Source organism: Melanotaenia boesemani, chromosome 20 (genome assembly GCF_017639745.1).
Source record: "Melanotaenia boesemani isolate fMelBoe1 chromosome 20, fMelBoe1.pri, whole genome shotgun sequence".
NCBI classification, from domain to species: domain Eukaryota; kingdom Metazoa; phylum Chordata; class Actinopteri; order Atheriniformes; family Melanotaeniidae; genus Melanotaenia; species Melanotaenia boesemani.
This window is the reverse complement of record NC_055701.1, coordinates 27,409,122-27,542,184: the sequence shown is the minus strand read 5'-3', so window position 1 is coordinate 27,542,184 and position 133,063 is coordinate 27,409,122. Positions and strand designations below refer to the sequence as shown.

Sequence of the window (133,063 nt, the reverse complement as noted above, 5' to 3'; positions counted from 1 at the left end):
GGCTGAGGTAGATGCTGTGATTGGTTCATCCAGACAGGTGTGTGTGTCTGACAGAGAAAACATGCCCTACACTGATGACGTCATTCATGAGATACAGAGAATGGGTGAAATCCTCCCTCTAAATGTAGCTCACATGACAAACAAGGACACCACACTGGACAAGTACACTATCCCAAAGGTAAATAATTCTGTATTCTTCAATTAATTCCAATTAATAAATAAATAGCTGGTAATAGTTGGTTAATGACGTCTCTTGATCATACTCTTCATGTTATTCATACTGACTCATGTTTCAGCTGATAGAAATGTTTAACGGTGGCTTCATTCTGACTAGGAACTCAGTATGATGAATTACTAATTACATCATAGTTAAAATAAATGCCTGGATTTAAATAAGTAAAAAAGTAAGAACCTCCTAGTAGAAAAATGCTGCAGATTCATATGTGTCAACTAGAAATAACTTATTTAACCCTGCTCAAGGCAACTTTTCATTCTTTAAACTGTGATCATGGAAATGATGTGATTCATTCACAATGGATCTGCATCAAGTAGACAAATAACTTAAGAGATTTCTGAAAGTCTCAAAACTTTCCAGTGTATTATTAAAACGTGGAAGGAGAACCATCATCTTCAAGGATGAATTTTGGTCTGAAGAACATCTTGAACGATTGTAATGATGAGATTTTTGGTGAAAACAATCTGAAAAAAAACAACAGAAGAACTTGTGGCAGTATTTCATAGTGATGACGCCAGGCCAGCCGCATTGAGGAGCTGTAGCCTCTGTATATGAGGCGGCTGCTTAACCAGTGGAGCTAAATGCATTATACATTTTTTATTGTAATTGTACAGTCTTTGAAGGAATTTCAGGTGATACAAGTCATGATAAAAAACTAAACTTATTTTTTTTTTATTTCTTTTCTTTAACAAATATATAATAGCTAAGATAAATGACAACATTTATTTTTCTCTTGTAATTGTGTGTTTTCTTCAGGGCACTATGATTATACCAACACTTCACTCGGTCCTACATCAATCAATCAATCAATCAAAACTTTATTTATAAAGCGCCTTTCGTACAAGATTGTGGCTCAAAGCGCCTTACATTTAAAAACATTCCCGTCCAATCACCCTCACCCCCCACCCCCCATACACGCACAAACACTCCTTCAAATTCAAAGTACATGATGCCAGATGCAGATGGACAAATGAGGAAACCACATCAGAAGGGGATCCATCTGCACCAAGGGTGGGACAGTATTCTGCCAAGTTTCTGCAACTGCAGGGACACAGGAGCACGGCGGCCCGGGGAGACCTGGCTGAAACACCAGCCCCCACCGCCAAGACGTACGTCCCACCGCATCGATCAGCCACAGCCGGACACCACCCCCAGTACAGACGGACCCCCGTAGAGGAAACATACAAACGTACATGATAAACAGATGTGGGAGACTCCATATACCTTCAACCCTCAACATTTTCTGGACCAGGACGGTAAATTTAGGGAGAGGGAAGCCTTCATTTCTTTCTCTGCAGGTTAGTCAGACACTACAATCCTCCTACTGTCAGTTTTTTTCTTTTAAAAAAAGTGCTTTAAGAAGATTAAATAAAAAGATGAACATGCAGGTGCAGTGCAGGTTAGTCCTCCATCAAGACAAATTTCAAACAGCTAACCAGAAGAGATTTCTCTTTTTTTATTATCATCATTGTAGGAGCCATTTGTTGTTTTTTAGTGTCACTTGTGTTTTTTGGTTTGTATTATCATACTGGGTGGCAGTAAAGAGGAGCACCAGGTGTATTAAATTGCAGCCACAGGTGATGTGGGGTTTTTTAATTAGTTTGAATGCGGAAGAATGACACAATTTTTACCGCTATCACATTTTTGCTATTTGCACCTTTTATTTTCATCATAAATGTGACCCGTCATCAGCGCATACTATAAGATAAAATGGAAAATAAACGGGAACTTCACCCAACTTGTTCAGTGAGTTTTGAATTGCTTATTGAAGCATGTTATAGACGAGGCAAGGAAAGGGCAAAGCAGTTTGTTTGTATGTCAAAGTGCTTTACATAAAACAAAAGCATTACAGATATTAAGAAATAGTAAAAGGCAGCAACACACAGCAAGAATCACAATAAAATAATAAATTACATTAAAATAATTAAAAGCAAGACGTGTTAAAAAGTTACCGTGCAGATAAACAGATTTCTCCCTCCACCCAGCTGAGTGGCTAAAAGCCGTAGGCACTAGAATCATTATTATCCTACACACAGCCTGTAGGCTACATTTTAATGCTAATGACTTCATGTGTTATTAGTGACATGCATGTGCCATGAGAGGACCATGAAGTTGTATCTCTGAGCTCTGATGTTAACAGGTTTCCCACTGGAAGTAAGAAATTCATCATATTGTTCAATAGGTGTTCCTGTGTTTAAAAACCCATTTTAACCCTTTACTACTGCTGGAAAAACTGTAACACTGTACATATGGAACATACAAATATCTCTGGTTTGTAGAATTTAGAAATAGTAAAAATGACATTTTCTGGAGACTGTGCTGGAAAATTCAGTCAGATTTCTCATGAAATTTTCCAAAAATATTTGTAAGGCCAAGTATGAGAAATTGTGCACTTATCAGACGATTAGCTGCCACTGTTGGGATGTTATATGTAGTTATGTTATTTCTGGCATACGTGTATGTTCTGGCTGGCAAACTGAACCTTTAACCGTAACAACAAGGGGGGGTAATCAAATTCATTGTCTGTGATACTGTTTATTTCAGCAAACAAATAGTATTTCTATAAACAATCTTCCATGAATATATTATGAATATAATGAAGAAAACTCTTGTGTTGTCAGGTCAGCGTGTCTGCCTCGGAGAACAGCTGGCCAGGATGGAGTTACTCCTCTTTTTCACCTCCCTCCTGCAGAGATTTTCATTCTGTGAACCTGCAGGGCAGCAGCCCAGTTTAGAGATCATATTGGGAGGCACTCGCAGTCCCAAACCTCACCTCGTCTGTGCAAAACCACCTTAAACGTCCAGTCATCCCAAATTAAGAATCTTAAGAGGACCACTAGATTTATTTTGCTATGAATAAAACCAAAAATACCTGCTTAAGAAATAGTGATGTTAACAATGTTCTTACTTTAATTTAAGTGTAAGTTAAATGACTGAATATGAGTCCTGCTGTTAAAGTGAAAGCTTCAGTCCCTAAAATGAAAATCCATGTTCACTGATCCTGTGATAGAAGATGAAAGCAGGTAAATGAAACCTGTAGCTTGAGACTCTCTTTTTAAATAAAGCCAGATGCAGCTAAACTGGTTGGATGAACCTTCACACCACAAGTAATCATATAAATACTACAAAGTCAGCCCAGCAGTTTTGGAAGGTAAAGAAAGTAGAATTTAATGGAATGACCAAGTTACCTGAGCTCAATCTAATCCAGCTAAGTTTCACCTGCTCAGTACAAAGCTGGAAAGGTTCAGAAGGAAAAGAACAGGGAATAAAGTTGTAGTAAACACCTGGCAAAGCATCCCAATGGAAGAAAGATAGTCTGGAGTCATGTCTGTTTTAGATTCTCGTTTCCTAAACTGGATTTTTATGCAAGAAAAACAAATATTCCTTCTGTAATTCCTCCTCCAATTTTAATGTAAATACTCTCTAAATAAAACGGACACTCTGCCATAGATCAGCATTAATTATTTATCTGTGATCTGCATATTTTTAATAAACAATAAATGAATCAAAACTTTATCTGCATGTAAATTTCCAAACTACAAATACAGAAATGATGTTTTGTAGAATCAGTGTCAAACGGACCTAATAAAAGGTCTTTGAGGCCGTCTGCTGCCAGTATGCTGTGTGTGGAAGGATTTATGTGGCTTGTGCAGCAACTTTAACTCAAGCAGTTTTACAGGCTTTAGAGATTCCATAAAGATCAAATACAAAGGAGACTGTAAAGAAATTTAATTGCACAGTAAAAATAACTGTAATAAACGCTCTGTATGTTTTCAAGTTTTGATCCAGCGATATGATAATAAAATGTGTTGTCCTCAGAATTTATGTGCTAATTTTTTAACCCGTGGCAAAGACAGAGCCCTAAAATCTGACCTAGATGTAGCACTAGATTCAAAATAATGTGGGGAAACCATGTCATATTTAGTGAGTGTATTCAGGGACTACACATCAACTTAGCGAATCAAGATTTTCACATTGGAGCTTAAAAAATAAACTATAAAGATGCTCCAAGTACCTCAGTATCAAAGTTACTTTGCACTGACTAAAGTAGCCGGAGCTACATGATGCAGTATCATTTTAAAAGAAGACTAGAAAGGCCTCCAGCTGATTTTAAAGTAAGGTACAGCATGAAAATGTGGGGAAATGAATGCTGTAACCAGTCTTATTTTAAATAGAAAGATAGAAGAATGAAGAGAAAGGGAGATATTTCTCACTTTTTTCAAAGAGGAAGGACACAGTGCAGGGCCCTTTGTCAGCAGCCCCAACATCTACCAACATGTAGCCACACAAGTCCTTGTGGTCAGACACAAGGATCCAGACTATCACCACCAGACAGTAAGCCAGAACTGAGGAGCAGCTGATCCTCCTACAAGTGTCACAAACAACCAACCTATGTTTCTATGGACCTTTTTAAACGTGTTGCAAATTTTTCCACATGATGATTCAGATTATTAATATAAATATGTTTAATTTCTCATGTTTCTCTATTGTGGCCACAGTAAAGAGGAACACAATAATGTCCTTTGTTAGTATATGATCCTCACTCTCTCTCTCTCTCTCTCTCTCTCTCTCTCTCTCTCTCTCTCTCTCTATATATATATATATATATATATATATATATATATATATATTAATCCTTTAAAGCAATATTTCAGAGTGGCTACAGAGTTAGTTTGGACATGATCCTTAAGGGAAAAAATCATTAACCAAATTGCAGGAGGGTGGACGAGATAGACTTTGGTTTATTTTCTCTCTATTAGAGGAAAAGGCCATTTGAGCCTAGAACTCTTTGTCTGAGATGTTAACTGGTTTACACCAGCCCTTCACATTGGTCCTACTGATCGCTTTAATACCATTTTACTCATTTGCACCACTCCTGCACCTGGGGTGGGTGACTGTCTGGCGGTAGCTTTTAAATTATATCCACGCTAGTAATAACGAGACTACTACCTGGCCCAACCCCCACTCAGGTTATTTTCCTGGGGTTGTTTTCGCACTTTAACCCACTGTCTACCATTGTTGAAGTCGTGGCTAAGTGGTAAAATAAATTTTCCGGCAGCATATTTTGCTAGTTTAGTTCATCAATGAACTAAATGTTATATAATGTTATATAATGTTACAAACAGACGTATGTATATTTTTTGGATGGACACGGTCACTATTACTACAGTAGCTTAGCGGGCTTACATTAGCTCTGTTAATTTGACAACTAACCTAAACTTATATATTACCCTTATTTTGTAGATGGATGTATATTATTTTTTCATTCATTCATTCATTCATTCATTCATTGCTCTGTTATTTTCCCTTCACAGGGCAAATATATATAGATAGTTCAGCACTTATTGATTTGAGGTTTGCAGCTAAACCTTTTAACAAGTTGCCCTTTCTAAGTTAACTGTAGTAGAAATAACACTTTAATTGTAAGTCATTGTCTATATGTAGTGTCTGCAAATGTTTATTTGTAATACATAATAATTTGCTCATCTATTACAACTAAGCAGCAGAGTTGCTGAAATGGTCTTTTACTGATTTATTTCTTTATTTTCTTTGAACACATGGAACCCCACTTTTTTAAACGTGCTGATGGAAGCCTGAAATTATCTGACTCCATTGAGGCAATGGAGATTACAAAGGTTAACCAAGGAAAGCCATGGATGCGACCCTTGTCACCAGAAACTGTCATGGATAAGGCTCGGTGTGCCCTGCTGCAGCAAAAAGGAGATCCATCCAACTGAAAACATTTGCTGGGTTTCTTTGAACTCCAGTTTGGTGTTTTCTTCCGCGAACAGACCTTTAAGTGGGTTCTGGAGAATGCTCTCGGGTATGCTGCTTACCTCGTGGTCTCAATGAAGAGGGATCCCGCAGGCAGCAGCAAAGACTCAAGAGAACATGCACAGTATAAACTGTTTCAGGGAGTATGTGGAGCTCTTTCCTTCAGGCAGAATTGCCATTGCCATGAAGGAACAGCAGTATGTTGGGAAAGCGTCCCAGCAGACAGCCACCATGCAGCAGGGTTCTGCTCAGAGATCTCCATCACAGCCTTCTCCTCTCAAACACTGCTCTACTGCTTCCCTGTCCTCTCTCTTGGTCAAGAAGATGCCAAGTGAGCAAAACCTGACAAAGATGGTGAAAAGGCTAGTGTCTCCCTGTAAAGTCAAACCATGTAAGGAAACATGTAATTGTATGGATTACATTTTATTATTACACTGCCATTCAGTAGTTGTGATGTTTTATGTTTGTTTGTTTCTGTTTTTTTGTTTTCTTTTTGTGTAGCTTTGACGCAGTCACATACCCAGCCCTCATCCACCGTCAGTCACCCTCCTGCATCCACTCTTCCAGCCCCAGGACCCTCCCCTGCCTTTGTGGGGGATACTCCATCCACGTCTGCAGTCCCAGGACCCTCCTCTGCCCCCACCCATGTGGCTCCAGGTGTGGAGAGCACCAAAAGGTGAGTTAAACTAAGAAAACACAATATTAGGATAATGTAAAAAGTCAAAGATATTGTAAGTCACACATCATTCTAATACTTTTTTTGCACATATAATTTTTTACTACAGGAGTTTCATTGGGATCAAAGTCCTGCACAGCGGCCCGACTGCAACAGAGTGGTTGAGGTTGTTTTTCTGAAGCTCTTTATATACCCAAGCACTGTCCGCTGTGAGGGACTCAAGATACACTGTGGTGGTACGCTCTTACAAAAACATCAGGGACTGCGTCATCACAAATGCCAGGCTGATGAGTGAGACCACAATCCAGCTGCCTGAAGTAAATGCTGCTACAGTTTCACAGCGGTGAGTTTGATTTATATAAATGTACATATTTACGCTTTGCATAGAACTGATTTTGTTGACCACTAATTATGAGACTTTCTTTATGAGACGTGATTACATATTCCAGTCTGGGGCCTCAGGAAAATATATGTGAATCACATCAAAAGAAATATCTCATATTTTATACTATGTGAAAAGTTTGGTTTTCATATACATTATTTTGTGTTTTCATAGGTACTGCAGGCGGTGCAAGGCACAGGAGCGAGACATTCTTAAACAGGGTTTTCCAGCTCAACAAGCACCCATGGCAGCCCCGGCAAAACTTCCGGCTGCCCTGCAGAAAGGACAAACTGTTGCTTTTGGCACGTTGGCTCAGCCTCACCTTTTTGTTCTGCCACCGAACACTGCTGGGCAGGCCCAGCTGAAAGGGAGGCCACAACATCAGGCACCTCCACAGCAATTTGTGTTTATTCAGCCTGCTCCTCTGCCTATTATGGTACCCCGGCTTCCAGCAATGCCTAAACTGTCAAATATTGCAATATTGCATCATCTCCCACACAGTCAACACCGCAAGCTGTTCCTTACACCACTCAGCAGCACAGAAGCAGAAAAATGGAGGCAGAGCAGACAGGCATTTCAAAAAGAAAATACTCAAAAAAGACGGACATAATAGTTTGCAGCAAGTGCCAAAAGGACAGGAAGCCACCGACACATCGGTAGTATTTCGGTAACTGGTACTGTGAAGAGACTGAGACTCAGTCCTATGAGGAGTGGAGGGCTTTACTGGAGAAACGTGAGTATGGCAAAAGAAAAAAAAAAATAAAGCAGAAAATGAGGAACACTTAGTACTGCAGTTTCAGTACACAGTACGCTGCAAATCTGCTTTTTGTTTAGTTAATTTGCAGTGCAGTTTAATTTAATTTATTATTGTCATGTGGCAAAGACTTTTATTTATTTAATCCTATTTTAGACCTATTTTAAAGATTGATGTTTTTTATTCTATTTAATGCTTGTTTTAATGGGTACTATTGTTATTGTGATTTCTATTTGTATTGTTTCTGCTCCATTTGTAAATAGTTTTTTTCTGTATATTAAAGATATTTATTTTCTTTTAAATTCTTTCTTTATTCTCTTTCTTTAAAATGTTATATATATATATATATATAAATATATATACACACACACACACAGAACAGTGCACTAATGCAATAGGACTAATGAACATGTTTGTAGAAATAAAAAAAATGTAGGTCACAAGAATGTGGCATTGCTATTCTTTTTAAATTAATGCAGTAGAGGTTATCTATTTATTTATTTATTTTTATTTAATTACAAGATCATTACATTAGAAACAAACATTAGAAACACTACAAAGCCATGGTGAAGGGACAAATATTACAAAGTAATATGTTGTGTAAGTACGTGGACAAGTATGTACACAAATACGTTTTTACATGTGTGTGTATATATGTGTATTTTTCTGGCAGCCTCTGGTCATTTTCGCTTATTTGCGGGTTTGCTGAATGCGGTACGCGAACTCCCGATCTCAGGTTTCGTTCCTGCATTCATGATAGTTCTACCTCGACTAACAGGCTATGTCATGCAGAGCAAAGATTGTTGGACTATTCTGTCGTTTTAAAAGTTTTTTTTTGGACAAATCTACGATTTTAATACACCTTTTATCATTTGGAGGGTCTGTGACTGTTCACCGTCCAAAGACATGCATGTTAGGTTAATTGGACACTCTAAATTCTCCCTAGGAGTGAGTGTGTGTGTGCATGGTTGTTTGTCTCTATCTGTGTTGGCCCTGCGACAGACTGGTGACCTGTCCAGGGTGTACCTGCCTCTCACCTGTTAAAATGCTGGGATAGGCTCCAGCTCACCCGCGACCCGAAATGGAATAAGCGGTCAAGATAATGGATGGATGAATGTGACTGTTCAATTGAAAGTTTGCACGGTAAGCTTCAAATTTCCTTTTTTTACCTAAACCAAGTGAAAATGCTGCTGATAGCACGTGGTGTAAGCTAGTAGCGGCTGATGTTTAAGAGTACATCAATGTGTGATAACTTAGTTCAGCTGAAAAGCACAGACAAACACCTCAAGTCCTAAAAATGATCACCTGCGTCTTCTGCAAAACGAAATTGGACACATTGAGCTAACTGTTCATGAACATTTGGAAGAAAACACTTAAGCTTAAGCTAGATTTCTTATATGTAGTGCCATTTCACGTGAGTTAATGGATCAACGTTGTTTATCATGCTGACATTACTAAATAAACAAGTATGGGAAGATTAAAAGTTCTTATTGAGTTTGTTCATCTACCGGCTATTAGCAAACAAAAAAGTACGAATACAATAAGCATGTTTTATGCTAGCTGCTGTTAAGCTAACTGTTCATGTACATTTGAAAGAAACCACTTAAACATGAGGAGGATATCTCACATGTGGTGCCATCTCAAGTGAGTTAATGGATTATGCATGTTTAGTTAATCTAACATAAAAACAAGCATGGGGAAAAAAAAATATTAAATGTGCATGTTTCATGCTAGCTGCTGTTTAACACTTGCTAACGTTAATGCACATTAGTTGCAGAGCCAAAGAAAGGGCGTCTTGACGTTGAGCAGATGTGAGTGAATGTGAGGATTAGACGTACATCGTCCTTTTTCACCCTGAGTCCATCCACCAGACATTTTTTTGTGCCTCCACCTGTACCAATGCAGTCTACCGAGTCCCCCCAGCTCCTTCTGGATGAAGTCAATGACCTCACCAATGTCCACATACTACTTACGTTTCAATTTATGCACCTTCAACATCTAAATTACAGTAAGTATCTCTTACGGTGTTTAATTACAAGAGTTCGCAGGATATCATTGTAGTTCATTCCAAGGTTGAAATTAAATCAAATCAAAATTCTCCATGTTTCATGCATGTTAAGTAGCCTGTCATTCTGGTGAAGTATTTCAGGTAATGTATTTTTGAATTCTTTTCTCATAATGCCATTTAGAAAATTCCATATACCTATTATTATTTTTTTAGTTATTTAATTTGTTTTTACATTTAAATATATGTTTTTCATTCATGTCAGCAATTACAACCTTTTTGTTACACAAGGACCCCTTGGAGACAGAAGACGGTGGTGGGCATGCCTGTTTCCCTGGCAACTGGATATTCACCTGCAGGGGCGTTACTAGGCATAAAGCTCTACTGGGGCACAGGCCCCCTACCGCATATCCCCCATCTCCCACACACACACACACACACTGTCCCGTGCCACTGCCACATTCCTACCAAAAATACTAATAATGAGAGTAAGAACATATTTATTTTAACAAACTAGAACACTTTCAAAAGGCAGCAAAAGCATAAAAGCCATAACAAACGACGGCAGGTCAGAACTCTTCATACACATTCCACAGTAATGGTTAGTACCTGGTTTTCAGGGTGATAGTTCAACTCATTCTGAACAGTTTGTTTCATTTTTGAGCATTAAAGCTTACTGCCTATTTTCAATTCTACAAAGTAGTCAATCATTTGACTGTGATATAGTTTTAAGAAAATCATGGAGAGTTGTGTGTTGTTTGGATGTTCATCTGCTTCAAATCAGCTTTGGTTTGAATTGCAATGCTGTGACCAAAAAAAGACAAAAGAAGTAAAATTAATAATGTATAAGAATCTTCATTAATAAAAGCCTTGTTATATGGTTTTGTACATGATATAGAGCATTAATTTATTCAGTAAGTTGTGGTGTGTGTATGATTAATAGATATTATCCATATTTCAAATATACCATCTTGTCATAGATCAAACTAAATAACTTAGTGATATTCTACACCAACAAGGAAACCATTTCCTTTTTTTCATCTATCAGTCACATATTCTTGAAGAATACCTGATCTCTACATACCATCTGACATCTGACGTCTTATCTGCAATATCTATTCAGATAACTGGAAGTTATACACTTTACCTTTAAGTTTAGTTTTTCCAGTTAAATAAAAACAAGTCTTTTTTACATTAGATTTTTTTTTTATTTGGCTATAGCTAAAATTAACATGTTTTTTCTTGTTGTCCCACAGCTATTCAAAAAATGGGTGAGAATTGGAGAGGAGGCCCTTGCCCAAGAGGACCTTGCATATTTAAAAGGAGTTAATGTGAACTTTGGCAGTGACGAGGAAAGCAATGATAAAACACAAGCTATAATTTCACCCACCAAAGTGGCGTTCTACCCGGCTCACCGGGGTCATGAGCACATGCCAAAAGGCCTGGATGAGAACAGGACGAAGGGAAACGGACCGAGGTCAACATGTGCAAGACACTGTGCTGGCTTCACAAACCACCTCCTGGGAAAAGTTGCTATATGGCAGAAGAAGACTGTAAAGTAGACTCTTAGAGGAGACTTACTGGGTTGCATTTTGTCTTCTGTTTGGGTGAATAAATTATTTTGAATTAAATTATTTGCTTTGAACAGGTACAATGTTTATTTATTAATTGTTTCCTGTGAATGCATGTTTTTTATTAAAATGTTTATGGAGTGAAATAGTTGGTCATTTTTCGTTTCATGTTTTTAAATACTTTTACAATCAAAACTGGTGATGGCCTGATATTTTTTTTCATTATAACAGATTATTCAGCACCCTGCATGGATAAATACCAGTGCACTCATGAACAATATCTTGAAATTTTCGGACAACAGATATCACTTGTGTTCGGACTGCAGATATGGCTGCAGGCCACATGTACAGAATCCTGACTCCAGATATGACTGATATACTGGCATCAGAAATCACCAGATTTGACTTTAGTAGAATCTTGACATATCCTGTCAGGATATTTGTAGTGTGGTGATACTCTCCGGATATGGGCCTTGGCTAGTATCCGATATCCGGGGCAAATCTGAACTACAGATTCTATCAGTGTCAAAGTGGTCCCATGTCCGGAGTTGATGTGCTCTGGACATGAAATCTGAAATTGTCATGGCCGGAGAGTATCCACGACAGATATCACCATGCATGAGGCATGTCTGGGGGTATCTGGGCAAAGATTTCTCTGGATTCTGGGGGTTTTGCAGTGTTGTCTGTCAGAAAAAGCAGAAGATCAGCTACAGGCATTAAATCACATCAGCAGAATGCTCACACACACACACACACACACACAGACAGACAGACAAACTCCATCCCTATTCCATAGGTAGTACAGATGAAGCAAGTGATATGTCCATGTTTCTTGTAACAGTGAAATAAACTCTTTCCCTGTTTTCCATCCAAATTAGACACAGAAACTCATTTTCTCGTGATGCAGTGGTTCATGAAAGAACACAAAAATATGTGTCCAAAAATGCACAAGGCAACATTTATTAGTATTTTAGCCACTTGCAGACCGTTCAAACACATAAAAGTCCTTTTGAGGAATATTTATTACATTATTTGCCAAAACAATAGTCTTTCTGCAAAAGCGCAAAAGCTCATTATTACAATTAAAATTTTAAAAGTTCTTCAGAAAAGGCTTATTTTTCGAAGGTTTATTGAGTTACCTCTAAAAAGCCTCCCCACTGAAATACACACGCATTTCAATAAGAGTTCATTAAATTCTTACTTACTAGAAAACCCTTCGAAAAGAATTTAGCATTAAAAACATTATAGAAACACAAACAGGCATTCAAATCTTTATTTTACTCAGAGCACACACACCAGCTGGTTTCACACACACACACACAGTGGATTCCAGCACACACACACAGAGACGCAGGTCTCAGCCAGCACCTTAACTGCAGTCACTAATTCTCTTTTTTCTTTATCTTTTTTCTGCCTCCTAACTTTTTGTGTTCTTCTCACATTTATCTACTTAATTCCTTAAAAATCCTACATTTTGTCTATCAAATTCTTACCTCAGGCCTAAGATTCTTCCACTCTTGCTTTTTAATTTATTGCCACTAATTACTCTAAATTCACTATTTCTGAGACTTAAACATCTCTTCTTCTTATTACATATAAAAATGTCAACACAACCTTATCACTTCTTATCTACGTCTTATTTAGAAAATGTCAATTACTGTGGGTACCCCAGTCATCCTTAAATTTTCTCCACTAATTCTCTACATGAAAGCTAATTTTCACTAGTGTGTCCCCTTTTTTCTACCTTAAAGTTTTCTCTACTTCAGGTTATGAACTCTTTTTCTGTTTTCTTCTTCTTTCTACCTTTATTTTCACTAAATTCCCTAAAATTTCTGTAACTAATTCTCTCATTCCCCCCTAGTTTATGTGTCTCCAACACATAAACTTCTTAAATTAGGCAGAGCTATTACCTCTCAGTATTCTATCACACACTGCTGCACACACACTGCTCCACACATCCCACACACAGAGGAATCTTGACAGAAGTGCACAGACATCTCACAGCCTCTCCAGACAGATCCACACTGAGTCATACTCACCCTCTCTGGACCTGCTGGTGCTGAGAACTGAAGAGAAGCTGGACACTGGATCTGCCTAGTTCGTTGACGCCATTATGTTGTGGAGAACTTTCTGACTCTTGATGCCATGGTGGGGTTTATTTTGTGGAAGCAGGTGTTGAAGAGAAATAGTCTGTGGTGGCATTTTGTAGTTTATTGTCCTTAATAACATTTTATAGTTTTGTGAAACCATCATCTGGTTGATAATTTCTCCTCTCTCGATGCCGTACTGTTGTTTCCCCTTTAGTGTCTTTGGTGTCTTCATAGCCATTTCTGTGATTTGATGCTATGTTTAGATGCTCCTAGAAGCCTACAAGCCTGTCCATACATGGATTCTAAAGCCAAGAGCAGTCTGCTTACAGCTGCAATGAAGTATAGTCCTAATCTATGTATTTTAAGTCATTCTAATTATGAAATGTTGAGAATGTGATATTTCACTATGGAAAGAAGATGGAGCTGATTTGAGTCCAACTTCTTCAGGTGAGCCACTTCCGTGGAGCACGTTAGCCCGAGAAAAGCTACACGTCTACACAGCTACGGCTGCAACCGAGGCACCGACCCACAGGTGAGCTACAGGTGAGCTACAGGTGAGCTACAGGTGAGCTACAGGTGAGCTACAGGTGGGCCACAGGTGAGCTACAGGTGAGCCACAGGTAAGCTACAGGTGAGCTATAGGTGAGCTACAGATGAGCCACAGGTGGGCCACAGGTGAGCTACATGTGAGCTACAGGTGAGCTATAGGTGAGCTACAGATGAGTCACAGGTGAGCCACAGGTGAGCTACAGGTGAGCTATAGGTGAGCTATAGGTGAGCTACAGGTGAGCCACAGGTGAGCTACAGGTGAGCTACAGGTGAGCTACAGGTGAGTTACAGGTGACCCACAGGTGAGCCACAGGTGAGCTACAGGTGAGCTATAGGTGAGCTACAGATGAGCCACAGGTGAGCCACAGGTGAGCTACAGATGAGCCACAGGTGAGCCACAGGTGAGCTATAGGTGAGCTACAGGTGAGCCACAGGTAAGCTACAGGTGAGCTATAGGTGAGCTATAGGTGAGCTACAGATGAGCCACAGGTGAGCCACAGGTGAACTACAGGTGAGCTATAGGTGAGCTATAGGTGAGCTACAGGTGAGCCACAGGTGAGCTACAGGTGAGCTACAGGTGAGCTACAGGTGAGCTACAGGTGACCCACAGGTGAGCCACAGGTGAGCCACAGGTGAGCCTGGGAGTGTTTAGTGTTGAATATCTTCCAGAGACAGGAAAAATGTTTGCAATTTTATTTAATAAATTAAATGTTTGGATTTAATAAAAAAAAATAGATTTTTTTTATTGTTATGACTGGACATCGAGATTTCCTTCTTTTCCAGTTCATTTTTAATAAATGACCCAACAATCTGATAAAGTCAAATACAAGAATCCGAGAAAAACAAGATTTAACCCTCTATGGTACCATGTTGCCATGGCAACAAACCCATTTTTGCCCTGTGGTATCTCCACACTGCATCCCTTTAAATCATGTAATACTTTAAAACAGAGGTAAGACCACAGGGACAAAAGATTGTCAAAACGTTATTTCCTGTTTCTGCCTGGAAAAAATAACTTAACACTAATAGATGAGTAAATATTAGGTTTTGATATTTTCATGAAACTTATTTACTAATACTGGAAACTTGTTAAAATGCAGCTGTTGTCCTGAGGCAACAACGTCCCATCCTGGAATCACTATAGCAGCATTTTGGTAGAGCAGGGTGTTTGGTGGTGTGTGTTTAAGGATGTCATGTTCAAAAGATACTATTTATAATAATTTAGTTTGGATCTTTATATTACATTAGGTTATATTACTATATAAGCTTATAGTATCTGGAGTGGAAAAAGTGCAGGAACATCCTTCTAGTCGGTAGCCTCCCAAAAGCCACAGAAGTGACTCCCATAGAATTCTTCAGGGATGATCTATTAACCCACCGCTCCATTGAAAACATGCTGTCCAGCGTGATGCACACAAGCCGCTGGATGCTACCTGCCATGAAATGACAGTGGAGGCTCGGGAGAAACCTCTGAGGATGGATGGACTTCCTGCTGAGATCTACATGTTCCTGTGAGGTGTTACTGAGACTCCGGTGTTTTACATTCAGACGAATATTTTCCTGTAAATTTTCAGAGAAGGACCATCTTCTCATAGATAACTGTGACACTGTTTACTGTAGACTGATCAGTACTGTCAGAGATCTTTGTACAAAACATAAAGAAAACAGTTAATAATCAAACCAAAGATCAGTCCTCCACTGGTGTTGAACCATGGGAAAACATTTATTTCTGGAGTTTAATTAATTATATTTTACAAGTGACATCATCAAAGATTGAAAAAAATCTTTAAAATGATTATTTGTGTAAAAATTCTTGTCAGAAAACAGATGAATGTAGACTTTAGAGGATCTCTGTTATCTTTTCTAGATTTTTTATCCTACTGCTGTAAATATTGAAAAAAAAGTTAAGAAATACACATTACAGTAAAATTCCAACATTATTATAGGCAGAACATCTCTTCGTACTTTAACTTAATGTGTAATTTTTTTTTTTTCGAACACTGCTTTAAATCAAATGGCTTTTTTTCAAAAAGTTCTTAGAAAGTCTGGGTTTCTACATTTTCTGTAGGATCATTTTAAAGTGTAGCTTACCATTTATTTAACACATTTTCTTTTTATGTAAATTATTATTCATAATTATACAGTTTTCATATAGAGTAGATTCTATGATTAAGTTATTGATTTGACGACCCAGTTCTATGCCCATTATCACCAAGGTGTGTCTCACTTTTAGGCTCAACCAATCACAGCTTTTGAAATGATGAGTCATACCGAGCTGCTGGGGTCAACCACACCTCCTCACTAAGACAGGAGTTTCTGTCCATTCCTTGCTCAGAGTTCTCTGAGAACGTTCTGGAATCACTCCTAAGCTAAGACTCCTTGCTAGGGATTTGTAGGCTAAGTTAGGGGCTTTCTGAGAGGATTCTCAGATTCTTTAGGAATACGGGCCCTGATCTACAGTCCAATGTCTTTTGAATATTTTGAAGTCCAACTGGGTCTTTAGGTGAGAATATGTGAAAGGAGACCTGTGTACTTTGAGTCATTATGGAGGTGGTTTAAAGTAAATGTCTGGAAAAAAACTGAGTATTTTTAGTAGTTTAATTAATGTGAAAAAGCTGAAAGGCAGCAAACATCTCCTGAATAAGCTGAATATTTTGGCTTTTCAATGGTTTTAATATGTTGAATGATACTGATGTGATTACACAACATGATCATAACTGGGATGCAACAAAGTACAAACTTGGAAGTTATTTTCATATTTTAAAACAACAAAGTTACTGAAGTTACGCTTTTATTGAAAAATGAAAAATGACTACAGAAAACTAAAGGCCTGATGGTTACAAATACAGGATGTGACAGGAATGAAATAAAAAGAGAGAAAGTGGCACCAGGTATTTCTTTTGTTAGCAAAACATGACGTGCAATCTCTACTGACAGCTGGGATAGAAGTAATGATGATGACATATAAACAATATAATACATAGGTCTTCTAGAGTTAATTTATTCAACAGTTTGTTACAGCATCATCTTTATGGTGACTGAGGGAGCTGCTGCCCCCTGGTGGACAGGAATGAAACCATGCACTGCGCCTCCCCAGCCCAGCACTCTTCCCCTCATCTTCAAGCCTTTTAAGATTTCTTGTACTCGATTCTCTCCACCTTGACGTCATCACCGATCAGCTGATAAACGTATGTCACCACTGTAGAAGCCTGGATGTCCATTAATACAAAAGAAGGGATGATGTTTCTGTCAGGAGAAAACAAAGATGTGCTTTAGGACAAAGCTTTTCCCAAATCTAGTCAGTCTGCCTCTACGGTCATAAATGATTCCTTCAATAGAAAGTTTCTCCTTTAAAAAAGGAGCAAAGTTTAGGATGAACACTAAATGTGAAAAAGCTGCGTAAAAGCTCTTATAAACCAAACTGATGTGTAAAACACACTAAACAGTTGTCCATCTGCAACTGGCTCACTCAGGAAATAAATTCATCCCCCGCTTCATCAGCTCCACTGGTTCAACTTGTTACCACAAATATCTGCCAATCGTATGGAAGTAAATCAATACATTAGTCATGTAGACGTGGTGAAGACGACGACTTTCAAACTGAAGTTCAAACTGAGCATCAGAATGAGGAAGAAAGAGAATTTAAGTGACGTTGAATGTGGCATGGTTGTTGGTCTTTCTGGGATTTTCACACACAACCATCTCTAGGATTTACAGAGAATGGTCTGAAGAAGAGAAAATATCCAGCGAGCAGCAGTTTTCTGGACCAGAACATCTTGTTGATGTCAGAGGAGAATGGGCAGACTGGTTGGAGATGATAGAAAGGCAGGGCGAGGAAAGGCAAGTTTATGTGTGCAGCACAATTTAACAACAGGGTGATTCAAAGTGCTTTACAGAAAACAGGAAGCATAATTTAACATTACAAACAAAAGAGAAAAGAAAAAAAAGAACATTAGATAAAAATTAGCATTAAAACACGATCAAGTTTAAAAATTAAAGCTTAAAGAGGCAACAGGAGCTAGTCGCTCCAGGATTTTAGTGTTTTTTTGCGGCTGATGCAACTTGAAATGTCTGGTTTTATGACAGCTTCTGTGAGAAGATGAAAAGTCCACCTCCAGGTAAGTGTAGAGATTTGTAATCTGTCTTTCATTTTGTTGACCATGACATGTATTTGAAATACAGTGACTATCTTAAAGTCTTAATCATGAATCTTGAGATCTTGTGAAAGCGAAGTAGCCTTGGAGGCAGTAGTGTATTGTGTGTATAACATAAAAACTTGCTAGCACTGTTATCTAAAACATGAACAGTCTTTAGACTGGGTTAGGTTTAGAAAAAAGTATGACATTCTCATGGATATGTTATAAGAACAGAGTTCTCTGAATTACAATGAATTCAATTACACTTCCTGTAATTCAAATCCATTCAATGAATTTAATTAAATTCTTGAATCCTGAATTTTGTACAAGCCTGGAAACAACATGAAAGCATGGATCCATCCTGCCTTGGATCAATGCTGCTGGTGTTATCTTCTGATGCTACTTCCAGCAGGATAATGCACCATGTCACAAAGCTCAGATCGTCTCCACCTGCTTTCTAGAACATGACGATGAGTTCACTGGACTCCAACGGCCTCCACAGCCACCAGATCTCAGTCCAGTAGAGCAGCTTTGGGATGTGGTGGAACGAGAGATTCTCATCATGGATGCAGCCGACAAACCTCCAGCAACTGTGTGATGCTGTCATGTTAATATGGAGAAAACCTCTGAGGAAGGTTTCCTCCACCTGCTTCATCTATCACACCGGGAATAAAGAGCCTTGAAGCTAAAAAATGGTCCAAACAGGCGCTTGTAAGGTGGGCCTGATAAAGTAGCCGCCAAGTGTATAATACCAAATGTGGCCATCCCCTTTGTCTGAAAAAGACTTTGTGGGTAGTGTTGCGTATGTGGTTTACACTAAACACTCACCGTTCCAGTGCGTTGTAGGCTCCAGTGGCCGAGCCAGGGTTGATGTAGAACTTGTTTTCATTCTCAAAGGCCTCAAACTTGTGTGTGTGCCCGGAGATGAGGATGTCAACATCCAGTTGTCTCTGGAGTAACGCCAGGCTGGCCATGTCACCCCAGGGGATCACCTGGTGGCCGTGGATGAGGCCGATCTTGAACTGGCCTACTGTGACCACCTTCTGCTCCGGATAGTTCAAGTTCTGAGAGGGAGGAGGAAAAAACTAAATTTGTTATTATTTAGATTGCACTGTGTGGCTCTGATACTTAGTAATTAATCTAAATGTTTAATTGGAGCTACATAGGCCATCTACAAACACACACACAGACCTCATCAAAGTCTCCTCGGACTATGTGGACGTCCCCAGCAAGAGTTTTCAGGTAGTCATAGCTCTCCTTGGTGCAAAGGTTGCCTGTGCAGAGAATGTGCTGGATTTTCCCCGGGACCAACAGCTTCTTAAACTTGGCTGGCAGTGTGTTGCACCGGTGGGGGATGTGCAGATCACCTAACACCAGGACCAACTAATAGCATTGCACAGATACACACAAAAAAAGTTTAGTTCCTTCCATCTGCTGTAAGGACCAAACACTGAAAACTCAAGTGGGTTGAGGAAGGACTCCTGCAGAACGCCGCCGCTCAAACCTGCAGCAGAAAATGATGCACACAGACTCCACCACAACCCCCTGTACACCTCAGTTAGTTCACGCTGAATCACAATGTCATTTTAAAAATAATCTCCAGTGTTACGTTGCTGCAATGAAACACCAAAAGAGTCCAGATTAATTTAGTACAGTGGATAAACAGACTTCACTCATGGCACTCAAACTAACCAGTAATAAGCATTTGTAAGTAAAACAAACAAACAAACAAACAAAAAAAACAGAGACAGAAACATCTGACTGCATCAAGTGTCTGAATTCAAACAGGCTTGTGAATATTAATTTTTATATAAATTAAAAAAATTGAAGGTAAAAATCATTAACTGAATTTGTGCAGCTGGATTTTAGACACTTCATGACAGATGAGAAAGTTTATGATGTTTTTCACACACCAGAAGAAAGACACTGTAGTAAAAATAAACTCACAAAATACACTGCAACTTCACCAGCCAGCAAACAGCTGCTGTGGGTACTTTTAACATTTTAACCACATTTTTATGTTTTTTTTAGGCCCAAACTGTTTTGCTGGTGAATTGTAAGACAAACCAACAACTCTGATGGACAAACTGATGAACTACTACAGTACTGAGCAAAATTCTTGAGCCATCCCCTATTTCGAAAACAAGAAATAGCTTTAGCAATTTATGTAACTATGCAAACATACATGGAAATACAGCACATATAAGAGCAGTTTGTACAATTTTAATAAGCTAAAAAAGTCAATATCTGGTATGAGCAGCTTTATTCTTCAACACAGCCCAATTTTAACAAGTCTTTAGGAATGGCTGTCCAAACTTCTTAAAGGACTTTTCAAAAAGCTCTTCTTTGGACATTTCTACCTTTTTACTATGTTCTCTTTCTAGACGACCCCACGCTGCTTCAGCAATGTTGAGGCCCATGTTCTGAGAAGGATTCATCCCTCCATCAGACCTGTTACCACTGATCTTCAGTCCAGTTCTTGTGTTATGTGGTATACCTTCTCCCTTCCATGGAAACTATTTCTGATTAGGCTGATCACTGAACAAACGTTGAAAGGTCAACGTTTGAGCAAAATTTAAATAAATAAATAAAAGGGTAGCTAAAACCTTTTGCACAGTGCTGCATGTTTTTTTAATCCCCTCTAGACATTTAAAAATAACAATCTGAATTTGAAACATGTTAGGGACAGAGACCTGCCTGATGTGATGCTTAAATAGGAGCTTTAGGTTTCTCTGTTGAATTTCAAAATAACTTTGACTCTATAAATAAAAGTTTGATTTTTATATCTGGGAAAAGAGCTGAGAGCCAGCATCGTATAGCATCAGATAACTGCACTGCAGTGTTGAAACAGCAGAAGCTAGTTGTGCTGAGAGATGCAGAAACAGCAAATACCATTCTCGTGTTAGAGCGCCAGGCAGAACAGAGATCAGGAAAAAAGAAATCCAGCACAGAGCGAGAACACTTACCCGGTGACCAGCCTGGTTGGTTGAAGACGTAAAGGAGATGAAAGTGGGAAGTGTGTGGGGAGTGGGTGAGATAGGGAAGAAGGTAGGATGTGCATGTGAGGAACGACACATGGTGTGATCAAAGATTGGGGTAAAAAAAAAAAAGACAAAGGAAAACTGAAATTAGAAATTAAAATGATAAATGGATTAACAAACAAGAAAAATTAAATGACAATGTGCTCAAATCAACTGTTAATGGTTAGTGATAATGATAAGTGTAAGCAAATGCATAAATCATGTGCTTAAACAAATAATAAGTACTAGTGATTTAATGCTCAGTGATAATTTGAACAGCCCCATAAACTTGTTATAAAAACTTAACTAATCTTTAAATAACAATCTTAAAATTACAGAGACAGTGAGTTGGGAAGTCCAAAAGATGAAAAATAAATACATAAATAAATACTGAGAAACTGGAGAGATAATAATTGGGTGTCAAACCCTCATTTTTGCAGCACAGTTAAGCGCCTCACAAAATGAAATTACTTTTAGCTTGTTAGCCCTTCAAGCTAACCGGATGGCAACATGGGAAATTTGTACAAACCACGACAATAAACAAACAATCAAAAAAATAAATAGTTGCAGAACAAACGTGAAGAACCTAAGAGACCACCGAACTCGGTTTAAAAAAGTAATCTGAAGTGACAGTGGCCTGCAACAGTGAATTTTTAGAGACTAAACTCATCAGCTGTCATGTGATCGTTGAGCCATTTCGGAATCGAACCTCCTCATTAAGACTGAAACCGTAGACACCTTGGAGACACGACGTCGACTTCCTTGCGTCTACTGTTGGTCTAATGTAACTTCAAGGGCACAACAGCGCGCTATAAATTAAGCAAATGGTCGCCCTTTCGCCATTTCATACTCACCATCTTTTTTGTTGCTGTTTTCTGCGAGCCAAGTTCAGGAAGCGCCTTCATACGTCTAGCGTCATGACGTCAACCAATCGCAGATGGAATGCGTCAAGTTACACAAGCTACTTCCTAAAATTCTTTCGTAATAAAACCGATTAGCCTTTTAATTCTTACTGCAATGGGGTAGTATTTAATAAACAGTTGCATACTGGTTTTAAAGCAATGATAAATCATTAAGATTCTTTTATAGATAATAAATAGCCAAATAACCCCATAAATTCAGATGTTAAAAGAAGTAAATATCAAATACACGTGACATAAACCCCAACAGACTTTTATTTTAAGTAAATTGGTGCCACAGGAAGTTGCTCAGTGTTGCATCTGTTAAATCAACAGTCGTTGGTAAAAACGAAGCGAGTAGCTGCCTTTCGCAGAACATTCGAGAGGTAGGTGTTCACTGACTTCGATACGTTTTCTTCGATTTACCCCAGTTTAGATACTATGTCGATGGGTGTAAATACACAAAAAAATATAGCTAGCTAACCATTATAAGAGATTACCTCCTATTTATTTCCATCTTTACGAGACCTCGTCGACTGCACTGCTAACTGTGTTAGCTTAAGCTGCGCAATGTCAATGGCCTCGCATTGGTATCTGGGTTATGGCCGTCTTTCAGTACGCTTTTATTATTTTAATTCTTTATCTTAAATTACACGAATGGGTTATCTATAGACGTGCCGCTTTGTAGGTAGATATTCTTTTACCGCCACCCCAATTGCGGTAATCTGTGAGGGGGAAAAGCCTTGAAACACGTGTTAACGTGTTTCGCCAGTTAGCAGGTGACGCTACGATTTTGATAGAGTCGTGTTAATACCGTTTGATATGTAAAAATGTTTATTGATTATTTTAAATAGGACCCATCTTAATTGGAGTGTTGTACGTGGCAACTGAGCAACAGCTAATGAGCGCCAATGACTATCACACCTACTGATGCTCACGTTTGTATTTAACGACCATTTCTTGTCCTTAAGGTTTTCAAAACCCCGAGGATTGTTCCAGACCACCTTTTACCGTCTCGGAGCCTGGGATCTGCACTGTTCGGACGCTTCGGAGTATTTAACCGTGGACCTTTTGAGAGCCATACCATTTAGAGACCCTGCTGCAATCGATACAGCACCAGCTATCGACCACCGTTCACTGCGGCAATAGGACGATCAGCGTTGTGTTTATGTCTTTGTTTTGCGAAAACGGTAAGTAATTGCTTCAGTTCAGTGAATTTTAATTTTATTTGTTTTACACTGCTCGGTTCTAGATTTTCATATGAATAAGATATGACGTTATTTAGCTCTATCGAGTAATATGCTATGTTTTCTGTGGCACTATCAAAATGGCGTCTTCCAGTCCCGTCACTCGTTTGCAGTGACTGTATGACGCACTCTGCACCAGTCAGCTAAGCTAGTTAGCTAACCCTACTTGTAGTAGTCTTGACCTTGCTTCTATGAAATTATTCAACTAAGGATACTATACTGAGACTAAAAATATGTGTACGTGTGTGTGTATAGATAAATTACATTTATGACTCATTTTATGTCGAGTGACGCTGACATGTTTGAGGCAAAAACCTGCGGCAGACTGGGAAGTTAGTAGAGGAAGAGCTATTTGGCAGCTTCCAGGCCTCGTGTTTGTGACCTATTAAAAAGAGGAGGCCTTATATGACCAAAGCCACAGGTCCTCACATAAGACAATAGCCTTTTATAAATCCATTTTGTGTGCAGGTGGCCACAAAAGGAGGTTAAAGCATCCCATTCTGAGGCCTCGTTTTATTTTTCTTCATTGTACATGGCTGGCATGCTTGCTAACTGCTGGATCATGGACATGTTTTTGTTTATTTATTTTGGTAGATTTTATTGTTTTTGCATTAGCTTGAGTTGTTTTGTGCATATAAGGAGGTATAGTAGTTTCTAGTAAACTTAACAAATAACTCATTTAAAGGCTTTTCTGGAAACTGTACCTCCCTTTTATGAAGGTCTTCTGTCACAGAACAAACAACCTACGTACATCTGGCCTTTGTCTTCAGTACCAAAGGATATGAAGGTCCTTATTTTTGCCCCCTTTTCCGGTGCTATCATGACAACAGGCCATTTCTGTGATACTTTGTTGGCCTTAAATATAATCTGCCCTCATTGCCGCAGAAATCAAGTAGTTGTTTTAAAGAAATAAATCTAATGTTAATAGTCTAATATTTTCTACTGTTTACTAGATTTACTTCCTAGCACATTTTGATTTGTTTGCCCTAAATTAGGCTGTTTTGTTGACATGACTTCTAGACTGGGATCTATGCCACAACCCTTTTTGTTCCCTTTAAATAATAGCAGTCACTCAAGAATAGCCACACACTGCAGGAATCTTTTCCATTATATTTCAGTGGATAGAGGATTACTAAAAAGCACAGGCAAAATAAATTGTCATGTCTTCATTTAATTTTCACTCCATTGTTCATTGGCTAAGAAAGTGGTTGGCTTTACATACACTTTGCATTTTTGTTCAGCCACTATTTCTAATCTCTGTTCAGTCATGTTAGTAAGAGCACATGTGCTGGCAGCTTTGTTTTATAAATGATTAATGTTTGTCCCTATCCTCTTTCAGAGCTGTTGCGCAGCCGTTGGAACCTGTGTGGTGGAAATCTAGCCTTCAAGCAAGGAGCTTGCAGCCATAGCGGCACAGCGTTTTTCATGTCAGAGACCGAGCACGCTTGCAGTCGTTTATGTCATCCCCTCTTTTCCAGACAGAAGATCCCAAAAAATCCCCAACCAAGATCTTTTTATCTTGCTGATAGTACTAACATCCAGCCAAAATGTCTGTCAACGTCAACCGCAGCGTGTCAGACCAGTTCTATCGCTACAAGATGCCCCGTCTGATTGCCAAGGTAACTGCACGCTGTCATGTTTCTGCAAATTAGTTTGTAAGGGGTATTGATAATCCTTGTTTTTTTTTTTTTCTTTCTTTCTTCAGGTTGAAGGCAAAGGAAATGGAATCAAGACGGTCATTGTCAACATGGTTGATGTTGCAAAGGCTCTGAACAGGCCTCCAACATGTGAGTACAACACATGTCGTATTCCCACCATTTATTGTTTTTAATTGGTCTCTGGTTGAGGATGAGGCAAGGTGATGGGAGTGGCTGAGTGTTGGGAAGCTGGACACATTCAGCAATCAAAATGAATAACTGGTCAGATGATACAGTGACGTGTATAATTAAGTGGAACCCTTTCTAAATGGTGGGAGGATCAGAGGATGGTGTTTATAAATGTATGCAAATTGATTTTATGGGCTGTCATTTTGAGAAGGTAAAAAGATTTTAGCTTGATCTCAACTGTAAACATTTTATTAAAGAGTATAGCTACAGTGTCTTGGAAGTGTCTTTGTCATCGTGAACGTTTGTTGGTTCTGCTCTCTCCTGCAGATCCAACCAAGTTTTTTGGTTGTGAACTCGGCGCTCAGACCCAGTTTGATACCAAAAACGATCGTTACATCGTCAATGGATCCCACGAGGCGAACAAGTTGCAGGATATGCTTGATGGGTTCATCAGAAAATTTGTGCTGTGTACCGAGTGTGACAACCCTGAAACTGACCTGGTAGATGTCTTACTGCTTTTATCCAACTGTCCTCAAAGAACCTTATACAGCCCCCCCAAACAAAAGACATGACATCATTGATTTGCTTCATTCTTCTTTTTACAGCATGTCAATCCCAAGAAACAAACCATTGGCACTTCCTGTAAGGCCTGTGGATACCGTGGCATGCTAGACACCAGACACAAACTCTGCACGTTCATCCTCAAAAACCCACCAGGTTGGTCATATCCTCTGACCATAAGAGAAACTTGCTCTCATCCAGTCGTACATCCAAACAGGTGTGATATAATGGCTGCTTTGCATTTTTCAAAAACAGAGAGCAATGATAGTGGGTCTGCATCTGCAAAGAAAGAGAAGGAGAAAAAGAACCGCAAGAAGGACAAGGAGAACGGCTCTGGCAGCAGCGAGGCTGGAAACCGTGACGACATTGATGCTCCTGAGGCTGTGGTGTGTTTGGTGTCCTTGACTTGTCATAAACCCCGTAACTTTATTTAGCCTGATCTCTGAATTTCTCTTGCCCTTCTGACATTAAGGATGGAGATGACGACGATGGGGACTGGGCAGAGGACACTACAGAGGAAGCACAGAGGCGACGAATGGAAGAGATTAGTGACCACGCCAAGAACCTCACACTCAGCGAGGATCTAGAGAAGCCCCTGGAGGAGAGGGTCAACCTTTTCTACAGCTATGTGAAAGTAAGGCTATTATTGGTTAGACTTCATTTATTCTATTTTATGCATGTAAACAGTTTCAGATCAGAGCTCTTAAAGGGAAAAACTGCAAATCCTTTAGTTAAATAACACATTTCGCCTCAGATGAAATTAGTTGGTTATGAATATTAACATTTTAAGTAGTATCAATTTTTGAAAATAGTATTTGAGCATTAAACACAATATTCATAATGTATTCCCCCACCCCCACACATCTCATTTAGCAAAAGAAGGAGAGTGGAGTCATTGATGGGGCTGATAAGGAGATCTTGGCTGAAGCAGAGCGTCTGGATGTGAAGGCCATGGGCCCCCTCATCCTCAGTGAGCTGCTCTTCAATGAGAACATCCGTGAGCAGATCAAGAAGTACAAGCGCCACTTCCTGCGGGTATGTTTGTCTAATCTCCCTCAAAGAAAATGCTAACAGCAGAAGGATGATGTAGACGTTGAGCTTACAAGCTTGAGATGGGGAAACTAAAATCACTCAAAGCTGCTGCATAGAAAAATCAAACTGATAACAAGCTTCATCATTTTGCTACATTATAGTTTAAGTTCTACCTCATTTCACACGATTAAAAGGTTGGAAGTGGAGGCCTTATAAAACAAACTCCTGGTCTGTGCACCCATAACTGTTGCTTGATGCGCCTGTGACTGGGGCAAAGAGTTGATTTAAGTTGCTGCTGATGAACCTCGTAGATAAGCAGGAGTCGTCGGAGATGAAATAGACCTCTTATCAGGAAGGGCAGGCATATTGGACCGTACCACTTTAACAAGCGATGCTGCTGTTGACTTGGGGTGTGTGTGTGTACACACGTTTGTGTTGCTGAGCCGCTTTGGTTTGGTCTGTGCAAACTGCCAAAGGGGAACAGCGAAGTTAAATCACAAGGATGTAAGTTTTGCAGCAGTATGGTGCAACCGCTGTCAGATTTTCTAAATGCCAAGAAAAAGAAGTTTGTTTCCTTTAGCAGAGGATATGTTATATAAGAGATCTTGATCATTGGATTTGTGCAGATACTGCAGCAGGGTGCAAAAATTTAGGTTGAGAAATTTTTTACTGTGGATTTTTTATTTTTAATAATAAATACATGGAGGCAGAAGATGTTATCAGAAATACACATATTCTGTTCTACTCAGTGGAGACGAACCACGACTTGTCCCTCCAAGCTAGTGGTGGGTGGATATATCCAAATATCTAGAATATTGATACCAATGTTTATATCGATCGAAATGGTGTGAAAGCACCGTTACTTTAATGTAAGGCTTAAATAATATCTGAATCTTCATCTATGAGGATGAGGTGGATTTTGTGGTTTTGGTTCCCTGCTGAGACCAAAATCAGCTTCTCTGCTGAGATGATGCCATATTTGGACTTTTAAAATGACACCCGTAATAACTTTGTTTCTGGACAACCTTTAACAGAACTTCTAAATGTAGGACTTAAAAACGATCACAGGCGTCATTAATAAGGAGGATATGTTGTTTTTGGTGCAGTCAGTTCACCACTGTGACAGGGCACCTAAATGCCCGTTTATATTGTTAATGGGGAAAAGCATATCTGTACTTGGACCAAAAAACCTCCAGAAACACGAGAGTACCTGCTGGTGATAAGCACAAACTAGAGCTGAAAGACCTGAAAATGTACAGATAATTATGTGAAGTTTCTGTTCTTACCGACACTTTTGCTAAGATGAAAAAACTTAATAGTGTGATGTAAGGTTACAAAGCACAGCCATTCAGCTGTTTGATGGTCCTAGAGTCCAGCTTTCTATCCAGTGGGAGACCCCTGCATTAGATAATATTTTATGAAAGGATGAGTGATAATGATGTCGACTGCATCATTGAAAGCTAGTTGGATTTCATACAGACCTTATGATGATTTGGACTCGTGTATGAGGCCAAGAGGGTGATCATGACAACATATTTCACTTGGGTGGGTTTATTTTTAGCTTCTCCAGTTTTAAATCCTCAATTTGTATTTTTAAATCACCAGCTTGAACCAGCATGGTAAGAATGCACAGAAGGAAGTAAATAACACTTTGTCATCTAACATTGGAACACTTGTAGTTGAAGTAAAACTCATATCTCAGCCCATGAGACCTTAAACAGCAGCCACCACCGTTTCAGGCTGAGTGGTTGAGTGTGACATGATGATGCTCTAACGTGGCGATAAGAGGCAGTGGGGAAACGCCATGGTAACTGCATATGCTGCTGGGAAACTATGCATTTCCATTTACAAACAAAACAACTCCAGCATCTTATTGTGACAATCAGAAGTCAGGGAAGCTGTGGACATGAATCATGGAGACTGAAAATGTAGCTGTTGTCATGAACAGGTCAAAGCAAACTTTACTTTCTGGCTTCTGACGTTGGTGGGGTAAGTGGGGGGGGACTAACAAACCTCATGCAGCACCAGTCTTGCTGCAAACCGCAAATATGCCGTCTTGTGAAAGCCACACAGCAGCATGAAAACAGTCTTTTTTTTTTTTTTTCTTGAACCTCAAAGCCACCTCTCTTCTCACTATGAAGTAGTTCTGCATACTTGTTAGTTTTTTGTTGTTTTCTTTCTCATGACTCTTATGTGGTCAAACGTTTCCTCAGTTCTGCCACAACAACAAAAAAGCCCAGAAGTATCTGCTGGGAGGCTTCGAGTGTGTTGTGAAGCTGCATCAGGTCCAGCTGCTGCCGCGCGTTGCCATCATCCTCAAAGATCTGTACGACGCCGACCTGCTGGAAGAGGACGTCATATTCGCCTGGGCAGAGAAGGTCGGCGCCCCCGTTTACTTTTTATCTTAATCTCCTGCTTCTCTGTTGCTTTTGCTGTTTTGTTCTTAATTTAATCCAAACTTTTTTTCCTTCTATCTTCCTTCGGCAGGTTTCTAAGAAATATGTCTCCAAGGAACTTGCCAAAGAGATCCATGCCAAGGCTGCTCCTTTTGTCAAATGGCTGAAGGAGGCTGAGGAGGAGAGTGAGGGGAGTGAAGAAGAAGATGAGGAAGATGAGAATGTGGAGGTACAGTACTTCTGAAGTATCTGGAAGCTCGATATTCTTTGGTAAACTTAAACCTGTGGCTGTTCTTCAGAGCACGTGTGACGTTTTCTGTCTTCAGGTGGTGTACTCGTCCTCTGCCCACAAGCTGAAAGTGGAGACCGTGAAACCAGAAACACCTGAGAAAGAAGAGGATGACATCGACATTGACGCGATCTGAGAGATTCAGATGATGATGCTTGTGTTGTGGCTTTGATTCACAATGTATGACCTAAATGCCTGGCCTTTTCATCCTTGACCACCTTCCCTCCTCACCCACCCCTCTGCTAGCCCTCTGCTTTATGGCATGACTTAATATAGCGCTTTACTTGCTGCTCAGTATCTGTAATTTTGAGATGTATTTGGTCGAATTAAATGAAGTCGCTTTGGGGATTTTAAACGTGGGTGTTTTGGGATCAGTTTGACTGCACCTTTTCTTTTTTTTCCTGTTTTTGGGGGGGCAGTTCCTTGTATTTTTCCAGTAAATAAAGAATGTTTTGCTATCCACCACATTTGAACGTGTATTTACTGGTAATATTTTCTGTGTAGAAATTATGATTTAGACAGATTAATGTACTAGAAAACGTATTTGGTTTGTTTTAAACTGAAAAGTTAATTGAACCATGCCTGTTAATTTTATGATCTATTTCTTTTGGGCACAAAAAGGTGATTGTAGTTGCAACCCTGAGAAGGAATTTAAAGACCAGAAAATATTTGGCCATGGCGTTGTAGCCCAAGTCATATTTTGGTTAAATTGTCATATTAACTATACTAATATTGCTGATCCGTTTCCATTTCTTTTAAGGTGACCTTCAAAACTTTGTTAGTCTGCTTCGTTGAGATAGATGGAGAATTGATTTTAAACATGTTCTGACATTTACAATATTTATACCTTGATATTTCTGTCTCACAGGTCTGAAAAAGAGTAGATAGAAATATACTTAAATGTCTCATTCCCATCACAATAACACTTGATTTGTCCACAAGACCAAAGAGCACCACAATACTTCTGGTTTTAAACACTCCTCATCGTCCTGGATGACACTGCTGTTCCTCAAGCTTATATTTGTTTAAAATGGGTATTTTAAACAGATACATGTTTTTACTTTGCTTAAAAAAATTAAAATCTGTTTTTACTGTTCCCCAATGATGTTGAAACACATATATTTTTAAGTCGTCCTGAAACGCTGCCTTTTTTTAATTTAATTTCCCCTTCAAATTCTACTACCTGATCTCTATATCCTGCATTATTTATCAGTCTGATGGCTCTTTTCAGGATTTTATTTATTGCTTGTTACTTTTGCATGTTTCCTCACACCTCTACCCACTTATCCAAGTATGGTTAAAGTTAATGTACAATATACGAACTTGTGACTGGAAAGAAAAAGAAAATCAAATTTTTCCTTTAAGCAATCACAGTTCAGTTTCCTCCTGAACGATGACAGTCCTCCCTGTACTTTGTGGTCCAATGGGACTGGGGTCAGTCAGTTTCCTCACTTCCTCCACCCGTTCAACTGGACACACTCGTGCTGCATTCATGTGCTGTCAGAAACATTACGGATCCATTTAATTAGGTTACATCCAGCCTCACTACGTTTGGAACTGGGGTGGATGTTAATGGTGTTTAAGGGGAGGGAAAGAAAATGGGAAATCCTGTGAGAGAAACATTGAGACTTCATCAAGCTTAAAAAAAAATTAATTAAAAAATTAAACTGGAAACCTATTCAACACAAAACAAATGACACATTCTTATGCATGGCTTTATCAGTTTAACATGTTCACTATGTGGATTGTACATTTATATCAAAAGTATACACTATCCATTTAATATGATCAAGCCAATATTAATATTATTTATTTAATATAATTTATTAAGCCAATTTGCCTAAAGAAAGAAAGAAAGAAATGTTCCACTTGGTATGAAAATTGGCTAATTTCTAAGCATGCGAGGGGTCCGTGAAGGCATCATAATCCAGCCCAGCCGCTGAGTAGCCATTTTGGTCCCACCTAAAGCAGACAGACCCGCTTTACTTTAGGTTACCGGAGATGGAAGGAACCGAGCCGACGGAGAGTGTTTTAGCCACCTGGATCCTTTGAATCCCTCCTTAAAATAACCAGCAGTGACACTCGATGCCACGTTTTTCTTCTAAACGGAATTCTTAGGTGGAGGGGAAAAAAAGAAAAGAAAGCCTGTGGCGAATTTTTGGAAGTAACGACCGACAGCGCGTTCACGTCAGTTTAGTTGGCTTGACTGAGTCAAACCCAAACGGACACTAGTTTTGTTTGCCTATCGAGTCAAACACAGGCCATGAACGGTATTCATACGCCATGTAAATACAGAAAACTAGCATATTCTACTCTTTAGTGAGTTTTTTCCGCTCCTTAACAGCTCAGGTGCTCGGCTCTAACACGTCCGGTCTGGTCTGAAAATTGTCACGATCCATGCCGAGACTGTTTCTCTGGAGAGAGCTGAAAAGCAAAGCAATAATTTCTTTTCTCGGTGGTCGGGCTGAAGATTGTGGATTTTGGACACCAGACGACGACTGTTTAAGGAAGGCTGTATAAAAGATGTCAACAAAAACCCCTTTACCGACGGTCAATGAGAAGGTGACGGAAAGTGTAAGTATAAAGGGTTGTTTATCTGGTCATGATTGTCGGATTTATTTATGTTAGATATCACTGGATTGCAATTAAAACAAAGAAAATGTGTGTATTGCGCTTTGTTGCTTACAGGATTGGATGATGGCTAATTGTTTTACACAGGGGCTTGCACTTTATTATAAATCGTAAACAAGCATAATCTCTACGTCAAAAACGCCCCGCATTGTTAATCGATGATATTATGGCATGTATAGACAATGAACATTAAATATTTATTGTCAGTAGATAATTGGCTTTGTTCTGAGAGTCTGTAATTAGGATGCTCTCAGGATATTTAGGCCTAGCCACGAACAAAACTACAGTACTTTGCCTGCTGGTTCTGGCAGGCAACAGTAGTTTCTGTCCTGACCGCTGATTGGCTCTTGCAGCTGTCAATCAAACGTGCTGTCCACTCTGCTTCCAAAAACGAGCTCCTATTAAGACCGCCCCCTCGTGACAAACGGACTCTCATGTTTTAAAGAAGGTGGTCAAGCTCATTGAGGTGGAAGCGTTTGAGCTTCCGGTATTGATTTTAAAATGTTTTCATATTTCTACAATCGGCTAAAATCCTAATTTAGTCATAATTTACATGGATAAAGTGTATAGAGTGGCCTCACCAGTACTGTCACAATCTTCTTTGTAATAATAAATGCCAGACATAATTGCAAATATTCCTTAAGAGAGTCATTTTTCTTTTATTAACAATACCATAAGTTTATGTCACTTTTTCATCTATATAAATGCTGGTGCTCTGATGACACTGACCCAGCAGCATCTATCCATGATCCATCAGGCTATCATGGATAGATGGATGGAACAAAGAACACTAATAATACTCTGTTTTGACTTTTGAGTTTTATATGTGTTACTTAGGCACAGGCTTAATAAACAGGATGCAAATCTCAACAACCTTAGTACATGTATTCATGAACTCTGTCTCTGTAACAGGTAACCTACCCATTACACTGTGAATATGACAAGTCTGGAAATGATAGAATAATTTAAACATCATCTGACAGCTACACTCAGCTGTGAAATCACATTGCATTTCCAAACGTCATTGCAGAACAGTTTTCCATAAATGACCTAAATGCTGTTCTTGGAAAAAACACTCTGGACAATAAAATGTTAATAAGATGATTAAACAAAACAAACCACAACTTTATCAATGTCCTGATGAAGACCGTCTCATTCAGCAGAGTCTCTCTAAATATTCAGATCTCAGATAATATGTTAATGCTACTAAAACCCATTTTAAGTTGTAATCCAGGCCAGAAATGACTACAGCGATGGTGGATTCAGCTGTACAGATAAACATCAGACCGTTTTAGTTCTTAATAACAGAACACAGTAATCACTTGTTCTAGAGTGAAAGGGAACCTCAAATGACTTACGTTGTGACCTGGCAATGTATGTAAAACCAGGTCAAAATAAATCAACGTGACTCTGAGCAACTCTTTTTATTTATGTCAGATGTCTTGTTAGACATTTAGCTAAAATATGGCCAGGACTTGGGAAGTTTAAGCTACATTTTCTTGCTAAATATATCATTTCGTCGTACAGATCTAAGTTATCCCTTAAATTTACTTGTAGATGGTTAAGGCTTTATTGGATGTACGTCCAATTAGCAGTCCAAAATCCAGCTAAAACTACACTTAACACACACAAATTAAGAAATTGCAAAACATCAAAGGAAAATAAAAATATGATTTTAGTTATTATTCACAAAGGATTTGAGCACTTATTGCAACAGAAAATTAGACCGACCTCCTAAATTCACCTCCTTAAAGTTTCTTAATGTTGTTTTGCTGTGCGTACTTTCTGAATCCAGCAAATTCTGTACTTTGTGCCATACATTCCTTTTGTCCCCATATCTCTGTGTCTGTGTTACTGCAAACACAAAACCTCTACATGTGATATAATCAGTCTCATGACTCATCACGGTAGCAGCAGAGAATCGGATGGAGATAAGATGAAAACTGCTTGAAGAGCGCGCGGAGGACGATAAGATGTGGTGAAATTAAATTGATTTGTGAAGGAATTTGGACCATTTCTGGCTCCACGACTTCGAATCAGCAAAGGCAACAATGAAGGATTTTAAACTATTGCTATGATCACATTATTTGGCTAAATTGGCTTTTCAACAGACAAAAATGAGCTTGTTTTAATCTAATAAAAACAAAATGCAAAGAATTAAATGTATATGTTCACGTATTTTGCAGATAATTGGGTAAAAAGAAACGTAGGACTCCGTGTTCCTGCACTGTGGAAGCAAACTAAGTAAAATCCTTTTTATTTTGAAAAGAAAACGCCCCATTTCCGGGTTGGGCTTGTCTGCTTGTGGCAGACTTGTCTGGGATCAGTGCTCCCTTATCTCCCTCTCTGGTAGTCCTGCTGTGAGTAGAGGAAAACTGGTGTGGTGGGAATCTCTATGGGCATCATCTGCAGGGCAGAGCTTCTTCCTGCTGAAACATGACGGGCTCGCAGGGAGCCAGGAGACACCGCAGCTTTGTGAGTAACACCGAAAAGGAAACTGACATTTGTCTGGAAGCTGTCCTCCAGAAAATGGAAATTGTCTTTATCTCTTTTAGTTTTGTTTTTAAAATACGTGCTGTATAATTCTTCTTGTGGATGCAAACAGAGCTACAACCTAATGTTCCCAGAGGCTTCTTTTTTTTCTTTCCTGCCCGCTGTATTCAATAGTGACCTTATCCTAGTTGATGGTATTTTTACCTCCACTGCGATCACTGTGGGAAACCTAAAATATTCCTGTAGTGACTTAAAGTGTCTGTGCTGCTTAGTAGAGAGTTAAAGTGACCTTATTGGGGTTGATGGGGTGTCAGAGTGTCTGATTTCTTAAAACTATTCAGTTTATTTTAGTCATTTATTTGTTTATTTGGTCTTATCCTGCAGTGGTATTTGGGTCATATTTTGTCCGTATCTTGTTGGATTATGCGCCACTTTGAGCTCTTCCAGTTTAAGTTTCGGAACATTTTATGTTAAATGACTAGTTTGCGCTGAAGGTTCTACCTCTGTTATTTTATGAGCATCTCTGTCCTTGTCTGCAGGGAGAATGGGGTCAGTTAGGTTGGTGGGGGTGGGAGAGGAGGAGATGGGTAGAGCCGGGCGGGGTGAGAGCACCAGAGCTGTTAATGAGGCATTAGTTGGTCAGTCGATACCGAGGTCACAGAGTATCTATCGGGGAGTTTTTTCCTCTGTTGTTGGAACACATGGGTGCTTTTTGAGCACAGCACCCCAAAAAAATCAATCTCTCCATCGGCCATCCTGTCGGCTTGACGTCACAACAGCGAATCTGTGGTTGCATGATGAAGATGCAGAGCGAGTCATCCCTGAAGTCTCCTGAAGAGTTTGGGCTCACCATGATTAGAGGAACGATAACCAGAATATATCTGAAAATGGTCGTGGTAGTTTGTTTCTGTCACCACAAGTAATGTGGGTGCAGATTTTATAGATTGTGTCTAACTTTATGGGACATTTTTGAAGCAGAAGTTGACATTTTTTGGGGGGGGGGGGTTGTTTTTGTTTTAGGACCATTAAAGCTCAGCGGGAACAGTATTTTATATGAAGTGAAATGACGTATTTGGACAGGGTTTAAGGACGAAAGGGCAGCTAGGGATGTCAGGATTGTAGATTTTCTTAGATTATTGTCATAGAAATGATCTTGATTGAGAACATGAACAGTCCTTTTAAAGGTCTAAGTTTAATTTTATTTTATCTTTTTAATGCCATACCAAAATATAGCAAGTAAGTAAAGTAAACTAAAAGTCTCATTCCAACTAAATCCCCTCTGCTCTGTAAACATAAATCCTACATATTAACTCTGGATTTCTGTCAGATGAAAAGAACCTCGACCTGGACTGGAGGCTTCTTCTTTTATAAAATGGTTTTGAACATTTCCTTTGAAGCAGAGCAGAGAATTTAGAAACTTCCAATTTTAGCAGAATAGCTGCTCCTTTACACAAATAAAACTGGAAAATTAACGAAACACGACCATACATCTGAAATAAAAAGGTTTCATCTACAGAACGTTGCACACTGACACAAAAAAGAGGCATCAAGCTCACAAGAGCCAAACTGTCCGAAAATATATATATATATTTTTTTAAATATCTCTATAATTTAATATTACAAAAAGGAAATGCTGCTTAGCTTTTCATACACAATTAGAAAAATGCAAATGAGACATTAACATTTAATTTCAGTGTTATGGAAGGTAAACAGTCATTTAACCCATAAGTGTACAAAGCTGCTGGTTATCCTGCAGGAGGTGAAACAGGCTGAATGATTTTCCTCTTTATGTCATGCGTTATAGGAACGTGAGCCAATGACTGTTCACTCATTTTATTTATTTATTTTTAGTATAATAACAAGAATGACTTAATTCATTTGTGAATTGCTCTGATCTGCCAATGTTGTTTGGACATATCTTTTATGAAAGGTGACAGTATTGAGGACTCTTTACGATTAATCAGTGGTGGCGATTTAATCACGACAGCCCGAGGTAGAGTATAAGCAAGCCAATATGTTGTCCTCTACCTCAGCACAGATTTTTGTTTCTCCACTTTAGTTGTTGGAGACTCACTGGATTGTGAGCTTGGTTAACATGTTAGGGGGGAACTAGTTTGGAGGCGAGTCTATCTAGGTCATTCTGGGTGGGGGACTTGTTAAAGGGACTTGTATGAGCAGCAGAATTAATCTGTCTTTGATTCCTGAAAGCCAAAATTAATTTAATGATGGCAAGAAAAAGGATTTGTGAAGCTTTTGGAAGAAAAACTGGATGCAGGACTATAAATATCTGCAGTGTGTGGAGTGGGTCAACATGAGTCACAGCTGATCCATGTAGATGTTCCTCAGCAGCACTCGTCTAACAACATGTCCTCTCCACAGCACACGTCTCACACCAACGGGCGGACGGAGCTCAGCACTCGCTCCAGCCGGACCGGCGTGCGATCCCGCAGCTCCGATGAACCGCAGCAGCCCCACGTCGGCAACTACCGGCTGCTCAAAACCATCGGCAAGGGCAACTTCGCCAAAGTTAAACTGGCTCGGCACATCCCCACCGGCAGAGAGGTGAGAAAGCACTATTTTATAAAGATAAAATGATGTAGTCCCTGTCATTAAGTCACTAAATCTGTTTAGCTTTAACCCTTAAAACTCTGCGACATCACCGGCACCTCGAGCACTATCTCTTTTATTATGGAGTTTCTCAGAAATGGCGGTGTGTAACTGTGTGGGGTAAATTGTGATGGATAGCTTACCTGTTTATTCAGAGACTATCAGGGATCCTGCAGGTTTTAGAAGTTTCCCTGCTGTAACGTACCCGATTCAAACCTGTTTCAAACAGAGCTTGGCATCAAGCTTTGCACAGGTCTGAATCCTGGGGGTAATGAGTCTGCTAATTACCCTTTGATTTAAGTCAGGTGAGTTGTAGCGGGGAAAATCTAAAACCTGCCTTGAGGATAAGGATTGAGCATCACTGCTTTGTATGATAAATCCAGAGTGAGTGATCCATGGCAACACCATTATTAATCACATTTTCATAACAAGAAAAGATAACTTATCACTACTATGTTGCTAGGAGACCTCTATTTCATCTTAAGAATTATGATGAATCCACTTCCTCCAAGTGGAGGAGTTCACGTATCTCGGGGTCTTGTTCACGAGTGAGGGAAGGATGGAGAAGGAGATCGACAGGCGGATCGGTGCGGCGTCTGCAATGATGCAGACTCTGCATCGGTCTGTCGTGGTGAAGAGGGAGCTGAGCCAAAAGGCAAAGCTCTCGATTTACCGGTCGATCTATGTTCCTATCCTCACCTATGGTCATGAGCTGTGGGTAGTGACCGAAAGAACAAGATCGCGAATACAAGCGGCAGAAATGAGTTTTCTCCGCAGGGTGGCTGGGCTCTCCCTTAGAGATAGGGTGAGAAGCTCAGTGATCCGGGAGGGGCTCAGAGTAGAGCTGCTGCTCCTCCACATTGAGAGGAGCCAGATGAGGTGGCTCAGGTATTTGGTCAGGATGCTTCTTGGATTCCCTGGTGATGCCTGGGAATGCTCGGGATCCCCCCAGACAAGCTGGCAGACGTGGCTTCAGGAGAGGGAAGTCTGGGCTTCCCTGCTTAGGCAGCTCCCCACAAATCTGACCCCGGATAAGTGGTAGAAAATGGATGGATGGCACTTCCTGTCAAACTCTTGACCAATTAGCTTAAACTGACAGTAATGTCCAATCAGGAGCAGTTTCAGATCAACCAGAGAGCAGAAAGTTCTGTGTGTGTGTCTGAAAAGAAGAAAAATAATGCTCCTCTGTGGCTGGAATTAAGCCAAGAAGACGTTTTTGGCACCAAAAACGAACTGAGGGGAAGTTGGTTTTGTGAGGATAGTAAGTAAATGGCAGCATAAATGAATATAAATGGGAAAAAACTGTGTAAATAGTTTCTGTTGTGTGTTTGTTTCAATGCCATTGTTTTTTCCTGAAAGCCAAGACTTCAGAGAATGACGTGCCGATGAGAAAAGGCTTGGTCACTGTTGATCTGTGTGCTAGTACTGTTAGATGTAAATTCAGTTTTGCTTTGGTTGGCCTTTGTGCTGCCATATCTATTGATACATTCATTTTAATCTCATAATCTCACAACTGGGCTGCCCTGAAAAACTGAATGTTGACCATGATTAAGAAGGTTCTGCATGCATTTTTACACAAAAAAAGAAATCCAGACGGACCAAAAACAGTGAAAACTGAACTCAGAGTTTTAAGGGTTAATAAATGTAAGACATGGAGGGCAACAAAGCATGTTTAGAGACTCCAGCATTGCTAGGACATGGTCTCTGTCTGCTTAAGTTAAAGCGTCTGTAGGGAAACCTGAGCTCATTACATAAGAAGCACTAAAAGTCTTCTTCCAAACACATGCATCAGCGTTCAGAGCTCTTCAAACAGCTAATGAGATGATCCAAGTGTGGAGTGGATGATATTCTTTGGCTCATATGTGATGGTCAGGCTTACAGCGGAGGTTGTCGAGCTCATTAACCGGTGTCGGACACAAGACTGACTCTCTGAAAGCGTCGAGGGCCAAACGCTGACATTTAATGTTTAGTCAGCTGTGTAATCTTGTTTACCTGCTCTTTGATTAGATGGTTCCTGCTTTAAGTCAAGGTTCTGCCAATTTTAGACCATTTTACGAGGCAATGTTCTTCTCAGCTTGATTGTGTTTGGACAGTTTACAACCTTTAAAAGAAAATAAAGAAAAGAAGTGTGCTGTGTTAAATCAGAGGTTTCGTTGCTGCTGGCTCCATGTGCTGCAAAAGGTTTGACTTGGTCAGAAGTGATAAAGTCACTTTTGGTATCTTCCAAATCGTCTTTATCACACTTCTCTGCTCTTTCGTCCCATTTGGCTGAGTTTTGATTTATTTTATTTTATTTTTTCTCTCCACAGGTGGCAATTAAGATAATAGACAAGACGCAGCTGAACCCAAACAGCCTTCAGAAGGTAATTTACCTCCCAGTTTTCATCTCTTCTGTGGTAGAATTCATTTACTGATTCAGTGAACGTGAAAGGATTTTTATTTATGTTTTTTTGCTTTTTGTTTTTGCAGTAGAGATGATTCAGCTCCATTTGTCTTGAAATATGAGATTGTCATTATACACATTTAAAATTCCTAAACGAGCTATTATTACAGAGTTTGTTAGTTGTCTGATGTCCTGTCTGGCCTTTTAACGAGGCTGCTCCTTGGGGATAAATAAAGTGTTGAGTTGATTTCCAAACTTTCTTTTTTTTTTGAGATTTTTCTGACTTTTACTGGATTGCTTTGACCTTCATTTTTCTGTTTCCTCCTCATGGTGCCCCACTGTCATACAGCTGGGAGTGACAGTTTTGTTTCCCTTATTAAATCAACCACCTCAGGAAGTGGGTCCGCTTTTAAAATGCAAATTACTCAGCCCGGGTGAAAGCTTCTTTTACTAATCGGTGAATGGGAGTTTCACTTAGCAGCGAGTTGAAAATGAGCTGCCCATAACAGTTTCTCTCTCCTTTTTTTTGGTGTGCGCTCATTAGAAAGGGAGATGTGAGCAGAGTTGTTTTTGATCTGCTCCGCTGTGCGTTGTGGCCCTGCCTCCCAGGCCTGGAAGTGGTTTTCGTGGAAGTCGGGGTGGTATTGACTCCTGCTGCTGCAGATCTGGCGGTTTTTTTTTAGCTCGTCAGAAGGTTGAGGGAGGCTGAGGCGGAGAGCGGCAGCCATTGCTGGTGATCCACTCTCCCTCGTCCCTCTCAGCGAGCGGCCGGTTAGTGGTTTTCCATCGGTTTTTCCAAAGCTGCATTGATTGTGGCTTTTGTATGTGGGAGGCCTGGTTGCTGATTGTGACACTGCGTCGACAGAAAAACACTGAGTCATGACAGCGCCGTTCACAGAAACAAAGCACCGAGCTCTCATTGTCGCTCCCTCGTTGTTTTTCTGCTCCTGCCTTATCACAGTCAAGTTCAATAAAACTCTTAGCTGTTTTTTTTTTTCTGCTGATCCATATTAAGTTTGACTTCTCTTAATGTTTATTTATGGAAGTAGAGCATGATGGGGAGATAAATAGACCACAGTGACATGCTTTATAGCACTGTTTCATAAATGACACCCAACCTGTCACTTTTCCATTTATAGAAAAACATGTTTGTTCCTGTTCTGGTTGACTTGAAGGAAATCCTGACAGGATTGGATGAGGAACTTATGAAGCCAGGCCCTAATCCTGCTGCATTCGAAGCTACGAGTGTTGCCCATGTTTAGTGGTCTGCGATGGCAGACTCCCTCTGGCTCCCGGCTTAAAGCTAGGCCTGTGATTTTAGCTTAAACCTTAACAGGAAAATATATTCATACACGCACAAGAGTGTTATAAATCCTATTATCTCATTCTTAACAAACTCCTTCTATAATTAGCCACAAATTGTTGCCAAGTGTAACTGTTTCAGGCATAAAAAGCCAAATAATACACATTTAGGTGAATAACTTTTCTCTAACATATTGAGAACTTCCCCCTACTTGTGGGATTTATTGAAGATTATGCTGCTGTTAAAAGTTCCAGAGCCATTTTTTATTGCCACTATACACCTGAGAGTTGTTTTAAAAAGAGACCAGTAGGCTTGAAGATGATGGATAATACAGAGATTTAGGATTTGTGACAATAACATAAGAAAAATAGAAAAGTACCGGCTTAATCCTCCAAAGCAGCTGACTGAACGTCATCGGCTACCTTTTTGAATCGCGCTGCTGTGTCCTGAATCCTTATGTAAGTGAATTGGTTTGAGGCGTGTGTGTGTGTGTGAGTGTGAGTGTGAGAGAGAGAGTAGGGGGTACTGTCTCTAAAGCCTAAATGTTTATTTTCAGCCTTTAGCTGAGCTGAGTCGACGTCCACATCTGTCGCTGGCATCTGCAGAGCTCTTGTTGTCATCGTGGTCAAAGATCGTGGAGGGAGCGTGACTCTTGGAAGTCTTGATTAAATGTAAACAGAAGCAGCCTAAAGCTTAGTCTGTGATCACAGCCTCCTTGTATTTATTTATTTGGCCATTAATTGCTTCCTGTTAAAGCTTTAACGTCACTTATAGCAGATTTTTTTCAGCCTAGAAGAGAAAACTGGGCAGAAGATTGGGGGAAAAAAATAATCAAACTCTGAACGTTGTTTAATTTTGGGGGAAAAAAAGCATTGTGGATACAAATGATTAAAAAAAAAAAACAAACAAGCAAAATCTTCTTGAGCTGAAGTCTGTGAGCTGACCCAGTAATGTCTGATGCCCCAGTATCTACTAATATGAAGTAACACGAGCCCCTCTTAGCAGAGTAAAGAAGAGTAAAGCCCCTCAAAGTATTAAGCAGATCAAACCTGCTTTTTATGACTTAAAAACTTTATCTTACCTGGTAGATGTAGCACTGCTGTACTGTTTTTTTTTTTTTTTTGTTGTTTTTTTCAAAATGCATTTTTTATTTTATTTTCTAATTTTATTTAGAACTATTACTGAATTTAGTTCAGTTTCAACGAATAAAATATGACATTAATTTTTTCATTTATTATCTACCTCTTAGTCCATTAAGGGTCGCGGGTAAGCTGGAGCCTACCCCAGCATCTTAACAGGTGAGAGGCAGGTACACCTGGACAGGTCACCAGTCCATCGCAGGGCTGACACACTCCTCGGGAGAATTTAGAGACCAGTTAACCTAACATGCACATTAAATATCAGAAAACTAAAATGTCTGTTTAAATATCTAAAAGTTTAGATTATTTTTTAGTTGTTTAAAACAGCGAAACAAGTCTGTTATATTAAAAGCTTCAGTTTTCTTCAGGAACACAGCAGGAACTATAACGTCAGGGCAGGAAGTAAAACGTCAGGGCAGGAAGTAAAACGTCAGGGCAGGAACTATAACGTCAGGGCAGGAACTATAACGTCAGGGCAGGAACTAAAACGTCAGGGCAGGAAGTAAAACGTCAGGGCAGGAAGTAAAACGTCAGGGCAGGAAGTAAAACGTCAGGGCAGGAAGTAAAACGTCAGGGCAGGAACTATAACGTCAGGGCAGGAACTGAAACGTCAGGGCAGGAACTAAAACGTCAGGGCAGGAACTAAAACGTCAGGGCAGGAACTGAAACGTCAGGGCAGGAACTGAAACGTCAGGGCAGGAACTAAAACGTCACGGCAGGAACTAAAACGTCACGGCAGGAACTAAAACGTCACGGCAGGAACTACAGCGGTTTACAGTAGCTCAGACACTGTTCATACAAAAAACAAGCGCACTTTAAAGGAAGTTAAATTTAGGAGTTTTCTCTTTAAAACCATTTCATGTAAATTTCTACGTGGTGTATTTAAAGGAAATAAAAGAATAAACATGCTGCGTTATGTGGGAGCTGCTGATGTTGTCATGACTGTAATGTTATGGAGATAAGTTCAGGACCTATTGAACTTTACATCTTTAAATCAGATGTAGGCATTTTGTAAACGTATTGTTATACACTAGTAGTTTCCTTTTAAGTAGTTAATCAGTAATACTGTTATCCACTTGTATTTTTAAAAGAGATAATGTGGTATTTTTTGCTTTTTGTTTTTTTGCTCCCCGCAGTGTCTGAAGGGAATTATCTCAAAGTTTTTACTCAACCGAATCATCTTCCCACATCACACAGACTAAACTTTTGGTAGGCGCTGCACTCCTGGCAGCATCTGTAGCCTTGAAAAGTGGTCTGGGCTCAAGAAAACTCATGGACCAGGTGCAAAGTTTGATTGTCAGAGGATTTCTCTGAGTTTGTGGGCTGAAAAACCCAAAAGAAATGTCTTAAACCTAATGACAAAGGGGTTGTTAGTTTAGGTTGGTCCAGATGAGAGCGCTAATCTTGATTCCAGGTCATTCACATTAAAGCATGCAGAACCAGCTGAGCGTCCAGGGGCTGTGATCCAAGCAGTTGTGACTCATCACCAAATACCAACCTGCTGGGAGGGAAGTTCATTAAAAAAAAAAAGAAAGAAAGAAATTCCAGGAAATGACTTCATGGTTGGTCCACGGGATTTTGTTTACAAGTCTTGAATCACTTGTGCTTCAGGCGGTTTTACTCAACAGGAACACGTTTTTCCACAAAGATTTTGAGTTTGCCACATTTACTGTTGTTTTCCATCCATCTCGAGCGGCGTGTAATTTGGCCTAAAGGTGCTCCGTATCAATCACAAGACGGATTGCGTAACCGGGACAGCTGTGCATCATTGCTGTGGTGTGACTGGATCAGCAGCGGCTTTGCGTCCTTGACCTGATGTTCGTATAATGTGATGAATTTGCCCTCCCCCTGACTAATTCTGTTTACTGCATTATATCTCTGTGTGGTCCTCCCAACCAAACGCCTTCAAGCCTTCGGGTGGGCTAATCCAAGTGTGACGGTACAAGATTGTCAAAACCTTTTGAACAAATAAAAACTGGCTGTCGGGACTAACGGATTTGTTTAGTGGCTGCTGCTCATGAAGCTGTGGTGAAAGATGAAGTTTGTCTCTGAGCAGCGGTGGGGAGGTTTCCACTGCTGCTCACATTTCATTCCCCTCTACTCAGAGCATTTCATTATAATGATGGGCAGAAAGTGTAATGACCGTGAGACCTCAATCTCCTCCTCTTCCTCTCCCCTGCTGGCAGCCGTAGTCATCCTGGTTCAGTTTATCGACTAGGCTTCCAAACCTTTTGGCTCCTCAACCTTTGGTTGTCCTCAGACCAGGAATGAAATCCTGCAGCCACTGTTTACTGAAAGATGCCTTGTTTTAATTTGTGTCAAGTCATGGTTAGAAAATAAAATGAATTGTTTTTAGTTAGTATATAGATGTCACTTCTGCAGTAGGGGAAAAGAAAAAATCTCAGTTTTGTTGTTTTTTAGATTTTTAAATATTTAGAATAAAAATCTTTGTTTCCCTTATTCATCTGTTAATTTTTTTATTACTATTCATAATAATTAATGATGACTTATAATACAAAATGATATAATAAAAAACATTTTTTTATGAGATGATAGTAAAATAAAAAAGAATTTTGACCCTTTTGGCATTTCGGTTGGTCACAGGCAGGATTCTTTGGGTGTTCCTGCAAGATAGCAGGTATGCCAGGGCTTAAACATAATTTACAAAATTAATATTTTTAATATCTGAGATAAAAATTTGATAAAAAAAAAAAGAAATGTTAAAAATCATCACAACAGATCAGTCTTCTCAGGAGTGTGATAATCAGATCACCGACATATTTAAAGGTATTATTTTCAGGACTTTTCTGTTTAGTTAATTTTATAAAACTGAATTGTTCTCTGTGAACCTGATATCAGCCAATCAAAAGCCTCGATCAAGTCTCCTGTGTGATTTTTTTTATTTTTATTTTTAAGATAAGATCAGGACATCCTTAATATTAACTCTGGCTCTTCAGTTCATTTAATAATTTTACTTTGTGCCCTCGGAGCTGCTGCAGCTCAGGAGCCGGAGCGTGACCATAAACAGCCATCAGACTAGTTTTTACCTGCCGCAACTTCTGACTCATCCTGTTGGATCATTTTCTACCACATGAGCTGTAAATGTTTATTTCCAAATGTTGTAACTTTGCATGGCAGCCTCAGAGCCTCTTAAGCCTTCAGTCTCATGGATTTTTACTCAGACTGGACTTTCCTGATAACATTTTATTGGTTAACTGATATGTGAAACAACACATGCAGTTCCTTGAGTTTCTTTAGACCTTCCATTGATTGGAAACATCTGCACTGCAGCACAGGTCTGATGGAGAGTTCAGGAGGCTCATTATGAAACGCCGTTTCTCCACGGCTGCAGAGGCGTGTGGATGCGTGTGGATCCGTGTGTTTCGGCAGCCTGACGTGCAGAGCTTTGCTGAAAACACCCGCTGGTCGGCTCCATCTGCTCGCCTCTCAGGCCGACACCAGCAGTGCAGGCGCCCCGGTCGGGTTGCGAGTTTGAATCCGTCAATGGGTTTTAGTCGCTTGGACTCTACTCGCTGTACTGCCATCATTTGATTCTTCTTTTCATTGTAAATTTATTTTTGTTCATTTTTAGTATTTTTTCTTAGGACATACATTGATCATAAATCATCATAGAAAAATAATATTTTATTAATCAAAGAGTCGTAAAGCACAAAGATCTCAACCAGATGTTCACACTGAAATCTTAGTGACCCATTAGAAAAATATTGACACTATTAATTAAACATTTCTTTGTTCTAAATGATTTAAAAATGAAATTGTGTGCAGTTTAAATAAACATTTTTTAACACATTTGGCTGCTGCTGGAACATCCTGCAAGATCATTTGGGAAAGAGAGAAAGATTTTAGTAATTAATGTTTGAAACAAGTAAAATATTAAGCTTATTTTCAAGTGGCGAGTTTCCCCTTTTTTCAGCCCTGATAATCTGAAGATGGCGGAACGGCGTTTTCAGCCACATCAGTGTGTTTGGTTAAAGGCGTTTCTGGGCCTCGGTGTGTTTTCTTGCAGCTTGGTGCCATGATTTGCTCGTCAAAGCCTGACGGGTACACTGACTGCTAACGTCTCATGAAAGATTGATGCCTTTTTTATATCATTTCTTTATGGAGGGGAAGGCAGCATGTTGTAGTTAACTGCTGATCAATAATGGATAGCTCAGTGTTGTTTAGGACTCGTACAGCGAGCAGCAAGTTACACATGATGGGGATGGAGGCACTAAAACCTGCTTCTTTAAAGGATGTACAATCAGGACATAAACCCACATATTTGTTTATGCACTTTTTTTAAACTATATTTGTTTGTTTTTTTTATTTATATATTGTTTATTTAACATATTTAAACATGTTACATGTCTGTATTATTGGTTTAACTGTAGATTTAAAACGCAGCTTCTTGTCTCAACCACCTGTTATTTCTGACACTTTTTCTTGATAAAGTATTTATTCTCAGAATTAGATTTGAGTGTATGTGTACACAAACATGGAATTTGCCTTTATTTTGCTGTTATTGCATAAAGAACGTACAGTATGTGTAAGCAGAGTTAAATAGAAATGTTCTTAAATGAATGTCTCTGTGCAGGTAGGTTGAACACTCCCAAGTGAAACATTAACAATAGCATTTACAAAATGAGTCGGACTTTTCTACAGCGAGTGTTTGTTAAAGCAGGTGGTGATGTCATAGTCTGGTTGTAAAAAGCTGCTCTTGTATCTGGATGTTTTGGCTTTCTGAATCGTCTATCAGAGGGCAGAACTTGATGGGTCTGTAGGGTTTTTCTCTGCCCATGTCCTTGATCTGGACATGTTTTGGCTCAGAGTAGAGGACCAGTTGTCTCTGCTCATTCTGTTCTTGTCTGTATGTGGCCTCTCTAACCCAGACAGGGATGTGTGTGGTTAAAACAGGCTGAGTTTTAGCTACGTAGAAGTGGATCAGCACATCATGAGATGGCTTTTGGCCGGAGCTGCTTCCTGTACTGGACCACCTGGACGGATCGTGTCACGTTATTTGAAACTGTAGAAATCGAGGCAGCATCATAAAGAAGTGCAGTTATTGGTGCACATAAGGAAATGCTTCTTAGAAGGTAATTTACTTTACCTCGTTCATGCTGCTGCTAAATCAGTTTAACTAAAAATGGAGTTTTTTCAGTTTAGAAGGGGGTAAATCCACATCACGCAACAGAGAAGTCTCACTGAGGGCCTGAGTGCAAGCTGCTTTTTTTCTCACAAAATATTCAAATAATGAAGAAACGAAGCTCCTGCTTTGATCCTCATGGAGGAGCAGATCATACGGTGGTTTTAATTGCTTGATTTACATCTTGTATTGGGAAGTGTGCCCCCTCCTGATGTTTGATGTGTTACCTGAAACGTTGGCGCTGACTCCAGGTTTGTCGTTTTTCAGCTCTTCAGAGAGGTCAGAATAATGAAGATCTTGAATCATCCCAACATAGGTAAGTGGATGTTGGAGAATGCATGTGAAACAGAAATAAACTGTCCCATAAGTCTTTACTGCTTTGTCTGTGGGCAGCTGTGCTAATTCAGAGAGTTGATGCCTTGACCATTTAGTGAACTTTGCACTAAGAATGACATCATTCACCTGAACGCATCCATGTAGCTCTGCTTAAGTTTTTCAGCACGTCCGTTCACACACACACATTTAGTGTGAGGGGTTTTGTAACTTTGTCCAGGATGTGATGTGCAGACTGGATAGCCAGCGATTGTCCAAGCAGTAGACGATACGCTCCGTCCGTCTTTAACCTGCTCAACTCAACACGGCATGCTGCAGAAACGATAGCAAACATCTCTGTCAAGCAGCTTTCTGCAAGAGGAAATACTAACAAACACCAAACCACTGCAGCAACAAGAACTCAGCATCACAGAAACCACCAATGTAGAATTTTAACATGGACCAGCAGAAAAGAGGTGACAATTTCTGAGATGGGAAATGATTGATTACGATAACTTCTTCTTCTACTCAGTAATTTCCAGAAGAAAAGCTCCAAAAAAAGGAAAAAAAATATTTCTATTGTTTAAATGATTCTTTGTTCAGCCAACTGTAATCAAAATAGTGATGTCTTGAAGGATTTTATTTAAAAAAAAAAAACGTTTTCATTTTAAATGTCTTTTAAAACTATATTTAAATATTTGTGATTTATTTTTACATTATATTTAAAAATGAACATTTTATATATTGATTTTAAATATGAAATTATTTTATTTAAATAACAAAATTATTGAATTTTATTGAAATATTAAACTGTTATCAATATTAAATATTATTTTATTATCTAAATAAAATGTAATTCATTTAAATATTAAAATTTTATTTTAAAAAATTCAGGTCTTAAAAACATTTTTTTTTAATTTAATAAAACTAGTGGCAGTCATGTTAGTTTTCACATGCGACTAAAACTTTAATGTTTTTTTTTTTGCTTATTGGATCCACATGCATGTTCCAGAAAACATCAGACCAGCTTGCTGCATTAGGTTTTGGGGCCTGGGATTCCCTGATGATGAATTTTTTATTTTCTTTCCCCTCACTCGATGATTTTCCCTCTGCAGTAATGTGATTAGAATAACCAGGCTGATAGTAGGCGCTCACCAGTCTGTACTCTATTTATCTCGTTCTCCTCCCTCTCTCTTTGTCTTCCATCCCACCTTTTCTATATTTAGCAGAATAGCTCTCAGCTGCTCATCAGTCTTTTATATCACCAAGCTGCTGCAGTTAGAGGAAAAAAAATAAAAATCTTTTGGACTGTACCGCTGTGCTTACATGGTCACGACGTACACTGATCCATGTGATTTCACTTTTTTTGTTTTTTCTCTTTTAAACTCCTTGTTTGGAGGCAGATTTTGTTGTTTGTGTCCATGAATTAATTTCTAGCTTCTGCCAGAATTTCCCCCGTTTTTCAACATAATTAAATGTTGTTTTTTCTGTGTCGTTTCCCTCCTGCAGTAAAACTCTTTGAGGTAATTGAGACGGAGAGGACGCTCTACCTGGTGATGGAGTACGCTAGCGGAGGTGAGATAAAGCAGTTGTGACTACAACTAACAGCAGGACCATCAGTCACCATTATGAAACCAGGCCGAACATGAGCACCAAACCCACAGCTGCTTCTGTTTTGTCTTGTAAAGAGATGGACTGTAAATGAAACAAGTTGAAAGAAGTTGGGAAAAGTGATGCTGCACAGAAGACCAAATTTAATCTGCCGAAATCTGAGCATGATGTTCTGCCCCCAAGGTCCCAAGTATAATTTATGAACACCGAATATGATAAATGTGCATGTTAATAATTTATAGTTGGGGGCAGTGTGAAGTCTGCAGGCTCTGCTTGTACCTGAAAGGAAAAATGTGGACGAAAATTGTTCCGCGCTGGGAGTTTAACAATAGTTTTATTACATAACCCCCCCTGCATGAATCTGACGCAGAATCCTTCAGAACAAACACAAGGATTTCACTTGGATTGTTTCACTGATTTCTTGACAAATTTGGTACATTATTTTTTTTTTTTTTTTTATAAATCTTTTTATTAACATTTTGGGGTATACAGGATAGGGCATAAATCTGACATAATACAGGAGGAGTACTTGTGTCAGCCCCATTAGACAAGTAGAGAGAGAAGACGGGATAAGTAACTGGATAAACAAATATATACAGACTTACAGATTTATGCACGTAAAACAGAAATTGAAGATCATTATGAAACCCAACAACAACACCCGCGCCCACCCACCCTCGTACAAATGTACAACAACAACAAAAAAAAAAAAAAAAAAAAAAAAAAAAAAAAAAGGGGGGGGGGGTTTAATATTTGTGCACTCAGTCCTGTGTGAGTAACTGCTAAGTCAGATCCAAATTAGTTCTCATCGCACTTCAATATCCTTAATCTGTCATAGTACGCCAGGAAGGGGGTCCATATTCTGTGAAACTTCCTCAGGGAGCCCGCCAGTGTAAACCTAATCTTCTCCAATTTGATATACAATAATATGTCCTTAATCCATCTGCTATGTGAGGGTGGGGATGATTGTTTCCACTTGAGAAGAATCAATCTTCTCGCAAGCAGAGTCGTGAATGCCATAAAATCCTGCATGCTGTGGTTAAAGGTGGAACCGTCTGGTTGAACCCCGAATATGGCAGTGAGTGGGTTTGGGTCTATGGAGAAATCGAAAATCTCGCTAAATGACTTAAAAATTTCTTTCCAAAATGTTTCTAAAGCTGGGCAAGTCCAGAACATGTGAGTAAGAGTGCATGGGGAGAGGCTACATCTATTACAGGCCGGGTCTAGATTTGGAAATATCCTGGCCAGACTAGAATTCGTAATATGAAGCCGGTGTAGGGCTTTAAACTGAATCAGCCCGTGTCTAGCGCAAGGCGACGAGGAGTGAATCCGATCAATCATCTTAGTCCATTCAGTCTCTGAGATGCATAAGTTTAGATCCTGCTCCCAAGCTCTTCTCAGGTGGTCCAGCATCTGGGGATTTATAGAACTAATCATCGAATAAATAACAGATATCAGGCCTTTAGCAGTGGGGTCCAAATCGAGAAGCCTGTCGACTGGTGATAATGGGGGCGGATTTGGGAATGAACAGATCTTATTCTGTATAAAATGTCGAACTTGTAGGTATCGGAAGAAGTGGGTTTTAGGGAGATTAAACCTTTGGCTGAGTTGTTCAAAAGAGAGGAAAGTATTATTAGAGAATAAATCTCTCAGACGTCGTATTCCATTCCTATGCCACAACCGAAAAGCTGCATCAGTATTAGAGGGAAGGAAGGATACGTTAGACACGACGGGGGCTACGAGTGATGCCTCCTGCAGACCGAAGTGCTTCCTAAACTGAGACCAAATTTTTATTGAATGAAAGACGACAGGGTTGGAGCCGACTGCCTTAGCAGGCAGCGGAAGGGATGAGGAGGCGATAGAGATGAGGGAGTATGGGCTGCAGGATTCCTCATCCTGCACCCAGACTGGGGAACTGGCCTCTGCGGGGAGGCCAGTCCAGAAAAGTAGTTTCTGGATATTACTCGCCCAGTAATAAAAAAGGAAGTTTGGAAGGGCCGTTCCTCCTAATTTTTTCAGCCTTTGTAGAAAGGCCTTCCTAATCCGATGGGTCTTGTTGCCCCAAATAAAAGAAAGGATTATCTTGTCCAGGTTATTGAAAAAGGATTTCTTGATAAAGATGGGAATATTAAGAAATAGATAGAGAAAACGGGGTAAGATGCTCATTTTAACCAGGTTAATCCTGCCCTCCAAAGACAGGGGCAAGGCTGACCACTTAGTCAGCTCCTCCCTACAGCGCTCCATCAGGCGGCCAAAATTGTGCTTGAAGAGCGCATTAAAGGAACGTGTGACCGTTATGCCTAAATATCTAAACTCAGTTTGTGCTTCTTTAAATGGAATTGCAGGAGTTGGGGGATTAGCATGTGACCCTATAGTAAAATATTCACTCTTAGAGAAGTTGAGTTTGTATCCGGAGATTTCACCAAAGGCCTTTAAAATAGACAGGATAGGCGGAACGGATGCCGAAGGGTTGGAGATATAGAGAAGCAAATCATCGGCATACAAAGAGACTTTATGTTCGATGTTATTACGGGAAATGCCGGTGAATTGTGGAGATTGACGTAGAGCCATGGCCAGTGGCTCTATAGCGATCACAAATAGAAGGGGTGAGAGCGGGCAGCCCTGTCGCGTGCCCCTATGCAACTGAAAGTAAGGAGAGTGAACGTTGTTGGTGGAAATGGAGGCCGTAGGAGAGGAGTAGAGCAATCTCACCCAGGACAGAAAGCTAGGGGAAAAACCGAATCGCTGCATTGTTGCGAAAAGATAGGGCCATTCGACCCGATCGAGCGCCTTCTCAGCGTCCAGGGAAACTATCGCCTCCTGAGCATCCGACCGGGGCGACGTGTACATAACATCTAATAGGCGTCGTATATTATGATAGGAGTTACGTTTCTGGATAAAGCCGGATTGGTCGGGTGAGATTATAGATGGAAGCACAGTTTCTAATCAATGGGCAAGAGCTTTGGCAAGAATCTTGAAGTCTACGTTAAGGAGAGAGATAGGCCTGTAGGACTCGCAAAGAGTTGGGTCTTTATCTTTTTTGGCAAGTAGAGAGATCGAGGCTTGAGTTAATGACGTTGGGAGAAGGCCCTGGTTAAAAGATTCCGTGAACATGGCAAGAAGTAATGGGGATAATAATGCTGAGAACTTTTTATAAAATTCGATACAGAATCCATCTGGGCCGGGGGATTTCCCGCTTTGTATGGCCGCAATAGCCCCGGTAATTTCAGACAAAGTTATGAGGTTACTGAGCTTGGAGTTAGCTTGTTGATCGACAGTAGACAGGTTCAAACCGTCAAAAAAAGAATCAAGTAAAGTTGTACTGTTAGGACAGTCCGACGAATACAGGGCTTTATAAAAAGTTGAGAAGCAATTGTTGATATCTATAGGGTTCGTCAGGGTGGCACCGGAGGGAGATTTAATTTGGTACATTATTTTTAAATCAAGGTAAATATTTAGTAATTAAAATTGATGTTTTATACTGATTCAAACTTTCTAGACTTAGTTTGTTGATCAGTAATTAAGCTTCAAAAGTATCTAGTTTAATATGACTTATATGACAGACGTTGAAGAAAATCCTTCCATTTTTCCGTTACAGTGGTCGACTGGAACAGTCCTGGTTTTAGGATCCTTTGAAGAAAAATAAGTTTGTTTTCTCCCTGATGGCACTACAAGGAATGGCCAAAGAGAAGTCCAGACTTTAGTCTCTCTATTCAGAGTCTTTGGGATGTTCTGGAAAGTTTCCCAACTCTCCCACCAATCGGTGAGGCAGAGTTTACATGACCATGAGAATCAGATATCTGGGAGTTGAGATGATGTGTCTACATGCACTTTTAAATGCGACAACTCAAAAAATTCTGCGTTTGCATTTTTCAGGCCATTATCAGATTTATTTTGGAGTACGTAGTATTTGGAGTCTGTTGAGCATAATGGTGTCTGCTAAGAAGCTGCTAAAAAGTTGACATCAGTGGTTCCCAGACTTTTTCTGCAGAGCCCCTTTTTCATCCACAATGTCAGCAACCCTCCCCCATCCCACTACTTCATGCACCAAATGCCGGAATATACAATAAATGTTTAAAATAGTGTTGTTTGGCAGAGATGTAGTCTTTGGTTCATTAATCATACCACATTAAAAATCCAAATTTGGCATTAATACAGTGAGCGATGATTTTAGGCAGATAGAACATAATCCACCAAAAACACTTTATCCTCTGCATTTAGGAAGTTTCTTTTAATTTTCCAGAATTACATTTAGATTGTTTTCATCATCAGTTGCCCAGAAACAAAGTTTTTACGTGTCATTTTGGGCCAGAGAACCTGATTCAGGACGAAAGCGACAAATCTCTTTACACATGCACAGATCAGAGACGCGTATCTACATGCATGAAGAAGTCTGGGTAATGGGGAGAATCTACGTGTGTTTAAATGAGTTCTCCAAATCCGATTGTGGCCGTTATCTGATAAAGGAAATCAGATTTAGCCGTCTGCATGACCACTTGATTTATCTGAAAACTCCAGAAACCTGCTGCTGATCATATTATTGGTGTGGATGTAAACAGGCTCACTGTTATTTTCACAGCAAATTTGGATTCAGTTTGTCATGATTTAATCATCTGAATGATGAGTTTTAGTCAACAAGATAAAAGTCTTCATTAAACTTAGTTTTTTGTAATAAGGTGGAAGCATAATGCCTTATTTTAAAAGGTTTCTCTAAAAATCTGAAGTCATTATTCACACCAAAGCGAACTGACTTCTATCTTAAAGGTGCAACAATAACAACAAAATCAAAGTTCCATGACAAAAAAAAATTATGATGTATTATTTAAAACTATTAATTACTTTTCTAAAATCATTGTTTTTATTTCCTTAGAACGAGCCATTTATACCTATTTAGCCCTGGCTCCTGACTCACTTTACCATTAAATCTAGAAGCTTTATTTATTCTTGGACTTCCACTCAGCCTGAATCTGAGTGGTGAAAACAACATTCAAGGTATCACTGGAGATGTACGTTAAGATGATCTAATCAGAGTTTGTCGGGTCAGAGCAGGTAAAGGTCTGATATCTGCGTAGCAGCTGACTTTCTACATTACCACAGAAGCTAAGATGCAAACCAGTAAGTCGCAGGCCGTGACTTTGAGGACAGGTTCTGTCTGGTTTGTGCAGACTTTTGCGACTGCTGGGTTCAAGTTCAGATGGTTAGTTTATGATGAGTTGTTGATCAGTGTTAAGTGTTGTTTTTGAAGTTTACAGCGCTGAGAGCAGCATTCATTCAGCAAACTGTTACCAGCTGTGACTGGGGTTTCTGTGGGGATCAGTCAGTAGCAATCCCATCAACCAAAGTGCAACATGCAATACCCACAAGATCTTTCCTGGATCCTGGTAGTTGTTTTTGCCCCTTCTTCCTTATGAAAAATGTCCAATGGCCCAAAAAAAAGGAAATCCTTCATTATTGAACTATAAGAGCTCCAGTTTTTGTCCCCCAGTGACTTTACTGTCAGTGGTAAAAGTTTTCCTAATTTCATAATAGTCTGTTTTGCTCGTACGCAGTCGGCTCAACAGCTACTTCTTGGCATCATTTTCTTGGAAAGGTCGTACTCTTGCACACCGCAGTGACAAATTCTGAGGACCTGCTTGTCAGGGTCACATTACCACTGAGATGAGGGACTCTGATCACAAGCACATTACATTACAATCTAATGGCTAGAATCTAATATAGGTCATTAGTTTACGGAGAAATCATGCAGAGTCTCAGGATGCTTCCACTGCTCGCTCTTCTGCACAACAGATTCACAAAGATCTTTCCAAGAACTTGGACGTGCTGTTCAGAGACCATATTATTCTGGAAGACCAATTATAGTTTATGACGTTACAAAAGGAAAAGACCCTGATAAGAAATAGTCTCCACATTCAGGTTTTTCTTCAGACTTTATTTGAAGTTACTGTAGAAACTTCTGTATGAGGTTGCAGCTTGTAAACTTGAACACAGACAGGTGGAGCTTTACGACTGCTGTACAACCTGTTCTACCAACCGAGCTACAAGATTTTTAACATCACTGCTGCATGCTGGATTTTTCTCCAGATGACTTCATGGTGCAGTGCGAGGTGGAAAGTTTGACACAGGCAAATGAAAACGAATACGATGGACTGATTTATTTTTCCTCGTTGAGAACTGCTTTGTGCCTCACCTGCCTGCAGGGCTGAAAGTATTGTGTCGGATCTTCGGTGTTTGGGGATTTTGCAGCGAGGAAACTACTGCTAGAAAAAAAGTCTTTTGATGTTAAAATCTGGACTGAATTATTATATTTTTGAAAATACCAAAATTACTCTTTATCTTTTTTTGATTATCTTGTGTTTTGGTATCTGGACCACCTCAGACCAGGTCCTGTGTAAGATATTTACACACAGATCGAGTACTATATCCACTACTTCCTCGATATTACTGTTTTAAATAGCTTTGATAAATCTGTAGTCTGTCTAGTGTTGGTATGGCAGATAAATGTCCCAGAAACAAGTTTTCAAAGAGGGAAGTAATTTTGAATGTGTTTTGTGTTTAAAGGAGAGAATCTTGGGCAGAAAAATGTCCAGGTTTCTTTTCGCCTCCGTAACTTTAAACACATTGAGCACATTTGGCTGCTGAGCTAGTGAAATCTTAGTAGCAAGTGACTGAAGACGTGTAATGTAAAGGCCTGTATTAAATTAAAAAGAACCACATACAGGACGAGTCTTCAGCTGGAATCCACCCTGTATTGTTAAAAAGCATCTTCATGCTGTGTTGTTGGGCTGCAGCTATTCTTCAGCTGAGGCCCTCCTGTGTGTAAGCTTCACATATCCAGTGACAAAAACGTCAGTCACCCTAATAAAACATGACACAATGTACTGGTTTTCATCACCAGTTAACATGGTGCGTGTGTCAGTTTAGTAAAATAAATAAGATGGGTCCAAACTCGGGCGCTCTGCTTACTTATGCTGTTTTGGTGGGAATGTTTGATGGAAAGGGAGACAGAGGAGAAAGTTTCCAGCAGTTATGTGTTGTAGAAAGTGAGAACTTAGTGAAATGCTTTACTGCAGTGCTGAGTTAGAAATTGACATTGTGAAAAGGAAATGGCCTGAGGCTATGGTTTGATGCCCACAGTACTTTTGGAGATAAATCAGGATCATTTTGAGCAGATTAGGCATTTTTGTTTTTGATCTCCAAAAACCCAGCATCACAATTAGGTCTCAGAATTTTCCTGAACATTAAAGAGAGTGTGAGATGAGGTAGGGTTGCTCCATTATGGGAAACATGATGATCATGATTATTTTGATTGAAATTGAAATCTCTATTATTTAACACGATTAGAGAGAGTGAGTGCAGGTCTGCGACTTACTTGTGTCGCGTCGCAAGCCTCCGTGTTCACGTCTGCGTGAACGAGCTAAACATTTCACATGCACGAATGTCGCCTGTCGCTCGGCTGGAGGAGGGCAGCGATTTTCACCTCATTGTGCAAGTTCCACAGAAAATGGAGAAGGAGCGACGTCGCCTCCCATGTGTCCAGCCCATAACTGGCGAGGTGTTTGCAACTTGCGCTGAATAAAACTAAAGTGGTCAGGCTGTGGGAGGAGTCTGCAGCAGTGGGAGGAGTCTGCAGCAGTGGGAGGAGTCTGCAGCAGTGGGAGGAGTCTGCAGCAGTGGGAGGAGTCTGCAGCATTGGGAGGAGTCTGCAGCAGAGCGCTGCAATACCTGCTGCGCTCGAATTGCAACTGAAAACAGCACAAGAGGAAACTGCGAAGGACGAAAATAATCAGATCCTTTCATTTTTATGATCGTTGAAAACCCAGATCGTAATTGTGATTAAAATTTGATTAATGGCCCAGCCCTAAGATGAGGGTTTTCAGCAATAAAAGGTCAGTATGCAGAAATAAAAAGCTATTTTAAACTTTTAAATGTAAAAAGAGTTGATGTTTGGTTGAAATGGTAAATGTTACACAAGCTGTCAGTGCAGAACTTGCATGTTGAACACAGAGCAGGATGAGGCTAAATTTATTTGGCAGTGACTCAGAAAGTAGCCTCAGTTTTTCTATTTATTAAACATTAAGAGAATTTCATGCCAAAATATAAACACTTCAGTATTGTCTTAATTCCTCAATTTCAGAAATTCTCAATTTTTTTCTTGTTTAATGCTCACATTTGTGTCACAGTTTTAAGGCTAACTTTTGAGTTTTGTCCTCTGATCTCATCCCTGAGTACGATGTGCCCTCTAACCTCGACACGCAGAGCGTTCGCTGGCTCATCCGGTCTTTAGCAGCTGAGTCAGAGCACGCAGATGAGTTGTTGCATTTCTGGAGCTCTGAAGTACAGGAACACACACTCTTACCACCTCTGCAGGTCACCGCCGAGCGAGTGGGAGAGTTTAGAGAATTCAGGGCTTTATTGTGGATTTTGTTGCTTGTTTTGTTGACTTTCTGTTTTCACATCAGTTTGGTCAAAGATTCTCGTGTAGACACAGAAGCCACTTGAGTTTACTTGGCACACGAGCAGCTGTGGTCACGTTTTCGGCTAGCAGCTTGTAGAAGTGTGGACCAAAACAAGGGTCTGCTGCTGGAGCTCAGCGGCAGCTTTATGCCTTTAGGAACCAACGCTGAGCTCGCCTCAATATGGTCAAGAAATACCCTCAAACCATGCACATGGGTGTCGGTACACTCCAGCTGCATAGAAAAGTTATTTATATCTATTTTTTATGCTTTGATTGACTCTTTGTCTCTGTCTTCTGCACATCCAGTCTGTCCTCTATTTCACCCAGTCTCTGATCCTTTTCTTTCTCTCTGTTTTGCAGGAGAGGTGTTTGACTACCTGGTTGCACATGGAAGAATGAAGGAAAAAGAGGCCAGAGCTAAATTTAGACAGGTACCAGCTTTCTCCCCCTGCAGTGTTCTGGTTTCACACCTCTGCTCCCAGATCTGCTTCAGACAGGACGATGTCCTCTGTCCTGCCTCAGAGGACAGCAGACTGATGAGGAACGTCCAAACAGGCCTCCTCGCTCATCACTTACCTCCTGACTGTCACAAATAGGCCACTGACAGCCGTGCAAAGACGAAACCTTTTCCAGGTGTAATTGGGATAGTTTTTCATCAACATATGTATGGAACTGGAATAGGGACACAAGTTCTGTAACTTTTATCTCCATATTTATAAGTTTAAGATCAACTGCAGGTACAAATTAAATCTACAAGCACATATTAAACATCCATGTCTGAAATTACAAGACAATACAAATAAATTACAATTCTGAAAATACAAGTAAATATAAATCAGAAGGTACAAATAAATGTTAAAGGCCAGATTTAATTTGTACTTGGTTTTAAAAAATGGAGTTCCAAGTTACAAAACTTATGCCGCTTTACTAGCTCTATACATTCCCTGCTACATCATAGGTGCAATATTAAATTTGATTATTAGCTTAACAGGATGAGTGAAATCTGGCTGTTTTTATTTATTAAGCATTTTATGTACTAACTTATTTAATGTAACCGACTGTGACACAGTTTGCATAACAGGGTTTCCTTCAGGATTGTGTGAAACTGGGGGCTTTCCGCTCTGCCCCTCCACTTTTCTCTCCACCCACCAGTATTCTTATGAGACTTACTTATGAACAGCTGATTGAGGTTCTGAGAACGTACAAAAGTGTATACATCACATTTAGCACATAAAGACAGGAGCATCGCTGCGCGCACAGCCCCGCCCTGCTGTGCACAGCCCCGCCCTGCTGTGCACAGCCCCGCCCTGCTGTGCACAGCCCCGCCCTGCTGTGCACAACCCCCCCCTGCTGTGCACAGCCCCGCCCTGCTGTGCACAACCCCCCCCTGCTGTGCACAGCCCCGCCCTGCTGTGCACAACCCCCCCCTGCTGTGCACAGCCCCGCCCTGCTGTGTACAACCCCGCCCTGCTGTGTACAGCCCCGCCCTGCTGTGTACAACCCCCCCCTGCTGTGCACAGCCCCGCCCTGCTGTGTACAACCCCGCCCTGCTGTGTACAGCCCCGCCCTGCTGTGTACAACCCCCCCCTGCTGTGTACAACCCCCCCCTGCTGTGCACAGCCCCGCCCTGCTGTGTACAAAGTTTTACGTTAAGTTTTAAATAACCGGGTCAATTGTTCATTTCCGCACCATAACGAACTTTTTTTCTTGTTCGTGCGGTTTTAAAAAAAGCAAAGTTCTCATTTCTAGTGGAGTATGTGACAAGCTTTACTCCGCTCTATCACCTCTGCCGCCACTCTTGAGTGAGCCACAATAGAAGCAGACAGGAAGTTGGACTAGTTTGTTGGTCAATGTTAAGTTATTACAGAACAGTGTCACATATCCCATGTACAATTTCACACTCTTTTTATGGTACGAAAATGTGCCCAAAAAGAGACTTATGTATGTTTGTAACATCTGGAAAAAAGTCTGAATTCTGAAGACATGGCGGCTTTTATTTTCCCGCCATGATGCTTTGTGTTGTTCAAGATGGTTTGTCTCATCTACCAAACAGTCTGAAGGGACGCCTGCAGAAGCATTTTGCTACAATGTAGATTTGATCAGTGTCTTCAACACCTGAGAAAGTAAACTTTCAGTTTTTGTAGAAATGTTAAGATAATGCTGTTAAACGGCCTGTGAGTTGGATAAATAGAAGCACTACACGACAAAAACCCATTTTCTCACCCTTGTGTTGTCTTTGGCTCCACCTTCTCTCTGTATTATCTTTCCTGTTGGCACCAATTGCATCTCCTCCTCTACCCACATCCTTTATCACAGTCTGAGAACACAACACAAGAACCTGTAATAAACTCTTGCTTGTCTTTCCTTGTGCAGATTGTATCCGCGGTGCAGTACTGCCACCAGAAGCACATTGTTCACAGAGACCTCAAGGTGAGTTTGGAGTCAGTTCAGTAGCTTTGACAAAAATATCTGAAAAGAGGCTGGCAATGCAAAGCAGCTGCATGTTGAGGTCTCAAAGAGTAAAGAAAGATGCAGACTACAGGAAAATGCAGGCAATATATACAACCCCAGCTCCAAAGAAGTTAGAGTGCTGTGAAAAATGGAAACAAAAACAGATTTTCTAAATCCCATCAAGCCATATTTTATTCCCAGTAGAACATAAACAACATGTCATATGTTGAAACTGAGACATTTTATCTTTTCATGAAAAATATGAGCTGATAGTGAATTTGACGGCAGCAACACGTCTGTAAAAAGTAGTTCCAGGGTGATGTTCAGCATGGTGTAAAAAGTAGTTCCAGGGTGATGTTCATCACGGTGTAAAAAGTAGTTCCAGGGTCATGTTTAGCACGGTGTAAAAAGTAGTTCCAGGGTGATGTTCAGCACGGTGTAAAAAGTAGTTCCAGGGTGATGTTCAGCACGGTGTAAAAAGTAGTTCCAGGGTGATGTTCAGCACGGTGTAAAAAGTAGTTCCAGGGTGGTGTTCAGCATGGTGTAAAAAGTAGTTCCAGGGTGATGTTCAGCACGGTGTAAAAAGTAGTTCCAGGGTGATGTTCAGCACGGTGTAAAAAGTAGTTCCAGGGTGGTGTTCAGCATGGTGTAAAAAGTAGTTCCAGGGTGATGTTCAGCACGGTGTAAAAAGTAGTTCCAGGGTGATGTTCAGCATGGTGTAGCATCTTCTTCTTCTAACATGTCTGGAAACATCTGGGAAGTGAGGAGACCAGTTGCTGGAGTTTTAGGAGAGGAATGTTGTCCCATTCTGGTCTGATGCAGGATTCTAGCTGCTCTACAGTCCTGGACCTTGGTTGCTGAATTTCTGCTTCCATGATGCTCCAGATGTTGTGTACTGGTGAAAGGTCTGGACTGCAGGCAGGCCAGTTCAGCAGCCGGACTCTTCTCCTGTGAAGCCATGCTGCTGTGATGGATGCAGGATGTGGTTCTGCACCGTCTTGCTGAAATCTGCAAGGTCTTCCCTGAAAGAGACGTTGTCTGGATGGGAGCAGATGTTGCTCCTCACACTCAGATCTTAAGCTTTATTCAAAGCTTTTATTTATTTTAATTTAATATCTCAGTCCCGAAAGAAACTAAACAAATTTGAGCAATTTAACTTGTCTTTTGTTGCAAATGATTAAACTTGCCTTCATTAAATTGTTCATCCATGTTTTTAAAAGGCGATGAGAATCATCTGAAAGGTAAAACATGCAAATGTTGCATCAAGTCTGAGTGAGAAAAGTAGATTTCAGGTTTTATACTGAACATGCATAAAGATTTGTATCCTCATTGTTAATAATGGGTTTGTGGTTTACAGTCATGTTTGGATTTGTAGGTGTTTTAATATGTCAAATTTTAGTTTTAAAAAATTGTCATAGCTCACCTTTTTTTTTTTTTTATAAAATCTGTCCATGCTTTTTTTTTTTTAAACAATGAAACAGTTTTAATGCCAGATTTTCTTTAAACTTCTGGTTGTTTGCTCAACTTTATCACAAGTCATTAGCCTTATAGCATAATTGTCATATAAAGGTCATATTTTGGCCAAATTACGATACCAATCTAACTCTAACAATGCTGATTTACGGTGCAGCATTGCCTAGAAAACTTTAAATGAAAACATGCTTGCAGTGTAGCCCTTACAGTTTCCAGTGTCATGATTTAACATTTAAAAACCAGACTGCAATCTGCAGGTGCTTCAGGAGAATTCACAATTCAAAGCTTCACATTTTCCATCCCGATTAAGACATTTTTGTATATTTGACATTAATTTTCATCAGAAGCCAGAGCGTAAGCTGTAAGAATATCTCCACCTTTGAAGCTGGTTCCCTCTGACTCATACATTGGAGGAAAGGTCAGTGTAAAAGCTGACGTCATTGTTGCGTCTTCTGACTGTCATCATGACTCCCATTTTCTTGGTGACAACTCCAACGCACCACACCTTAATTCCTAAAAGCAGAGCTTGTTAAAGAAGCTCCTCTTTGCACCTCCCTGACCTCCTCCTGAGCCAAACAATCATGAATTAGATGTCGTCGAGGGGAGTGTCTGTAAACAGGAAGGCGGCTGTTCTGAAGCGCTCACGTGTCCTCCAGCACATCGCCTGCCTCAGCGTTGCTCTTTCCTCTGTTTGACACTCCTTTTTACATCTCCCAGCATAAATATTGATGCTTTGGAATTTTAAACTCAGCTTTGGTGAACGTCACTCAGCTAAGTGAAGCCTGCATATCTGCTCTGCTGGCGGCTGCATGTCCAGAGTGTTTTCTCTGTGGAGCTTCATCAATGATCTATGAGGAGGGAGATGAGAGAGCAGTTACTTCTGTTTGCTCTACACGTGCACAGAATATGTGTGTGCTTTGTGTGCAAAGTGTCATTGTGTTGCATATATGATGAGACGTATGTTAGTTCAATTTTAACCACCAAACAAAAACTACAACCTCTCCAGCTGTCTCACTCGGATGCACTTTAGGTTTTCATGGCTTCAGCATCGTCACTGGTTGACTTTCAATATGTTCTTTACTTCTTAGTACAGCTAAAAGCCTCTCAGTTGGTCCACTTTTTTTTTTTTTTTTTTTACCAGAACATACATTCAGCGGCCAGTTCATTATTGCTTGTTAACATAAATATCCAATCAGCCAATCACATGGCAGCAAATAAGTGCTGTTAGTTATGTGGACATGGTGAAGACGACTTGGTGAAGTTCAAACTGAGCATCAGAATGAGGAAGAAAAGGGTATGTAAGACTAGAACAGCCACTATTCTGCAACTACTAAAACCGCTTCCACTACGTTTAAACTTAAGTTAATATCCTTTGTCACAGACATAAAAAAATCTAAATATCAATTTGCGTAGTCTTAATATTTGTAATAAATGGAAAATGGGCAGAGTAGCCTGAAGTGATGGAAAACAATGTGACAGTAGTAACAATAGGTTATATGAAAGCTAGAAGAGTTTTACTGTCATATGAAATACATTTACGATGAGGCTAATACATCTGTTTACAAGTTGCATGTAAACAATCAGCGCAGACGTCTTGTGCTGCAACTCCTGCACACGGCTTTGCAGCATGTTGCAGGTGTCTTGGTTCAACCCGGTATTAGCAAGGTGGACCTGATAAACGGTCCAGTGAGTGTGAACTGACTACAAGCCACAATAGGTGATGGAGGATATCTCTGAAAAGCAGGGCATTATACAAACGTGGACAAAGTTGTTGGTATCCTTCGGTTAATGAAAGAAAAACTCTCAGAAATAACTTGAATCTGACAAAAGTAGTAATAAATAAAAAAATTTATGAAATTTAACCCATGAAAGTCAGACATTGCTTTTCAACCATGCTTCAACAGAATTATTTAAAAAAATAAACTCATGAAACAGGCCTGGACAAAACTGATGGTACCCTTAATATTTTATTACTAGTGCTGGGCAACGATTAAAATTTTTATTTGCTATTAATCGCATGACATGCTGCGATTAATCGTGATTAATCGCATTGTTACGCGCAAAATGTCTCTTTACTTTAAAAAAGGCCTACAGCTAGAAAAAGAAAATGCAGTAAGTTTTGGTTTACAAACACGACATCAGGGGATTTGGACCTTCCACAATGCCTCTAAATACGTGGCTAAAATATTTTTTTAAATCTATCGTTCTTGTCATTAGGTTGGAAACCAGGGACTTTTTTTCCTTTCTTTTACATCATTTTCCACAAATATCTACATTCCTTAGCAGAAAGTCTGTCTATCCTCTTTTTTTTTTTATAACGGTTTTATCTTTTTCTTTATTTTAAAACCTTAAAAATGGAAATAAAAATGTGGTTCTTCAAAAGTAACAAACATCCTATGGTGGCTCTTCATTAAAAATATATATTAGCTTGCCTTTTTGAAAAGTCTCGTAACATCTGCGTCTCTAAAGAAGTTTTATTAAGCTGGCTGAGGGAAAAATGGCTCTTTGGATTGGAAAGGCTGCAGACCCCTGCACTAAACACATAAACAGGTTTAGCAGCAATTTTCAGATAAAATATTTCTTCATATATATTTATAAATTCAAATATTTAAAGGATGAAATGTTCAGGATTAACTAACTAAAAGGTAAAAAGTCAGCAGGACGAATTTAAAGCTGTGAAGCTGCTTCCTTCTAAACACAGAAGGAACAATATGTGATGAATATCAGCATCAGGTGAACAGACAGAAAGCAGGATGAGAATCTCACAGCTTCTAGATGGTGAGGAGAGAGAAATATTCACAATATGCACAATAACTTCCATCCATGCACCTTCACTGCTTCATTATCCACATTTCTGGATATAAATTCTCTAAACTTTAATTTTCAGCCTCCGCTACTGGGAGTTAAGGGTTAACATCTCGTTTCCGGGTGTAGCGTCTGTAGATGTAACTATAAACATGTGTGGTATCCACAGAAAGTCCAGAATCTCAGCTACCAGCTCAGTAAAACCATTTCTATCACCAACAAACACAGTTAAGACAACAAATAATCTAAAGAGCAGCTACACAAAGTCTGAAAAATATGTAAACACCAATTATGTCTCCCCGTGTCCACCCCACGGCATGAACACGAACAAACGACTCCTCTACTGAAAGCTCACATCTCACAGATTCCACAGCTGGAAGTTTCATCTCGCTATGACCAAGATTCACCAAACCAGAGGTAGAAGAAGACCCGATTTATGCTTCACATTTGTAAAAGTCAGAAAGCATGTCTTACCTTTGCTGTCTTGCATAAATTAAAAGTGCATTTATTAAAAATAATAATAATAAAAAAGTTTCCTGTCCAAAAATTACGATGTTCTGTCCATCTGCATGTATTTTGACAAAGAGAAACGTTGGTTCTTTTTTTCTTCTTCCTGTTCCAGACAGAAAACATCTCTTTATTTTAATAAACACGCTCTCTCCCGATCACGTCAGATGCACCTCTGCAGCAGGGATATGGCAGGCCAGACCTGCCACAATTACGCCACTAATCTGCCACGTTTCACCCAAAGAACGGCGAAAAAATACGCAGTTTTGTCAGTAAACACAGCGTTTTTTTCGCCGTAATAAAAGGCCGCGCCATTAAATAGGTCTGGCCTGCCATAAAAGCCAGCGGCCAGCAAAAAAAAAAAAAATTAACCCATTAATTAAGCGTTGCGTTAACGCGTTAACGTGCCAAGCACTATTTATTACGCAACCTTTTGAGGCAACCACTGCAATCCAACGATTCCTGTAACTGTGAATGACACTTCTGCACCTCTCAGCAGGTATTTTGATCCACTCCTCATAAGCAAACTGCTCCAGTTGTCTCAGGTTTGAAGGGAGCCTTTTCCAGACGCCATGTTTCAGCTTTCACCTTTAATCTCTTTAGAAGTTTTTCTGGGCTCTTTTGTTACCGTTCGTATTATCCGTCTCTTTGATTTGTCATCAATTTTCCTCCTGCGGCCACGTCCAGGGAGGTTGGCTACAGTCCCATGGATCTTACATTTCTGAATATGTACAACTGTAGTAACAGGAACATCAAGCTGCTTGGAGATGGTCTTATAGCCTTTACCTTTAACATGCTGGTCTATAATTTTCTTTCTAATCTCCTGAGACAACTCTTTCCGTTGCTTCCTCTGGTCCATGTTGAGTGTGGTACACACTAGTGCTGGGCGATATGGAAAAAATCATATATCACGATATGGATTATTTTATATCACAATAACGATATATATCACGATATACCACAATAAAGTATGTTTTCAGTTATTCTCTGAAAAGTTTGACAAAAATTTCATTGCTAACTTTTCTCCAGCTTTATTTTGAAGTGACATTTAACTGTACTGTCACAAATGAGAAACATACATTTTAGTGCGGCAATATAAATGTATCAAATGAAAACAGCTGTGGTTGAGGTACAGTAGCCTTCACATTTTTTTCAAAATCATACAGTTATTTAAACTCAACTGTCAAAATAAACACTATTTAATTAATTAATTTAAGGTCTCGAAAGCTGTCCTTCTCAACTATATACACGGGAGCCATGCCTTTACAGATGCAACGCGAGATGGCACATGTGATTTGTTTATGGCGCTGGGACGCCTTCTCATATGGCGTACCTTGTGCGAAAGACTGCTTTATCTTCGGCTGGCTATAGTTTTTCTTTTCGCAACTTGCCCCCGCTGTTCCACTTGGTTTAGCTCGGATTTTTTGGATTGTCATGTATTCTTTTTCGTGGACCTTCTTAAGGTGATAGAAGAGGTTTGTTGTGTTGGCATCGGGCGCAGGAATAGTCTTTTGGCATAGTTTGCATATGGCCGTCTTTTGATCCGTGTCGGACTTCTTGAACCCAAAATGTAACCAAATCACAGACGTACCCCCTCTTTTGGGTAAAAGTGCTTCTTCTTGGGCTGCCTGCATAGCTGTCTCTATCTGCGACTCCGGGCGTGAAACATCAACCTGTTCCGCGTCCATCGTTCAGCACTCATGATTAACGTAAAGCATTTTTCAAACCCTCGCGAGAATCAAAGAACGTAAAGCAGCGTCATGTCGCAAAACCACCAGACGGAGTTTCTTTGCAAAAAATCTTTTTTTATTCTTCTTTATTTTCACTTATATAAACTTAGAATATGCGTAGTGACAAGACAACGTTAATAAAATCGTCGCAGCCTGTTTAATGATATATTTGTTGTAATAATTGATAAAATTAGGTTTGAAACGATAGAAATGATAGAAGAGAAATGGCACGATAGACACTTTTCTATCGTCCCCGCGATATGTATCGTCATTAGGGTTGCCACCTTGGATTTGTGGAAAAAAGGGACACTGGACATAAAGTTTGGGGCAGAGGAATCGGGGATTATTATCAGTTCAAACTAAATTAACATGAAATTCTGGTGAACCTTTTTTGGTCATAAAAGTTGCAATGGCTGCCTGTTTTCGTTTGTTTGATACCACAACTTGATGCTTTTTTGTTTTCGCGTGGATTTCCAAAGCGTTTTTCCCTTCATATTTTACGGATATTTTTGCCGGACACAAAACACAAGTAGCTGAAAAATGGTCTTCCTGGGTCGGCCGTACCCATTCAAACTCCGAAAGTGTCGCCCAGTGAGGATTGTAACGAGTATATCGTTTTTTTCTTGCCGGTGGCTTACATGAATTTGCTCCTTCTCCTTCCTCGTCCGTTGTCTCTCCTCCCATTTTAACTAAAGACTCCAAAACTTGGCGAAAATAAGACGGACGCCTGATTCAGCTTGCTGTCTGTCTTCCATCAAGTTTCCCTCCCTGGCCTGCTTGGCTTGCGCGGGCCACTTTCAGCGCTTGGGCACGTCACTTGCGTGTGACGTACAGCCACATTAACACAGAGGACATCTGTAGACTACAGAACGAAGGAAATCAAATAAGGTTTTTGCATTTTCCCCGAAAAACCGGGACAAATTGTGTCCCGGGAGAGATTTTATTTTTCCCGGGACAGCTTGTAAAAAAAGAGAACAATTCTGGGAAAAACGGGACTGATGGCAACTCTAATCGTCATATCGCCCAGCACTAGTACACACCATGTCACCAAACAGCACAGTGACCACCTGTAGCCTATATATAGACCCACTGACTGGTTACAAGACTGTAGACACCTGTGATGCTAATTAGTGGACACACCTTGGATTAACACGTCCCTTTGGTCACATTATTTTCAGTCTTTTCTAGGGGTACCATCATTTTTGTCCAGGCCTGTTTCATGAGTTTATTTTTTAAATAATTCTGTTGATGCATGGTTGAAAAACAATGTCTGACTTTCATTGGTTAAATTTCATATAATCTTTATTATAATATAATCTTGTCAGATTCAAGTTATTTCTGTCACCATTGTGAGTTTTTCTGTCATTAACCAAAGGATACAAACAATTTGGTCCATGTAAGTTATCACCCTTTAAAAGTGGTAGTTATTGTATCCTTAATTGCTAAGATAAATGTGCCAAGAGGGGAAAGAATTGGTGGTTAACGTGCTGGTTAACACGCAGATGAATGAGGTAGGTCTTGAGTTGGGTTTTTGTAACATTAACAAACTAATATTACATTAAGAAAGAATTTGAACTTTGTAAGACGGTAACAGCCTGATACTTGCTGCCCTGGAAAGTTAAACACCATCTAAAAGTTTTTCTGCATCTTTCTCTGTGGAGGCTGAGAACCTGCTCCTCGATGCAGACATGAACATCAAGATCGCTGACTTCGGCTTCAGCAACGAGTTCACTGTGGGCAACAAGCTGGACACGTTCTGCGGCTCCCCGCCGTACGCAGCGCCCGAACTTTTCCAGGGGAAGAAGTACGACGGGCCGGAGGTGGATGTCTGGAGTCTGGGTGTCATCCTGTACACGCTGGTCAGCGGCTCACTGCCCTTTGATGGACAAAACCTCAAGGTGGGAGAGTGTGTGGATTCATTTATAAACAGCTTTAATTTTGCAGCATCCTAAATGCTGTTGATGAGATTTGCCAAGTTGCCATGACATGTTTCTGTTACTTTGACATAAACTTGGACTGTGTGTCGCTGTACTGTCTGCAGGAGTTGCGGGAGCGTGTACTCAGAGGAAAGTACCGCATCCCTTTCTACATGTCCACAGACTGCGAGAACCTCCTCAAACGCTTCCTGGTGCTCAACCCGACCAAACGCGGTACTCTCGAGGTGAGGGAGGACGCAGAAAATGTAAATATACCTTTCTATTCTTAATGCACTTCCCCAGCACATCTGCATCGTCGGAGAATGCCTCCATCTATCCTCTTTCTTCTCCACCCCCACCTCCTCCTCATCCATGCATCTCCTCACTGCATCGTCTCCTCTGGTGCCCACGGTGTCCTTTTTCTGTGTGAACCCGGCCCACTCTCTACTCCTTTATGACGTCGTAATCATAAATAATGCATCTTTTCATGTTGGTGGTGGTTTTTTTCCCCCTTTTTTCTACAACAGAAACATTTGGTTCTCACGTCTGACTTTTCTCAGGAAATTGAGGCTACTGGTGGTCCAGCTGGTTAGAAGTGATAAAGCTCATTCAAAAATGACCACAAAATCTACAATGCATTGATTTTAAAATATAATTCTTATTTATTTAAATTTATAGTCATTTATTTCATTTATTACATTATGTTGATTTTATTATAATTATGGTTTAAATAATTTTAATTTAATTATTAATTTACATTGTATTACATTTTTATTGCATTTAAAATGTTTAATTTGATAATTTATTACATTGTTTTTAAAAATTGTGTAGATATATGGCTTAAAGCACAATCTTAAACCAGATTTAAGATCATTTTGTCGTCTCTTATTAACAGATAACATGTTTATGAAAACACATAAAAAATCTGGTGAATTAATCTTTATATCTAACAAACATTTATATTTACTCAAAGCACAAACAGCATAGCGGAATAGAAATTTGATGACAGTGTTGAATATGAATTAAAGTATAATAGCCTGGTAAACCAGACATAACTTTGCTGCAGCAGCAGGGAAGTCCGTTGGATGGCATGTGCACATTGTCTTGGCTGCTGTGTTCGTCTCTGAAGTCCCTCAAAAGAACTGGACTGTGTTTCATGAGCCAACATGTTCTGCAAGTAAAAGTTAAAGATTTAAGGCATTAACATTGCTGTTCCAGTTTTCATGATGTGTGTCTGGATCATCTGCTGGTTGTAAAGCGATCCAGAGGAGAATTGTTCTACACATCAAAGTCACAGTGATCTTCTTTTAGCCGTCCAGCCTCGCTCTCGCAATCTCTGGGACGTCATTTGCACTTAAAACATTTCTTCAGTGTATTTTTGGAACCTGCAGTTTAATAACAGAGCTGATTTATTTTATTGCTTGTTGGATTCTGTCGAGCCGACTGAAGTGATTTTAAAACAAACGCTCTTGGCTCGACTCTGAGAATCTGTCGGCTTCAAATGCCACACGATTGACCCGAACTGTGGATCTTCCGTCAGATCCTCATCAGTGATAATTAGTTTGGCTCGGTTCTTATTAAAAACCCCAGAGAGCACATTGATCAGCTTCAGATTAAAGTGAAGGTGCTGGAAAATGGGAGCCTGCACGGTTAAATACTCTTATATCCTCAATGACGTGGAAGCAAAGCAGAAATATGCACAAAAGAAAAAGAATGAAAAGAAAAAATAGTTTGTGTATGTGTTAATGTTGCACTTGGTTATACATTGTGTCGTTACTCTAAATCTCTCCCTTCAATTTGCAGCAAATCATGAAGGATCGATGGATCAATGCAGGATTTGAAGAAGATGAACTGAAGCCTTACACAGAACCAGAACTTGACATCTCTGACCAGAAGAGAATAGGTAAAGTACAGCAGATAAATGTCCCGACAGCATTTTATGACCGTCTAGCTTCTCTTACGTCCAGTTTTATAATCTGGGGAAGTGCACACCTCCGTTCATTCCAGTTAAAAACTCACGTTTTTACTATGTGGGGATGAGAATGAAAAGTTTAAATGTCAGCAAAATCACAGCTTCACATTACAAAAGCAGTCTCATTATTTTAGTGCTGAAGAGCCTTAAAAGAAAAGATGAAACAGGCTGATGAATAAATGAAGCCGAGCTGTGCTGCTGCTTCTGCTTGTGGAGGGAGAACGACAACAGAAGCCTCCCCATCGTGCCCTGGATGAAAGCTGTAAATGAAGGGGAGGGGAGCTCTTACATAACAGCAGCTGTGGTTGGCTGTACATGCACATGCTCACCCAGAAGAAGAAAGCTGGGGAAGGGAGCAAGATGGGTACAGAATGGGATATTTAAAGAAAGAAAATCCTCAAATAAAACATGATCATCTTCTTGGGATGATAATGTCTTTAATAGTTTTGTTTGAACTGTTCTGACTGTAGTCACACCTGCAGCTTATATTTAATTCTGGAGTCTAAATAAAGCTCCAAGTTACTTGAATGTAAAGGTCACGATGGCAAGACACAAAGGAACATTTGTCTTGTGCACAAAGCAAACAAAATCCTCTGAGAGCTGCAGTAAAGTTGTTCAGAAGAGGGGATGTCCAACATTGATCAGCCCTTCTGTCATGATGAAAAGAGGAATGTACATCTAACGATGCATCATGTGTGACTGTTAAAACTTCGCTGATTTTAGCAACTTTAGATTAACACTGATTATTCTGCATATGTGACATTCAAATTAAATTAGTCATTGATTTGATTCAATCTGACAGGGATCAGTTGGGGCCTTGTCACATTTGTGATGTGAACAGATATGCCAGCTGTTGCGCACTTACTCATTAGGTTAGTCGGTTAGGGTGTGGATAAGGTTTGTAAACTGTAATCTCATTGAGTCTCCACAGCCAGCCATAACCTTACCTGAGAGGCGGCGTGTCAGTGGGATAGCGATGAATGCCTCAGCTACGTAATAGCATGACGCCATCGCAGCGCCTTCCTTAAAATATAACAAAACACGACTCATTGAAAGGAAGAGAATGGCGATCATCCGGCAGTTTGTGTTCTTTCTTCTTGGCGGTGATTCGTAATGTCATTTTAAAGTTAGATTTAATAAACAAAAAGAAAAGATGTTGCTCTAAACAAGGAGCCGTTCCTGCTTTATTTTTATTCCAGGTTGCAAGTGAAGTGACAATTTTTTTCCCAACATCTCAACGGATTGCATTGTGTCAAACTCCACCCTTTCAGGCCGAGTCGGTTAGATTGGTACCCCAACGGAAGGTTGCCAACAAAGTAGGACGGGTTGGGTCGAAAAATAGGGTTCCCTTCCCAGTTTTCATGTGGAAACACAAAAAGATGCATCCCGTCCTGCACCTGTCGATGGAAACAGGGCAACAAGATCAAAACTGTAGTGTTTCAGCTTTCAGGCCCACAGTGTGCCAAATAAATATCCCCCACATCAGAGCCTTAAATTAACACCACCATCCCACCTAATGCGGGTTAAAGTTGGCAGGTTTAAATTAAATTCTTACTCCAACTTTGTGAGGAAATCCAGATCTGCAGTCACTGTGTGAATGGATGAATTAAATGACTACATTACTGACGTATCACCCGTCCACTGGCTGTGTGTTTAGTTCGTGTGGTGTCGTTTATGAGCTGCTGCCTGAACAAAGTGCAGCTAAATGAGGAGAAAACCTTAAATGGAAAATGGGTGGAAAGAACAAGGCAGCGTTTTTCTAATCCAGTTTGTCTGTAAGTGTTAACAAGCAGTTTACCGGGGAATCCTAGTGTTCAGTGAGTTTATGCCTTCAGGCTTTCTTCATAAATTTTCCCAGTATAGAGACCAGCAGACTTTAGCTCACTGTCCACACTGAAAGCAAAAGTGGCTCATAAATCCCGTATTTTTGTCTTTTTCTTCCCGTATGTGACGCGTATCTAATCTTTTTATTACAGTCTGAAAATCTGACCCTGTCCACTTTTCCATGTGCTAATAAATCAGATTCATATTTGATCTTTTTCAAAGTGACCTCCACGTTTTATTTTTTCAAAGCGATGTCACATTTTATCCGACCTTTACATCATGAGAGTGAGACAATTCTGTGCCGGAGGAAACTGGTCAGATAGATTGTAAACAACGGACAGAACAATGTTTTATCTTTTTATCTTTACACATATACACCACCACGTAAACAAGTGCAGCATCCATATTTAGCTCTGTAAACACAGCGCGTAACGGCACATCTTCCTCTGCACATGCGGGTCAATCCAGGGCCGCGTACAAATGAAGAAATAAAAATCATCAGATTCCTGGAAAAAGAAAGAAATTATATTTGAGCTTTGAGACCTGCAGTCCGTTTCCACTCCCACATCTGGCAGCGGCAGCCATGTTGGATGGAGGGTGGTGTCTACAACAGTGACGTAGTTGTGTTCGTTCTGTTATTAAAGAAGAATTTATTTTTAACCAGTAATTCCAAATTAATCCATTCAAAGAGATTTAAAGAAGTTTAATTCTGGTAAACTGATTTCAGACATTCTCATTCATCCCTGATGAAAACCAGATTATTGAACATTAATAAAAACCTTTGGGCTGTGGCTCTTGGGGAATTTCCTTTGAGGTTAACAAAGTCTAAAGATACTGTAACTGCCCTCATGATCATAAAAACACACCGGCCTTTTCTCGTGTATTTTTGAATGTCGACGTTGTAAAGCTGCTCAAATTAATCAAAGTTGAGTTTCACATTTGACCCATCAGGATTACAATGAGTCCAATTCAACATCTTTCTTAGTCCGACTTTGTAATGCAGCAGATTTCATTCTTTAATATCGTTATCAGAGGATTTACCATGTAAAGCAGGGAGATCATCCCTCTCCGCGCTCACGACAGTTACTTTGGTCTTAAACAGAAAAATAAAATCACTCCTGCAGCTCGAGAGATGGCAGGATGTATTTTTAACTCATTGCTAAATATCAGCAAGCACAGAAGCTCTTTGTTGTTCCAACTGTCCTGTTGTATCTGAACGAAGCAACAGGGAACATTTACGTAACTGACCCGACCTTCATAACCTAGAGAAAACATCACTTTCACCAACAACTCAAGGCAGCGTTTGAGACGTTTCTTTTTAGGTATCAAGTAGATCAAATAGTTGTTATAAAATAATTTTCTCCTTTTTAAATAAGAATCCTTCTGTCTGATGAAGCAGTGTTTGAGCAGGAGGGAGGAAGATGAGCTCGATCGAGGAGAGATGAAGAAAGACGGAAGATTCTGCCTGGTTACAGTTTTTTCCTTCCTACACGTGAAGCCTAACGTTACACATTAAACTGTTATTTTCCATGTGAAGTATTTGTTTGTACTGAATTGAATTATGCCTTTTTGAATAGGTTTAATTTTTATTATGAGTTTATACTTGGATGTGATTAGTCTGCCAGACCTGATTCATTTAGTTCAGTTTAATTAGAGGCTGAAAAGCAACAAAAGGAAGCAGCTCAACCCCCAACATGGCTTCAGAGCAGCTCACTATCAAGGGATTCTAGAGAGAACTTTTTCATATAAAATATTCTCATAACTAATAACTAAAGAAACAAACGGAGCCCTTGTTGGACATACAAGCCTTCACCGTGTCTGGTTGAAGTTGTGATGTGCACATTAAAACAACACGATGATCTCCCAGATCCTTGAAAGCGAAGCTCAACTCAGGAAGTGTGAAACTACCGCAGCGAATTGCACGTTAAATTCAGTCCATCACACGTCATTTATAACGTTGAATCTAACCCAGTAGCTTCCAACAACAAAGAGCAGCTGGTTAAACAAAAGGAAAAAAAAAAACAATAAATTAATTTGGCACAGTGGTATAGTTTATTTTATTTATTTTTTTTTTACTTATTTAATGTATTAAATTAAACCCATTTTCTTGTTTGTTATTGTTTTGTGATTTATATGTAAAAGAAAAAAAATATTAGAAATATAGAAAGACTAAAAATAAAATGTTTTGAAAAGAAAAAATGACAAGAATATAAATTATGATAAATAGCTCATTTCTCTTCTGTAAATTTCTTTATGTATTTTAATTTTATACATTATTGTGTATATTCTAAATTTATATAGAAAATAAAAAAAAGCAATTTCTAAATTATATTTTAAAAATATAAGAAAGGAAAACAATTCTTTTGTTTTCTGTGTGAAACTGTGCCGGCTTGCAGGAGAAAGAGTTTATCTGCAGGGAAGCTTGTATGAATTTAGTTTGGAACGTGAACGATTCGAGCTTTTAGTCGTCTCCATTGGTTCTCGCTTCGTTGAAACAAACCTCCTGTCATTTGTGCAGATGTGATGGTAGGCATGGGCTACAACCTGGAGGATATCCAGGACTCTCTGGCCAAGATGAAGTACGACGAGATCACCGCCACATACCTGCTGCTGGGCCGGAAGGCCTCCGAGGTACGAACGTTATCCTCACTGCTGGCGCTGAACCGCTCTTACAGGGTCAGCCTGCAAATGTTTGACTCAAAAATAAGTTTCCATTGCAGCTTTTGGATATTTTTCTTTTTGGCTTTTGTTGGGCCTAAAATTTGTTTTTTGTTTATTATGAATGATTTGACTTGAATTTTGCATTTGGAGGTGTTTCCTGCTGTTTACAGCCCCTATGAGGCTAGGCCGGTCTCTGGGTGCTTCACTCTAAAACAAATAAATTAGAGTCGAGCCTCAACATGGTTTCTGTTCAGATATGATAAATATAATGGATTATAAATGATCCTCTGTATACAGGATGTTCAGATTTACTGTGTTCTGTTATAAATATGAAGTAATGGTTTTGTATATTTAGACTGACTGTCCTTTGCCCTGCAGCTGGAGCCCAGTGAGTCGGCCTCCAGCAGTAATCTGTCTCTGGCCAAACCCCGGCCGAGCAGCGAGCTCAACGGCCAGTCGCCCTCCCACCTCAAAGTCCAGCGGAGCGTCTCGTCCAACCACAAACAACGGCGTTATAGCGAACAAGGTGAGGAGGCCACAACACGTTCCCTCGTCATTTTTTCTTTTTAAATAACGGGTCAGCTGATTTAGAGCAAATGTAGCTGCTTTCAAGGTCTTTCTTCATGTGAAGTGGCTTCAGGTTAATGAAAGTGTTACTATACAGTTGGGTTTACTGATGAAAGCAGTTAAATGAAACCATGTGACTGGTTTTTAGATCACAGCTAATCACTGTCTGCTGTCATTTAATGGTCTCAGCTTGGACCACTTCCTTTCTGCTGGAAACCTTATGAACTTTTTGTCCTCTGTCTCTGAGGCAGATTTATTTTTCCAATTGTAGGTAATCTCATTTCAGATAAAAGCATTTAAATTAATATTTCTGTAATTTGCAGTCTTTTAGTCACCAGATGCATTTTTTCTCCTGTAGTTGGTCATAACGTCCCTCCAGGAATGTCTCATCCGAAGAGGAGTCAGACCACCACGGGGGACAACAGCGTGAAAGAGGATGGTGGAGTCCAGCTCCGTAAACCCAGCACCCCCGGGAGCCGTGGCGCTCCACCCTCCAGCCCTCTCCTGGGCAACGCCAACAACCCCAACAAAGCCGACATCCCCGACCGCAGGAAAGGAGCCACCACCGGCCCGAGTGTGAGTCTCCGTGGCGGCCAGCTTCATTTAGCTCATGTGACTCTTAAATTTAACCTCACACTCTCCTGTCAGGCTCTTCTCTCTACCTTTGTGTTGTTTTTGGGACTTTTTCCAAACCAGTTTGTCTTTCAGTGAAGGAGGGGGGATTCTTGGCTCTTTCCTACATGAAAGAAGTTGTATAAAGCCCTCATTGTCTCCAGAGGAAGCTGCATAACGTCAGCTGGGTTAGGAGGAAATGAGCTTAGTCTACTCCTGATGTTTTGTGCTGATTTGATTTGCATTGTGGGTAATGTAGGCTCCATCATTTAATTAGAGGGACAATGTTCAGAGCTGTTTTTGTAGGAGATGATTCAGTCATCCCGGTCCCAAGATCAGGGAATATTTTGGACTCATCAGGAACTTTCTCCACAGGCCCTTTGAAACATGATTCAACACTTTCAAGCTTGACTAAACTGTGACATAAAAAATCGTGACACAACCTCTAAAGGAGCCTTGACAGACTGTACAGAAGTGGTCGGAGGTGTGGACACACCTCTTCGTTCAGAGTGGATGTGTCGCTTCAGGCGTGAAAGGTGGAGCGTGGCGGCAGCGGTCATTCACCGCTACCGACAGCTTCGCGGTGGCGAAACATAAACACAAACCCTTAGCAGGGAACTTTTTCACCACGTTCCAAGCACGTAGGTTTGTTTCTGATGTACGTCCCCTGGAGGACAAGTGTTCGGCTGCACTTGTTTATTCGAAGTATCATTTAATTGAGTGGATAGGAAATGTGAACAAGCACAGGTTTATAATGTGAAATATTTTATTCAAGGAGACATAAAAAGGTTTTTTGTTTGAGTTGTTTAGCTAAACTGAATACAGGATTATTTTACTTAATGATTTCTGTGATTTTAGGAGTTTAGGATATCTCTAAGCTTTCTATCAAAAATATTCGCGACTTAAATTCAGCAGCTTCATGAAACCTTGAAGGAAAATATGAATATTAAGATATAATTGCAAACAGTGATAAACTATTGCTATAAAGTAAATCCTCATCATTTTATAGCTGTAATAATTTTAAAAATAAAATTAAATGTCATTTGCATTCACACCGTTTGCATACCATCTATGATGTTAGAAGGAAGGTTTATTTCACATCATTGTTCTAAATTTGATGTTAAATCTAAAATCTAAATCAAAAAATGTATTTTTTTTTCACTCTGTACAACATTATGTGAAGGTGAATTATGTGACCCAAGTCCTTCCTCTTCATCATCATCTCCTCCTTTCTACCTGGCAGCTTTGATTCTGATAAAATAACACACTGATTCATGCTAAAGAAACAAGATTTTTTTTGACTAAGTGAATGTTTTTTTTCTATTATTTAAGACTATAATTTATGAAAATTTCTTTTAGCTTTAAACTTTTATGCTGAGTCACCCTAAAATAACTCCTGATGTCCACTTTTCTTCGAAGTTCTGACTGAAGACACATCCACCGTTAGGCCGTTTCCTGTGAGTGGCAGCAGGGATAGCCAGTCATGTTGCCAGGAAACGAAAGAGCAGAGCCTTTACAGCTGAGATGGGTTATAAGACGACGTTGCCGATAGAGAGCGTTGAACTCAGGATTAGCTGCATATATCTCCACCCAATTCTATGCCCATGTGACTTTCATTGAAACATATTTCTGTTTTTGCTCTGCAGAATAACACTGCGTCTGCAGGTATGACCAGAAGGAACACGTATGTCTGCAGCGACCGCAACAACACGGACCGCCTCTCGGTCATCCCCAACGGGAAGGAGAACAGGTGAGAGCTGGATGTTTTCCTCCTCCCAGCCCGTGTTCAGCACATAACATCTGCGTTTGGGTTTTCACCTCGTTAGTAAAGTGGAGTTGACTCCCTGATCTTCTTCTTCTGTTCCTCTTTTTTCTTGAACTCACCTGTTTCCCTTTTTCTGATGATCTTTTTATTTCTGCCTGTTTCTTTGTGATTCGGTTGTTCTGTTCTTTCAACTTTGTTTTTCCCCCCTCGCTGTGGCATGACCAGCATGACTGAGATGGCTTGTGCCACTAGCCCTTCTTCTGCCTTTGCGGCCGCTGTGTTCGGTGCCTCGTCCAGTTCGGTGCGGCTGAGGTATCAAACCGTCGGCCCTTTGTACGCTTGCCAGGCAGGCTGGGCCACGTTGCCCCACTCCTACTACGCTCTGGACTACTGCTCGCCCAAGTAAGACGGCAGGGCCTCCAAACCCCCCTGTCTGTCTCCTCTCATGTCTCAGCCCCTGTTTGGCCCCTCGCTAACCCACACATCCAGCCAGCTTCACACTCTAACCCCCCAGCCAAAGCATGGACCTCACCCCCCACGCAACAGCAAGCTAAATGGTTTCTGTCTGAAATCTATGCTCATCTTCTGCCAGAAGCTGCTTTAAAAACAATAAAATTAAAAAAATTAGGAACAATTTTATATATATGTTTTTTTTTTCATAATTCACATAAAAAAAAAAAATCTAAATATAGAAGAAAAAGTAAATATTAAAAATTAGAAAACAAAAATTGATTTATTAAAACATATTTATATTTAATCAAATTTCTATTTGGATATTTTATGAATACAATCTATAAATTAAATATTTGTTAGGCATATATTAATATAATTTATTTTATCTTTATTTTTCTAATTTTACTAAAATGAAAAAATATGAACGAAGAATAGAATAGTATAATAGAAATGGCTTGTTTTTAATATTTTAATATTTCATTTTATTAATATTTACATTTTAATTAGATAACATTTCTGTTTATCTAATGTGTAAAAAAAACAAACTAATTTGAATTGAAATTGTTAAATCTTGTATTTCATATAATTTTACATAAAATATTTAAAATTTTGTTTATTTTTGTTTTAAATATTTGTCTTTTATACTATGTTAAATAATATATAGCTATAATATATATATATATATTATATATGTTATATATATTATATATGTTAAATAATATATATATATAAAATGAAAAAAAATCTTTTTATATATTATTTTTTCTATTTTATGTTTTATTTTCTCTGTGAAAGTGGCCCAGACTGCCTTTAACTTTATCCTCACGCTTCGCCCCAAGAAAGTAGCAGGTAGCATAAAACTTCCTGACCAGACTTCCTTTTCTTTCCTCACCTCTCAGCAGCTGTAAAACTACTTGTTTGGTCACTGTGAATTAAATGCATCTGAATTTAGATGCACAGCGAAGCGTCAGCATTTTTAAAACAAGCTGAGGGACTGATCAAACATCTTTGACATGTGAAAACCTCACGGTGCATCAAATGTGAAATTTCTTTTAATCAGTTTTGTTAAATTCTTTAAGGTTTCTGTGTCAAACATTTACAGCTGCTCTCATTTGTCATTAATAGCGACAGAATTGATAAATAAATTAAACCAACAAACTAAAACAGAAGCCTGAGAACCAGCAGATATTTACTTTCCACAGTACTGGTTTGACAGGGTTTCGGCTCTTTTCATGCAATCCTTCTACAGGAGGAAAAAATGGCTGAAGCTGAGCAGTTTATCTAAATAAAGAAGTCGCTTTAGCTCATAATAGATCTGGAAACTCCGGCTGAAACAAATTCTGCAGAATCTGCTGGGTGAGAAGTAAAGTTCATTTTTATGTCCCTAAATTAGTTAAATATGAACATTTTCAGATTCTTGGTTAAATTTTTACTTGTTTTGGGCTTTTGTTGAGCTTTGATTTCAGACGCTAAGAAAGCAGAGGAACAGTCAGAGAAAAATATGGATCCACACACTGGACTCACGCTGTGACCAACGCCACGTCAAACTCTGTGTGTGATCATATTTTTCCCCGTTTCCATCCTTCCTCCGCTGATCATAAACCAGAGGGTCTCCTGCTGCAGACATGTGAAATAACAACTCTCTCAGCTCTGCTCCTGATCTCACCTCCATCCTCTGCTGAGAACTTTCAGCCCTGATCTTCTCCGCCTGGATTCCCTCACCTGTTCGCCTCTTTCAGGACGGCAGAGCGTCGCCGCTCTCCCCCGCTGTGTCCCAGCGCTCTCCGTCCAAACTCTGTCTGTTCAGGGCTGGGAAATACTGGCTGTGTACGCAAACGTGCACGTCCACATTCAGCTTGCAGCTAAAACGCTCGAACCTGGGCGTCTCCGCTGGGTGTCTCCGCTGGACGTCTCCCCTGGGCGTCTCCGCTGGGCATCTCCGCTGGGCGTCTCTTCTGGGCGTCTCTGCTGGACGTCTCCGCTGGGCGTCTCCGCTGGACGTCTCCGCTGGACGTCTCCGCTGGGCGTCTCCCCTGGGCGTCTCCCCTGGGCGTCTCCGCTGGGCGTCTCCGCTGGGCGTCTCCGCTGGGCGTCTCCCCTGGGCGTCTCCGCTGGACGTCTCCGCTGGGCGTCTCCGCTGGACGTCTCCGCTGGGCGTCTCCGCTGGGCGTCTCCCCTGGGCGTCTCCGCTGGGCGTCTCCCCTGGGCGTCTCCGCTGGGCGTCTCCGCTGGGTGTGCTACATGACACTGGACTCTGAAACAGTGAAAAGGCCAATCTGTCGGTCACATTGTATTTTCGGGGCATTTCTGTAAACAACAGTTTACTAAATCTGTTGCCAGCTGTTAAGGAATGAGTGTTTATCACCGAGCAACAGGGAGGAAAAATCGTAAAGATGCCGTCAGTTCTGGACAAGGTCCAAGAGGCCCCCTTCAAACTATCTGCCGCTGCGTTTACCTCTGACCTGTCGTGTACACGCTTCTGTTCAAGTCAATATTGCGACACGTTACCTCATGTCAACGCGAGCTAGCGTTCCAAACGTAGGCTAGCAGCGTGTAGCAGCCATGATGCGTCCACGGACACGTTGCTAACAGCGAGTATTTCCCAGCCCTCAGACTCCGAGCAGGAACTCTTCATTGTTTATCTACAGCTTGATGCTCAGGGTGGGAAAACTGCCTTTCCCTTTTACCTTTTTTTAAAATATCTCCTAAAATTTGATTATAAGAGATTCATCAATCTCAGTTCTATTATTCCACCCCCCTTAAATACCGATATGTTGCTCTATATTTACAGTAATATAAAAACAAAAATACAGGGAGCAAAAGAGACTGGAACAAAATAAAGTACAATTAAATATTAAACAAAAATAATAATAATAATAATAATAATAATAATAATAATAATAAAGATAAATGATAAGTCATATAAAATTATTACATAAGAGTTTTAAAAAAAGAAAATAAATAAATGTAATAAATGAAATAATTGAAGTCCAGAAATGGTTTGTCTCAATTTTGCAGCAGCAGGTGACATTTCTTACATTTTTTAAAATTTTATTTAATTTTTCTTTGTTGTTATTGTTTCATTGATTAAATTTATATTTATTTACTTTTTGTTAAGCAATTATTTATTTGTTCAAATTTCTTATTAATATAATAAACCTATAAGAGCAAATTAATAATTGCTTGCACTTTATTTTATTCCAGTCTTTCTTTTTTCTGTGTTATTTTTTTATATATTTGTGAATAAATTCATACATTAGGGTTAAATTTCAAGCCACTTTCCTTCCTAAATTTCTCCAAATCTGCAGTGTCTTACTGAAGGTTTTAAGATGATAAATATTTGTATTTTTATACCTTCATAACTTTCTTGTTTGGATCCGTTGCCTCCTTTTTTCCTGCTGAGTTCAGCTTTCCCACCCTGTTGACGTCTAACCTGCAGTTTGCTTTTAGTAAGAAGCCACAACATGAGAAATTCATGCAGGATAGACAAGCTGCCATTTTAAAGACAAGAAGGGAAAAGTGAAGCAGCTGCACCGATGTTTTCCCATCGCAGTTGTAGGCTTGTGTATGTTGGTTACGTTCCAGCTGAAGCTCACGTCTGCGATGGAAAAACTTCCGCTTTAAAACCTGCTTGGCTTGTAATCTCTTTCCCTTCTTCATCCACCTCTGCAGCGTTGCCGTATCGCCCGGCGGGCAGAGGAATCCGGTGGCTTCGACCCACAGCATCACCAACGCCACCACGCCCGATCGCCTCCGCTTCCCCCGAGGCACCGCCAGCCGCAGCACCTTCCACGGCGGCCAGCTAAGAGACCGCCGCACGGCCACATACAACGGGCCGCCGGCCTCGCCGACGCTCTCCCATGATGCCACCCCTCTCTCCCAAACCCGCAGCCGTGGAACCAGCAACCTCTTCTCCAAACTGACATCCAAACTCACCCGCAGGTAGGCGAGGAGGCGCCCATCTCCAGATTAGCCACGGGTTGGGGTTTATGGCTCTTTCTTTTCATTCATGTGCATTTATTTCTCATTTATTGAACATTAATGCAGAAAAAGAAAGAGGATAGACTCCAGCGCCGCTCTGTGCTGCTTAATCTCTGTTAAACTGTTTTATCTCTTCAAAGCCAATGACCATAGAGTGCCTTGTAGAGCTGGGATGATTAATTACGTGGTGGGGAACACTTCTCTGACCTGTTAAATGTGATTTATTCTCAAGTCGAAATTGTTTTGTCTGTTGCTGCCTGGTTGCCTGCCAGAGAAACCAAAACCACTGAAGGAGCTGCAGATTGTTAATAAAGTTTTCAGAATGCAGTTTTGCTTCTGAAGCTTTGGTCTAAAATACAACTCACTGACTGCTGCTCCAGTCCTGCAAGCTCAACACACTTCTGTTTCAACTCTCCATGTGGCCACGTTCCAGAATAGTTCCCAGAATTTCAGAAACAATCATTTAGATCTAATAAAATTAAATTGCTATACTGGCTGGAAAAACTGTAGCACTGACCCTTAATTTAGCTGCACCTTTAACCCTTTAATGCCATATGGATCATATTTAATCCATAAAGTTTCTGAGACCTTTTGCATCACTTTATGGTAAAAACTTGTTGGACACAATCTGATACTTGTCTTCTGCCCCCAGGTGGATGCAGTCATGATACAATAATGCACTACAATCATTTTGACATATCACACGGTAATAAACAGTAAATATACAAAAATTAATTTCAGTAATTTATTTACAATTTGTTTTAGGGCCAAATTTAAAAAACAATTTACTGTCCATGTTTTTCTTGTGTTGGGCTTTATAGTGATTAAAGAATGTGGAAAAAGAGTTAAAACAAGTAGATGTTGAGCTTATATCTTCATTTTTTCGGCAGTTTATGACCCTAAGTGCATCTTATCATACCTGCTGATGGATCAAACTCCTCGTGCATCTTAAGCTTTGCATAATTCCCCATGTAAGTTAGATTTTTCTGTTAAAAATCCTCTGGAAGCGGCAGCCAGGTCAGCTACATCACTTCTGCAATGACTGACCTAAAATGAGGAGTTATACAATTTAAAAAACAAAAAGAAAAAATCACCCCATTTTTGCTCATTCATTGAGATTCCTCATGCCCCCTCCCCTCCTCCTCCACTTCTCTTTCACCATTTTTCACTGTTTCTTTGTCTGGTTCTGTTGTAGAAACATGTCATTCAGGTTTACCAAAAGGTAGGACTCCTGTACTGCCTTTCTGTACCAAAACACTTTAACCAGAACAAACTCACTGAAGAACTTCTGATTCTCGGACGAGTGGGGCTGCTGGCGCTGAACTAACACACTGCTTAGCCGAGAAGCAACCCTCCCTGGGTGCATCTACACACATTGTACGTTATAATCAGATTAATGTGACAGATTTTTACTTCTCACATGGTTTAAATTGAGTGTTTCTCTTTGCCCTTGAAGGAAAAGTTTGATTATTGAATGTTTAATTTAAAAATTGAAGCTGCAGCCGATTAATAAAGTCAATCAAACCTACAGATTGACATATGCTTGTATTCACATGATGTCCCTCAAAACCATTAGCTGTGTGTAACAGGAAGTGGTGGTCAACCTAGTTTAGTGTAGGTGAATGCGTGGATGGCGAATGTGTTCTTGATTGCTGGAAAATGCCTTTCATTTGGTTTGTTTTTTCCAGTCATTCAAGTTTAGTTAAATTTACTGAGTTTCCTTCATAACAAAGGGAGAGCTAGCCCTGGGCCGTACATAAAGATGTCAGAAAGAGGACTGTAAACCTTTTTGTTGGGATTAAAATGCATAATCACATCCTTAAAAGTCACTTTACTTCAGTTGTTAAGGGTCCTTCTCTTGTTTTACTTTGAGGGTAAAACCCTGATCTGATTAAAAACCAAAGCTGCTTTCTTTCTCATCAAGACTGCGGTTGCTAACCAAGGAGCCGACAACACACGAGTTACGGTAGCTTTAACTTGGGCTAATGTTTTAGCCTCATTCGCAAGGACGCCCCAGCAATCTTGATGACGAAGAGGACGAGACTCTTGGAACCGTCTGCTGGTGTGTAACAGCAGAATCTTAAATCTTTCTACGATAACTGTAAGAGTGTTTAACTTTAGCGTATCTAGTGTGATGACTCGGAAACTGAAAATATTTGGACGTCTCATGTCTTCCGCATCAGCCATTTTGGTTTGTTTGACCACCACTTTGTTGACCAGCAGTATGTGGGCCTGTAAAAGTTACAAGCATTTAACCTTCTGTATCAAGGCTGTACCTGAACTAAAATAAATATTTTTTTTATTTTATAAGCAGTTTGAAAGATTGAGTTGCGGCTCTGTAATGAAATTGGCTGATAAACCTGCAACATCTTCTCTGCAAAAAGGTTTTCTTAGATCAGCAGAAACTCTTAAATTACTTAAATTATGGAGGTGCCTTGAACAGAAGTGTTAAGTTTGTGTGTGTATATATATATATATATATATATATATATATATATATATATATATGACTTGTACATGATGCCCCCTCCCCATCTGCTTCAGCGGTGTCCAGGATACCTCATGTGTTCCAGCTAAATCTGAATCCATCCTCTGTGCATTCACACTTGTATTTATCAAACTTTTGTTCATAATGGGGCTTTAATGCAGGGCCCAGAGTTGGTGGGAGGTTGATCTGATTAGACTTTAGCCAACTAGTAAACGTTATCATAAAGCTAAGCTAAGCTAACAGCCTGCAGCTTCATATTTAAGGAGAATCGAATATTTCTGAAAATGTGAAACTTTTCCTTCAAGAGGGATAAAATCCAGCCAGAATCATTCAGAATAAAAATAAACACACAGTACTGGCTGTTTATCATCCAGAGTTTTGCATTGATCAGATGGTGTGTGTGTGTGTGTGTGGGTGTGTGTGTAAATGCACTCAGGGTGGCTGTGGTTGGTCTGAGTGGATGAAGGCTGATTGGGAGAGCAGACTTGAGTCCTCGAGCAATCAGTCGATTAACCAACAGCAACAACAGAGCAGCTTGCCACTAATCAATCGCCAGCGCATGCATGGGTCGCTTCTCACAGCTGCCATTGACCGTGGTTTGTTTTCTCACCACACTGTTTATAACGCATTAGTTGTAGCTTTTAAACATTATTCTGCTGCATTATTCACCACAAAACAGATGTTATAAAATTAAATTCAGAGCCATTTGGACATGTAAATAGTTTATTTGTAAATGTGTGGGACCTTGTTTATTGTTCTGTCAGCTCTCCTCCAGCAGATAAAACTTTGATTAGTGATTTTATTTTTATTAAAGTGCCATCAGGTTGATGCCTCAGGTTGTTTCTAATTTTCTTACACAATCTGTTGGTTAGACTTGTATTTAATTCATATAAATCATTAATTATTGCACAATTTGTCAAATGATGTCTTTTTATAATTGAATGAAGTTAGAAATATTAATCTAAAATATAACTAAAATAACTCTTTATAAATGCAGTCTAAAGGTTTTCATAGCTTTGACTCTGTAAGTGTGCAAACCTTTAGTATCTCTGACCTGCTATGGCTCATCTTTGCAGGCTTTTCTCTGGTAAAATTTGATTCCTCTAAAACTAAAATGAGCCCAAGTGGGACTGGGTGGTGAGCCAGAAAAAACAATAACTACAGGTTTTCCACAAAGAGCAGCTTTTCATTAGTTGTTTGGATCAAGCTTTGGATTATTGTGGTTTGATGGTAGAACTTTTTCATCAAGAGAAAAGACTTGGAGGACGAGCAGGGAGTAGAAATGAAATCTGAATGAGCCTCATTCACCAATATCTTGCGTTATTTCTTACATCGGATTCATATTAAATGAGCGGTGGACATTTATGGAGTCATGCTGCTTGCAGTGGAGGAGCGGATCTGGTCAGGGTGCTTGAATGCACCAGTGGCGTTTAGAGACCAGTCATAGGCTTAAACCCCGACTTGTTCTTCAGCTGTTTATAGAAGCTTTGTTTTAAATGGCCTGTTGGTTTATTACATCCACAACACGCAGGAGGGCAGAGCTGATGGGTGGCTGTGATATTCCCACCGTCTCCCAGCTCCCCAGTAAATGTTCCAGTTGCCCAAAAGCCCAAGAAGGCGGAGAGAACCTACCCATGAACATAGCTGGACTCACCTCACCAGCCTCCAGTGTTCATATAAGTGCTCCTTTCTCTCTACAAATAAATCTGCATGGTTGTCAAAGATTTGTTTCCTCCATATGATCCTCAATATCCTGCTGCCGTAGTAAATATGCTGTTTCGAAAGCTGGACAGGGATGACGAAAAGGCCACATTTGGTATAGAAAAAGAGTGGAACCAGTAATGGATGACTCAGTTTCCTGTTAGCTTAATGTAAAGTGTACAATAAAGTCCATTTTTCTGTCATTTTATTATCGTATTTCAATAAGCTGCAGAAGTCCTGGATGAGAAAACATCAGGAAATGCAGTTTTCATGAAAAATGCCAACAAGAAGGGCTTGTTGGTGAATGAGGCCCATTGTTCGTATCAGGATAGTTCATCAGCTCAGTATTTTAACATCAGAGCTTCCTGACGATGATTATGATGATGTTGGGGTTGAAATAAAAGAAATCCTCTTGGTTCAGAAACGGCTTGAAGCCGAGCGTCACCCTCCTGTTTCCAGTAAAACTTGCTCTGTGTGCGTCTGCTGCTTTATTGTCACATGAAAAGTATAAATGAAAGTATTTCAAGTCTCTAAGCATCAGCATCGCCGTGTAAATGGTGCAGAACATGGCTGGATGTCACACTTCTTAAAGGCCACATGGTTTCTTTCAGGAGTTTTAAAGGAGTACTTTCAGTTCAGGACTTCTTCTTAAAGGGGGGGTTTGGGCTTTAGGAAAGGAGGCGGGGCCACACTGAGCCAGCTGTAGTCATCAGTCCAGACCAGTTGGAGGTTTTGTGGGGGCTGTCTCGAGGCTTGTAGCACCCTCTGCTGGCAGTTGTCTTCATTTTTGGCAGCATCATCCTGATCCAGAGCCTGTTTGTCGACGCTGGCGTCATCACCTTCTCACTCTTACAGCCTCACTTTGGTTTTTGTGTTTGTCATCTTTTCTTTGGAGCCTCCAAGGTGTAAAAAAAAATGTGGTAAAAGGTTTAAAAACTGTTTATTTTATTTGCTCTATCTTTAATCAGTGAAGTATGGATATTATTTGTCATTTATCCTGTTACATTTTGACCCTCCTGATTACCTTTTACTACATTTTGTCTGCTCTGGGCCTCCATACATTCTCTGCTGTAAACTTCTCATCACATCTTGGGACTTTGATCAGTGAGTTTTCATCATTTTCCTCCTCCTCAGGATGTTTTAGTTGGAGTCACCTCCCTCTCTCCCAGCTTGCGTGTATTTTATTTCAGTTTCTGTCTTCCTTACCTTCTCGTGTCCTTAACCTTTGACCTCTTGCTGCTCTTCCTCTCTGCTCAGGGTCACTATTGACCCAACCAAACGGCAGACAGCCAAAACAGGGCCTGCCAACTCTTCTGCCCAGGGAGGAAAGACCCTTAGTAAGTCTTCTGCCCTTCAGTCTCTCTCAGCCTTTCCTTTCTTCCTTCCTTCTCATCCATGTTTTTTTCTTTTTAATTCGGCCTGTCCTCATGCCATTCATTTAGATATTCTTTCCTCTCTCTTTCTTGTCTTGTGTCCGTTGAGATTTTCCGCCGTTTCTTCAGATTCCCATTTTTTTCTTTCAGATTCTCGAGCAGAAGATATAGAGAGTTGTAGGACGATGAAGATCTAGAGTAAGGGTTGTTTCAATCCCTCAATATCTCCCTTGAGGGGGGAAGGAAAAAAAAGTCTGGTTTTCAGACCTCCCTCCTTTCCTGCCTCACTCCCCCTCCCTCCTCCTCAGTCAGCCTCTCCAGCTGACCCAGGACCTGTTGTCAGTCCTTTCTGTTCACGCGTCCTCTTGTTGTCGAGTCCCTGGAGCTGTCAGGAGTTCGGAGTCTCTTCCTCCTCCACCCGTCCTGTTTTTCTGTTCTGCAGGCTGCAGTGCATGATGGGAGCCTGCCTCAATGCACTTGTCAGAGGAGCATGGAGCATATTGATTATTTCTCCTTTTTGTTTTTTTGTTTTTTGTATATATATATATAATCTCGCCTTATATCGGACATTTTTGCTGTTTGTAGGCTTCAGCCTCGTCGTTCCCTCAACGTTATGTTTAAATACGACTGAACCGATTCACATAAATCTCGTTTTACACACTTTCAGCAGGAAATGTCATGTTTTATATAATGAACATGTTTATGTTTTTAAATTTCAAACCAGCAAATTAATGCACAACTTAAATGTAATAAAGAGATCAGTAATATTTCCTTTTTTAATTTAATAATTGCTCATCTGTGATTTCAGCAACTTGCTCCACGATTTCATTTATTTTTCCAGCTGCTGAATTTGTAAAAAGTCTGGAAAATCATCACTTAAAGCTTGTAGAGCATCACTTAACCCGTTTACATGAGCATCAAACTCCGATGGAGTAATCAGATATCGCCTGGTATTAGAAAAACCCGGTCGTTCGTACATAGAGACGTAACTAATGACAGTATTAGCGTTAGCTGCTAATGTGGGAGCTAATAAACCCGATGCTACACATGAATGTTTTACTTAATATTCCAACTTTTTTCTGTGTTCTGCTCACGTTGTGACTGCGTTACGTCCGTTTGGTTTGTTTTACAGAAAATGTTAAGACTTTTTCCACATGTGCAGATGAAAAAAGAAAAAGAAATAAAATAATGATCATGTACATAATACCAGACGGGTTTTTTTTATTACACAGACCCCAGAGGGATCTTCACATCTTCCTTTGTCTCGTCAACAACTAAAAATCTAAAATAATTTAATTTTCCTTTAAGTATCTGCTCATTTTCCGTTCGTATTAATCAATCCCACGTTTCATCTGGCCGCCGGATCTTCTGTCAAATGCAGATAAAAACCTAAAATAGTCTAGAGAGGCCATCAGAGAACCACAGTCATACAAACAAATTCTCTTATTTGTGGGCTTAAAGTCCCTGAACCTCTCAATCAGGAACAGCGGCTGCATATTAGCTGCTAAACTAACTCTGTGCACATTTACATGTGTTTTTACATGTTTGTTAATGTGCAACATGTCCCTTTCAGAGAAATGAACTGGTTGCTCAGGTTGTAGAAGACTTCTGTAGAGTTGCAGGAGGAACGTGTTGTTTCATGGTGCAGGAGTCTAAATGCTCCTCGGTGAACGGAGGTTTATCAGACATTTATTCATTTAGTTACTGTAGAATTTTTCTACTTTCCAAGCGCAGGTGTGTTTTCTTAATAGCTTGGATTTTAGATGAAAAAGCTGAAAATCCAGCAGATGTTCTTGCTGCTTCTCTGCCTTCCTTTTAGTTTCCGTCCCACCGGTTTTGCTGCCATTTTGGGTCGAGCTGCTGCTGCATCTTTTTTTCCTTCTTTCTTTTCTGTGTTGCTGCTGTTGGTTTCAGTTTTTTGGGCGAACATCCATCAGTGTTTTCATTTCTCTCACGACGCCTCACTGATCTAAATGGAAGTCAGAATCTTCCATTTCTTTCATTTCTCTGTAATTTCTCTTTTTTTTGGTGGTGGCTCACGTCGTCGTTCACGTCACGTTCTCTGTTTTCATTCACTGAAATTGATTTGAAATTATTTGTTGGACACAAACCACAATATTTTTTTCTTTTTTGTCCCAACCCACCTTGACTTCCTCTCCCTTTCAATCTCTGTCTGATCTTCTCGTGTGCCCCAGAGTCTCCACCGAGTTTGAGAGAAACGGGAGACTTGAGGGCTCAAGGTGAGGTTACCTGTCCCCCGTTGCAGCTTTATGTCCCCCTTCCCAACCCAACCCAACCCCCGCTGGGATGTAGGCTTCAGTTTCTTTGTCTGCATTAAGTCCAGTTTGCTTAATCCAGACGTGTGCCTAGGAACACCTGTGTCTTTTTCCTGGGATGTTTTAATGTCCTGCAGGGTTTTGTACTGAAGCTTTGCTCATGAGTAACCTGGCTGCTGTTTTATTGGTTTTCTGGTTGCATGGCACTGTTCTCATGTACCGCTCTGTTAGCATGGCATGTTTGTTCTGGTCTGCCCTTACTTCAGCTGCAATGTCCAGCTCCAGTCAATGTGAAGGAAATTAATATTTTCCATAATCTATGAAAAACCCAGCAAGCCAGGATGGAAAATGTTTTATCTTTAGCTGTGGTGTTTAATTTGCATTTTAGTTTACTTAAATTATTAATTTTGATTTAGATAAGAATCAAAATGTTAAAAAAAAACTATCAATTTTAAAAGTAGGAATATTATGAACTACTTCTCCCTTTTTTAAGGATAAATTAAAGCACAGTTTTCTCAGGGCCTCGTTGGGTTCATGAACATTTTCTCTGTTCTTATATTTTATGGCTTTTTTGCTGATTGTTTTGGTTAATCTGATCTAAAGTAGAAACTTGAACTCGGCTTTGATTAACTTTTTAAAACTAAAAATAAAACATCAAAGCCACCTTATTTTATAAAGTTATTTGTAAAAAAATGTATGGAAGAAATGCCAGCAGAGGTGGATCGGTGGGAGATTTTAAATCTTTCAGATGGTTAGAGAAAACAAATCAAATAATAAGAAAATCTTTTAAATTTAGCAATGTATTTAGCAAATTTGGAAGAAATGAAGCTGATGTTCAACAATTAATAAATATAAATTATGCTGGAAAGTTGCAGCAGTCCTCTGGGTTTTTCAAAGATTTCTTTCTTCAAAAAAAAAAAAGTTTGAAGCTGAAGACAAAATGTAGTAAAACTAGATTTTAAATGCAAAGTAAGTCTGTGAAAAATAATGCTGGATAAATAAAATTGAATAAATAAAAAAATGTGTTTAAATAAAGGCAAACAACTGAATTAGATCTTATTTCATTCAGATTATTTACATTAAAAACATAATTGTAAAATAACTTTTCTCTACATTTTGTCAGTTTCAAGTCTCCGCAGTTTTGAGCCGCGACTTAAATGCCATTAAAACTGGGGCTTGAAGGTGTCTAAAAACTTCAGCTACATATTTGATTTTCACTTCTTCTGCCTCCTCGTGTCACTTATTTAATCATGAAATGTGATTCACCTGAATTATTCTGCAAAACCAATGAAAAAAAAAACATACTCTCCTTGTTTTTCTTCCAACAGTCGCCATGTACCTGGGGATCAAAAAGGGGAAAATAAAGACGGTAAACCCCGCTCCCTCAGATTCACTTGGAGTATGAGAACCACCAGCTCCATGGAGCCTTGCGATATCATGCGGGAGATTCGCAAGGTGCTCGACGCCAACAACTGCGACTACGAACAGCAAGAGAGTTTCCTGCTTCTTTGCGTCCACGGAGACGGGCGAGCTGAAAACCTGGTACAGTGGGAGATGGAGGTTTGCAAGCTGCCCCGTCTCTCCCTCAACGGCGTCCGGTTCAAAAGGATATCTGGGTCATCGATTGCTTTCAAAAACATTGCTTCCAAAGTTGCCAACGAGTTAAAACTATGAACAAAAGGGTTTAAAAGTATACATATATAAATATATATATCGAGAGGTATTTAAGCTGTACAATCATCCAAGTAGCAGTTTCGAAATGTCTCCTTTTTTAAACAAAAATACAGAGTATGTATTGAATATTATAATGTATAGATAAAGGCTTTTGGCAATAATCACTGAATTACCTACTAATATCTCAGTCTGTTCTGACCACACAGGCTCGACATTTAACAAGTTAAATATGATTTGTCATGTTGTGAATGTGGACAAAAAAGCATTTCTGGTCTTATTTATTTCATCTTTTGTTTTTCTCTCTCCTGGAAAAAAGGAAAAAGACGTAGCGTTCTGTTTTCTGTGTAAATAATGTATCTTACTTTAAAGATGGCTTCACCACAATACTCATTTGTTTTCTTTTTCCATTTTTTTTCTTTTTGTATTTTGATGAAAGGTCAAGATGATGGTCCATGTAAATGCCCACATGGTTAAGGGTCACTCATGTCTCAATTAAAGTGTCTGTCAACTTGAACGTCCCGTCTGATTGATTGTATTTGAACAGAACGTGTTGGAAACTTAACTTTTACTGTTTTTTATTTTAAAGAAAAAAAGAACATTTATAGGCCTGATATGGAAAATGCTTCAAGTTTTACAAGCTCAGAAGATAAAAAGCTGGTACATGAAGCTGTTTTCAGTATAAACCCAAACCTGATTTAGCTCTGGAGGAGATTTAGTGGGTTTAAGGTTTGACTAGTGCTTAACTATGATTTGTTTGTCTTCTATAAATGACTGTATAATTGTTTTTCCTGAAGTGTGTTTGAGGTTTTAAGATGAACAGTAGACGGATCATTTACTTTCTGGGTTTTTTCCCAAGCAGTGGGGACCACTCCTTTCAACTCAAAAGATTTTAATCAAAAGCTTTCAGGAAATGTTTAATCAGGATGTTCGTTATGTTTAACATTGTCATTTTTGTACAATGACAAAATAGTTTTGGTTCTGAGTCATTGAAGTCATGCAGTGTGCTGCCACAGTGAGGTGCTGGAAAATCTGAAGCGCTTAAGTTTGAAGAGGAGACAAAGGTCGGGTCTTAAACTGCCTTATTGCAGCCAACTTCATATTAAAGATGCTTCACCTCCGTGTTTTTCATGCACATGTTCAGTCTTTGCATGTCCTGTTGAAACACTGCATCCTACATTTCCCATAATGCAACTTAAGCTGACATCTTGTGCGTTCCAGTTTTTACAGGAAATTTTAGAGGCAGAGTCGTCCTCTTAAGGCTCTTAATTTTGTCTCAGGACAGAAATTGTTCATTGCCACCATCTTGGAACTTCCATGAACTTTTCAGACTTCGTTGAATGACAAGATGGGTGGAGTAAGAGCTGTTGTGGATGCAGACAAACTGGAGCGACAACGATTCGTACGACTTTGCCTTCAGTCTAAAGGCCTCATAGCAGAGCTGCAGGTTTGATTAGACCAGTGGTCACCATCTCGGCCGTTGAGATCTACCATCCTGCTGGTTTTAGTGTTCTCTGGTACAACCCACCTGACTCAAAAAGGTTCAACTTGTCAACTTCTGCACCAGCCGGTTAACAAGCCTTTGATTTGAGTCAAGTGTGTTGCAGCTGGGAAACACTAAAACCTGCAGGATGGTCTCGTACCGGAGCTGGTGACCGCTGGATTGGACGGCTCAGGAAAACCTCAAAGCTTAATAAATCCAGTGCAAGAATCGCTACACAGTTCAATTGAACCAGAACATTTTATTTCAGATCTTTTTTTTTTTTTATCTTAAATACATGAATCCAAACATGACGGAGCGTTCCAGGACAGTCATTCAGAGGGGAGGGTGGAAGTAGGGGAGAGGGAAGGCCTTTTGGATGGCTTTACTTCTGTGCAGGCATGATGTCGTCGATGGACTGTCCCTTCTCCAGCCTCTTCTCCATGTCAACCAGCAGTTTGACGCCATCAACCACCATCTGCACCAGCTCCACCTCAGAGAAGCCCAGTCTGTCAGCGTTGGAAATGTCAAACACTCCACCAACCGCAGCGGTGTCCACACCACCTGACAAAAGAAATGTCAAGATTCTCAGGCCTGCTGACCTAGGGACGTTTTTACAAAACTAAGCTGGGCATAATGACAGAAGAGTGCTAGAATTTACCCAATCAGACTTACCAGTTCCACGTTTCTGGAGCCTCAGTTTCTGGAGAACCTCCCCAAACTTGGGGTGTTTGCTCATGTTTGGCAGCTTCACGTGCACACCTGCCCGCAGGCCAGTGCCCAGGTTGGATGGGCAGGTGAGGATGTAACCCAGGTGCTCGTTCCACATTAAGGAATGGCCCCTCTCCTTGAACAGGTTCTCAATCTAAACACAGTTTGGGGTTAGACTTCAGACTTGTTCATGAAAAATGGATCTGTTAAAATTCATTTTCTACTGACCTTGGTGAGTCCAGTACAGAACCGAGTGAACACTTCTCTCATGTTGCCTCCTTTCTGCATGGAGATCACACGCAGGTGGTCCTCCTCATTCACCCACACCAGGAAGGTCTTGTTGTCATTGTGCCTGAGGGGAATGAATTTACTCTTGGTTTAGACTTATAACAAAGATGTTTTGATGGCAGAGACAGAGTTAAAGTCTCACCAGATGCCTCTAGCATCGGGCCAGTCACGGGCCATTCCTGAGGCAAGCAGCAGGGGAGACACCGGCTTGTCAAACAGGAAGTGGTCATCAATGAGCTGCTGCTGCTCAGCCTCAGTCATGTTCTTCAGAGCGTAGTATTTCCCCTTCAGATCTCCAGTCAGAGCATCCAGAGCTGCAGGGACAAGATTAACAGATGTCAAAAATCAGCCTGGACATAAAACAGTTCAGCTGGGACTGGTTTGGAAGGTTGTGTATCTAGGTAGGGGAATAGAGTACTCCCTTTCCAGCGTCTATTCCGAATATTTAAGACTTCTGTTCATCCAAACTAAAATAAATAATAACTCAGAGCTTTGACATTTCCACTTGTTACCACTTGGTGGCATCCACAGCCAGAATTCTTAGAAGCATGTTTTACTTCACTGGGCCTCATTTTGGTCTTGGGAGAAAAACTGGTGTTTTACATAATTAGACATATGCAGCCATGTTTCCATCAGCGCTTAGATGGTGAACACCTGCCCTGTCAAGAACCACAAGTTACAGGTTCAAGCGCTATTTACCTTTAATGGAGAGCTCCTCCACAGCCCGCCTCTCTCCTCGGCTACAGTGTGGCGGCAGACAGAAGCCACGGATGCTGCGACCTGTTCGGACTCTGGAGCTCAAAACATAATTGGGGTCCAGGTCATCGCCACCCTGATAGGAGAGCTACGTTAGACTTGGGTCCAGCCTCATTCACCTTTGTGAAAACCCAGTAGAGCCACAGTACCTTCAGGTTGTTTGAGTTGAGGTCGGTCTTATGTTTGTCTGTGGGTTTGTATCCGCCATGTCTGTCCTCAATCACAGGGTCCAGCAGCTCTTTGAAGACCTCATATGTCTCCTCGTCCCCAGCGACACAGCCCACCGTCATGATGAAGGGGTGGCCTAAACACAAAGGTCAGTCACAAAAGAGGCCAGACAGTGTACACAAACATACATCCTCACAAACTCAACATGTCATCAGGTATCAGGATGTTCTGTTACTATACCAGGATTATCAACCCCTGTCTGAATGACATCATCTATGGTGAAGCCGCTGGGTGTTGCCCTCTCTCTCAACTTCTGGTACATATCCAGGGTTAAGAACTTGGCCATGTGGTTGTTGTGCTGACTGAGATCTGGGAACTCATCCTCAGCTGACAGACTGTTCAGTGTCAGCTTGGCCATACCCTCAGAGCTAAACAGAAACACGTCTATAGAGTGTGAGCAGGTGATGTGCAATCATTCCTAACAGGTTATAGCCCAGTTTTATTAGACTTTAAACTCATGCCACACTGGTGGAGACTAGTAATAGATGACATAATGAACCTGAAAGCAGCTGGGGATTATCAACTGCTGGTCTTCATAGGTTATATAACTCTGGTAATCTTTGGCATTTGCTGTAAAGCTGTGGAATATTGCTCCCATAATGCTGACCCTTTTAGAGAAAGGAGAGACTTTTCTGATAGAATTCAGATTCCCATATGTTTGGAAATGTTGGCCATAGTTTATCCCTTGAAGAGGTCACAGTGTAAAGAGCTGTCAGTGTTCCCTGCAGGAACACGAAGCACGCGGAGCCGCTGCGACCAATAAATGCGGCTGATCAGGCACAACAGACTTTTATTTTACCTGGGTTATCAACCCCGGTCTGAATGACATCATCCAGAGTAAATCCACTGGGTGTCTGCTTGCTCCTCAGCCGCTCGTACATAGCAGGAGTCAGAACCTTGGCCATATGATTGTTGTGTTGACTGAGGTCCGGGTACTCCTTATCCGAGGAATAATTCATCTTCATCTGGTTGTGCGTGTTACCGAAAGGCATGGCTGTTCCCTGGGCGGATGATGAAGGGAACAGACGGTGAAAATCAGCTAATCACGCTAAACACACCAACTACCTGAAGACTTAGATCCACAAAGATTATTATGTGTTATATTTTAATATAACATTTAAACATGATGCATGAGACATCATGTTCTATACGCGGACATGCAGAAGGTAACTCGATAATACATGACATATGTCCTAATATGTCCTCTTATTAAACTATTAAAATGCTAACTTTAGAACTTGCTATGGAAAGTGGACAAATTAAAAAATAAAACTATCTGCAAGCCCAAGCCTCTAGATAACAAAATAAATAAAACATAAACTAAAAGATTATCTTTACTAACCGAGATAATACAATAAATGTGTTAAATTAAGCCGTACCTGTTGTCGGACTTGTGTACTACTACTACTATTAGGGGATGATACAAAGATCCCTATTTTTCCGACCGAGGAGCTGACAAACCACCAGCGATGTCCCAGCAGCTCTCCGCACCGACTTCAGGCTCGAGAAGGGATTTTATACCAGCCCATCTCCGCTCCCATTGGCCAGTTATTTGTAGTCCATTCATTCAATTGGACGAGCAGGGTTGGCTACAACGGGGACTCCCTCCACACACTGGTACTCCTCTACTCCACCTTTTTTTTTTACAATATTTTTTGTTAACATGTATGGTTCTTAATAAAAAGGGTGTGTTTTAATGTTAAACATAAATCAATAAATTATAATATAAATAAATATTATTAGTTTAAACTCAGAGAACTTTTATATTAACTTCTAGTGTGACTATGTTTATTAAATATGTGATACATATTTAACAAACAAAAAACAAACAACTAACTAAATAAATAAATATCAGATCAACAAATCAGCTGCAGACCTTCCCTGACTCAGTTTTATCCTAGCAGCTGCTTCGCTGATTAGTAAAGCGGGTCTTCATCCGGTCCTCTCTACTCAACTTCCTATGAAAACAACACCACGTGTGCGAACATTGAATGGGTAGCTGTCACTTCTTTCCACATGCGCTACAACAGCAAACTGAGTTTATTTCACCGTTTAAGGACTCGGAGATTTGCTCGTTTTAACCGATTAACCAGAGTGCCTTCTTCTGAGAAAGTTGGTTCAAGAATTTTAACAGTTCTTTTGCTTGCTAAGCTAAGTTAGCCAAAGGTAACGGAAGCTAACGTTAGCTAACGTTAGCATAAAGCTAGCAAGGGGGAGCAACGTGGAAGGGCAAAACTCGGTGGTAGGTTAACTTACATACACACGCTCACATACTTTTGCACCGTGACCTCTTTGTATATAAAGTGTTAAAATGTGTGCCACTTTCTAAGAAGTAGTAAAAACGTGAGTTTATATTTTTCTTTAACTTCTGCTGGCTAATGGCTACAAAACCGTTAAGCGTCAGTCTCAACCGCTACACCGTAACTGTCCATTGCCTTATGTTTTCCTTTCTCTGAAAGTAATTATAACTTCAAACTCAAGGTGATTAGTTTTTGATAAAAATGCTTTACCCAATCTGAAAATATTATATTCTCCAACACTGGGGCTAACCATACGTGAAATCCTGTGCGAAGGCTGCAATCTGTAAAATCCCCTTTCAAAGCAAGAAATTTAACCATTACTTATTCCTACTTACATCGTCTCTATGTTTTCTGACATTTTTCCGTCCATTTTTTTCTTTTTGAAGCAGAGAATTAAAGGTAATCCGTCGTCTCTCCTCCGTTTGAGAAATTTTAACAGTTTAAACTCTCGTCTTCTATATAAATTCACCGTTAGTTTCACGGATTCCGATGTTGTTACCATGGTAACGTGTGCACGTTGGTTGCTGAAGAGGATTTTATTATAGTTTATGTGTTAGCATGATAATAATAATTCCCAAGTTAATAAAATATATTACAAGTGTTGTATTTACACAGTCACTTGAAAGTGCATCCCAATATTTTACCAGAATTTATGAGTACTAATCATAACATAATGTACAATTGTAGAATGTTTCAATTTAGCTTGATAGCTAAATGTCTGGATAGCTAACCAGTTATCTTTTGTAAACCTGATTACAGAGCTTTTTTTGTGGAAATCAAAATTCTAAACTTTGTTGAAGTTTGAATAACTTATGAGTCAGAACATGTAAATGTTCTGTTATTTATGCAGCAAAAAAGTGCCATGACAATTATTCACAACACTGGTTACAGACATACTAATCCACTTTTCTTAAATTGTAATTAATGGATCTAGTTCAGATTTACACACACTAATTATGTATTAGGTATTAGGTAATAAATGATCACTCCTAGTTGTGTGTGTGATTTATATGTGTATGTGTGCATTATGATTTTTTATATACTATCTATATACTTTGGATTAATAAAAGTAGAAATTTGTAGTGAACTGTGATCATGACATGGGATTAAACAGGAAGTAACATTCAGTTCATTTCAACCTTTATTCCTTTAGGGAAAAAAAGAGTTAAAATACAACACAGACATCATGAGATATATATCAGTCAGTCACCAACAAGAAGACAACTTTACCAATGCTTCCACAGTTGAGATTGGTACAGTACTTAATTGTTAGTCCCCCCAAAATTTGGTAGTAATAGAAATGATTGTTACTAACAGTGGAGGTGTAAGTATAAATAATTACAGCTGTTGTTGCAATAATTTTTTTTTATTTAGTTGGTTTTGATTTATCTTTTTTGTTATGAATAAATGCTTCAAGTTATTCAAGTTGTTCTGTGTTACTGGCTTAATAATTATAAGTGGTTATGGTTAACAAATATTTCAAGAGCAGGGTGATCTGCTGTTTTATTTCTATTTTTTCTATTTATGTGTGTTTAAGCCGAGAGATTCCTCAAAATGTCATTATGCTTGCATAATGACAACGGAGATCTTGAATCTGTGGCCAAAAAAATTAAACACTGAAGTCACGTTGCTTAACTAAATTAGGAATTAGAAATAAAAAAAAAAAAAAACCTGCATACAAAATTGTTATGTTTTTGTTTTTTGTGTGTGTGTGTGTGTTTTTGCAGAAAGCAAAATGTCTGTTTTTGTGAGTTATACAATAATGTGAAACAAAGAACTACCATCACTCTACATTAGCCACAGCTATAAGTGGTAGCCTAGTGTTTCCAGAGGTGGGCTTGGATCTGGACCTGGGCTCAAGTCCCCGGGCTGGCAGCCAAGGTAAACCACTATGGGTCCCTGAGCAAGGCCCTCCACCCCCAACTGCTCCCCGGGTGCTAGCATCTGGCAACCCACTACTTCTAGCAACTAGGATGGCTCAAATGCAGAGAAAGAATTTCCCAGCTTGGGCTTAATGAAGTATAATAAAAATAAATAAATACAAGTCTTCCTGCTGTATTTCTATATTCATAATTTACTAATGAAAGTTTAAAGTAAATTAATACATTTAAGGAAAACTTTTTTTTGTGCAATTCAGATGTTTGATTTTTTTAAAGGCTAGTACCTGCTTTGTTTGAGTTTATTGTCTTGGCCACTATCATGTTTTTTTTTTATTGTTAGCATTTTAAACTTGTGTTTTCCTCTGTTACAGAGTGATTGTCTTCACCATGAGCTTTGTGGAATATTCAGATCTAATCCAAGATGGAGACGTTGCCATTGTTTACCTGAACCACATCTCAGCGATGCCTGTCAAGGTGAAGCATGGCGCCCAAACGCAGACGCGCTACGGAGTCATTCGCCACTCCACAGACCTGATTGGTCAGCGTTACGGATCAAAGGTAACTTGTAGTAAAGGCGGTTGGGTGTATGTGCTTCACCCCACACCAGAATTGTGGACAGTCTCGCTGCCGCACCGCACCCAGATTCTCTACACCACCGACATCGCCACCATCACCATGATGCTGGAGCTGAAGCCGGGTTCTGTCGTCTGCGAGTCAGGTGAGGGCTACTTTATACTCATGTCACATTTATTCTGTTTTTGTTTCAGGGAAACAGCTGGCTTTAACTAACGTTTGGAGATTAGTGTCGGTTGGCTGACATCCTTAGACTGAACTTAGACAGTAAGATTTTTTGGGGATCAAAAGGCCTTCGTTGAAAAGGGATCAGAGGATGCATTCACACAGCTGCCGTTTGGTCCACTTTAATCCTGGTTCATTTGCAGAACTGTTCAGTCTTGAGTTTCACCACATGCTTTTTTTTTTTTTAAATCTTTTTTAGAACCACTTCGCAGGGCCCAGACTACATATAGTTGTAATGGCAAAAATTGATAAATAGACAACCTAAAAATGTCTGGAACAGCAAAATAAATAAAATATTGACAGAATTATTATTTTATCTTTTTGTTCAGTTTTTTTTAAGTGTATGTTGATTTTTTTAATTAGGAGTCTGGAACATGTCACAACACTTTTAACTTTTTAAACATTTAGTCCACACTCTTCATTAACAGACGTTACTGTGACGGTAAGCCAGCAGGATCCTCCAGCAGCAGCTTTTACGTTTCATTTCCAGCCTGGTCATGAAACAGAGCTGAACGTCGTCTGAATGCAGCTGCTGCTGCTGCGAGAAGACCAAGCCTCGTATGAGAGGGTCTGCACAGCACCGCTCCTCGTTGGGAAGATAAACTACCTTCATTTGTGTCAGTCTTCAGAAATAACAGAGAAAGTCGCTAGATTTTTTATTAGTCGGTTTTTTAAAGTCGTTAGAGGGTCTGAAAACTCATTAAATATAGCGACAAAACTGCTAAGTTGGCAACACTGAGGAATAATAAATTCCCCCAAGACCCGCCTCTTTCCACACATTAGCCAATCACAGCGGTCGTTCATCCCGGCTCACACACACATTGGCTGTCGTCTTCTTCGTTGGTGTTTGGCTCCTTTTTTCGTATTAAAGTTAGTTTGAGTCGACAAACCAGCAGCTAATTTGTTATGACTGAACTACTGGGCTGAAGAGTGGAGCAGAAGTTTGTTAGTGACAAAATAAATTAAATTATAACTACTACAAAAGACCTGCAAATGTTTGGGCGCCGTTGTAGAGAAGATGAAAAATTCACTCGCTCTGTCTCACATTTTAGTCGCAGAATGCGACCATATGGCCGCAGTCTGGAGCCCTGCTTAGCATTGAATTTCTTAATGTTTTTTAACAATGTAGGTGTTTCTGTCAGCCTCTTATCTACTGCTGAACTAGAAGACTCTAACCCCATCAGTTTCTTGTTTATTTGGCTCAGGTACCGTGAAAAACTCTTAAATTGGTGGAGATAACAGATCACATCCACATATTAGTAAATTCCATAATATTATTTACAGTCTATTCCAGTTCCATGGTCAAATTCCAGGATAACCTATGTGTTTTCTGTATCTCAGCTATCATAGGGCTCTAAACTCGTCACTTTTGTTAAAAATGTTTATTAAACTGAAACAGAAACAATGTCTGGATACTCCCTTCATTAGATTACACAAGCTAAACCCTTTACTGAAGGACCCTGCTCTCAGGGGATGGCATGTTCTGTTGCATCCTGCACTTTATTAAATAATTTGGCCTCAAATATGTTCAGCTGTTGCTTTCAAGAAGGGTTCAGTTTTAATCCTCCTGTTTGCACCTCTCAGTGTCAGCCAGATGTTTTCACCTCCAGAACCTCAGCTGTGATTCAGGATCAGTGGGTTTCCACAGATGTGTTTCAGAAAATTCAGACATTATGTAATATTTATTTTCTCTTGCTTTTTTAGTCTCTTTAACTCCCTGTTGTTGTTTCCTCTAATCACTACTTTTTCTTTAGCTCAATTTTATATGATTGTAATCACTCAGTGTGTGTTGGACTTTTGTTCCAAGCTGTTGCAGCGTTTCCTCATCCAAGGGCAGAGGAGGGTGTGGGAAAGGATGCTTGTATGCATTGGAGTGCTGCATCATGTTTTATTGCTGCCAGTGCACCACATGTCACAATATTGATCGTGCTTGGTTCACTTTGTGTGTTTGTGTGTGTGTGTTTGTGTGCTCTGAGATTGAGTCTTCTCCAGGGTGATGAATGACTTGAGTGCAAAGTCTGTCTAGTCAGCACTTTGCTGCAGTCCAGTAGAGAGCCCTGCACCATCTGCACCAGCATCACATTACTCTGTTACTTCATGCAAACAGGCATTAAAACAAAACAAACTAGGGTTAAAACTTCAGGAAGCAATAGTTTAAAATAGCAGATAAAATGTCTGCTTTATTAGATTATTTAATAAATATAAACTTTTGTCAGCAGCACAGAAAACTGTCATTATGTGTCAGTGAGGCGTTAATTAGCTGTTCACTAGTGACTCCTAATGTTTGGCCTGATGGTCAGTAACCAGTGTGAGCTTGCGGTGGGGAGGGCTTCTGACAGAGACTTGTATAAACATGCAGAGATCAGAGGCGATAATGTTGTTAGCTGTTCACACACTGTCATGCCAACTCTGCTGAAGGAGCTTTCGGCCATTATACAATCAAAGCTGGGTGCTTCCGTGCATTTTGTAGCTAATTATTTATTTTTTCACTCCTGTGTCAACTTTACATCAAGCAGCCCCAGTGCACACATACATAACAAACATTTAAAAATGTTAAAAAAAAATGTTAATGACCTTCATGCCAGAGGGGGGAATGTGGAAGTCAAGTGTAAATCAAATCAGTAGCAGCTTGTAAACTTTTTGTGTGACTGAATGTAGCTTGGACATAACCAAAGCAGGGACACATTGCACCTCAGGATGAGTTTGTTGTAGGAATATGAACAAACTGTAATGTATCCCAAAAAACAGTCATTAGGATGCATTCACACTGGTACTGTTTGGTCAAATTAACCCTGGTCCGGGGGCCACTTCCAAACCATGGTATGTCATTTGTTGGTGTGAACCAATGAAGTGACCTCTGGTCCGCTTGAAAACCAGGTTTTCCTGCTTTAGGGATGGAGAGATTCACTGATTTGAATTGGTGGTCCGAGACGGGTGTTAGTGATGCGACTGCAGCGGTAGCGTCGCATACAGTTAAATGTACATTGTATCCGTCTTAGCGTGTCCGCATTGGTAAAACCTAGGGCTGGGCGATATGGCCTAAAAATAAAATCTCCGATTTTTTATAACCAAATCCGATTTCCGATTTTAATCAATTTTTTTTCCTTTTCTTTTACAAAACATAAATAAACTTATTAAAAACATTCATTTGTTTATATAGATGAATGCTAGCAAAAATAAAGCATATAATGTCATAGCTCTTCCACCATATAAACGACTTCATATCTTACATTGAAATATGCGACACAATAGCATCCGTGATCTCTTTCCATCTGGATCCTTATCATACAGGATCCACTGCAGAAATAATTCCCCTGATGAAGGTCGTCTCTTAACTAGTGTTTGTGGGTTAAGTTGATTTCTGCATCTCATAGAGAGCAGCATTTCTCACTGCAGTTATACGCACAGCTAAATCCCAGGCGTGAGTAAAAGGTCACTTTACTGAAAATCTGTCAGACAAACACCGTTCTGGTGTGGAGGGAGGGCTAAGTCTGCTGCTAACTAACTATGGAAAAAAATCCCGATTTTCAAAAAAATTAATCTCCAGAAATGGAAAATTCGATTTATCGATTTTATCGATTAATCGCCCAGCCCTAGTAAAACCCATGGTTACATAAATTTATCTCTTCACCTGTGTTTTTGAGGGGCCTTGAACCCATCATCACTATCTTTTGGCTTTTTTTTTTATTAAAAGAGACGGGAGCTGGGTGGCACAGCTGTAGTAAGTCAACAGCAAACATGGAGGGAAGGGAGACGACAGGTAAAGATATATTCAGCATATGTAAGTTTTCTAAGTGTTCTGTAAACATTATAAAATTACAGAGAACACTATTAGTAAAAGGGCCTGAGAAAAAGACTGTTTGTGAATGTTGCATCACCTCCGCCATGGTGGAGGGCATGTTTTCGGTGGCCTTGGTTTGTCTGTTAGAGACATAAATCAAAAAAATTTGGACGGATTTTGATGAAATTTCAGGAAATGTCAGAAGTGAAGTAAGAAACAACTGATTAGACTTGGGGTGGTCCGGGCCACCGCCTGGATCCAGGAATTTTTTTAAGGATGCTTTACTATGGTGAAATATTCTGTGTTTCTAGTTTTTTCTTTTTTTTTAAATAAGAGGTATAAAAAAAGAAATTTCCTAAATAAATGTAAAAGTAGAGAATTAGATTAGAAACAAATATAATAAAACATACATTTTATTTTTTGATTTAGTATATTAGGAATGAGACAGTCTGGACCATATTGAATAGCATTTTCTTTTAAGTTGAATTTATTGGTTTGCTTTATAGAAGGGCTGGTGGACGATGTGGTCTATAAATTATATCCTGATATTTTTTAGCCTTATCTCGATGCATGATGTAGATCTCGATGTTTTGAAATCTCATCTAGAACACTGAACATGATGACTTCAACATGACCACGCATGAAAAGACACCAGTAGGATTTAAGTAAACTCTGCTAAATTTAACTACATTGTGCTTTTTCACTTTGGTTTACATTTCCTGAGGACCACTCTGCTAGCGTTCTCATAGCAAAAGCTATAACTTTCAACAGATGTCTGTGTGTAGGAGTTTTCCAAGCAGCACTCCGTGTTAGAAAATGTCTAAATGCCATCAAATTTTATTTATCGCAGACCGCATCATCAACGCAACTTTCAACAGTGTTATCGCATGTTTTCCTGCTATCATGCAACCCTAAGTGTTATTAGTAACTTTGGAGATCTGACGTGTGGAGGAGCCATCGATACAGACAACTGTAATGTTCTATCAGGATAACTTCAGTAGAAACCTGAAGCAGGCAGCGTCCTGGCCTGAAGCCTGAGGTGCAGAGCTGCTTCTTTGCTGATTGATCATCTGTGTATGCAGATGGAGTCCAGATTGGACTCAGCCATCACTCACACAAATCTCTGCTGCAGCCACTCAGCTATTTCCTCTCGAACAGTAAACTCTATAAACAGACGTCGTGGTGAAATTCAGCTTTTTACAATGTCAGAATAAAAGTTATCCTACGACTGTTGCATCATTTCCTGCTGAAATCCACTGGAATTTAATCCTGTTCATTTAGTTTTAAGTCTTTTTAGGATGTTTAGATTTTCAAGGTTTTCTTTTACTATAAACTTAATATCCTCTGTTCACAAGACTTAAATACCGTACTGTTGGCCAGTTAAAGGTCCCAGTGGAAAGCTTTGTATATGTACTACAACCAGGGATGTGCACACGTGAACGCTTTCCCTATGCACATAATAAGAGATGACAGCAACTTCCTGATTTTTTTTTTTTTTTTTTTTAATTTTTTTTGTTTCATTTGCCTCAAAACCATGAAGAAGTGAAAAAGGAGGAAATGTTCTGTGCAATCTCCAACCAAGAGCAGCAGCCTGGATTTGCAGTAAAGCCTGAAATACGTAAAAAGTTTACATTTCTGGACATTTGTTGTGTAGTTAAGTTTAGACACAGGCTAGATTTATGTTACCCTGATTGTTGCAGGCTGGAAGATCTGTTTCTTATTAAACTTTCCTCCAGAAGCAGCCTTTTATCATTTTATTTGCAAATGCACAATGCATTAAAGAACTATGAGAAAGTCCCACATTTTCCACACGTTGTCTCACAGACAGTGTCCAAAATTAACTTTTTGACTCACCAGCCAAGTTGGTGATGAAAAAATCCACCGGCCAAACGTGTTTTTTACTGGCCAAATTATTAAATCATTTTACACACACATATCTCTACACATGTTATTTTCTATAATACTATGCTGTGTTGTATCCAAACTGAAAGTGGAAGTCACAGCAACATAAAACAAAGGCAACAAGAAAATCTGATTAATGAAAAATCAGATCATATAAATAGCCTATCAATAATCATAAAAGCTGATTTATAATAATAATAATGAACTTAATAACTGATCAATACAATAAGTTTCATTATTATTATATTGATAAGTAAATCGGTTGACAGCTGTTCGTAGTCTCGCGGAGTCACGTCACGTTATGCAGCTGTCGTCACCCTTGAAGTTGTAAACAGCTAAGCTAACAGGCTAACATCACGTCCAACAGAGTGCTGCTGCGCAGGTGTGTTACCGCCTGCAGTCGGCACGCGCAGGTGTGTTACCGCCTACAGTCGGCACGCGCAGGGGTGTTACCGCCTACAGTCGGCCCGCGCAGGTGTGTTACCGCCTGCAGTCGGCACGCGCAGGGGTGTTACCGCCTGCAGTCGGCACGCGCAGGGGTGTTACCGCCTACAGTCGGCACGCGCAGGGGGTGTTACTGCCTACAGTCGGCCCGCGCAGGTGTGTTACCGCCTACAGTCGGCACGCGCAGGTGTGTTACCGCCTACAGTCGGCCCGCCAGGGGTGTTACCGCCTACAGCAGACAGAAGGCGCCGCTTTATCCAAACCATCACTTTTCACTAAACTTTCTGGTTGGGGCTGTAAGCTGCTGATTTATCCTCCAGCTCACCGTGTTTATTTTGGAAAGCTGAGTGGCTCCTGCTAAAAATCTCCACGTATTTACCTACTTCATTAGCCTGAGCTAAACGGTAAACAGAACTGAAGCGGTGCAACGCATTTTTGTGTCACGTGCGAGTGTTTGCGTCAGTGCATGTCTGTGTACGTGGCCGTCGTTCATACATGCAGACAGCAGAGGAACATAAAGAAGAAATCCACCAAAAGAAAGACTGAAAACATGACTAATTTGGTACAAACATTTACTCGCCATTTGGCGGATACCCTCTGAGATTTACTCGCCAAACGAAAAATTTACTTGCTTTTGGCGCCTGGCGTGTGTTAATTTCGGACCCTGATCACATATGAGTAAAAACTCCCGACACTCATATGTTTTCTTTAGCCAAATACACCACAAGATTTGAAGTTTCTTTGAAGTTTTTTGGACTTTCAGATCTGAGGCAAACTGTGTGAGTGGGAATCATCTCAGATTTCTGATTGAGATCAGGGATTAAATTATGTCTTGATAGTTTAGTTGCTTTTTGTGATTTGAATGGAAATGATTGTGTTGGATGTAACTAATTACCCCAGACATGACAATAAGCCCGTTTTCACCTTTAAAATCAGACATCAGGGACTGATCAGATAATTGTAATAATCTGATCTGACGCATCTACATTTAATTTTGAAATGTGGTATTAAAAAAAATCCTTGTGTACAGTTTCCATTCTATTATTGGATATCTTTTTGAGTATGTGTGTACCTATTAACTTCCTGTTATTTTCACTTCCAATCTCTGTTGAACATGGCGGCGCCTGCTGTCTTGGCATTAGATGCTAATAGGCTGCAAATTAGACTGAATGTTTTAGTTCGTTCATACCCTGACTTCCCACTGCTGCACTCCATTGTGTATTCTTTTTGAATGCTACGTTGTGACGGCGTCAGTTCAGTCTTAACAAAAAGACGTCAGAAAGATGGCGGTGACAGGTTTTTGCACATGCACAGATGTAAAACCACAAAATAAACGAGATATACAGGACTACATACACAGAGTACTGAGGAGAAATGTTAGTCTGTTTAGCCAATTTCTCATAATAATACAACTGTCATAAGCTGATAAAGATATCAAATTATGCTGTCTACATGACCACTTGAATTATCTGAAAACTCCAGAAATCAGATAATCAGATTTTTGGTGGTTATGTAAACGGGCTGACCGACATATGTGCCTGCACTCAAACGATAAAAACCACGGCAACCCCAGTAAGCACACCTGTTAGCGCACCAACATTCATTATAACTTTTGGGTATAAAAACTTCACACAAGTGACAAATAAAAGCAAACTATAACATCTACAGTAAAAAAAAATCCTTCATCCACCTCAAACGACACCCGGTGATGTCGGTCACTAGTACGAAAGCTTAATGTTAGCATCTATGTTAGCGACAGGCCACAGCAGCATAAAAGCTAGCTATCATTGTATAATGTTAACTCAGTCAGATTAGCCCGACTGAGTGTTGCTTTGTTTTCGTTCGGTATGAATTGCAAGAGGCGTGTTAGAGTGGAGAAAGTACAACAGAAGAAGAGTTAACAAAGAGAAAATTCAGCAGTCTTCCTTGTAGGATTTTTTTAACTATAGAAAGTAAAATCACCAAGGTGTCGCTATGGAGGATGGTTTGCTGCAGTGACAGAAAGAAATACAGTAAATATGTTTCACCACCAGCTTTTTTTGCTAAGGGCAAATGCACAGTAGATTGGTTAAATGGTGTTACTGTTTATCTAACGTATAACACTGAAATTAAATGTTATCTTTTCATTTGCAACTTTGTAATTATGGACAACTCTGTTTGGGTTATACAGCATGAGTTCAGCAGCTTTCACTGAATGTTACATTATTTAGAGGAGAAAAACCAGAACACATCGTCTTTGGAGGCTAGGTTTACCGTTCAAGCATGATTTGGGGTGGTATGGTCTGCCGAAGAAACAGCATTTCATTTCAGATCTATGTCAAACAGCAGCTATTCTTCTAAAGGACACATTTATAGTGTTGTGAAATTGATAATAATTGTGATTATTTTATAATAATGGTACCAAGAAAATCTGTAATCATGACATTCCTAGAAGAATGAGGGCTTTAGTTTTTTTTAAATCTAGAGGTGTTTGACCTCCTGTTACAGATCAGCTATTTAGTGTGAAGACGAGAGAATCACGTTGCAGTGTTAACCATACAATGATCCAATGACACCAGAAGTCTAAAATGTGTTCATTGTGTTTTGCCAATCTCTTGTTTTCCATTTGTCCAAGGTTTAACCTCCCAACAAATTTCCCAGATATCCAACATGTCCTTCCTTAGGAATGGTGCTGATTCATTGATAAAGAGATGGGACAGGAAACTAAGCTCTCCTAAGCAGATGATTACACCAACACAGAAAATATAGCCTTGCAAAGCTTCATCTGGGAGTCGTCCTTATGTTCCCAGGGTCCTATATTCCTTGGATTTATATAGATTACACCAGGAAGCTAAAACCATTATCTCCAACTCTGTATTCACATGGGTTTTATCGGGAACTCATTAAAATGTTTTGGGAAGTCTTTTTGTTAACCCATTAGGATTCTGAGATGTTAAGGGTGCATCAGGTTTAATAATGTTGAATGAATAAATTTAATCTCTTAACTGGGGGATTTAGGACCCAGGGAAGATACAGTAAATAAGCCGCCATAAGCAGACATGGTTTCTATTTTTGTAAAATACTTTAACTTCATTCCAGTTATGCAGGACTCAGATCAGTCACAGATCACCGAGTCCTTCTACCATGATGATCACAACGTTGTTATTAGAATAAATTAGAATAAATATCTTTTTCTGCTCTTCATGGGGTCTTTTTATTCAACAACCTTCAACTTTTATGAACCTGCTTGTTCACATCTTTTCAACCTTAACCTTGAAAACTGTCACGTCCATTTGGTTTCCCATTTTATTGTAGGTTGTTAGCAGCCACTCACCATCCGGTCCAGTAGTGTGAGGTTTTTAGCGAGTCAAAGTGCTGCTGTCGGGTAAACACTGCCCTCTTTGTCGCCACACTAACAAAGGCTGCGCTGACATAATGTCAGAAGAAGAAAAAGGAGGAGGAGGATGGGTGGAGGATGGGATCTGCTGGGCTCTCGCTGTGTTTTTGACACTCCATTACCCTGCCTTGACTGCTGGTCACGTGATCAGTGCTACTTTAAATTCCCCTCTCACATCATTTGCTCTCGAACTGTACATCAGCAGGCATTGTTTATGGCAGCAACAGGACCGCAGCAGGGAAAGAATGTCCTGTTGGAAACGTAGCATCCACTTATGGGCCACAAAGGAAAGCAAAGCAGTGTGAAAACGTGGGAAAGTGTCATATCAACAACCATGAGCTGTTTAGACACCTTGATATGAGTCTGGAGAGACGATATGATGGATATATTCAGACAGGTCATATAAGATAATGTAATGAGACCGATGACATTTTAAGGATTGCCTTTTGATCATTACCCAAATGCACTGATGATTGTTTAAATAACTGTCAACCAGAAGGAGGTTTATGAAAGTGTTTCTTTATTTTAAACACAATTGTTAAATAGAAAAAAGCATTATTTTAGAAAAGAAACTTAAAGTGTAATGGTTCAGGAGGCTGTGCTTCTTGTAGGAATTTTAATGGGAATTTTCTCCTTGGACTTGAGTTATGTAAAAAGTAGCTTCTCTTTTTATCATATGCCACATCTTTGGCTGCTCAACCAGCCATAAACGCCCAGTTTGTTTTATTTTCCTTTTATGTTTTTTTGTACACGATCTGTTCTATCAGTAGTTTTGTTGCTTCTCAGCTGGTTTATTCTCAGCCTAATATTTAAACGAAAGTGGATGCAATTTTTTCTTTTTTCTTTGGTCGTGTAGTTTTGAAATTCTGCTTTAGCTCCATTTTCACAGAGTGGTCCAGATTGGGACATGGTACATTTTTTTTTTGCATTTCCAAAGGCAAAAGCTGTGGATGGTTCCAAAATACCCGATCTGAGCCACCCTATTTTATTTTTTTGGGAAACTTCCGTTGGGGTCCCAGTCTTACTGATCCAGTCAGGTCAGGTGGAAACCTGTAAAACATTCATCACATCAGTTCCATGATGGCTCAGGAGGGAAAAAGAGGGGAAAAGTGGAATTTTTCAGGGTGTGAGACAGATCCTGATGAACCACATTGACAAACATAAAAATGTTTACTTGGTGGGCACGGTGTGGGTATTACTGGTGTGAGAAAGGCAGAATAGTGGCAGCAGGTGGAGATGCTGTCATCACAGCGTCAGAAGGGAAGAAACGCCAGAGGTATCAGAACGTACGGCTGGATGTCTCAGTCGGTAGAACATCCGTCTGCAGGAGATCAAAGTTTGAATCCCACAGTGGTGAATCGCTTTGGAGGAAAGTATCTGCTAAATGACAGTAATGATGCCGGTAGTTTAGTCATTGAACTGCTAGCTGTGAGTCTCCGCCCGTATTATTTACCCAGAGAGTTCACATGCGTTATTCTGGTAGCGGTATATATATTACCTGGTACCGCTCCAGACGCAGCCTGTGATGTCATTAACTCTGTAGTGGCCAGGCTTCAAACACAACATCCAAACGCATTTGTGGCGATCTCTGGAGATTTTAACAACATCTCCCTCTCTGCAACTCTACCAACTTTCCAACAGTTTGTCAGCTGCTCCACCAGAGAAAACAAAACGTTGGACTTATTTTATGCAAATATTAAAAATGCATACAGCTCCTTTGCCCTGCCACCTTTAGGAAGATCAGACCATAACCTAGTTCTTCTCTCCTCCTCCTACAAGCCCATCGTTCAGCAACAACCAGTCATTAGAAAGGCTATTAGAACCTGGTCTAATGAAGCTGAAGATGCTCTGAGAGGATGCTTCGAGGCTACAGACTGGAACGTCCTATGTGAACCTCATGGAGATGACATCAATGCCTTGACTGAGTGTGTGACAGATTATATTAACTTCTGTGTGGACAGCACCGTTCAACAAGAACAGTGAGGTGCTTCCCCAATAACAAACCCTGGATCACCAGTGACCTGAAAAAGCTGCTGAACATCAAAAAGAAAGCTTTTAGGGATGGAGACAGGGAGTTATTGAAGTCCACACAAAAACAACTTAAAACACAAATGAAGAAGTGCAAGGAGGACTACAGGAAGAAGTTGGAAAGTAAGCTTCAGAAAAACAATGTGAGGGATGTGTGGTCGGGAATGAAGAAGATCACTGGCTTCGGGATAAAGGAGGATCAGACTGATGGAGGTCTGGACAGAGCGAATGAACTGAACATGTTCTTCAATAGGTTTAGCTCACCTCCTGCTTCAACCCCAACTAGCCACACACCCTCCATGAGCCCACAGCTTTCCTGTCACACCTCCACTCTGTCACCCTGCAGCTCAGTCAAGAACCTGGACACAACCTCATCTCCCTCCACATCAGGACTTCCTGAAACCTCCTCTGCCTCCACCTCCACTCTGTCTGTCTCCTGTAACCAAGTCATGCAACAACTGGTGAAACTGAACCAGAACAAGGCTGCAGGTCCAGATGGTGTCAGTCCCAGAGTTCTCAAGACCTGCTCAAAACAGCTATGTCCGATTCTCCAGCACCTGTTCAACACCAGCCTGAGCCAGAGAAGAATCCCGGTGCTGTGGAAAACATCCTGCCTTGTTCCAGTGCCTAAAAAACCACAACCAGCTGAACCAAAAGACTACAGACCAGTCGCCCTGACATCTCACGTCATGAAAGTCCTGGAGAGACTCTTACTGGCTCACCTCAGCAAGCAGGTGAACACCTTTCAGGACCCACTACAGTTTGCATACCGTAATGGGCTTGGGGTTGAAGATGCCATCATATACCTGCTTCAGAGAGCCCACTCTCATCTGGACCAGTCAGGCAGCACTTTGAGGGTCATGTTCTTTGATTTCTCAAGTGCTTTTAATACGATTCAGCCTGCTCTGCTGTATGAGAAGCTGCAGAAATTCCAGGTGGATCCCTCCACAACCACCTGGATTTACGACTACCTCACAAACAGACCACAGTTTGTGAGACTGAAAGGTTGTGTGTCTGAGATGGTGGTCAGCTGCACTGGAACACCACAAGGGACTGTACTTTCACCATTTCTATTCACGCTGTACACCTCAGACTTCCAGTACAACTCTGAGTTCTGTCATCTGCAGAAATACTCTGATGACTCAGCAGTTGTTGGGTGTATCAGTGATGGACAAGAAGCAGAGTACAGAGAACTGGTCGGTCAGTTTGTGAAATGGTGCGGTGACAATCATCTCATCTTGAATACCAAGAAAACAAAGGAGATGATTGTTGACTTCAGGAGGAACAAGAACACACATAGAAGTGTTTCCATCATGGGAGAGGAGGTGGAGGTGGTGGAGGAATACAAGTACCTTGGAGTTCAGCTGGACAACAGACTTGAGTGGAAAAGCAACACTGAGTACATTTACAAGAAAGGTCAAAGCAGACTCTACTTCTTAAGGAAGCTGAGATCTTTTAACGTCTGCACCAAAATGTTGCAAATGTTCTACAGGTCTGTTGTTGAAAGTGCAATCAGCTTTGCAGCAATCTGCTGGGGCAGCGGCATCAGAACCAGAGACTTGAAAAGAATTAACAAACTGATCAAGAAAGCCGGTTCTGTGCTTGGAGTAACTCTGGAGCCGCTGGAGTTGATCATCAAAAAAAGAATTCTGTACAAGCTGACGAAGATAATGGAAGATCCTTCACACCCTCTACACAACGCCGTGACGAAACAACAGAGTGTGTTCAGTGGGAGGCTTGTTCAAGTCCGATGCAAGACAGAGAGATACAGAAGATCCTTCCTTCCAGCAGCTATCAGGCTGAAGAACAAAGCCCTTAATTAATTAATGTGATTGTTTTACTTTACTAAAAAAAAAAAAAAAAAAAAAAAAAATTACTACTACTACAATATTGAATTTCCCTTTGGGATTAATAAAGTATTTTTCATTCATTCATTCATTCATTCATTTTTTTTAATTAATAAAATAATTATATACAGATACATCTGAGATTAGCAGCAGTTTGTTTAGTGTTAAATAATATTTCTTTCTAGTTGCTGGGTGTTCCAGCTGGGTGGGTGGTGCTCCAGCTGGGTGGGCGGTGTTCCAGCTGGGTGGGCAGTGCTCCAGCTGGGTGGGTGGTGCTCCAGCTGGGTGGGCGGTGTTCCAGCTGGGTGGGTGGTGCAGAGGGACACGATCACTGCTATTAGCCAGGTGGACAACAGATATAAAGACCGTCTGGACAGAAATTAGAACAACAATAAAAAACATTGTGTAAGAATAAATAAATAAAAGGAAATCCTCCTCTTGTGTGTTTCGTTAGCGTAGCATCACTTCTAGACCTCCAGCCTCCAGTCTGGTCCCGCTCTGCTGGAATGAAGGACCAAAGCTACTTTCCACACTGACGGCTACATGCTGGTAGCAGACTGGCACCTTATTTATCTGGATGGATTTTATAACATGAAGTTTTGTTTCACAATGACACAACATGTTTTAGTGGTTGAGTTTCTTACAGGCTCATTAAATGTATCTAAACATCAGAAACTGTTTTCAGGTCTTTCAGTACATAAAACTGTATTTCTCAGACCTTGCTATGACTCCATCCTGTGGTCTCCAGGTACAGGTAGCGGGTCCCTCTCCCACGCCATCCTGCGGACCATTGCCCCCACCGGTCACCTGCACACGGTGGAGTTCCACCAGCAGCGGGCGGAGAAGGTGGCCGAGGAGTTCAAGGAGCACCGCGTGGATCATCTGGTCACTGTCAGGAACCAGGACGTGTGCAAGGATGGGTTTGGAGTGGTAGGGGTGGCAGACGCTGTCTTTCTGGACATCCCCAGCCCCTGGGAAGCTGTTGGACACGCCAAGGCTGCCCTGAAGAAGCACGGTAGGATAAAAAGATTATGTAAATTATTACAAAGTCAGTGGTGTGTTTGAGGTGCATATGAAATGTGAACGTTATCTTAGCTCCTTGAGCAGCAGCCTGATAACTTGACCTAAAAATGTAGCAAGATAAGCAGAAACATCCAGCCAAGGTTAGGTACCAAGCTGCTGGACTCTGATGAGACATCAGTTTGTAAAGATTTAGCATTTAGTACTTTGACAACTTCTACCTGATTATTTATGATATAGAGTGGTGATATTAACACATCAGTTTGAAGAGAAAACAGGACAAACTGATGTGTTGGGGCTTTGTTGAAGATAAACTGTTTCCCTGCTCTGTGGCCACCTACAGAAATTCAGAAAACAATGGAAAGATGGACTCTGTGTGTTACAGACGTTTAAATTGACATAATGAAGTGGCAGAGGAAAACCAAACCTGTTCTTAACTTGAGTTAACTTAGACCTGGGTCTGGGACTGGCCCTGAACCAGCACCGGTATGGTTTTGGTTGAAAGGAGGAATTTATGAGTTAAGATAAAGTTTTCTTTCACACTGTAGTCAAACATTGTTTGGTCAATAACTTGATGACCATCTGGTGCATGTATACTGGGACGAGGACTGTTCAGGCTGAGCTATAACCATAACTAACCTGAATGAATACACAGCTGATAATTCTGTGGACTGAGCCTTAGTGCTTGGTTGTAATTTGACAGATTTTAGACTGACTGAATTTTCTTCAGCTAAAATCAAATAAAACATTTACACACTGCTGTTTAACTGGGATGTCAGAGGACGTCTGAGGTCCTGAGATCTGCCTGATACAACCCAGCAGCACTTAATGCACCACAGGTGCTGTTTCTGTGTCCTAATGCACATTAACTGTTCAGACTAAAGCCTGAGTTCTAGCAGCCACTCCCTAAATCGATCCAGACCCACTTCCTACACACTGACCTCACATGTGTCTGCACACTTCCAGTATACAAAAACAATTACTTGTAAACAGTTAAATGTGTGTGTGTGTGTGTGTGTATGTATGTATATATGTATATATATATATATATATATATATATATATATATATATATATATATATATATATATATATATATATATATATATATATGTGTGTATATATATATATATATATATATATATATGTGTGTATATATATATATATATATATATATATATAATGTGTGTGTGTGTGTGTGTGTGTGTATGTATGTATGTATATATGTATATATTATCTATATATATATATATGTATATATATATATATATATATGTATGTATGTATGTATATGTATATATGTATGTATGTATGTATATATATATGTATATACATATATATATGTATGTGTATATATATATATATATATATGTATATATATGTGTGTTGGTGCAGGGATGCATGTAAAACCTGCAGGATTGTGGCTCTCAAGGACCGACGTTGGCCACCCCTGCACTAGAGTAATAAGTGTAATAATGTAAAAAAAAATAAACAAAAAAAAAAAGAAAAACTGAGGCTCTGTTGTTTTCCAGCAGGTACACACTCTTCTTTAACCCTCTTAAAACCACGATAATCAAATATTACAGAAATGTAATACCACCATTTCACAGACATGCTTTAAATCTATTTGGTTTTGTCACATTTCTACTGAAGTGAGGAAACGAATAACATACTCTTTGGATTCGCCGTCATCTTGTGTGCAAGGAATTCTGGGAGAAAAGAGGCCACAAAGGACACACCACCAGTAGTCTTCACTACAGGCTAAACAAAGTGTGGTTTGTAGGGTGGATTCAGAGGCTCCTTCCAGATGGGACAGTGCACTATGACGTATGTAGCCAACAAACCTGCACTTATAAGTGCGTAGACCCTGAATTGGGACACAGCTTGTATGCTTGAGACAGCATCAAGGAGGGGCGGAGCGGGATCTGTGGAAACCCTGCACGGGAACATGACTTTTCTTAAACACCAGCCTTTGACTTGATCCACCACCTCCATCTGCAGTGTGAAGCTCTCCCACCATCAATTATTGGCTCATAGTTACAGCAGCACAACATAAACTCAGCCAGTGAGGCAGAAAGCATGACGAGGTCGCGGTGACAACCAGGATCTGCAGCATGTCCAGGCAGGTATTCGGTTCACTGAGGTGGTCTGCTGAGTTTTGGTTATATATATAAAAAAGGAAAAGCAACATGGAAATACGTTTTCTTTTCATGCCACATGTGCATGTGTTCCAGTGTATTTCTTATAGGTAAGACAAGCATCAGTTAGCATTTATTGCATATAAAATGGTAATTGATTCACAGGCTCCAGCTGTATCTGTTGCATAAAGGTTCATACCTAATCCAGCAGAAAGGTCAAATCTGGTGCCAGCACCATAACCGACTTCTATGATCCATGACCATTTCTACTGACAGCGATGTACGACGCTGTGTCAGCCATAACCAACTGACCATGGAAAACCAGAGATAGGATCGTTTTCATTTGATGGCACAAAAATATTTACTGTATCCGAGTATAAAAGTGGCATAAGATGATCAGCAGTAGGTTTCTTTTGATGTAGTCATAATTATTTGCTGTTTTGTTGTGGAAAAAGCAATCGAATCAGCTGATCCTACTCTCTGAAATTTTTTCATTTCAGATTTGATTATTTCAGTGAATTTTTAGAACAACATGTTAACCCTTATGCCATCCTCAAAGTTAAAATAACTGCTGATGCTAAATACTCATTTCTGATTGATGCAAAAGACAGATGCAGGCGGACACTTCCATCAGTTACCTGCGTCGTTTATGGACATAATTGCTGTGTTTTCAGGGGTCTTATGGATCCATCGCTTGACGCAGCAAAGAGTAGTACCACCAGAAACCGTGGGGTCAGTGTTGAGTAGCATAGCTAACGTGTGACCAGCGAAAGAAACAAACCAGTAATGAAGAAGAGAAACAAGACAAAGAAGAATGACGACGAGAACAAAAACTGTAGAGATGGCGAGAGCTTTTAGAGAAGGGCTATGTGAGTGTGTTGGGCGGTGCATTACCGCCACCGACCGGTGTCTGAAACTGACGTCAGAACGCGGAAGTGAACTTTGAACTCGCCACTGCCCACTAGTGGATGAGCTGACTTCATAACCATGGCAACATAAAACACACATGGAATTATGAAGGGCGGCGGCGTATGACAACGCTTGAAACGTGCGTGTCTGTTACGTACAAACGAGAGCAGAAATACCTTTAAGAATGATTTGTGTGTGAAATAATTTTAGTTATTAAATTGTTGATTGGATGTTGTTTTATGTAATGATTGTGAGATTAAAATATGTATTTTTAATAAAAGTCAAAAGGACATTTTTGGTCACAGAGGTGGCCACAAAGTGGGAGCATCTGACACTAAATAAGTACTGCTAATACAATCTAATTTTTTTTTTTATTATTAAATCTTTCACATGTCCAAGACCCAGATTACTACTAAAGCCCCATTTTCCTTATGTTTTACGTGTTTGTTTAATTTTAATCAAGAATGATGTTAAATTAAATTAAACTGGCATTTAAAGGGTTAAATGTCTCAAAGACTGAAACTGTTGTATAAATTAGTAATGTGACTCTCAATAAAGAAAATAAAAATAAAGTGGGGAAAACAATGTCAGTTTATACAAGTGAAGCCATGATTAAAAAAAAAGAAGGTGTTGGTAAACGTCTCCAATAGGCTCTTAAAGTCCAGCAAACATAATCATCTCCCGTTTAAAAGAAGACCCAAGATGCCCAGGATCTGTTGTTCCTGTTTGAGCCTTAAAGAGGGTGCATGCAGGGACATAAAGGCAGCGTGATTATAAAAGTTAAGCCCCAATATGAAGAGGAATGTAAGGAGGAGCGAGGATGCTGCCCTGCAACTCTCCCACCTCTTCTGACTCCCTTTTATGGTGGCACTGCTACATATTCCCTCTGAGCTTGCTGGTCCTCTCTCTCACACACAGATCCAGATGAAGAGAGTGCTGCCCCGTTGTAGAGGCCCATGACCATACTGGGTATTGCTGCAAGCAGAGAGCTGCTGGATGTGGCTTCATATGGAAAGGTTTTATTTACTTCTCTCTATTTCAACTGGATCTTTTCTCCAGTTCATCACGGATCCAAACATATGGAGCTCGGACAACGACTTCAATTTTGCGACTTATACACATTTTATTTTTAACTTGTATCTATCTATGGATTAATTTTGGAAGTCAAAGTACAAGTCTATAAACACAATATTACAAAAAACTACATGTAAATACAAGGCTGAAAAAACAAGTAAATATTAAGGTTCTAAAACTGAGTTTGAAAAACAAGCAAACATTGCAAATCTGAAACTTCCAGTAAATATTACAAGTGTAAGAAATAAAAGTGAATAATTAACAAGTCACAACATACAAGTCAGTTTTACAAAAAGATTGTCCCTACTTTTACACGCCTCCTCACGAACCAGTTAGATTTCCCTAATCCCCAACCAATCACAGAGGAGGGCTAAGATGCTATCCCACCACAACCAAACTCTGTCGGGTGTAAGAGTACCGCTACCACTGTCTGATCAAGGCCAGCAAGACTGTTTCATGTATAGATAAAACATTTAAAGACCCACTCGGTAACTTTTCACTTTAAAAACTCTGCGTTCTGGTCCTGTTTGATGACAGTGACATATGTTCATTACTGAAGCCGCCGCTGCCCAGCAGCGTCCAGCAGCTGAGAAATGCGACTTTTTTATGCTGCGTGACGTTGCTGCAGATTTGCTTTGCGCACTCGCCACACACTAGCAAGCAGATGTAAACAAACTGGCCATTTTGAACACACACCGTGGCTAATTCAGCAAAGAAATTTTATAAGACTTTATCAGAATAAAGAGAGAAGAAAAGGGTCAACATGAGACTTTTTTTTTCTTTCTGAGAGAGAAAGATGTTTATCTTTGCCCACCACTAATTAAAAAACAAACCGGCTGAATTAAAAAATACTTTTATATGTATAAAAGTACACATATAAGTGTGTGTGTGTGTATATATATATATATATATATATATATATATATATATATATATATATATATATATATATATTATTTATTTATTTATTATTTTATTTATTTTTCTTCTTTGCTCAAATGAATTTCGATCCCTTGTTACAGATGAGATAAATCTGATTGGTTCTTGAGTAAAATGTGTGATAAATATTTTGTCCTGGTAAAACAGATTCATACTTTCAGACCTGCAGAACGACTCCATTCTTGTAGATTTGATTTGTACTTGAACAAATATGGAGATATGAGTTATGTCCTAGTCCTAGCTCCATACAACGCTGCAACCTTAATCCAAAAGTTGTCACAGAGGCTTTCTTCTCAGATTGTCCTGTAAAGGATTATTTTAGCCCACTGAGCCTCAGTAAAATTTGTGTTTTATTTAAAGATTGTTTTGGCACTGAACACTGAAATCTTCCATTTTCTGAGAATTTCTTTACATCCGGCACTCAGCTCAGGGACTGTAGAAAAATGGATGCTTTTTGTTCCTCCAGATTTTGTCTGCGAGTCGCAACGTTTTAAGTATTTTCCTCATTTTCAGTGTTGTAGAGGGCAACCTTTACTCTCGTCTCCAAGCTGCTCTGAGCTCAGAGAGAATTAGCTGTGGTCTGTTTCTCTGCAGCAGCACTGTGTAAGACCAGAAGAAGAGAAACATTTCTTCTTCTTTTTTTTCTCCCTTCCTCTGAGTTGTAATTTTCCTAATGCTTTGGCCTGCAGCCCAGTCATCTGTTCAGCTGGACCATCCCTTCCTCCATTTCTACTCCTTCTCAGACCACCGGCTGTAATCAAGCAATCATAAAGCAAACGTGGCACATGAGCTAAAGAAAACTTGAACTCTGAAGTTTAAGATGAGAAATCATAGTTTAATGTATTTATTGCTCCCACTTTTGCACGTTCACTTGATATTCAGTTGTATTAATAACCGCTGGAGACGCCCTTGTTTAATGATCATCCCAACCTTTCCTTGTATATCTGACCTGGTTGCTAGGAGACCACTTAGTTTGTGGCTGTTTCGAGGGAGAATGGTGGTCCTGTTTGCCAAAGGAACGACAGTCATCTGAAACACGCTGAGGTCTAAATGTAATGTTTTCCAGACACAGTGGACTCTTCAACAAGGCTGCCCTCTGCAGACTCGATCCTCGTTTTATACAGGAACCATTTGACTTCAGGCATTCCTGATAAAAGTTGAACTTGGAGCAGGTTTGGGATAAAAGCAGTAAAACGCAGCTGAATAACAACAGAAATGTCAGAGGCTGTTGCAGCACATTTGGACTTGAGTTTGAGCCAAACCCACTCGCTGATAAGCTCATGTGAGCATAGTCCAGAGAGAATGGGTGTGATTATTTGCTCCAGGTAAATCGTCTGCAGTAATACCACTTTATATGTTGTACGCCACACTCACTGGCCCCTTAAATTGGGTACACCTGTCATCCCCTTTCTTCTTCGTTCTGATGCCCACTTTGAACTTGAGCAAGTTGTCTTCACCATGTCAAGATTAATTTATAGTTAATTTTGTCACACTTTTTGTTGCAAAGACGACTTTCTATTCTTGGTACGCTGCTGTTTGTTTTAAATGTGCTTTATAGATAAACTAGAAACTGAATGTCTACGTGACCAAATGCATTGAGTTGCTGCCATGTGATTGGCTGATTAAATATTTGTGCAGGTGTACTTATTAAAGTGTCCGTTATGTCTAAGTTTGTAGTTTTATGTCGGACCTGCGTCCTCTGCAGCTGCAGCACTCGGTCACATTCTTCACTCTTCAGCTCAGCCAGTGAAACGTTTTCTTGGCTCCGAGCTCTGATCTCCTGCTGCGATCGCTGCAGGGTTTCATTTGAAGACGAGGCCACAGCCAGTAGGTGATCCCTGTTCATTAGATCACCAGCTCATCCCCTGATGATCCACAGACCACAGCCTTGAGCCCAGCAGGTCAGCGGACTGCTTTGTTAAGCAAGAGATGTGCTTTTGCAGCGTTTTCCAGCACAAGATAAATACTTTATTAATAGAGCTGTAGTATCACGGGTTTCCCCCACAGTGGGACTAAATGTGTTCTTAATGCTTATCAAGTTCAGGAATCTGGGTTATTTTTCTTCATTCTGTGGTTTTAGGGAAAAAAAAAACATCAGCCGTGATGCCACGAAGAATCTCAGGGTAAAATGCTCCTTATGAATCTGAATGTTGGACTTTTTACAGATTTTAAAGCTGTTCCATCTTTTAATCAGTCAAAGAGCAAAGCTTTATGTTGGGTAATAGTTTTAGTGTGTCAGAAACAAGAAGGGCAGTTAAATGAGTGACGTGTTGACCCTCTCCAGGTTATCAGAAAACCCAGTTTACATACACTCTGCAAAGGAAACATAAACCTTTCATTGTCTTGATATCTCAAGTTAAATAAGTCTAAACTTCTGCTGTTTTAGGTAAGTTAGGATTATTAAAATTGTTTCTATTAAATGCCACAATATTTTTTTTTTATTTCTTCACAGTCAGAGGTTTACATGTATACATGTACTGTATAACTTGGGTCAAACATTTTGGGTTTTTTCTACAAGATACTCAGAGTAGCTTGCTGGACCTCTGGTCCCATTCCTCCAGACAGATCTGGTGTAACCGGGTCAGGTCTGTAGGCCGCTTCGCTCGCACACGCTTTTTCAGATCTCCCCACAGATTTTATGTGTGATTGAGATCAGAGCTTTGTGATGGCCACTCCAAAATATTAACTTTGTTGTCCTGAAGCCACCCCTTAACTACTTTGGCCATATCTTTAGGATCATTGCCCTTCTGGAAGACCCATTTACTTGAGGTGTTGTTTAAATATTTCCACATAATGTTCTTTCATAACGATGCTGTCTATTTTATAGAGTCCACCAACGGCCAGCATGATGCTGCCACCCCCATGCTTCACAGTTAGTATGGTGCTCCCAGGATTATGAGCATCATTAAGGTCAAACAGTTACCCTCTAGTTTCATCAGACCATAGGGCTGTGCAGCTTCACTACTGTCACAATTCGGTTCGATTACGATTATCTTGTTAACAGTTCCATTTAATTCAACGATGCATCACTTTGTTGCATCCTCACTTTTCTTTCTGCACGTTGCTTCTTTCTTCCTCAATGAATACAAGCAGTCAGATAATTATGAACTCTGTTTATTTATAAACATCATAAACATGTAAAAAATTATTAATATTCATTAATATTTCAACTTCATTATTGAACTTTATTTTTCCATTACCGGAAAATCAGGAAACATCACTATACTGTGATGTTCTGTGATCAAAAATAGCCAAGCAGCCCACCAGTGGTGAGATTTATTGCATTAAAGCAATTTTGTCTCCTGAGTCTTTCCGTAGTTAGTTCAGACAGAATATAAAAGCTAAGATGTTTTTTATATTCCCCTTTATGGTCTGAAAACATTTGACTGTATGTATTCTAATCAATTTGTTTTTGAGCACAGAATATAGTTGATGTAAACATTTGTTTATGGACAAGGTTGTTTAATTCTCTTTAGTACAGTCGATCCTTGAGGGCCGCTGTCCTGCAGATTTTCCAATGTTTCAACACACCTGACTCAAATGAAATGGATCCAACAGCCTATTAAGTTTTGCGCAATGACTCATCAATTTGAGTCAGGTGGTTTTGGAGCTGGAACACATCAAAAACCTGCAGGATTGTGGCCCTTGAGGACCGGAGCTGGACACCCCTGCTTTAGTATGTTCGCGCATGCTAACCGCCAGCTTGCCAGTTGTATTTTCTATAGACGTTAGCCTTAATGAATGAATGAATGAAAAATACTTTATTAATCCCAAAGGGAAATTCAATATTGTAGTAGTAGTAATCTTTTTTTTTTTTTTTTTTTTTTTTTTTTTTTTTAGTAAAGTAAAACAATCACATTAATTAATTAAGGGCTTTGTTCTTCAGCCTGATAGCTGCTGGAAGGAAGGATCTTCTGTATCTCTCTGTCTTGCATCGGACTTGAACAAGCCTCCCACTGAACACACTCTGTTGTTTCGTCACGGCGTTGTGTAGAGGGTGTGAAGGATCTTCCATTATCTTCGTCAGCTTGTACAGAATTCTTTTTTTGATGATCAACTCCAGCGGCTCCAGAGTTACTCCAAGCACAGAACCGGCTTTCTTGATCAGTTTGTTAATTCTTTTCAAGTCTCTGGTTCTGATGCCGCTGCCCCAGCAGATTGCTGCAAAGCTGATTGCACTTTCAACAACAGACCTGTAGAACATTTGCAACATTTTGGTGCAGACGTTAAAAGATCTCAGCTTCCTTAAGAAGTAGAGTCTGCTTTGACCTTTCTTGTAAATGTACTCAGTGTTGCTTTTCCACTCAAGTCTGTTGTCCAGCTGAACTCCAAGGTACTTGTATTCCTCCACCACCTCCACCTCCTCTCCCATGATGGAAACACTTCTATGTGTGTTCTTGTTCCTCCTGAAGTCAACAATCATCTCCTTTGTTTTCTTGGTATTCAAGATGAGATGATTGTCACCGCACCATTTCACAAACTGACCGACCAGTTCTCTGTACTCTGCTTCTTGTCCATCACTGATACACCCAACAACTGCTGAGTCATCAGAGTATTTCTGCAGATGACAGAACTCAGAGTTGTACTGGAAGTCTGAGGTGTACAGCGTGAATAGAAATGGTGAAAGTACAGTCCCTTGTGGTGTTCCAGTGCAGCTGACCACCATCTCAGATACACAACCTTTCAGTCTCACAAACTGTGGTCTGTTTGTGAGGTAGTCGTAAATCCAGGTGGTTGTGGAGGGATCCACCTGGAATTTCTGCAGCTTCTCACACAGCAGAGCAGGCTGAATCGTATTAAAAGCACTTGAGAAATCAAAGAACATGACCCTCAAAGTGCTGCCTGACTGGTCCAGATGAGAGTGGGCTCTCTGAAGCAGGTATATGATGGCATCTTCAACCCCAAGCCCATTACGGTATGCAAACTGTAATGGGTCCTGAAAGGTGTTCACCTGCTTGCTGAGGTGAGCCAGTAAGAGTCTCTCCAGGACTTTCATGACGTGAGATGTCAGGGCGACTGGTCTGTAGTCTTTTGGTTCAGCTGGTTGTGGTTTTTTAGGCACTGGAACAAGGCAGGATGTTTTCCACAGCACCGGGATTCTTTTCTGGCTCAGGCTGGTGTTGAACAGGTGCTGGAGAATCGGACATAGCTGTTTTGAGCAGGTCTTGAGAACTCTGGGACTGACACCATCTGGACCTGCAGCCTTGTTCTGGTTCAGTTTCACCAGTTGTTGCATGACTTGGTTACAGGAGACAGACAGAGTGGAGGTGGAGGCAGAGGAGGTTTCAGGAAGTCCTGATGTGGAGGGAGATGAGGTTGTGTCCAGGTCCTTGACTGAGCTGCAGGGTGACAGAGTGGAGGTGTGACAGGAAAGCAGTGGGCTCATGGAGGGTGTGTGGCTAGTTGGGGTTGAAGCAGGAGGTGAGCTAAACCTATTGAAGAACATGTTCAGTTCATTCGCTCTGTCCAGACCTCCATCAGTCTGATCCTCCTTTATCCCGAAGCCAGTGATCTTCTTCATTCCTGACCACACATCCCTCACATTGTTTTTCTGAAGCTTACTTTCCAACTTCTTCCTGTAGTCCTCCTTGCACTTCTTCATTTGTGTTTTAAGTTGTTTTTGTGTGGACTTCAATAACTCCCTGTCTCCATCCCTAAAAGCTTTCTTTTTGATGTTCAGCAGCTTTTTCAGGTCACTGGTGATCCAGGGTTTGTTATTGGGGAAGCACCTCACTGTTCTTGTTGGAACGGTGCTGTCCACACAGAAGTTAATATAATCTGTCACACACTCAGTCAAGGCATTGATGTCATCTCCATGAGGTTCACATAGGACGTTCCAGTCTGTAGCCTCGAAGCATCCTCTCAGAGCATCTTCAGCTTCATTAGACCAGGTTCTAATAGCCTTTCTAATGACTGGTTGTTGCTGAACGATGGGCTTGTAGGAGGAGGAGAGAAGAACTAGGTTATGGTCTGATCTTCCTAAAGGTGGCAGGGCAAAGGAGCTGTATGCATTTTTAATATTTGCATAAAATAAGTCCAACGTTTTGTTTTCTCTGGTGGAGCAGCTGACAAACTGTTGGAAAGTTGGTAGAGTTGCAGAGAGGGAGATGTTGTTAAAATCTCCAGAGATCGCCACAAATGCGTTTGGATGTTGTGTTTGAAGCCTGGCCACTACAGAGTTAATGACATCACAGGCTGCGTCTGGAGCGGTACCAGGTAATATATATACCGCTACCAGAATAACGCATGTGAACTCTCTGGGTAAATAATACGGGCGGAGACTCACAGCTAGCAGTTCAATGACTCTTTTGCAGATCTTCTCTTTAACAGTGACATGTTCAGGATGACACCAGCGCTGGTTTACCAGCACCGCAATTCCACCTCCCTTCAACTTCCCGCTGAGTTGTTTATTGCGGTCTGCACGGACCGTCCTGAAGCCGTGTACAGACGCATTACAGTCTGGGATGTGTTCATGCAGCCATGTCTCGGTGAAGCACATAATACTGCACTCTCTGTATTCTTTAAGAGACCTGGTTAGCACCTGAAGTTCATCAATTTTGTTAACTAGCGATCTCACGTTTCCCATAACAACCGTTGGAAGAAACGGTTTGAATCGCCACCGTTTTTCTCTCTGCCTCGCTCCTGCCCTGCATCCTCTTCTCTTTCTTTTCAACTCCGTTGGGATTTGAAGTGTTGTTTCACTGATAATCTTGAGTTTGGAGAGTTTTATCAGTTGATCCCGATGGTAAACAAGTCTCGTTGCCATGGAGACTCACAATAACAAGTCTTGCAAAAAGAAAAAATATTCAGAAAAATCTCCCGTATAGCACAGCCTCTGACCAGCGCGAAAAAATCTACCCGAACAGACACAGATTGACAGCTGATATCTTAAAAAGACGGCCATATTGCAAAAAAATCATAAGTTAAAAACAGAGCTACTACAATTGCTGCTGCCACCTAGCGGCGCATTCTAGAACAACTTAAGCTAACCTATCGGTTTTTATACATTTTCATGTGTAATGTTATGCGATTTCACTGAAACAATTCATTTATTTCCAGTAATATACTGATGTTTTTTCTGTATATGTTCTTAGTTTGACAGTTTTCCTGAGTGAAGGCTACAAAACAGATTTAGTCTTGGAGCTGCCGAGCTGTTGCTGCAGGCTATTTCACACCACACAAGCAAGCAGCGGAAGATCATATACATTACATTACTTCTTATTGATTATGCTTGGCATCTGCATCACGATGCATCGTAGAAACGATTTAATTCAACACCCCTATCATTGGAAGCTTGTCTGTAGTAATACAGACTAGTTTCTTTCCTCCATGTCCCCGTAGCTCTTGTTTGTCTCAGACCAGCAGCTACATTCTGCCCGGTGTGATCTGGGAAAAATTAGTCTGAGGACATTTCGTTTTCAAGTTGAAATCCGCGTCAATAAAATGTAGCGCGACATTTTTATATGGCTCTATGGTGCGGCTTGACCACAGAACCGTAGCGGTGGCGAAACATTGGACTGTAGCCACGTCCTTCACACCAAACTCACCACACTCATCCCACAGGGCAGGAGAGACACTCGACTAACATGGAGACGAGACGGCAGTGATGCCGTTTGTCCAACGTGTTGATGAGTTTCTTAAATCCCGGTTATTTAATGTGTTAACTGAGAAAGAGTTCTGTTTGTTTATAATGTTTGTCTCTCTGTGTCTCTGGAAGCTGGTGGATTATTTAGTCGCAACTCACAAAAATTGAACATTTTTCTATTTTCTTGTGTCGCGTCGCAAGCCCCGTGTGCACGTCTACGTGAACGAGCGCAACACTTCACATGCACGAATGTCACCTGTCGCTTGGCTGGAGGAGGGCAGGGATTTCCACCTCATCGCGCAAGTTTCGATAGAAAATTATGGAGAAGGAGCGACGTCGCCTCCCGTGTGTCCATCCTATAACTGGCAAATAAAGCTAAAGCGGTCGGGCTGTGGGAGGAGTCTGCAGCAGTGGGAGGAGTCTGCAGCAGTGGGAGGAGTCTGCAGCAGAACTCTGCAATGCCAGCTGCGCTCGATTTGCAACTGAAAACGGCACAAGAGGAAACTGCGAAGGACAAAAATAATTCTCCTTTCATTTTTATGATCGTTGAAAACCCAGATCTTAATTGCGATTAAAATTTGATTAATCGTCCAGCCTTACTGAGTAAAAAACATATTTATTTGTAGGGACATCTGGTACCAGTGAGTTAAAGATATGGTAATCTTTAAGTAATAACAATTCTCTGACATATTCTGTTATTACTGTGACATTTAACAAATAGAAATAATTCAGGTGATCCTAACTGACCTGAAACAGGAGAAGTTTTGATTGATTTGACGTCAGTGGGGGAAAAAAAGGTTAATGTGTCTTCTTTTTCAGTGTATGTAACCTTCTGACTTTGTGCTTATGGAAGTTATTCTACTTTTTTTCCCCTTTCTGTGTCCTGCAGGAGGTCGGGTTTGCTCCTTCTCACCATGTATAGAGCAGGTTCAGCGGACATGTGAGGTACTGGCTGATCAGGGCTTCCAGGAGATCAGCACCCTCGAGGTCCTGCTGAGGGTCCACGACGTCCGGACCATCTCCCTGCCGCTCCCTGACTTCGGCCCCGACCCCGCCGCTCGGGCTGAGCCAGGCATCGTGGACAAGGCGCCTCTACCTGCTGCTCCAAACCACAGCTCCGTCACCATGAAGACCACCACGCCACCCAGAGAAATGCCCGGTCACACGGGGTACCTCACCTTCGCTACCAAACCCAGAACTTAAAGCTCGAGAGTAGAATTATTTCAATTTTTTCTAAAAAAGCTTATAATCCGCCTCTCTCATTTATACCACTAGTAATCCAGGAAGGGGTACCAGGCTCCCCCAGGTCCCAGCAGGCCCTGCAGCACCAAGCGGATTTACAGCTAAGGGTTACTTAATTTTTTTGCTCCGTCACTTGGCACCACTTTGTTGCTTGTATCAAGCAGGAGTGAAAACCAACCTGACAGCAGTTTAATTAGCCAAGATCAGGATTTATAACTGGGCCATTTCTGATTGATTACCTCCTCTTTTATTAAAATAACTTCTGATAAGTGCTTTTTTTTTTTTTTTTTTTGGCGATTTTATGGTTTTTTTTTTCCTTTGTTTACACTTTTGTATTTGAGTAAATTTAATAAACAGTTCAAAGGATTTGTGTTTTATTTTCATTGAGCAGGTTGTTTGATTTATTAACCTGAATTAATCTAAAACAAGTTGAAGTTTGCTGGTCTCTGAAGCAGCAGCTGTTGTTTCTTTATTGGCAGCAGTTGAAGCTGCTCTTCCTCTAAAGGTTCAATAACCTCAGAAACGTTTGACCAAAATAAAAACATTTCCATCTTTTTCTCTACTGAAAGTAAACAGGATTAAATCGTAACAGCAGCCAAGGTCGGCGTAAATGTTGAATTCTTTGTTTTGGGAGTAGATGTTCAGATTGAGATTATTATGTTTACCGGCCACTTCATTAGGTACACCTCACCAATACTACGTTTTCATGAGCTTGTGCAAATTGTAGACTCAGCTGTGGTGGTTAAACCATGCTCAGTGGTACTACATTACACCAGCAGCAGCCTGAAGCGTTGATCCAAGGCAGGATGGATCCATGTTTTCATGATGTTTCCAGCAGATTCTGAGCCGAGCATCTGAATGTGGAGCGAAACGGAGACTCATCAGACCAGCAACGTTTCTCCATCTTCTGTTGTCCAGTGTTGGTGAGTGTGTGCAGACAACTGCTGCTCACTGGATATTTTCTCTTCTTCAGACCATCTCTGTAAACCTAGAGATGGTTGTGTGTGAAAATCGGAGTAGTTCAGCAGTTTCTGAAATACTCCATTCCAAGTAACTTAAATCCCCTTTCTTCCTCGTTCTGATGCTCAGATTAAACTTCAAGTTGTCTTGACCAGTTGTTCCCGGCTTATATTTTCCATGTGGACCCCCTTCATGCAACCACCATAAAGCTGGCGACCCTATCATAGGCTAGCTTCTCACCACAAATGATGCATTCTGGGTGAGTCTGTTTCTCTTCTTTGATAACACCAAAGTTAAGGTAACTGCCAACATATCGCATTCCTTTGTTTAAAAATAAAAAGTTTTAATAGGGACGTATCATCTGCTCTGTGGTGTTTCTCATGGTTCATTAATGAAATGGTGCAGGAAAATCAGGGTTACCAGGATACTACTACACTACCACCATGACCTCACTAAACCACAGTAAAATGATAAATGGTGTATTTATATAGCACTTTTACCGTACCTGGAATGATACCCACACTATACATCACATCCACACACTGATGGCAGAAGCTGCTATGCAAGGCGTTAACTACACCCCTTCAGGAGCAATTTGGGGTTTGGTGTCTTGCTCAGGGACTCTGCGACATGAGCTCGACAGGCTGAGGATTGAACCGACAACCCTCAGCCTACAAAGCGACCACTCTATCCACTGAGCCACTCCGCCCCAATTGGATGAAAACTGATCACATGCTCAAGGTGTGGCCTGCTAAGTAAGCCCTTTTTATTTTTGGGTAAAGATGTATGTTTTAAATATTATTCAATAGACTTTACTTTTTTATAAAGTTTTGCTGGTCTTTGCAAACACCAGCACACCTTATCTTTGGGGGGCATGGCTCAACAAGTTTGAGAACTGCAGGTTTAGACCATGTCCACATGACTAAACGCATCGATTTGCTGCCATGTGGTTGGCTAATTAAATATTTGACATCAAGTATTTGGACAGGTATTCCTAATAAAGTGGTTGGTGGCTGTAGATTGAGATTATTATAACCCAAACCTACTAGCTCATCCAGAATTCCAGGGTAGATGGGGCATTAAAAGAAACCAGAAAGAGGCCCTTTAATCTGCCAACGAGCGGTTTTCAGAAAGGTGGTCTCCAGTTTCTGGTCTCAGGATCTCTGAAGGCTCACAGCTGAATGTTTGACGTACTGAAACTGATCTTCGTTTTTATGTGACTTCACCGGCTGTAGCTTTGGGTTTAGAAGCCACAGCTATCCAAAATATGAAAAATAAAAACATGAGGAAGAACACAACCACAAGGGTAAGTCCTGTTAACTGGAGGCTACCGTCCCTCTGCTGAGGCTGCTTTCATAAAACAGGCCACAGTTCTTTTCCATCCAGCGTTATATAACCAACATGACTTATTTCACCATCACACTGGTCCCCGTCTGGAAAGTTCAGTTCACAGGGAAGCACCAGAAAAATCATCAATTCTCTTATTTATCATCTTAAACAGGACTTTATCTTTGCAGAACATTGCAAAGAAAGTGTTCACTGTAAAACATGACATCAGAAAATACCTGTTTACGATGTGTTCTCATACCTTTAAAAGTTTTTTTGTGTAATAATCAAAGCTACTGGTTTTAGAAGCTTTGGGAGCTGCTGGTTAACAGTTTAATCCTGAACTTACTGGGTTATAAAAAAGCTCTGTGGTGTTTGCAGTTTGCTGGGGTCAAACAGGTGAGGCACAAGCAGAAATTAAAACCCACTGGCACTAAAATATGTGTTTTTCAGGGAGTAAGTTACTCTAAATGCGTCTTGTTGAATCATTTAGCTGTCAGTGTGTGGAGCCGTCTGGGTTGATTTCCACATCAGCAGGCTGAGAGTAGGAGGAAGAAGTGAGTAACGCTCCCTGTCGAGGAGGTGGGTGTTCGCAGATCTATTCTGTACTATTTAATGGCGTCTGGGTAGAAGTGGAGTTGTGAATCTGAATGAGGGTAAACAGGTTTGAGCTGCCGCTGCTACTTTATGTCTTTAGATAATTAAAAATATATATAGCCTACATTCATCAAATAAATTTGGGATTTTTTGCCAGGGCTGTCAAAATTAAACCTTTAATGAAGAGATAAATCTTTGAAATGTGCTCCATTTTTTAACGCATAAAAATCCAAGTTAGTACCATGCCAAGTTATGCCATGTTTTTAGGCATGTAGGTGCCTTGTCACGGTGGTGAACCACCTCCTTATTCATGAAGATCCTGACCGTTTTCCAGCCTTACATTTAAGGGAAATGGCTGCAAGATGGAGAAAAGTAGATCTGATACAGTCACTAAGTCATCGTGTGGGGGTGGGGGTCGCAAACACCGACGTATGTTTTCTTGTCTTTATAGACAAAGTATTTTTGTGAAAGAATTGCTGTTTGCAGCTGTTAACATTAAAAAAATAAATAACAGTAACCACCATTTGGCATCTAATGGGACACCAGCTTCTGTGAGGAGTTTGCATGAATACCAGACTTTACCTTCATTAGGAAGATACAAGAAAAACTAAAGGAGCATTTCTTGTCTGTTTGCTCCCTCATACGCTATGCTTGCCTTGTGCAGCGTGTGGATGAACATATGCTGAGGCTTCTCCAGCATTTTTATGGGAAGTTCTTCTGGTTTTAATCCAACAACATACTTGTTGAGATTCCTCCTCTTCCTCTTTAGCCATGGTCTCAGCAAGTGAAGGTTTTCCAGGAATGCAGAACATTACTTGGGTATTTGTAGCAGTTACAGAAATTTAAAGGAGCTTCGATTATCCGTAGACTGTTTCCTGCCTTTAAATGATCTGCTTCATCATACTGTCAGCCAGTCAGACTCCTGTACCTCTGACTGGGAATTATAGCCACTGGTCACGACTTACTGATGAAGGTATCCGTGTGGGGATCTTTACATGGTCCTATTTTACATTTCAGGGAACCAAGTAGTGGAATATTCTGCAGTGGCTGAGTCAGTCATCAGATCTCAACCCAACTGAACACTTACACAAACAAGCTGAACAACTGAAGACAGCTGCAGTAGAGGTCAGAAAGCAGCATTAGAGGAAAGGAAACCAGCATTTAGTGGTATCCATGGGTTTCAGACGTCAGGCAGTCGTTGCCTGCAAATGATTCTCAACAAAGAATTAATCAAATCAAATTAAATCAAATTTTATTTATAAAGCACTCTTCATACAAAAAGCAGCACAAAGTGACTAATATAATAAAAGCAATCTGAATATAAATAAGACCTTCTCATACAAGTCTAAAGAAAAGTTCAGTAACACACACCTGATTATATTCACACACACATACAACCCCCAACCCCTTTTCTGTTTCTGTCTCTTTGGTAAATGCATTGTACTTTTATAGCTTTAGCTTCCCACTTAAAGCGCTGCACGCTGCATGTCACCGTCACCCATCCACCCTGTAGACACATCGGGAGGCAGGACACGTAGGCATGGAGCCGGGAGAAGCCTGGAATCGATCCACCAACCTTCCGGTTACGACTGCTCTTCCTCCTGAGCTACAGCCGCCTCGTTTCTATCTTCTTAACTGAACCATCAGTACAAAAACATAACTAGAGTTCAACTTCTGGAAATTTAAATCTGTACTGACACTGAGGTGA

General features: G+C 40.2%; 5 protein-coding genes and 1 long non-coding RNA gene across 24 annotated transcripts; 4 read left to right on the top strand and 2 right to left on the bottom strand.

Moving 5' to 3' along the window:
* Window positions 1-16,815: 16,815 nt before the first annotated feature.
* On the bottom strand, window positions 16,816-22,128 carry vps29 (VPS29 retromer complex component). Of its 3 annotated transcripts, XM_041971917.1 has the most exons (5): window positions 22,048-22,111; window positions 21,140-21,151; window positions 19,365-19,556; window positions 19,002-19,237; window positions 16,816-17,283 (listed from the first exon to the last, which is right to left on the bottom strand). In XM_041971917.1, the coding sequence occupies exons 1-5, from the start codon at window positions 22,096-22,098 to the stop codon at window positions 17,166-17,168; spliced, it is 609 nt and encodes a 202-aa protein (XP_041827851.1). In that variant the 5' UTR covers window positions 22,099-22,111; the 3' UTR covers window positions 16,816-17,165. The 3 variants fall into 3 exon arrangements, with proteins under 3 accessions (XP_041827851.1, XP_041827852.1, XP_041827850.1); XM_041971918.1 differs by lacking the exon at window positions 21,140-21,151 and having other exon boundaries at window positions 22,048-22,128; XM_041971916.1 differs by lacking the exon at window positions 22,048-22,111 and having other exon boundaries at window positions 21,140-22,032.
* Window positions 22,129-22,343: 215 nt separating this feature from the next.
* eif5 (eukaryotic translation initiation factor 5) lies at window positions 22,344-29,910 on the top strand. Its single transcript, XM_041971915.1, has 12 exons — window positions 22,344-22,478; window positions 23,064-23,282; window positions 24,679-24,958; window positions 25,045-25,126; window positions 25,493-25,665; window positions 25,771-25,882; window positions 25,982-26,112; window positions 26,199-26,360; window positions 26,600-26,761; window positions 28,972-29,136; window positions 29,246-29,383; window positions 29,481-29,910. The coding sequence occupies exons 3-12, from the start codon at window positions 24,887-24,889 to the stop codon at window positions 29,577-29,579; spliced, it is 1,296 nt and encodes a 431-aa protein (XP_041827849.1). The 5' UTR covers window positions 22,344-22,478; window positions 23,064-23,282; window positions 24,679-24,886; the 3' UTR covers window positions 29,580-29,910.
* A 1,481-nt stretch (window positions 29,911-31,391) lies between these two features.
* Window positions 31,392-92,263, top strand: mark3a (MAP/microtubule affinity-regulating kinase 3a). 16 transcript variants are annotated; one of them, XM_041971912.1, is made up of 20 exons: window positions 31,392-32,017; window positions 36,947-37,129; window positions 39,484-39,537; window positions 47,410-47,458; window positions 48,964-49,029; window positions 57,881-57,951; window positions 59,894-59,950; window positions 68,148-68,384; window positions 68,528-68,668; window positions 70,206-70,305; window positions 74,717-74,829; window positions 75,238-75,385; window positions 75,785-76,002; window positions 77,685-77,788; window positions 81,929-82,198; window positions 83,433-83,459; window positions 87,684-87,763; window positions 87,950-87,997; window positions 89,995-90,039; window positions 91,404-91,496. In XM_041971912.1, the coding sequence occupies exons 1-18, from the start codon at window positions 31,967-31,969 to the stop codon at window positions 87,994-87,996; spliced, it is 2,016 nt and encodes a 671-aa protein (XP_041827846.1). In that variant the 5' UTR covers window positions 31,392-31,966; the 3' UTR covers window position 87,997; window positions 89,995-90,039; window positions 91,404-91,496. The 16 variants fall into 16 exon arrangements, 15 of the variants coding, with proteins under 15 accessions (XP_041827846.1, XP_041827845.1, XP_041827843.1 ...); XR_006008695.1 differs by lacking the exon at window positions 87,684-87,763 and having other exon boundaries at window positions 31,393-32,017; XM_041971909.1 differs by lacking the exon at window positions 87,950-87,997 and having other exon boundaries at window positions 31,393-32,017; window positions 91,404-91,624.
* Window positions 60,175-65,786, top strand: LOC121631189. Its single transcript, XR_006008698.1, has 3 exons — window positions 60,175-60,189; window positions 63,914-63,915; window positions 65,622-65,786. It is a non-coding gene; the product is annotated as an uncharacterized LOC121631189 (long non-coding RNA).
* A 1,210-nt stretch (window positions 92,264-93,473) lies between the features above and the next one.
* On the bottom strand, window positions 93,474-97,959 carry ckba (creatine kinase, brain a). Of its 2 annotated transcripts, none has more exons than XM_041971751.1 (8): window positions 97,845-97,959; window positions 95,390-95,577; window positions 95,131-95,285; window positions 94,925-95,057; window positions 94,368-94,539; window positions 94,166-94,289; window positions 93,902-94,091; window positions 93,474-93,790 (listed from the first exon to the last, which is right to left on the bottom strand). In XM_041971751.1, exons 1-8 carry the CDS (start codon window positions 97,877-97,879, stop codon window positions 93,612-93,614), a joined length of 1,176 nt encoding a protein of 391 aa, XP_041827685.1. In that variant the 5' UTR covers window positions 97,880-97,959; the 3' UTR covers window positions 93,474-93,611. The 2 variants fall into 2 exon arrangements, with proteins under 2 accessions (XP_041827685.1, XP_041827686.1); XM_041971752.1 differs by lacking the exons at window positions 95,390-95,577; window positions 97,845-97,959 and adding exons at window positions 96,009-96,210; window positions 96,589-96,717.
* trmt61a (tRNA methyltransferase 61A) lies at window positions 97,096-128,805 on the top strand. The gene is made up of 4 exons (XM_041971753.1): window positions 97,096-97,451; window positions 99,761-100,107; window positions 114,314-114,580; window positions 128,120-128,805. Exons 2-4 carry the CDS (start codon window positions 99,777-99,779, stop codon window positions 128,431-128,433), a joined length of 912 nt encoding a protein of 303 aa, XP_041827687.1. The 5' UTR covers window positions 97,096-97,451; window positions 99,761-99,776; the 3' UTR covers window positions 128,434-128,805.
* The last annotated feature ends 4,258 nt before the right edge of the window (window positions 128,806-133,063 follow it).

What these genes read in the sequence shown, in the direction of transcription:
- vps29 (XM_041971916.1), bottom strand. Translation starts at nt 21,250, where the DNA reads ATGTGTCGTTCCTCACATGCACATCCTACCTTCTTCCCTATCTCACCC. An exon ending in CCAACCAGGCTGGTCACCGG is followed by an intron (nt 19,557 to 21,139) that starts GTAAGTGTTCTC and finishes CAATGCTATTAG; the next exon opens with TTGGTCCTGGTGTTAGGTGA. An exon ending in TCCGAGGAGACTTTGATGAG is followed by an intron (nt 19,238 to 19,364) that starts GTCTGTGTGTGT and finishes CCTCCCTCTCAG; the next exon opens with AACTTGAACTATCCGGAGCA.
- eif5 (XM_041971915.1), top strand. Translation starts at nt 24,887, where the DNA reads ATGTCTGTCAACGTCAACCGCAGCGTGTCAGACCAGTTCTATCGCTAC. An exon ending in TGCCCCGTCTGATTGCCAAG is followed by an intron (nt 24,959 to 25,044) that starts GTAACTGCACGC and finishes TTCTTTCTTCAG; the next exon opens with GTTGAAGGCAAAGGAAATGG. An exon ending in TATTCGCCTGGGCAGAGAAG is followed by an intron (nt 29,137 to 29,245) that starts GTCGGCGCCCCC and finishes TTCCTTCGGCAG; the next exon opens with GTTTCTAAGAAATATGTCTC.
- mark3a (XM_041971900.1), top strand. Translation starts at nt 31,967, where the DNA reads ATGTCAACAAAAACCCCTTTACCGACGGTCAATGAGAAGGTGACGGAA. An exon ending in ATGAGAAGGTGACGGAAAGT is followed by an intron (nt 32,018 to 36,946) that starts GTAAGTATAAAG and finishes TCCTCTCCACAG; the next exon opens with CACACGTCTCACACCAACGG. An exon ending in TTGTTCACAGAGACCTCAAG is followed by an intron (nt 59,951 to 68,147) that starts GTGAGTTTGGAG and finishes TTCTCTGTGGAG; the next exon opens with GCTGAGAACCTGCTCCTCGA.
- ckba (XM_041971751.1), bottom strand. Translation starts at nt 97,879, where the DNA reads ATGGACGGAAAAATGTCAGAAAACATAGAGACGAT. An exon ending in GGAGGAGCTCTCCATTAAAG is followed by an intron (nt 94,540 to 94,924) that starts GTAAATAGCGCT and finishes TTGTCCCTGCAG; the next exon opens with CTCTGGATGCTCTGACTGGA. An exon ending in CCCGATGCTAGAGGCATCTG is followed by an intron (nt 94,290 to 94,367) that starts GTGAGACTTTAA and finishes CATTCCCCTCAG; the next exon opens with GCACAATGACAACAAGACCT.
- trmt61a (XM_041971753.1), top strand. Translation starts at nt 99,777, where the DNA reads ATGAGCTTTGTGGAATATTCAGATCTAATCCAAGATGGAGACGTTGCC. An exon ending in TTCTGTCGTCTGCGAGTCAG is followed by an intron (nt 100,108 to 114,313) that starts GTGAGGGCTACT and finishes TGTGGTCTCCAG; the next exon opens with GTACAGGTAGCGGGTCCCTC. An exon ending in GGCTGCCCTGAAGAAGCACG is followed by an intron (nt 114,581 to 128,119) that starts GTAGGATAAAAA and finishes TGTGTCCTGCAG; the next exon opens with GAGGTCGGGTTTGCTCCTTC.